General features: G+C 37.0%; 2 protein-coding genes and 1 long non-coding RNA gene across 4 annotated transcripts; all 3 read left to right on the top strand.

The window, feature by feature from the left end:
- Positions 1–3,538: 3,538 nt before the first annotated feature.
- LOC121302227 lies at positions 3,539–9,523 on the top strand. The gene is made up of 2 exons (XR_005947689.1): positions 3,539–5,842; positions 7,250–9,523. It is a non-coding gene; the product is annotated as an uncharacterized LOC121302227 (long non-coding RNA).
- Positions 9,524–33,647: 24,124 nt separating this feature from the next.
- On the top strand, positions 33,648–48,143 carry LOC121302219 (serine palmitoyltransferase 1-like). Its single transcript, XM_041232054.1, has 15 exons — positions 33,648–33,709; positions 34,863–34,970; positions 36,490–36,584; positions 36,923–37,016; positions 38,398–38,470; positions 38,763–38,895; positions 39,305–39,434; positions 39,746–39,835; positions 40,007–40,114; positions 41,340–41,435; positions 42,269–42,365; positions 43,543–43,597; positions 46,444–46,561; positions 46,921–46,994; positions 47,588–48,143. Exons 1-15 carry the CDS (start codon positions 33,656–33,658, stop codon positions 47,691–47,693), a joined length of 1,431 nt encoding a protein of 476 aa, XP_041087988.1. The 5' UTR covers positions 33,648–33,655; the 3' UTR covers positions 47,694–48,143.
- A 5,197-nt stretch (positions 48,144–53,340) lies between these two features.
- On the top strand, positions 53,341–139,845 carry LOC121302206 (tyrosine-protein kinase transmembrane receptor ROR2-like). Of its 2 annotated transcripts, none has more exons than XM_041232033.1 (9): positions 53,341–53,732; positions 113,032–113,109; positions 121,969–122,256; positions 124,080–124,116; positions 132,240–132,367; positions 133,012–133,326; positions 133,825–134,082; positions 134,633–134,838; positions 136,749–139,845. In XM_041232033.1, exons 1-9 carry the CDS (start codon positions 53,639–53,641, stop codon positions 138,189–138,191), a joined length of 2,847 nt encoding a protein of 948 aa, XP_041087967.1. In that variant the 5' UTR covers positions 53,341–53,638; the 3' UTR covers positions 138,192–139,845. The 2 variants fall into 2 exon arrangements, with proteins under 2 accessions (XP_041087967.1, XP_041087975.1); XM_041232041.1 differs by having other exon boundaries at positions 133,837–134,082; positions 136,749–139,844.
- Positions 139,846–144,179: the final 4,334 nt, after the last annotated feature.

Below are 144,179 nucleotides of genomic sequence, written 5' to 3'. Positions count from 1 at the left end.
TGTGGGTGGGATGAATTCAGTGAGTATGTGAGCATGTAGAGGTCTTTGTGTGGGTGGGATGAATTCAGTGAGTATGTGAGCATGTAGAGGTTTTTGTGTGGGTGGGATGAATTCAGTGAGATGTCAGTGAGTATGTGTGATGCATGTAGAGGTCTTTGTGTGGGTGGGATGAATTCAGTGAGTATGTGAGCATGTAGAGGTCTTTGTGTGGGTGGGATGAATTCAGTGAGTATGTGAGCATGTAGAGGTGTGAGCATGTTTGTGTGGGTGGGATGAATTCAGTGAGTATGTGAGCATGTACTTTGTGTGTGGGATGAATTCAGTGAGTATGTGAGCATGTAGAGGTCTTTGTGTGGGTGGGATGAATTCAGTGAGTATGTGAGCATGTAGAGGTCTTTGTGTGGGTGGGATGAATTCAGTGAGTATGTGAGCATGTAGAGGTCTTTGTGTGGGTGGGATGAATTCAGTGAGTATGTGAGCATGTAGAGGTCTTTGTGTGGGTGGGATGAATTCAGTGAGTATGTGAGCATGTAGAGGTCTGTGTGGGTGGGATGAATTCAGTGAGTATGTGAGCATGTAGAGGTCTGTGTGTGGGATGAATTCAGGGATGTGAGCATGTTCTGTGTGGGTGGGATGAATTCAGTGAGTATGTGAGCATGTAGAGGTCTTTGTGTGGGTGGGATGAATTCAGTGAGTATGTGAGCATGTAGAGGTCTTTGTGTGGGTGGGATGAATTCAGTGTATGTGAGCATGTAGAGGTTTGTGTGGGTGGGATGAAGTATGTGAGCATGTAGAGGTCTTTGTGTGGGTGGGATGAATTCAGTGAGTATGTGAGCATGTAGAGGTCTTTGTGTGGGTGGGATGAATTCAGTGAGTATGTGAGCATGTAGAGGTCTTTGTGTGGGTGGGATGAATTCAGTGAGTATGTGAGCATGTAGAGGTTTTTGTGTGGGTGGGATGAATTCAGTGAGTATGTGATGTAGAGGTCTTTGTGTGGGTGGGATGAATTCAGTGAGTATGTGAGCATGTAGAGGTCTGTGTGGGTGGGATGAATTCAGTGAGTATGTGAGCATGTAGAGGTCTGTGTGGGTGGGATGAATTCAGTGAGTGAGCATGTAGAGGTTGTGTGGGTGGGTGAATTGTGAGCATGTAGAGGTCTTTGTGTGGGTGGGATGAATTCAGTGAGTATGTGAGCATGTAGAGGTCTTTGTGTGGGTGGGATGAATTCAGTGAGTATGTGAGCATGTAGAGGTCTTTGTGTGGGTGGGATGAATTCAGTGAGTATGTGAGCATGTAGAGGTCTGTGTGGGTGGGATGAATTCAGTGAGTATGTGAGCATGTAGAGGTCTGTGTGGGTGGGATGAATTCAGTGAGTATGTGAGCATGTAGAGGTCTTTGTGTGGGTGGGATGAATTCAGTGAGTATGTGAGCATGTAGAGGTCTTTGTGTGTAGAGGTCTTTGTGTGGGTGGGATGAATTCAGTGAGTATGTGAGCATGTAGAGGTCTTTGTGTGGGTGGGATGAATTCAGTGAGTATGTGAGCATGTAGCTTTGTGTGGGTGGGATGAATTCAGTGAGTATGTGAGCATGTAGAGGTCTTTGTGTGGGTGGGATGAATTCAGTTTGTAGAGGTCTTTGTGTGGGTGGGATGAATTCAGTGAGTATGTGAGCATGTAGAGGTTTGTGTGGGTGGGATGAATTCAGTGAGTATGTGAGCATGTAGAGGTCTTTGTGTGGGTGGGATGAATTCAGTGAGTATGTGAGCATGTAGTCTGTGTGTGTGGGATGAATTCAGTGAGGTCTTTGTGTGGGTGGGATGAATTCAGTGAGTATGTGAGCATGTAGAGGTCTTTGTGTGGGTGGGATGAATTCAGTGAGTATGTGAGCATGTAGAGGTCTTTGTGTGGGTGGGATGAATTCAGTGAGTATGTGAGCATGTAGAGGTCTTTGTGTGGGTGGGATGAATTCAGTGAGTATGTGAGCATGTAGAGGTCTTTGTGTGGGTGGGATGAATTCAGTGAGTATGTGAGCATGTAGAGGTCTTTGTGTGGGTGGGATGAATTCAGTGAGTATGTGAGCATGTAGAGGTCTTTGTGTGGGTGGGATGAATTCAGTGAGTATGTGAGCATGTAGAGGTCTTTGTGTGGGTGGGATGAATTCAGAGGTCTTTGTGTGGGTGGGATGAATTCAGTGAGTATGTGAGCATGTAGAGGTCTGTGTGGGTGGGATGAATTCAGTGAGTATGTGAGCATGTAGAGGTCTTTGTGTGGGTGGGATGAATTCAGTGAGTATGTGAGCATGTAGAGGTCTTTGTGTGGGTGGGATGAATTCAGTGAGTATGTGAGCATGTAGAGGTGAGCTGTGTGGGTGGGATGAATTCAGTGAGGTGGGTAGATGGGATGATTCAGTGAGTATGTGAGCATGTAGAGGTCTTTGTGTGGGTGGGATGAATTCAGTGAGTATGTGAGCATGTAGAGGTCTTTGTGTGGGTGGGATGAATTCAGTGAGTCTTTGTGTGGGTATGAATTCAGTGAGTATGTGAGCATGTAGAGGTCTTTGTGTGGGTGGGATGAATTCAGTGAGTATGTGAGCATGTAGAGGTCTTTGTGTGGGTGGGATGAATTCAGTGAGTATGTGAGCATGTAGAGGTCTTTGTGTGGGTGGGATGAATTCAGTGAGTATGTGAGCATGTAGAGGTCTTTGTGTGGGTGGGATGAATTCAGTGAGTATGTGAGCATGTAGAGGTCTTTGTGTGGGTGGGATGAATTCAGTGAGTATGTGAGCATGTAGAGGTCTTTGTGTGGGTGGGATGAATTCAGTGAGTATGTGAGCATGTAGAGGTCTTTGTGTGGGTGGGATGAATTCAGTGAGTATGTGAGCATGTAGAGGTCTGTGTGGGTGGGATGAATTCAGTGAGTATGTGAGCATGTAGAGGTCTGTGTGGGTGGGATGAATTCAGTGAGTATGTGAGCATGTAGAGGTCTTTGTGTGGGTGGGATGAATTCTGTGAGCATGTAGAGGTCTTTGTGTGGGTGGGATGAATTCGGTGAGCATGTAGAGGTCAGGTCTTTGTGTGGGTTTGTGTGGGTGGGATGAATTCAGTGAGTATGTGAGCATGTAGAGGTCTTTGTGTGGGTGGGATGAATTCGGTGAGCATGTAGAGGTCTTTGTATGGGTGGGATGTGAGCATGTAGAGGTCTTTGTGTGGGTGGGATGAATTCGGTGAGCATGTAGAGGCCTTTGTGTGGGTGGGATGACAATCTGAGTGGTGAAAACTGAATGAGTGGTAATAAATTACAGTCCAGGTGAAGCCACATTGTTCTGTGTGTATAATTTCACCGTATACAGTAAACGTGCTTTATCATAACATTAAGCAGCTTGAACAGTGCAGTTGCAAAGACAATAAACTGTTCAGTATTAAAGCAAAATATATTTTTAACCCATTTGAATGCCTTTCACAAAAAAAAAATCTTCAAGCTGCAGATTGTGCTGCATTTTCTAGCTGTCTATTGCATTTTCTAGCTGTCTATTTTTTTTTTTTTTTTTTTTAAGTACCGGTAGAAACCGAGAAGCCTTTATAAATATGAAACAATTTTTAGTTTACATTATTAAAGTGCCAGACTTTTTATTTCTACATTCCAAGTTTGATGGTCTGTCTTACAATGCATTAACAGATTAAAGCTAGTTTCACTGACAGTGGAAATTGAAGTACAGGAGACTCCAATAGGCACTTAGCAAGCAAACAAATATTTACCCAAAATGTTTTTTTTGTTTGTTTGTTTCCAGATAAACCAGGTACAGTACTACTAGTTGATTTTCTCCAGAATGGCATACCGGTGTCTTTTAAAATGATCTACAATGGCAGATCTAAGTACTACTGTACCCACCGTCACACAATTGGAAACACGGGAGAAAGAAGTCTGAATTCCAGCAGGTTTTCAATTTGAAGGTTGACTCTGTTTAGGCCACGATTTAGACACAGAAGGTGCAGAATCAAAAACAGTAGAGTAATTCAACTGTAAATCTTTCGCTTCCCATTATACAGTGGGTGGGCGGATTTAGATGGCCTATTACATGCTGTGAATTATTTGAAGGGAGTGTTGAAGAGGATATTTATGTAATGTAACAATGCTGAAGGTTTTAATGTGATTGGATAGAGGATTATTTCTTTGATCTGTTGACACTAATATGGATGATGTAGTTCAGGTACTGCTCATAAATGACCCTGGGGGAGGGGGGTGTCTTTCTGGCTTTCTCATAAATTGTAGGTCTCAGCTGTCTCTTCTAGAGCACTGTTTTTTTTTTTTGTTTTTTTTGGAAGTATTGCAGGAGGCATACTTTGTTTTTTGGTTGACACACAATACATCATTCAAACAACAGCCAAATCTTAGAAGTTATCTTATCTAACCACTCTCTCATAAAAAACAGCTCAGCATCATCTCTCAAATCCTCATAATACCCTGTTTTTGTTATTTTTGGCTATTAGTATATTAAATGTGTTTGGGTTTCTGCAGAGAGGTATTCTAGTGGGAGTTTCCATGGTTAAAATAATACCCTGGGCTTGTCCTTTTGCACTGACTATTAATAAGAAGTCATGTTTGGAGTGTTTACATAAGAAATCTAGTTTAATTTCGCTAGGCAAGTTTGTATTTGTAAATGATGAAGTCATTCTAACAGAGCAACTGCCTGTACATCACATAATACTGTAGATCTGTTAGATGTAAAGCTGCATTAACAGTTTATAAAATGGCCAATTGATTATCCCACTATACGCATACATTGCATTTAAAGTGAGCCGTGTTAGTGCTGACACCTGAGGATGAATGGCAGCTGAAGAGCAGGTGTTTGAATTTGTGGTGATTTGTATAGAGAGGAGCTAAGCAAAGCTGTTACATTTTCGTGAGTTTGTGTTTTTTCAAAATTACTGTTAAGTTTAATAAAAAAAAAAAAGATGGATTTCAGTGTTCTGTATTCCTCTGTAATTTTCAGTTGATCTAATATTTATTAGTTGGAGGATTTTTTTTAATGAGATATTTTGCAGTAAGTCATAAATGTGTGTGGATTGTTGCCTGGCAACATCAAAAGTATTGGAAAAAGGTGAACGTTGTGTTACACAAAAACAAGATCGACCTCCAGCATGCTCCTGCCAGGTGATAACTATGCACAAGGTACTGAAATTAACAATATGCTAATTTTGTAAACTGATTGCTGTGCCTGGAGTTGAGATTGAAATCTTGCCACTCTTAATGAAAAATACATTGGTCTTAGTGGGCACCCATCCTGGTAAAAACATGTAAAAGAACCGAGCCACCTTGATGGTGTTGCTTGCTGCTTTTCATTATTGTCTTTCCCAGTCCAGTCTTTCATTACATAAATGTTAATTTGATGCCCCACCTCCACATTCCCTTTTCTTGAAGCACCTCTTTTTATACCATAAGTAGCCTTTTGCTGTGGTTTACTAAGAAACCCTGCTTCTAGGTTTGAGATGAATGGGAATGAAATGGTGTGGACAACAAAGGGGTCAGCCTTTATCTGCATTGCTTGCACCTCTCCTGCTGAGATGCTTCCTAAGAAGTGAGGATGTGAACATTCCCTCAGTGTTTGGAGGGTTAGGTCTTTTCACACGCACACACTCAGACCCTCACTCACTCACTCACACAAGCACAATGTGGTGGCCTGTCAAAGCACTCATTTGCATTTGACCCATTATCTTCTTCTTCCTCTAGGTGAACTCTATTCAGAACCAAATGCAATCTAAGGGAGGTTACGGAGGTGATGCCATACCAGTAAATGTTCAGCTTATAGATACAAAAGCGGGATAGCGTACGAGTTTGTTTGTTTGGTAAGTGTCGACGGTGCTCTACTTTTGATACTTGACTGACATAGTTTACCTATGTACTGTAGCTTACAGGTCATCATTAACCCAACATGAGTAAGTGCAGTGCTATCATGTTCTTTGCTTTTATGATGAGCACGTATCAAGCAAGAGGTTACTGTTGTCTTTCAGCGTTGCTAGTTCAGCAAAAGCTTACAAAATCTAACCTGTTGTGTCAGTAGCTACAACTGTAATGTGAAAACAAGCTTTGTGCGTTCACAGAGTTTTATACAAAGTGCATATTTGACAATGGTATCCAGACAACCTAACATTAAGTGCACTACCAGGAGCGCAAACATCATTCACTATCATAATTCAATAATTAAACAAGAAAACGCTGTGACAGCCCAAATTAACAGTCACATGGCGAGAGTGGTATCGGTGTTACATTTGAGGGAAACCACACAGCATGATGAAGAATAAAACACTTTAAATTGCATGCTGATTATTCGCATATAATTGGGCAGATGGTTACATGCGCTTATGTCACATTAACATCTTTTCCTCAGTTTCAGGCATTGGAGCGCCTATATAGTCAATCATAATACTTCTACTCGGACACTGCCACAGCAGCCAATACACAAAACCAGAGTAGTAACTGAATTTTCATAGAAACACATTCATCAGAAGTAAGCCTGTGCTTCTGTTGCACAACTATGTAGTATCCCACCAAAGCCATATCTGCAGCAGATGGAGTCTGTAGCCTGAGGTGGATTCCTGATCTTGCTCTAGATCGAGTGAATCTGCAGTGTGGTAGGTTTAAATGTGCTTCAGCAGAGTCTAATTCTGGATAACTAAACTAAAGGATAAAAAGGGACTTGAGAAACAACTTTGGTTATAACCCCCCTTGTATGCACTTGTTTTTTATGGGCTACCTTTACTTTCAGGAAGGGTTTTAGTTTAGTTTTCTTTTTGCTGACATTTTTTCAAGCAAATCTACACTTTTTGAAAAAGTCGTTTAATTAATTTACTCCATTATTTTTTATTAAATTGCTTCTAATTACTGTTTCAGTAGGGTTGTTATGGCAGCGGTTTGGCCAGTAAAAATCTTCACAACTGCATGACTCATTTAACAAAGGCTACAACCTGAATAGTTAACAGCTATTCAGTGAACCTGATCTATCCAGACTTGTAACTACTGCTGAGAGATCCAACATAATCACATAACACATGTCTATTAAATATTCAGTCTGAGGTAAAACTATTAAAGACCAAATTGTCCAGTAGTTCAACATTCGAGTTTAGGCTGTAAGCAGTGATTTACAGCTTGGTCAAATTTACTTTCTGTGAATTCGTTCTTTGAAGTTACTGGTAAAGAATAAGCTATTACTAATGAGCTGTTTTTTTGGTTTTGTTTTTCCATTGGTTTCTTAGGTTCCTTCTGTGTGTGTCCTTCATTGTCTCTCTTTTGCCTTTGGTGACTGCTTTTCATGTTCCTCCTAATGAGAAAGAAGTGATGGTCTGTCATTCATCCTTCATCCCTGTGACTGGTTCTTCAATGCAAAAAATACATGACAGTTTGCTGTTCTGCTCTGAAGATGTTGTTCTGTTGGAACAGTTCTGCCCTGCCTTTAAGCAGCTCTCACAGGCTTGCCCGAATAGATATGGACAGTATACTTCTCCCCCTAAATCTAAACTACTACAGATGTTAGCATGACCTTCTTTTCCTGCAAGTGCCAGTGCTAAGTGTTGCTGTGCTTTTCCTTTTTTGTACTTTGCTATGAGCATTTCTGTTCTCTGTGTTTTAAAGTTGTTAATGTTTGAAGGTCTGGAACCAGCAAACACAATGATTTTTTTTTTTTTTTATTATTATTTTTTATTTTTTAAGTATTGTTTCTCTCTTTTTTTTTTGCGCTCCCTGTTTGGCTGTCAGCATAGTAGTTGACCGCGTATTTGTGAGGTAGCTTTGTATGGTGGCCTGTTGGTGCGGAATGAAGATACTGTTGCTGACAAGAAATTAGCTCTAATATTGGCACGATTTGATGCCATTCTATAGGAAATAGAATTATAACTTAGCTGCTTAACATTTGTTCTCTGCTCAGTTTGTTTTATTTTAATGAACTGGTCTCAAAATAAAATAACTGGCATTGAAATTGTATTCTGCTGTAAATGTTCAGTATACTTGATTTTAAAGAATCTGACTTTTGAGTATGCAACAAGTATATAGTTATGTGTATAATATAGTGATGTTATAGTGCTCAGTACTGATGTGAAAACAATATATGACATTAAGTCTTGCAGTCTTCTGCAGAAAGAGTCTGCCTGCATTATTAACTTTACACTTCTTTTTTGAATAAACCTTTCAAAGTAAATGTCAGCTTTTGTGTACTAAATATTTGGGGTCCGTGCAGGTTGCCATGGGCAACATTTTGAGCTATCTGAACAAATGCCAGTACAAATACCATCAACAAACAGGGTGACTTATTACTATGTTACTTAAGGATGTTTTGCTCAGGTTAAAAGGCATATTCTGACTTCTATAAGAGTTGTGTACATTGTATAATAATATTGCACTGTTTTCTAATGTTAGTGTAAAGTGTATATCTAGAAGAATATAAAAACACAAATGAAATCTGTACAATAAGGTTGCTCACTGGTTAGCTACAAGCCTTTTTCCAAACACTTAACATGTTGCAAAAACAATGCAAATCATGAATAATTAAGCTGTATAATTGTTTGAGGTACTGTGTATAAGCTCACTTAAAAAAAACAAAAAAAAACACAAAACTCAAGAACTGGCTTTCATTGTATGGTAATCTGAAGAAATTGGTATACTAGTGATTGCATTTAATTAAAAAAAAAATCTTCATCTGCCAAATTGTCTTGATTTTGTCTTGACAGGCTTTCCAACTTGCATTTCCTGTTTACTCCAATCCATAGATACTTATTTAGTGGGGTTTGTGCTGTGTTACATGGGGCTTGCTTTTTTCCTGAATGAAGTCTGGATAATGCCACCACTCCTGATTAATCACATTTAAGAAAAAAGTCAATGACCAAAAAATATGTGTTATGAAAAAAATGAAAATAAAACAACAACAACACTTTTGTATCCAATCTTCTAACCCCTGATGCCATGTGGCTCTAAGGTGCTACTGTATATGTGTAAATAGTGTATTCTGTGCATGTTGCTCCCTGTGGTCATTTTATTTATTTGTTTGTTACTGCCTGTTTTCAAATGTTGCATGGCAAGCCGCAGATCTGGTCTGTCAGTGTTTCAGCACTGATTGGTTATGTGTCTCGCTCTTGGGCCACATGGCAGGGACAAACATTCATTTCCTCTGTGTTTGCACGTGTGGTATTATTTCTGAAGCCCCACTATGAAAGCACCTGGTGCATTTTGTCATTGTGATTAAATTATCCAAATGTGGACAAGATATTTTAAATAATAAAATATGTAACAAAGCCCTTTAGGAAAAAGCTCTTTAATAAATTGATGGTTATTTTAAGCACGATAATTATGAGTTTTATGTGGACTGGTGTTTGCAATAAAGTGTAAACATTGAGAGATATATGGTGACACCATTGTCAACCTTATGGTGAAATCATTATTCTTTCTACCATATTGATATGGTAGTGACTATTTCTGTCTTGTGACTCAATAGCAAGGAAAAGGAGAATACACTTGCATATTTTTTTATGATGCATATACATTTTGTACACCATTCATCCCTAAGTACATCCAATACCATTTTAGGCTTGTAGATTATAAATTGTCTTTAGATGAAATAAAGAAATGTTTTCAGTGTTATTTTCTTGTTTGTTTTTTTTTTATTATTGAAGGGTTCTATTATTAAAATTAATCCTTGCAAGTGGCAGCTTTTTCATTTTCACTTGCCATAATGAAAGTTCAGTTCACATCTGTTGGACAGCAAATACTAATCAAAGGTACAATTGGTCCAAATGTATTTTATTGTTCACCAAAACCAGCCAAACAATACTCTGCACCAACAAAAGCAACCAATCCCATACTGCCACTGCTGAGTCAGCCAATCACAGCCTGTCAGCTCGACAGAAGCTCAGATAGAATCTTTCAACCACAACAAACCGAGACCCGGATAGTTCGGTAATATTGCTCCGTTCAGATATCTGGAACTGTCCAGATAAACTGTAGGGAACTTTGACTGGTAAAAAGCTATTTATTTAATAGTTTGTTTTTTGTTTCTCAAATTTATGTATATGGTGCTTTTATGAAAGTTTTTGGGACTATTTTCCTAAAACAACTCCACGGAAGTGCACCTAATAAATCATAAAAATGTTTTTTTTAACTGTTTTTTAAAGAAAATAATGTGAAACATTAGGTATAGTTATAGTTCTATAGTACCCTATCAATGAAGGCTCTACCAAGTGGTAGTTGATCTTGACTTTCATTCACGCCGTTGCTTTCGGCTCAGGACTCCAGCCTTAGTCAACTACCACATGGTAGATCCTTCGACAGGCACTATCACTTAAGTATTATACTTGGACTGCCTTTCACGGCCCTGTGCAGACCTGTACAGTATTTAATAATTTCGGTGTAGACAAGATGCAGGAATCAGAGTTAGAATCCACCTTGTGCTCCACCTCTTCTTCAGTGAGAGTTCAGGCTGCTCGGCATCTTAACTTCTCTAGCAGTAAAGTACAAGAATGACTTCATAGCCACTGCCAATCAAAGCACTGAACTTGCCAGCCACTATCACTGTGGTAAAGGCTGGGAACCCACTTCGCTATCCTCCTATTTTTGCTGACTGGAAATAAAATGAAGGAGAACAAAAATGTCAGATGTATTTAGAGTCAAGTACCTTTCATGCTCAGAAATCAAACATTAAGTCAAAGTTACCTCAGCTTGAGCAAGTCACTTCAGGCTTTGCTTGAAGGTTGCCATCCTTTCTCATAAGCTGCACTACAGTGCTGTTATTATTCAAGAACTGTTTGCCAAACTGTCTATTTTCCAGTTTCTTTAAATAGAGTTCAATTTTCGGTAATGTAATACAGAGCTAGAAAGCACTTGGATTTTCTTAATTTAAGTCATCCACAGTAACAAAGCTAATACTATGTTCTCAAATTATTAATAATTCAAATCTCAATAAATATACACGGGAATAGACGTTTCTTAATTATCAAAAGAAAAATAAACATTACATAATTTGCATTTTTTTTAAAAGCCACTGTTCTATAAGTAATGTACAATTCAGTAATATAGGTAGCTTATTAATTTTATGTTGTAAAATGATAATACTCTTAATTATGACTCTCTTTTAACATCACCAGTTACTGATAACTCTTTTGGTCTCATGTGCCTTTTATTCCTTTACTCCACACATTTTTTAAATAATTGAAATAAAAGAAACAGACGATTCCTGAAGCAGGGACATCCAAATGGATACACTATTATTGCATATGTAAAACTATGTGGTAAGTGGACCAGTATTTCACTGAATGAAATGGAAAGTTTCCTAACTACCCTCTAATTGTTGTGTAAGGAGCATAGAAACCAAGAAGAGTTCATGGTTTCTCCATCATGTGTGTGTTGATAGCATATATTAAACTGGGGGCACTTTAACCAAAAGCAGGCCTGCAGTCAAATATAAAGAAAATGCCTGAGATTTGATCTTTAGCTTTCAGCTCTTGTCACCAACCAGGAAGTGGGCAGATCGACGGGGTGGTCAGCGTGCTGGAGTGAATGGGAGAACCCAACCTGTACTTTTCCACCGAGCGAGGTTACCTGCAGTCAGGCTGGAGCCCTGACCCCTCCCTTTTAGAAGGTTTTATGATCCCTGGGCTGGGGAATTTCCCCATAGCTGCCAGCCTGGGACTTTCCGGCCAGGTGAGGTATCTAGCTCTGGATTGGCTGGAGCGGGCACTGCTTCCCTCCAGCTCCCCTATAAAAGGGAGTAGGAGCTGAATATCAGGGTCGAATTGAAAAGAATAAGCAGCTATGGACATGACTGGAATGTGACTTGTTAGAGAAATAAAAATTAATTTAGACCTTGAGAACTCGCCTTGCGTGTTCCTTCTTGACATCGCTACAGCAAGTTCTGAATTGTCATTATAAAGGATAATTTCTCAGTTATTGTATTCTAATGGATCAAAAAAGCTATTTCTTAAGCCTTGATTTCAAACAATATGCTGAGCAGTTTATTAAAAAAATATGCATACTCTTTCTAAACAAGGTTCTTTACGTTGTCTTATTTTGAGAAACTCGGTAGTCATGCACTTACCCAAGTTTCAAACAAAGATCTGTAAATGTGTCTATCTTTATAGTGCAGGTTGTAATGTTTTCACTGTTACACATGATGCTGAAACTTTGGTGAATTACAGCTCAATGGTTTTATTCTTCTGACATATTTAAATAAATAGATAAATAAATAGCATGTGTTGCTTTGGATGCGGGCCGTCCATGGCATTTTACAGGTAGTGTCATACTTGTCTGACTAATAACTGACCCGTTTTCTTCATTAAACATCATTCTGGTTTGGCACTTTTGGCTTGCTTTGCCCTAACTGGGATCCCTAACTGTATAATCAGCATGTTTGTACCGCTTTCCTCTCTCAGGATTTGTGCCCACAGGCCAGTTGTTTGTAAAGTACTGTAGACCAAGTGTGGGGCTTGCTTGGTATTCTATTAGTGTAAGAAAGTAAGGAAGCTGTTACATTCACAGCACTACAAGCATTCAGCCAAAAACTGTTTGATGAAAAATGGATAGACAAAGTAGCAAACAGGAAAATACGCCCCAGCTCTTCTTTAATGTCCACAGAGTAGACATTGCCTTGGTCTCATCCGGAGGACAGCACCTTCAATAATAAATAAGTTTGTGGATATACAGAGAGCATCCATTATCAGAGTTATTATTTACCAGTTGTAGTTCACAGCCTTATATTAAAATTCATGAATGTGTAGTGATGGTTAACCATAGATATTTGCCATAAATAACTCATTTTAAATCACAGCCATATGGTTTATATTAGATAATATTTCTAATGGTGTAGTGCAGAGGAAAAATATGTCTTATACAGAAAAGAGTATACAACCCATAATCATGTTTTTTCTACACAGTATAAACGTTACCACAAAAACATACTTGTTCATACTTAACATCTGACGCAAGAATTAAGTTTACTTTTTTTTATTTTGGAAAATGATTTGGTCGACAAACAGTTGGCATTCAGACTCTAAAAATATTTTTTCACTTAAAACCATCAGCTTATTTTAAAAACAGTTGTATAATAATGTGTATTCTGATCTGGCGTTATCATTATCATTCAACTGCTGTAACCCCCTCAGACTATACTTTCCTCTGTGCCTCAAACTATTAATCCCCCCTTCCCTGAAATATTAAACAAATAAGGGCCTGTTTTACTGGAGACGTTACATAAGTGTTGCCCATATCTTTATTGCAATGACCGCTGTCTGTCTAATGGGCTGAGGGGTGTATGTATTGGCATGTGATGGTCTACTGTATTAAAACAAGTACTAGCTGGATTGAACCCTTATTTGGTGATACAATATGGTGCCTGCTAAGACATGGTCAATAGTCTGAGTGTTTTTCCCATTTAGTTACATAAATACCTTCTTAAAACTGCAAGTAAAGTGAGACATCTAGCTTATGATAACAGCCCTACTGCTGTTATAAACTCAATGCATTAAATTATAACTGGCCGGGCTTCACTGCGGTAAACTGTCTTTAGAAACACGAGTAATTGGGTTGTTAGGTGCTTATATTATAGTAACAAATTTAATTTTATGATCTTCAGGCACTGTACATCACAACAAAAGCAAAGCAAGAACAAAAAAGACACAGAATTGACTAAATATGTTGGTGGTATCAACGGAAAAAGCGCGGACAAGTAAGAGGCAAAAGGATGGGAGCTATCCAAAGTAATATGTGTAAAATCTGCCAGATGGTTTATCCCCCTCAGTTTACACTGTTATTTTATTTGCAGCACCACCTACTGGTTCTATAAGCAAACTGTCAGATTTGTGTTTAGATTTTTTTTTATAAATCCAGGACCTAAGCATATAACAGACCCACAAAAATGGAGGATCTGGCACTGTATGTTTTAAAACACATCACACAGTAAACAGAATGCTTGGGTATATATCTGAAAGTGTACAGCATGAATCCAAGGAGGTTATGACGAGGTTGTATAATGCACTGGTGAGATCACACTAGGAATGTTGTGTCCAATTCTAGTCAACACTCCACCAAAGTGACGTTGTGGCCCTGCAGCAGCCAGACTATCCCCAAGACTTCAAGGACTGCGCTATGAAGAAAGACTGAAAAAACAGAATCTATTTAGCCCGGAACAAAGAAGGATCAGGGCGGACATGAATGAAGTACTTAAAATGTTAAAATGAGCAGACATAGTTTACCCAAACCAATACTTTAAATGAAGTAAAGAAACCAGGACCAGAGAATAGATGGAAAGCAAGTGAAAATAGACTCAGGACAGAGGGAAAGAGACACTACTTCAAGCAAAGAGTGGTGAGTGTATGGAATGGGCTACCAAACCATGCTGTTGTGGCAGAAGCACTTCCTTTAAGACTCAACTTGACAAGGTTCTGAGATCAATCAGCTACTTGGAACCAGACAAGCTTAGATGGGCCGACTGACCTTCTCTCGTTCGTAATTTTTCTTATGTTCTTAAAACAGAGCACCTTCTAATAATTAACTTACAGTATATATGTATTGTTTTAGGTCCAAAGTGTTTAATCATATTTATATCTAGCTGGTTATAAGAACTCTTTCACAGTGTATGTTTTTTATAAAGCATTTTATTTTTTTTTAATTTTTAAAAAGCAGCATGCATATTCCTTCATTTATCATTTACAATGATACATATGCAAATTACACATAAAAGGATAGCATTCAAATCTTTACATATATACAGTCAGTCCTGAAAGCACTGCTTTTGAGAAGGAAAGTATGCTCCACACTCTTTGTAGGAAATGCAAGGTCTGTTCCTAACCTTTTCAAACTGGTAATGGGATACACTGTCCTAATTCTTTTAACCTCCGTTTTTGGTTTAAAGGTAAATTGCCTCGATTTTTAAAGGTCATCCTCCTCAAAACACACACGTGATCTTGTACACATGTCACCCTCTTTTCATAGCATCAGAGCATGGGGCTGCCCTGACAGGCGTGAAACCTTTCAGGGCATTCGTGATCTACTTCCTGTAACACATGCGTCAAAATTGAAAACCTTTTTTTATTAAAGTACGGGGTGTCCCTTTGGGGATTTGTGAAGGATCACGTTACGAAACAGTGGTATGAGACTATGGAGGAGCTGAAACAAGCTGTCAGAGATGCATTTCACTTCGTCACTCCTTCCATGCTACAGAAGACTTTGCACAGAGCATGGTGACGGATCATTATGTGAGCCATTTCTGCACTATATAAAAGGACGACATGTCATTGACCAGTGGTATAAGAGGATTAACAAGTGTTTCCGTGCAGTTTAAATATTGACATGGATGTTCTATATTGTGTGCCTTCAGACTCACTGTGTAGATAATGTGTTTTTATCAGAAATGAAATGACTGGTTGTAAGACAATTTTAACAAACTGATGTACAGTATTTAAAATACTCAGGGAGTATCCTACACACAAGAAAGATCTTGGGATTTAAACCTACTTGTATTCAGTATTAGAAAAGTATATTTAACTACTGGCATGTTAATTTGTTATTATGCCAATTTTATTTGAGTCATTTGTGTCTTTTGTCTACTACTACATTTTAAAATATAGCTTTACAGCAATTACAGCATAAAAGCAAGTTACTGAAACAATGTATAATGTAAGCTGTCTGGTTATCTGATTTTCTTGATAATCGGACCAAACCCTGAAAGTAACAATAACTCACTGTGAGAGCTAAAGGCTTTGTCTGATTTTAAAGCATATCAATGACAGTTTAACCACTGTAGCATAAAAAATAAAAAATAAATCCAAATTAACATCCATTTATAAAATTGGGTGATCGATAATCTGGTTAATAGACCTCTAGATCCATGGTTCAGTAATGTACTTCAAGCTGAAAAATAAATGTATTCCTCTTGTGTTGGACTCTTGCCATTTTTTATTGTTCCAAACAGTGACTATGAAATTGTTCTGGGTGCATAACACAAACTGTGTCGAGTTCTTTCTTTGGAGACAGTTCAATGAAAACAAAACACATACCACCTGCGTGCACCAGCGACCGAAAGGTTAGCAAGCCTTTGAAAGTTTCCAGTCTGAAAATCTAATCTACGGAGGTATTTCCTGCTTGAAGATATTACAGTAGATCATCAGTCTGAAATTCATGAATCGCCATGTAAAATCAATCAATGTTATGCCGTGTGCGGAAAGTTCAATTTGTTTTAATTTTATTTGCAGAAAACCCATTAGGGGCTCAATAAACTCTGAACGTTTAAACTTTTCTCTGAGTAAGCACTATATGTCCAAAGATTGCAACAGTGAAAAATGAGGACCCTTACAAGTATACCACTGTCTGCTTCTATTTTTATGTGATTTAGGCGGTGGTGGCTGAAGATTTATATGTACCAGAGGTCAGCGTTGCTCTTGTGAAAGGCAGGTCTGAATGAGGGAGTGCAAACTATTTTGCTGTTCTTTAAGGTCACATCAATAAGCACCAAAACCTTTGAATTAATGTTTATTTGAATACATGTATAAAACATTTTTTTTTAATAAAAGCAAGAGAAAAATGTACTGCTGAGGATATAAAAACATGTTACAAGTGTATCATGAAAACATATGTGACCATAACCTATACACACTGCATCTGATAAAATGGCATTCATAACTTCATTAAAATCGGGGGAGCAGTTCCCAAAAAATAGTCAAAATTCATGCTTCAGTAGGTTATTTAAATAGGATAATAGCCCCCTAGTCACAAAGCTTTATCTCAGTAGAAATTTAAAGAATGTATTTAAAAGAAATTAGCAACAGTTCCAGAACACCTTCATGAATCTCAAACTACACAAAAACAGAACACAAAACAGAATCATTATTCTTGAAATTACTATTCTTTAAATTAAGCTTTGTGAATAAAGCCTGGGAAGTCCTTTCAGCTTTGTGAATAGAGGCCCACATGTGAGATAATTCTGGTCCAAAGGTGCCTGGGGCAACAGCAGTAACAGCAACAGAGCAGTAATAGAACACCAGTATAACTATTTAAAAAAAAAAAAAAACCCATAATCAAATAATCTAATAACCATTTGCAGACATTATTAAACATATTTTTTCTCCTAAAACATGATGTTTTAAAAGCGGTTGGCAAACAATTACGGACTACAGGGGCTTGGACCAACAGCTTTGTGTGAATTTAACAAAATCGTGAATGGAATGTGGTCTTGAAACATTGTTTCAGAAAGACCACCACAGTCTGTTTTAACCTGCCTTTAAATGACATGCAAGCCTTTTGCATGATTTATTTCAATGAAATTCTATGCATTAAAAATGGAAGTGCACAATCTGCCACCAATTTTTAGTGGAGGCAGAGGGTCAGTTTAATTATATGTTTATACAGTGACATCCTCGTATTCTTGTGAGTGTTGTACAAGCCTTGGGGTGCTTTTTCAGTAGACTTGACAAATAATGATCTGAGCAGAAATGGAGAATCATACAAAACACACACATAATACGAAACTAAAGATATAAAAGGAAAATAGATTTGTAAGTTAGTAAGGGAACCAGGAAAGGGTTGACAGGTATTAATAGTGAAGTGGTGCTTGGTTGGCTGTTGCTTCTGGATGACTAACGTCCCATGGAACCGCCTCAAATGTGATGGAGGGCAGCTGACTTAACTGACCACAACCTTGTCCTCAAGGAAGAAACTCATGTTCTCCATAACTTTGCTGACACAATGCTTGAATTATTTTGTGTATGGATTATAGGGCCCTGTACACAAAGCTTAAACTTGTGATTATTTGAATATTTTTTTTGATAAATGGTGAACAAAAAAAATAGCAAAAAACTATGTATGAACAATTCAGTGTTATGGACCACTTTTGAATTCTTCAGAGAGAAATCTTTGGCCTTGTCAGAAGTGACATTAAATGCAGAAAAAACAATAGGAGAACAAAAAGCAAATCATTATGTTGTGGAAAATGTATCCTTCTTGCAATAAATTTGGGATCCAGATGTAGAAAGATAAAAAAAAATGGCCCATGCTTAAAAAGCAGTTTGGTATGGGTATGAAATGTCAGAGATCTCTTAACTAGTGTATTTGTCTTACCGTTTTGATTCACTCTGTAAGATATACTGTTTCAGTCATACCATCTGTCAAGTATTTACCAACAGTGTGTGAGCTGTATAAGAAAGGAGATAAATAGGAAATCTGCACGTAACAATAGCTGTCCAGACAGTAGTTTCTCCACATTTCTATATTCTGGAGTATTCTGGCACTAAAAGAACATGGTGCCCTATTTATAACCTAGCGTGGGTAAACATCCCCACAACCAATCAGAAGCATGCATCACATTCACAGCATACTGCTCAGTTGAATTACATGCATTCATGCCATTTGCAAACATTTGCACTACAGAAACACCAGGTTTCTATTTACTAAGAATGTATCAAACATAATACTGTCCTGCTGACTTTTTAAAACTCATCAGTTTAAAGCCTCAAAATTGCTGTTTACCACCAAGTATATCTAATAAGCCAGAATGTAACCATAAACCTGTTTCCCTGAAACATGTAAGTACATTGGATAGTTTACATTTGGTGCTTAACTTTACAAGTATAATTCATGACCAAGGAAAAGTAGAGGGGATCATTTTCTGCCTGAGTTATTGCTTGGTAATGGCTCCATTGTGAGTCTGATTAAAGGAACCTATGAGTAACGAGTTAACATCTTACAAGCAAAGTGCAGCAAATCTTTACTTTAAACGCCAAGAACAACATAGCCCAGAGAAAGCCAGTGAATGTGATCCATAATACTGTATATTCAGGAACGTCAAATTTGAAGTAATTGAACCCAGCAAGGCCTAACGCTAATTACAACTGACTGAAAACTGTTGCATATAGCACATATACACATTTCTTATCCTTACATCTTTTATTTTAACATGCTTCTGGGCCCCCAAGCTTTGGGGTATCTTCAAGCCTTTCATCTTAATACTGCTGAATCCTTGACAAAAACGGATATCTTTCCATCATTAGCACATCATTTCTTGATCATCAGTACAATGAAGACGTTGTTTATTTGAAAATCAGCTAGGCTGGGAACAGGATACTCCTGGATTATTAATCATGTGTAAACTCTGCGCTTAGATGATATCAAAGCAATCAATAACATATTGTATTTATGATTCCTGCAACTAAGAATAACTTGTTTTATTGAAAGGTTTGGGGTGAAAAAGCAAAAATGTATTTTGTTATTTTGCCTGTTTAAAAGTTGCCTTCCGAAGACAAGGTTGGAATTTCTGGCTAATAATGTCTTTTGCAGGAGGGGAGTTAGTTCAGATGTGGCCTGTTCTTAACTCGAATCCTGTTGCCTCATCAGTCAACAAGTGTAGGTCACAGGGCTTCCTGTCATTGAAAGACTGCCTGTGAAATTATGAGGCAACTACAAAGCAAGTCTGGCCTCATGGGCCTTTCTTCAGAAGAGGACACTTGGAACCAAATTCTTTGCCTTCTACATATGTACAAAACATGTCTGTGAACATGTTATTAGAGCATTGTCACTATTTAAGACTAAATAATGATCATTGTGGAGTAAATTTATAACATATTGTGGAAGGGTGGTGGGTAATTTACTGACACAGGGGAGACAGAAAGGTGTATTTGAAAACACCGCACAGGTGCTCAGTTTTATTAAGGAGGGTGCGTCTACTTTTTAGCCCACAGAGGGCGCTGTTGACTGTGGCCAGCCTACCAACGATGAGAGACTGGACCACAGGAATACCAGAAGCAGTACCAAGTTGAAGTGCGGGCGCACTCACATGTACTCAAAAGAATAATCCAAAAACAAAAGGCGAAAGGAAAAAGGAAAATAAAACACAGTAAAACAACTACAAATAAAAGGTGCTGCACTCGGCAGCGTTACCCTGGCCGTCGCTACCCGCACGGCCCAGGTCTCCGTCTTTCACTCGTCACTCCCTCAGCCTGCTGTAAGAATACTTGGGGGGGGGGGGGTCCTCCCAAGGTTTCCCTGCTATCGCTAAGTTTCTTTTGTTCTCTTTTTCTTTTAGTTTTTTTTTTCTTTCTCCTGACCGTTCTCGGTCCTGGACCAGAGCTTCGGCAGGCTCAGCATGTCCTAGAAGGGCAGACCTGAGGAAACAGCAGAATGTTATTTTAACAATAAGCAAAGTTTTTATGCTGTATAACCTTTTAATCCATATTAATCTCTAAACCTTCTTTTAGTTTAATACAGCTATGTAAAGAATGTCCCGGTATTCATCTCGAATATAGGGAGATAATGCCTTGGGATCTTGTTTTGTCGTCCTCACATCATTTTGTTGGCTTGTTCCCTGATTCAGTATCAGGTCTATCAAACTTGCTATTTACTTTATACAAAGTAAGCAGAAAAAATGTAGGAAAGATCAATATGATCAGTTCCTTCTGGGTGTCAAGGTTAATATATTGCATCCAATTCAGCAACAATGCCAGAAAAAAAATAAAAATAAATGATGTCATTAGATTTGTTCCCTTTGCCTGGGCCCATTGAAATGCCCTTTAATCATCATTTGAATTATTTTAAGAATTCACAATTCTCCAAAGAGAGTGAAGCTTGTTTTTATATGTGTGAGCATGTTTTCTTTGTACACAGCTGACCTGAGAGAAGGCCTAGACCTTGTGACAACTCTTTTTAAAAGTAAAAAAAAATAGATCAACATACCTAAAGGCCATTAAAGACCTTCCACTAATTTTTACTCAAAGTTCTAGAAATCTTATGTAATAGGCCTAGTATTTTTTCAAGTTATCTGTCTTGGAAAATTATTGGAAGGAATTACCCAATTTGTTAAGTAATTGTAATAGGAATTTGTGTAAGACTCTTTTTCTACTTCACGTGAGCTAATCTTCTGTACATAAGTACTATATTGTACTATAAGGTATAAGGAGCACTGCCAGCTAAAAGAACCAGTCTGTTGAGAGTGGATTGAGTGCTGCAGTCCAGGTGCAGAAGCCTATAATTATTTATTTTACGTAACTATTGTACTAATTCTTTTCTGACCAATAGAAATCATCTGCAAACCTTATAAACTATACCACTTTAATGTACCATTGGACCACAAATATGCTTGACATCTATCTGGTACACTATCAATCTCAGGAACATGTTAGGGCAATTGCAGGCAATTGGTCAGCAAGATCATCTGAGATATTTCTGGGATTTCATGATGGAAATACCAGCACTCAAGCACATCAATTAGTATCTGTTGTGATATGTCATGATGCTGCACCTCCTTATTGGGAACATGACTAAGGAATCAATTGTCCTGTATGGGTCAAATTTGAGGTTGGGCCAAACTTGCCTCTTATGGACAAATCTTTTAGGGTCCTACCACTGCCAAAATAATTATTTGTACACCGTTAAGATATGAGCATGTATAATTTGACACGCTATAATATAAGCTCGTAATTGGAATCATGTTAAAATCACAAACAGAATCCAAGTGGAGTTCAAGTAACCACCTCTTGCTGGCCTTGATTAATCTATGCAGATATACACTGCCAGCTGTTTAACACAGGCTCGCCAGCCACAACAGTGACAGTTCAACAGTTCACATGTCTTACTTGATATCACGCATCTTGTTTTTTTTGTTTGTTTTTTTTTCAGTCACTGTGGTTAAATTACTGGCTGAAAACCCAAGCAGTGACGTAAAAGAACCTGGTCTCCTGACAAGACTCCATTTAGAGCAATCCTAATACAGAGTCCCAATTGAAAACAGTCTTAAAAGAGTGCTACCACCGACATGCAGCACTGGCTCCTATAACCAAACCACAAGAAGGCAATGTTACAGAAGAACACAATCAGTGGGTGGTGTGTATGGAAATATACAATTAAAAACATAAGACAATTGTTTTACACATGTGTTAATTCAGGGTTTTAGCTTTAGATAATCATACTATATATAACTAAAATAATCATTAACAAGCTTGCCAGGTCTTTTGATTCTGCTATAATAAGGTAGCTGGTAGTGGCTGTGATATGGTCACTACACCCCCCCAACCCCCCCACTCACCTCCCCATAAGGTGAAATGAATAAATACTTTTTAACCATTTATAGACGCTTAATAAATTATGTAAAATGTATTCAAATGCATTATTGTATACATTATTAAATATTACTGTTAGACTACTAACGATCACATGTGACCCACATGATCCTGATAGATAATTCACAATACCACTCCATGAAGTGTAAACATTTCTGTGTGACTCAAAAGCAATAAAGGGATTTGGCTAATATAAAAAAAAGAAAACAAAAAACATAATCTTCTGAGAAACCTTCACCGTTTCTGCTGCAGCATTACAATTTTAAAATAAAAACTTTTTCCTTAAACCACATATTGTATTATATTATATATACAGGTGTATTATATTGTATGTTATAATCAAAACAGCTTCCACCCCGTTCGCTATTTGTAGATGAACATATTGTTACACAGCTTTATTTCTACAGTAACAGTACTGTGCAATTTAAGAAAATGCATTTATTTTGTTAGACACCTACAGTAAGGTGACAGCTTTGGCCAGACAAACCAGAAGGACAAAGATCTAGTCCTAAAAGAAAAGGAGTAAGCAGTAGGTAATCTGATCGCTTTGAGAAATCTTAGTCTTATGCCATTTGTTTTCCACTTAAGAGACCCCACAGAGACTAATAGAAACATACTTTGTTTCTTACAGGAAAACACTTTAATGGCAGCAGAGACTCCTCCACGTCCTGACAGTCACTACCCAATTTGTAAGGAGCCATGAAATGAACATAATGAAAGAAGACATTTTACTCATGCTTCCCCCACAGGGTCAAAACTGCCATACCTAAAATATTTGACCTAGCCCTATCTGCACTGTGTAGAAAGAAGATCAGAGAAGAGTTGAAGTAAGATATGTTTCTGTTTATTCTTCTGATTCATCCGTGCCAACGATTTTGCAAATCCACTAAATACTGATTGACAGTCTGAGAGAGATTGTGTGAAAACGATACTATAAATATATTGGGTACATATCATTTTAGGTATTGTATCAATAACCATGTCTAGGGGAAAATGTATTAACAAACTACATATTCTAACCATTCTGGTTTAAAACAAAAAAACACTTAAACAAATAGTCCTTGAGTCCCTGGATATACAATATAAAAACATACTGGTTTTGGTTACATAAACAAAGACGCAGTACTTTATATATATATATATCTTGGCACAATTTTCTGTGAGAAATAAACACCATTTACAGTATAATGACCTTAAATTACATGTCTGAATTGGTAACTTTAAGAAAAATTTATGACTAATGTCAATTTGGAGCATAGCATATACAGGTCTTGGGAGTACAGCTAATTGCCTGCTGGAAAATCCACAAGACCATGAGTGCTTGAACCAGTTTCCTATTGGCTGCAATGTGTACTGGTTTATAAAAAGAAAATTAAAAAAAATAAACCGCAGTAGTGTGTACATTAAAAGAAAACCTAAAACAAATACAAGTCTATTGAAAAGGATCATACTTAATCTATAAAGCAGTTTAAAACATAGGGAAAGTCTCCTCCTTCACTGCTACAACAGCACAATAAGACAACCCTCACAGTTTTACAGGCCGTGTTTTATACAATGTATATCAATTAAGCTATTATAGGCACCAACCAACCAATAAAATAAACAATCCTACTAGTTAGTGAAACAGAATAGAACTAATTTAATAGAATCGTAGAATATTAAATAATAATAACACATATGGGGCCAGTGCTTCGAAAGTTTTGCTTACCGCGCAGAACGGTACGCGCCTCGCAAATGGCCGTTGTGCCGAAATTGTGCCAAGTTGCGTCCTTTTGCACGTCACAACCCATTCTGCGCTGTGCAGAAATAAAATGTATGCATCGCGCAATATGGGGGGAGTGGCCGACAATATGCGTGATCCTGGCGTATTCGAAGGTATGCGCCAAGCACAAAACCAGGTTTGTGACGCGCAGAATAAGGATTGTAAAAGGACTGCGTTAACTCCACGCACACTACCATTCCAGCACTGACTACAAACAGGCAACAATGGGAAACGTGGGTAGAATGCAGCGTGTTCGTCGACGTGTGGATGTGAATGATGCACAGAACACCCAGCATTAGCAACCACGACATAGGCGAAGATATGCTGAAAGAGTTCATAACCTCGTTGATGCGACCTGCTGAGGAACATATTAAATTCCCCAGTACCAGAGCAAACAGTGAGGAAATAATGTAGGGTTTTTATGAGGTTGTGCACTTGCCGCGCTGGTTGCGGCCTATGCAATATCTTCCTATTTTTTTTTTTTTTTAGTATTTTAGTAGATCATCAGTTCTATAGTATATATATATATATAATATATATATATATATATATATATATATATATATATATATATATATATATATATATATATATATATATATAATCCTTGTAGTCAAATTGAGATTAAAACCTCTTTTAGGAGTGAGACATAGCCAAGCAGGTAGCTGCAAGTCAATTGGACAACAAGAACAAGCACACAATAAAATGCAATTAAGACACAGGCAAATCACATTTAAAACAATAATCAAAATACACAAAAGTACGTAACTCAACTGCTTAAAACAATTACAAGTCTCAGTCACGAAATCATGCAGTTTACTATTAAATTGCAATAAAGATATCTGGGGCTGCAGCTTTAGTTTGGACTGGAACTCATTCCAGGACCATGGGGCATAATAAGCAAAGGATCCTTTACCAGCCTCAGTACGCACATTTGGGATTCCAAAATTCAAAAAGAATGAGATCTGAGGCCGCGGTTACTATGGGAAGCTATAAGGTATTCATTTAAATAAGTATATTCATGTAATTTACATTGAGTAGCCTTATATACCAGAATGTACCAATGCTTCAACCTGCTTAAAGCCAAAGAAGTCCAGCCTACCAAATTGCATAATATACAATGATGAGTATTCCTTTTGTTCCTTTAAAACTATTATCATATGGTAATGCATCAGTAATTAAAAACATGAGATGCAAATATATTCTAGGTGAACATTCAATATGCACATAGCACAATCAAATTTGAATTGGGCAAAAGCCCTAATTCGTCTGAATATACCAATATATGCGCGATAATTGCGACGCGGTAGAAACAATAACAGCGCACACTGGCTCAAACAGTGTCGGAGTAACAGTCCACTCTGGAGTTAGGTACAATAGTACAAGTGTACAATAGTGCAGACACCCCCACCCCCCACCCCACCCATTCGCCCACACACACCGGATGGGCGGATCATTTCTGTGTTTTATCACTGAGTATTGTATTGATATGATGGACAGCGGTAGTGTGCTTACATATACAGTTATATGTGTTCTTCACTGCTCCACAGGCATATCCTCATCCAATGTGTGCCATCAAAATATAGAAATGAAGATTGAGAGAAGGATGAAGGGGGTGGGGTCCTGCCTGTCTTTGCTGTGTGTTGTCACACATTTGTAAATTAATTTTATAAACACGTCAAACACCCATCTTGTGTCCTGTTGCTTTATTAATCTATTCCATAGATTGCTGTGTATTACAGGTGTAGGGGTGGGCAGCTGCACTTCGGAGAGCCAATCACTGTCAGGGCACTCATGCTGTGAAAGGCATGCTTACGTTTTCCTAAAGCCAGACCGGTAATACGATCAACCAATCAAAGACCTGTATTTTCTCTGAAGCAGTCCATTCATAAGTTAGCTGAGGTGGGACAAACAGTTCTGTTAACTGTAATTTCTGGCTGTTTATGCAGCTGTCCAGTCTGCTGAATGTCGATGTTGCTAATTGTACAGAGACTGTTCATTTATTGAGAAATCATAGTAGGCTACAATTAACATTTTAGGGGCTTATTTAGAATTAATTATTATTCTTACAGAAAAAAAATCCATTCCAGCGATACTCAAAACCTTACAAACTGGGCTTAATCATGATGTTCAAATAGGTGAGTAGAATGAATAACATAATGCATTTCTATGTATTGTGTATGTAAAAATTATTGATTGATGTTTACTTTGCAGTTGAATGAACTTGTTACATCTACAAATCAAAGAGTGCTCTACCACAGTAGACTTTGTCACGGCACGACTTTATTGTCACAAATTTATTCTGGGTGGTTCTGAGTTGCTCGAGTATTTAATTTCGCCAATTTCTCTCTGTATTGGAACTTGCTTAAACAAAAACTGGATTGTCTGCGTTCACCTTGTTAACATTATTCAGAAATACCATTCACAAAATACCAGATCCATTGTTAAACTAATCTGTGGTAGGAGGGTCCATAACACCTTCAGACTCTGGGTCCACAAATTTAGATATAAGTCATATGTTAAATATGGGGACTGTAGGGGATATAGAGACAACAAAGATCTGTACCAAAAAAGACGACCACACTTCAATGAGGATCTCTGTCTGTGTGTGGACCAGGCAAAGTAATGATGTAGTTTCAAAGACTACACCTGCTTACAGCAGTCAGGTTTATTTAAATACTTTATTTTACATTTTACAATGTAAAATAAAGTATTTAACTGATTCAGGACTTGGATGACACACAGGTATAATGTCAGAGCACCAACTTGCTGTGCTGTCTAATAAAACAGTCACATTTCAGATCTATTTATGCAGTGCCATAGTGTACTGCAAGAAATAAATACAGAAAACAGCTAACTAGCTGGTACTTCTTCATTATGTTTTATGAGTCACCAATTGTATTTAGTCAAAACTGAGCAGGGGTTGTCATGACAACCAGGTACTACCTGTTGTACAATTGACCGCTGCATTTGTATAGCTTCCTTGGTGGGATAATTTCTGCTCTACTTTGAACCCCTGGCTACTATGATCTGTGAGGTTTAACGTTTCATACCTAGAAGGCCTTACCTGGTCTTGCTCCTGCCTTTATTGAACAGTTGCTCGTTCCTTGTGTTGTGCCCTGCAGATCTTGGTTTATTGTTGGAGCAGTTAGGCTCTCTACTCAGGGACTAGATGCTTTTTATAACTAGGCATCTCACTCTAGAATTTCAATCTTTCAGAACTAATTTGAAGACTTTTTTTATAGATAAGCCTTTGGAACTGGTAGGCCATGTATTATAATGTTAGTGTGTAGGTCTGTCTTTATTTGTATTGTAATTGGCATCTGTTTTGCCTGTTTTGTACATCACCCCTTTGGGTATATATTTCATGGTATATTTCACCCTTGCTGTGCTTACATGTCAGTGTAAACATGCCACTTCAGATAGAACCCATTGCCAGCCTGGAAGATTTCTTCAACACAGGAATGTAAAATAATGCAATGCCCTGCTTACTTCTGAGTGTGATCAATTACAGAGGGCTAGTTCAGCCCCAGGCTAAAAATCACAAAGGCACCTGCCACACCCCCTCCACGAAGTCAGACACATTTTCTACATTTTTGCTACTTCCAGCTGAGAGATGCAGATATTTCTGTATATTTCTTTATTGTACCAAATCACTCCATGTGTAGCTCAAGTTTACTCCAAAGGACTTGCTGTGACCAAACAGCAACGATGCAGAATCATGATATCTATAGTGTAGCATTTAAAATATTTTCATATCCTGACCCAACATAAATCTATCAATGTAAGTGGATTTGGGTGCACAGAAGACTGCTACAGTAATGTATTCAACAGTGCCCCCCTGTGGCACATTTAAAATCTATATACAGCTGTTTGCTTGGCAGATTCTTTTTCATCTGTCTCTGGTGTAAAATGACAGGCTTTATCCTGCTTGCTAAAGCTTTGAATATCTAGTACAGTATGTTTTTCTGCATTGTGCCCCCTCGTTACACATCACAAAAAAGTGTGAAGGATTCTTCCACAGTAATGTAAGTGGTGCAATTTGCTGTCAACAAGGCCTAGTTATTTATAAACCTAATTTGATCAAATAGTGAAGAAATGAAGGAGCACGCTATATCATTGCAGCCAATTGATTAGCAAAAGGTTAAATAGAATAGCATGATGTTTTAATAAAATATGTGCATTTTTAATTGACAAAACATTTTAACTTTCAATCATGGATATGCACTGGTAATACTGCAACAAAATCTTTGTGTTATAATTAAAACTTGATGCAATAACACTCGTTGAAACATCTTAGGTTACCAAAGATGGCATCAAGAAAGTAGTGTCAAAGATTTTGTGGCTGTTTGTAGTTTTTGTATATCCTACTGCATACTGGATGTATGTAATGTAGGTTGTCCCATATCCCTATGCACATAAGTACCTGTGTTTTGGTCATGCAAATGATGTAGATTAATGATGTGACCCTTTTATAGTTACGCTTTTGGCACCACTTAGTGGCTGAAAACTGCAGCTGTCTTAATTATTATCTCACCTAATATTTACAACATAAAAGTTCAAATTTTAATATTTTTACTTTTCCTAATTCGAGGGGGTGGGGGGTTAATACTTTGATTTATTTTTCCTACTTCCCAAAATATGTTTAATATAGGTTTCAATATTCAAACATTATACTTAACAGTTTGAGGAATCCACTTTTGTTTTTCTAAATTAAATGCACCGTTGATGTTGCAGTTCTCCATTACTTATTTCAATATTTATCACATTATTCATTTTTAGTTTATTGTGAAGCAGAGATTTATACATTGTTATGTATTGTGACAAGGATGGCTTGAGCGGTGACGTCAGACCAGGAAACGAATCCACTACACTACACAGTAGTGTTACGGGGCGACACGCAAATATGCTCGATTTTCTTTTATTGAATAAACAAATAAAAGATTTCAAACAAAACAGAACACTCAAAGCAAAAGGCAAGTGGGCCAAAACAAACAATAATGACAACAAGGTTGTTCCAGCATGAGTAGCAATTGTTATTTTTATATTATTGCTTTACCTCCTCTCTCTGACTGTCGTTCGCCTCTCTCTGATTCTCTGACTCTCGTTCACCTCTCTCTGATTCTCTAATTCTCTGACTCTGATTCTGACTATGACTCTGACCCTGACTCTGACTCTGACTCTCGTTCTCATCTCTCTGATTCTCTGACTCTGACTCTTGTTCTCCTCTCTCTGATTCTCTTGTTCTCTGACTCTGACTCTGACTCTGACTCTCATTCTCTTCTCTCTAATTCTCTGACTCTGATTCTGACTATGGCAGCCGATGACCTAACAGAGTTCCACTTCTTTTCTTCCACTTCTTTTCAGCCATACACAAGAAACTGCGGTTGCTAAGGAATGAAAACACTGGACACTGGAGGATTGGAAAAACATTGCCTGGTCTGATGAATCCCAGTTCCTGCTGTTTCACGCTGAGGGGAGGACTGGGTATGGAGAAAACCACATGAGTACATGCATCCATCCTGCCGCATGTCAACATTGCAGGCTGGTGGTGGTGGTGTGATGGTGTGGGGTGTGTTTTCATGGCACACATTGGGTCCCTTGATAAAAGTGGAGCAACGTTTGAATGCCACAGGATATCTGAACATCATTGCCAATCAGGTGCATCCCTTCATGGCAGCAGTGTATCCATCTGCTAATGGATTTTTTCAGCAGGATAATGCCCCATGCCACAAGGCTAGGATTGTCCAGGAATGGTTCCACGAACATGACAGTGAATTTAGCTTACTGCGGTGGCCTGCCCAGTCACCAGATCTCAATCCAATTGAGCATCTGTGGGATGAGATGGAACGAGCAATTCGGATTAGATATCCACTACCAGCCAACTTGACACAACTGTAGGAAGCATAGGAGTCAACTTGGGCCAGCATCCCTGTGGAACACTTTCGACACCTTGATGAGTTCATGCCCTGACGAATTGAGTCTGTTCTGAGGGCAAAAGGGATATTCAATATTAGCAAGGTGTTCCTAATGTTTTGTACACTCAGTGTGTGTGTGTGTGTGTGTGTGTGTGTGTGTGTGTATATATATATATATATATATATATATATATATATATATATATATATATATATATATATATTCACTATATTTGATTGGTTGTAAAATGAACTAAACATTAACTGTTATCCAAAAAATGTGTTTACAATGTGTTTGCCAATGAAGCTAAGAAACGTTCTTATTAAAACTGCCATATGGAACTGCATACTGTCTAGCTGCAATATGTAATACTTATACTGGTAGCTTGTCAGTTTAATTGTGATTTAAGGCATAAACTGCAATATGCCTTAACTGCAATAATTAATGGCTCCACATTTCAGCACACATGTTAGAACGACTGGCTTTAATCTAGGTCATAATAGAAAGAATGTCAAGGGAAGTCAAGCTCACATACAACAGAGGCACCTGCTCTTAATTAAAGCAAAGTACTACACCGTGAAGCAGCTCATTAAAAGTTCAACTTTATTTAAAGTACTGCTGTAGCTGTATTGGAAAGACAGCTGAGGGTTAAAAAGTGAAAGTAGAAAATATCTTTGTTTCAATTCTGAGTGGTAATGATTTCATTTACTCAAATATTGTGCTAAGGTGTTTTGACTGTGAGTTCAAGGGCTGATATTCAGTTCAACTTTCTAATCGTATGTAATGTAGACTAGATCAATGGAATTTATATCAGTAAACACCAGTACCATCTAGTGCCTGATTACTAGTTGATTATTAGATGGTGCTGCTCTCACAAATAAAGACACTTTGGCTGATCCAGCCTGTGTGCTCTGGACCCCCTCCCCACTCACCTCTTCCAGACTGCTGCCCGTGCTCCCTTTCATCTCCTTTCTTCTCAACACCTCTCTGGCTGTTTCCCCTCTGCCTTGTAGTCTTAGGCCTGCATCACCCCATCTTAAAAAAAACCCTCCCTGTATCCCTCATCCCTCCAGAACAACCATCCAGTCTCCCTTCTCCCGTTCCTCTCTAAAACCCTTGAGCGAGCAGTACACTGCCAGCTCTCTGCTTTCCTGTCAACACATTGTCTGCTTGATCCCCTCCAATCTGGTTTTCACCTGACACACTCTACTGAAACTGCTCTTCTCTCTGCCTCCTCCCTTTCCTCTGTCCTAAGTCTCCTTGACCTCTCGGCAGCCTTTCACATGGTCGACCACTCTATTCTCCTATCCTCCCTCACTGACCTGGGACTCTCCAACACTGCTCTTGCCTGGTTCTCCTCCTACCTCTCCGATCGCACATACCAGGTTTCCTGCCATGGCTCACCATTTGCCTTTTGCTGTCTTTCGACAGGTGTCCCCCAAGGTTCCGTTCTGGGACCCCTCCTGTTTTCTCTCTACACTCGCTCCCTAGGTCCCCTTATCTCCATCCATGGTTTCTTTTATCATCTCTATGCTCATGATGCCCAGATCGTCCTCTTCTTTCCAGCTGATCTCTCTATCTCTATTTCTCTTGAATCCACAACCCTCTCTCCCTCCTCATCCACTAAGAACCTCGGTGTCACCCTCGACAACTCATTCTCTTACTCTTAGTACAGCTTTACTCTGGCACACTCCTGTCGCTTCTTCCTCAGCAACATACATAGAATTCACCCCTTCCTCCCCGACTACTCCAAACAGCTCCTAGTTCAGGTCCTTGTACTATCCCACCTTGACTGCTGCAACTCCTGAGTCTGTCCACTCCAGCTCATCTGAAACACTGCTGATAGCCTTGTCTTTTCCCTTCCTCATTTCTCCCATGCTATATGCTGCTCCACTCTCTCCACTGGCTCCCTATTGCTGCTAGCATCCAATTCAAAACTCTTGTACTCGCCTATTGCTGTCTTGACCTTTCTGCTCCCTCCTATCTCCAGACTATCATTTCTCCCTACATCCTATCTCACCCCCTCCGGTCCTCCACCACCAGCGGATTAGCTGAACCCCCATCCGCTCCCCCGCTTCCAAAGCCTGCTCTTTCTCCACCCTTGCCCCCCAGTGGTGTAAAGACCTGCCCACGGATATCAGGACTGCTCAGTCTTTGACCACCTTCCGGCACCTCCTCAAGACACATCTATTCAGACATCATCTGTAAACATCACAACTCTTGATCATACTGGACTATATGGCACCCAAATGTACCAGTACTTGCATCAGCTTGCACTTGCACTGCACTGCTCTATACCTTGCCGTATTCTACTACTGCTCTTAATTATAACTACTTCCTGTATCTTGTATTTGACTTTACTCTTCTAGGTATCCGTATTCACGTTGTTTGTAATTCCTCTTATTGAAATCATTATCTTCCATTCATTGTACCTACTATTGCTCATACTGGACTTTACTCGTATAAGCAAATATTTTTGTTAACTGCTTTTAGTTGAACTCGCTCTTACATGTAATTATTTACTGTAATCTCTATTTTTTGCTCTTATTTGAATTTGATGTTTTGCTACTGATTTTATTGCATTTTATAACTGCTCTTATCTGTAATGTGATATTGTGAAATGTGATACTTTGTACTGTGATATTTTGTAATAGTTGTAAATCACCCTGAATAAGGGTGTCTGCGACGAAAATAATAATAATAATAATAATAATAATAATAATAATAATAATAATAATAATAAATGAAATACAGTTGTGTGTACCAATTATGAAGCCAGTATCTAATTTGGTCTTATAATCGGTCACCGATCTTAGGATCCCAGTTCAATGTGAAGGGTTCTGTTATATTTTCCCCAGTTTCCATAACAAAACAAGATGACATCTCAAATTGTTTATGAAAGCTGAAGTAGCAGGGGGGCTGGTGGTGGCATGACAGTTACATCTGCTCCCCTCATGGGAACTATTCATTGATCAGAATGATCAGCCAGTACTGTTGTATACAAATTCAAAGCCCAATTTTCTCTATAAAATGCAAAATTGTAGTCTTATACCTAGATAATGTCAGAATAAGTGGTCTCACAAATAAAGCATTGATTTTATGATAACCTTCTGTACTCCCCATCAAACATTTTCTAGATGCCCCCATTTTTTCAGGACATTGTTGTTTTGGTACATTGTTTGTAAACTTTACTGTATTTAAATATTAATTTTGCATTGTAACCCTGTAACACCTGTAAATCGCCATTGTATAAAGGTGTCTGCAAAATAAATCAGTAATATAAATAATAGTTTTTTTTGTTTTTTTTTAAATCTTGGCCACCCTTCTCGGTGGTCGGTCCAATCGGTTCAGTTAGGTACAGCACAAAACATATATATATATATATATATATATATATATATATATATATATATATATATATATATATATATACATACATACATACATACATACATACACACACACCATTTTTTTGTGATTGTGTTATTATACTTATTTTAATTGCTTCAGAGTTACAAAAGAGTTTTTACACTCTGCAAATCTGTTAAACCTAATTATACACCATCCAAGTAATTTTCAAGTCAGTCCGACAATGCATTTTTCACTTTCTAGGATCCATTGAAATACTTCAGTGACGTTAAGAAGTTGTGTATATTGTCAGATACCAAAAAAAGAAAACTAGTTACATTCTCATATTACATTGGGTCGCACTATCTCGTTCAACTTGTGCCTGTTACATCTTTGGAGAAATGCCACAATCGTATGAATCACGTTTGGTATTATTCTACCATAAACTTGTCTTCAGCCCATTGCTTGCTCACACACTTTGCTAACAACGCTTGCGCTATTCCAGCACAGCAGCAACGATGACGTTAGTGTGACGTTTGCGTACACGAACCAAGATGGCGTCTGGTCAGCAGTGGGTGTTGGTGGAGATGGTGCAAGCTTTTTACGAGGTAATAAGCTAAAATCTCAAAACTCTATCTTCCTAAACTACTTATTTTAGATGTTTCAGATTGAGTTTTAGATGGACTTTTGTATTGAAAAGGTTCGTAGATTGTTGATAACTCTAAATAAAACTGTTGAACTGGATTGCCACTTCAGGAAGTGTTGTCGAGACTACCGGTTGCAACTGACAGCAAGAACAGCCGATTAATGTTTTGAACTAAGAGGTAGGAGCCAATCAGCACAGCGTAGGGGCTGGCAAGAGGTGCTGCGACCTGCCCAATGTTACTTGTGAAGGTGTGTGTTTACTGAGGAGAGATTACCTGGATTCTTATTGATTTCTACACATTTTGTGTACATTATTTAAAATAATTCGATATATACTTGTCGAATATCTATCTTCTGTAACATTGGTCATTTCCTTTTACTAAATAATATATGTTAATTTCAGGATTAGAAATCCAAATCCAGTATCTCCATATTAATAACGTTTTGATTAATCGGATACATTTAAAATAAAATGAATTATAATACAGCCTACAGCCTGCCATTTCCGCTACACCCTTTGAGTAATTACACGTTTAGTTGCCTTAGTTACTTAGTATAATGTAATCCCGTTCTTGTTTATTATAATTGTTTTGTATTGTTTTTGACTCTTGTTATTAGTGCAAAACATATTACCAGTATAATTACAAACATTATTTATTTATTTATTTATTTATTTAATAAATGATCCCTAAATCAATTTACTAGTATAGTTTTAGGCCAAACGTTAGCGTTTTCTCATTAGGTATTGATTGATCAAGGAAGTTTATTGACCTAGAAAGGGCTTGAATTAGTTATCAAGAAAGGATGAGAAGCTGAGCAACAGGCCCTCTGAAATGTTGAAAAAAAACATTGAAAAATTTGTAATCAAATTTTCATTTTATACTAAACAACTGTTGTCATAATTTGTATTAATTTTGCTACAATATTAATTTTATGTGTGTACAATAGTGGAATCAACACAATATATTTAGCTGGTAACCTTTGGTTGGCTTGTCATTATCACAATGGCTTGGATCCTTGTATGTTTAAGGAAAACTTCTATTGTAAACATGATTAAATGTTGTATGTATGTAATTTGAATTTATATCATAAAAAATCATATATTTCTTTACCCAGGCACCTGCTTACCATTTGATTTTGGAAGGATTCCTTATCTTGTGGATTGTCAGACTTTTGTTTTCAAAAACGTACAAACTTCAAGAACGCTCTGATCTCACAGAGAAGGTAATAAACCCATCAGTAAATATTTACTTTTATGTATTTTGAAAACATTCCTTTTTGGATGACTTACTATATTAATAATGCAACTCCACTATTTTTGTTATTTCAAAACTTAAAAAGCAGTTTGTTTGTAGTATATATTAGGGGAGTGCTGATACTTGTACTTGTATACCTTTAACACTAGAACCGCCGTGGTTATATTCATACTTAAACCACCGCTGGCAGTTATTATGACGGATACATTTTAAACAGCATCAACATTAAAACGAAAGACAAACTATCAGATACAACTCAAGCACATCATATAAAACATCTACAAAACTGTACAAACTAAAGTAGTTTTTAATTTAAAATGAAAGTAACATATGTTTTCTCGTGTGTGTGTGTGTGTGTGTGTGTCACTTGGTGCAGCGCATAATCCAGGTTGAACTGCTGCATTGCGTTGCAGTTTTCTGATCGAAATGTTTCTGCCGAAACGCTGTGGCTGGCTTCTGATGAAATCTTGCCTACTGATTTTCCCTGGTGCATTCCTTGTACAAAACAAATAAATTGATGGCTGCCAGGTCGAGTAGAGATAATAGGCTTGTGTGTGTGTTTTTTATATATATATATATATTGTAGGTTATTTTCAAAATAATAACATGTATTTTAAAAGGAAGTCAAAACGACGGCTTTTGCAGTTCTAGGTTGGTGGGATTATAACTTTGTTATTTTCGTGCCTTTGCAATGCTGTCAGGGTATTTAATATGTGTATTTAGGAAAAGTCATAAACAGACAACCGCATAACTATCAGACATGCAGAATAATTTAAATTTGAAAACCTCAAAACACGCCTATTTATTAATGTGTGGATTTAAAAGCACGAAAGAAGGTGCTCTTCCCTCACCTTTACAATTGTGTACCAATCAATGGCAGTTAAGTTATGCATTGAGTATTTTAAAAGCCGATTGGAAGCAAATTTTCCTCTCACCCAGGAGCTGACATTTTTTACTTCAGTACCGAGGCTGTGAACTGACAATGAAAATATGTTGCAAAACTAGCAAATCAACTGATTCGTCACATAAACGTGACCTTTCCTTAAACCTCATTTGAGCTACAGCTGTGGACAGTGTGATATGTATTTCTTTTCAAATGGATAAAAGAAAGGTAAGAGGATTAATTGCTTATTCTGTATTAAGTAGCACTGGCAGATTGTTATTGATTGATACTCAATAATTGTGTAAATAGCAAAGTCTTAAGCAATGTTTTCTTCTTTTTAGATTTTTTTTACACCACTTCTGTTGGTCATCATATCTTTGAAAGTCAGAAGTTAAAGAATAATTTAAGTTGTAATTATTATTCTTACAACTGGGGCAGAATATTGCAGCGGGCAAGTTATTGGATGCGCTGTGGTGTACCTGAGTTCAGACAAGACTCTGGGAGCTCTGTTGAGGGCACAGATCTTCTTTGAACTTCTCAGTTTTTTTTTTTTTTTTTTAATTCACAAGGATGCTGTTTTAAATCTTACATTTTGGACTTTCAGGAAAAAGAGGAGTTGATTGAAGATTGGCAGCCAGAACCGTTGGTCCCTCTTGTATCAAAGGACCATTCTGCACCCAAATATGACATTGTTTCAGGGTACATTTATCTTCTTGATTGTTCGTTGTTACCCAGGTTTCAGTTTCATGAGTTGTTTCTCAGGCCTCTACAGTCAGTCATTTAGGAAGACAACTTAAGAGACAAATAAAACCAAATAAGCAGTTCTGTGGTTGGTCTCAGTTGTTTCTTTCTAAATTTGCCTTTTCTTTGCTTACATAAGCTACTAAACCGACTTCCGTCACAGAAGTGGAAATGCAAATGACAATAACTTTGTACCTTAAGTATTTGTAGTGCATGTTTGAGTTTATAATTGAAATCCTGGAAAAGTATATAGCGCACTTTGCATGTTTAGCTTATTTTTTGTTTTCTTATTGTAGACCTACAAGCCATAAGATTATTTTGAATGGGAAGGAGTGCATTAACTTTGCCTCATTTAATTTTCTGGGACTGCTTGATAATGAGCGAGTTAAGGTGGGTATTGTTTATAACATTATAGCAGAGCACTTAGCCTCATTTGTTTCCACATCGCTATATTACTCATTCAGTGCACCATAGGGAAAAAAGTTCATTTTCCTTGCTTTTTTGAAGTTTTAAAGAAAGAAGAATTCTTTCTTTCACTGGACAGTACGTCTCCTCTCAGACCTCTCTCTCTCTCTCTCTCTCTCTCTCTCTCTCTCTCTCTCTCTCTCTCTATATATATATATATATATATATATATATATATATATATATATATATATATATATATATATATATATATTATTGTATGTGTATAAATAGAAGGCATAAAGTGCATCACAATGCTTGTTAATAGAGGTGCAAACCAACATAAAGCAATTCTATAAATTTAACAAAAAGTCTTAATAAAGGTCCAAATACTTTTATCTCTGTTGGCAAAGGCTTGTAGCTTGATGGTAGAGCTTTTACAGACATCTTGGCTGCACAGTCATCATATAACTTCTATTTATAAGAACTGCAAGTTACTTATTAAAACTTATTGCATTTTACTTTTAAAAACAAAAGCAGCACACAAACAGATAGCTGTACACCACAATGCGTTTCGGCAGGGTATCCGTAAATGTTTTTAACAGTAAAATGCAGTAAGTTTTAATAAGTAATTTGCAGTGGTCATGGTCTTATAAGTAGAAGTTATATGATGACTGTGCAGCCAGGATGTCTCTGAAAGGTCTACCATCAAGCTACAAGCCTTTGCCAACAGCGATAAAACTATTTTAATCTTTGAGACTTTTTTTTTTTTTTTTATATATATATATATAATATATAGATCTATATTAAGGGCTCCCGCATGGTTATCTGAAAACCTGTGTTTTAAATTACCCGATGCTACCCACATCTCTTTACTATCCAGGTTTCAATTTATTAATTAGAAAATTAAGAAAATATAGAAAATATGACAATACAGTTGTAAGCACAGGTCTCTAGCCGGCATAATAAAGACAACGTTAAAACAAGCTTTTGTATTAAGCCCTTTCTTAACTGACACGATATCAATGTTTTACAGAAAACAATAACACACAGTGAGTGGTAAGTACGCCACAATAATAATAACTGCGACGACTATTCTCAGGAACTAAATCGGAAACAAAACAACATAACAACAGGGCTCCACAATGTGACTAATTTGGTCACAACTCTTTAGTTGATTAATCGGACCGATTAATTTGTTAATCGGAGCAGCCATTTTATAACCTTTCATACATAATAGGAATTGAGTACTTTAAGCCTCCAATGAAAAAGTTTAACAGTAATGAAACAGACTAAAAGTGAACCACTTATTTCAATAACTGAGTAGTAGTAGTAGTATTAATACTAACCCTATATCCCTGTTCAGAACAAAGCTTTAACATCTCTAAGGAAGTATGGCGTTGGTACTTGTGGTCCAAGAGGTTTTTATGGAACATTTGGTAAGTTCACATATTTTAAATTCTCGACAAAATAGGGACAGGGCTATTATATTGTCACATTTTAGGATAAGTGCATATTAAATAAAAAAATAAATACAGTACATTATTAAGAATGAAGGTAACACTAAGTTTACTCTACTTTAACCTTAGAACATTGCATTGTAACACATACATCATGCTCCTGAAGAGTTCATAATAAATGCTTTGTTATAATGTAACTAAATTATTGGATGTTGGTTGAAATTCCAAGGTCTCTTTTTTGACGAGTATTGATGTTGTTCTTTCTTTTCAGATGTTCACTTGGAGTTAGAAGAACGTCTAGCTAAGTTCATGAGAACGGAAGAGGCCATTATTTATTCATATGGCTTTGCAACCATTGCCAGCGCTATACCTGCATACTCAAAGAGGGGGGATATTGTGTTTGTGTAAGTATTTAGAAACAAACTGGCTTATTGGGTTACCATCAATTGCAATCAGAGGATTAAGGACTTTTTTTTCTTCTTGGCTTTTGTATTGAAATACAAAGGTTAAAAAAAATCTTCCAAAAATGTAGTTATTGTTATTATAATGTAACATGTTTAGAATTTGCATGCTAGAAGCGTCTCTTTTTTCTTTACACCTTTGTTATAAAACTAGTAAGAAACAACTTGTGCTGAGGTACAAGCAATTCCATTCTTGTTGCTTCTTACAAGTTTTAAAACCTTTGCATTGTTTTTGTCCTTGTCAGAAAAGTGAAGGATCAACTGGTGCACACAGAACAAAAACTGGGTGCATAGACAATAATTGCATCAAATGTTGATTAAAAAGTAATTATAATTAAAAATGTACTCTTAGGGATGAAGCTGCATGTTTTTCGATTCAGAAGGGGTTACAAGCCTCCCGCAGTAATATCAAATATTTCAAACACAATGATATGGATGACTTGGAGCGTCTTTTGAAGGAACTAGAAACTGAAGATCAGGAGGTTAGTTCTAATTGTGTTGAGAGAAGAACACATGTTGTTTGTTGTTGTTTATTTGAAACACTTGATTAAGAGGTCCCAAATGTACCAGGTTTGGAACACCAAGCATGTTTGGTTAAATAAACGACAAATCTCACCAACATGGAAAGAGGGCTGTGTATCACAAGCACACACCTCTACTAACTTTTCCAGTTGGATTTCAAACATAACCTGTCACTTTAATCCATATTTGTATAACGGTCTTTAGAAGTATTGATTCTAACAGTACCAGGGATGAATGTTCATAATAACATTTCTTCCATTTAATTCTCTAGAATCCTCGCAAAGCACGTGTGACTCGCAGATTTATAGTCGTTGAAGGGCTCTACATAAACAGCGGAGACATTTGTCCACTCCCAGAACTTGTAAGATTGTTTATTTGTATATATTTTAAGGTGACTGTACAAGCTGCGGGCCGTTTTATAATTTGAGCTTGTATTTGTTGATTTCTTCAAGTTTTGATTGCTTTATAATTATGGACAAGTAAAATCTTTGACAATGTAAAGTCTTAAACCTTTTTTTAAATATTAATTTAGGTGCAGCTAAAATACAAGTACAAGGTGCGGATTCTTCTTGAAGAAAGCCTGTCCTTCGGAGTTCTAGGGGAACATGGACGAGGTGTCACTGAGCATTTTGGCGTGAACGTAAGTCTTTGGAAAATACATCAAAATATGACGGTATTTCTTCATTTTTATACATGAGCATACTCTAAAATAGAACTGGAGTTTAATATCTTTCGGAAATTAGATTACCAACATATTGTCTAAATAAACAGAACCACAAGCCTCTACCTGTGTAGGGTCATTCCATGGTATTTGTATTTAAAACATAATAACACTTTGATTTGATTATTTCTACGAAGCTTCAAACTAAAAGTGGCTGTGTGGCTTTGAAGATAAGGGGAGTGCGGGTACGGATTGACAGAAAACTGTTGAATAGTCAACAAAACCACAGTCGGAACAATTCGACAGAAAAGCCAATACCATTTTATTAGGCGACAACCATTTCAATAATTAGTTAAGTGCAGTATTTCAAACATAACAGAAAAGGGCTTGTAGTTTCAATTTAGCACTTCATATTGTTTGCTAAAAGTAATACAATTATACATTTAACAAAGTTTTCAGAATTACAAATTAATTTCCACGTAAACACCTTAGTAAATCTCCATCAATTACACAGACATCAGATTTAAACTCAGCTTTTGCATTTGTTTAGTTTTATCCACTGTTCAAACAAGCTTGCAGCCCACTTACAGTACTTCTTGATAACCGATCACTGGCAATGATATTTAGGTCTTCATCTGTTTTAGGTTTGGCAAAACGATCAATAACTTTACTTTCCATTCCTGGTTCACATTCCTTAGTTTTTTGCATTTCATTTTCTAATGGCACTTGTATGTTCTACATCTAAAACCTAGTCCTTGCTACTGTCTTCACATACAACAGACTGTAAGATCAATTCTTAACTCAAATTCTGAGTAACTCATGACAACATTCCCACAATATGAGAGACAAACATTTTAACAGTTTGAACTAAGCGTAACAACAGAGCAAAAACCAAATCTAATTAACAATCAATTGAATCACGTTATCAAATAAGTATCAATTAGGAAGTAATGTTAAAGTGGCATAAACAACTCAAAGTGTTGAATCAGTAAGAAAGCACAGTCTCTCATCCCTTGAAGTACACGAACCAGTGAATTATTTTTAACGATTCAACACTTAATGTTGTCTGTCCCTTACATACATCACAGTGCACCGCTCAAGCATCTAAAAAGCTTACTAAAAGCTTTGAGTCTTGTAGTCTTAAAATACTAAGAACATTACTGGTGTCATGAACTTTAATTGCTTTTATCTGTAACTGTTTTAGATTGATGACATTGATCTGATCAGTGCAAACATGGAGAATTCCCTGGCATCAATTGGTGGATTTTGCTGTGGAAGGTCATTTGTTATTGACCATCAGGTAATTCAGGATGTATTTGTATATTAAAAACTTGTGAGTATGTCAAGGTGGTATGCCTAATCTATATCTGAGGCTGCTGAGCACCAAGCTATATAGGAACTTCATCTGGAATTTTCTTTTGGGTAAAACTCTTCCATATATCCTTATGAAGGTATAGCATTTCTCAGGCTGGCAGTAGGATCCAAAATGACACGCATAAAAACTCTGCCTGTCACATGCTCTTAAGCAGTGGTTTAGTCAAGTGTATACGCAGGTAAATGGCGTTTACCCACTTTTAATTTGGGCAGTATAGCGTTTACTCACTTCCATACAAAGGATACAGAGTTTACTCATTTCTACTCTCCTCTGACACGATATTTTAACAGTGAGCATCTGTGTTGTGTTGCTGCATGTAAGAGTGACAGCTGAGAGCTGAGAGGTGTGTGTGTATGTGTGTTCTGTGATCTGTTAGGCACACTGGACCTGCAGGGTGGTGCTAGTAGCCTTCATCCTAGTCTGCGAAAGGACACTCGCAGAACTGTTCATGTGAAATGCACCATCGGGTCTGTGACTGTTCATGTGAACTGTACATGAGAAGGGAAATAACTGTGTGGATGGGCTCTGGTTGGCTAAGGGCAAGTAAAAATGTATCTGTTCAAGTTTCTTTTCAATCTCTGTTCAACTCTGCTAAATGGGCGTTTTATCCACTTTTTTATTTACCACTACACCACTGCTCTCAGGTATGTTTACAAGAGGGATACCCAATAAAAAACCCACTCATCTCTGCCACTCCCCCTCTGATTTTACAATTGTTTGATTTCCAATTAATTACACTTGACTTCTTTCTTTTTCAGCGACTTTCAGGACAGGGTTACTGCTTTTCTGCCTCTCTGCCACCCATGCTTGCAGCAGCAGCAATAGAGGCTCTTAACATTATGGAGGAAGATATAGGTATTTCATAGAAGTATATATTGTATGTAGTTACTTAGAATCTACAGCTATGGCCAAAAGTTTACATCCCTTAGAATTTTAGTATTGAGACATTAAATATAAACAAACATATTTTAGATGTGTTAACATTATGTAATCAAAGAAACTACTAAATAATATCACAAAAGTCTACCGGAAACCATACTAATAGTGTAGTATTTCATGTTCGATTTCGAAGTGTCACAGTTTTCAATTTGTCAGTTTTTCTTTCAGTATATGCAAAGTGGCATGTAATTCAATATGTTTACGTAACGTTATTCAGCAGGTTTCATTTTACTTTATGAAGCAAAATTTATTAATTCTACAGGATGATGCAAACTTTTGGCCACAGCTGTACACATTTTGGACATAATACATGTGATATTTGAATAGGGACCTTTGACTACACACAAGTTGTAGTTTCTTGGAGATAACACAGTGAGTTTGGCTTTCAGGTTGACAATAATTGACTTTACTACCTTACAGTATTTATATAGAAAATGGAACATTGAATTTCTGAAGATATTCATCGCCCTTCTTAATTTATTTATCCTGGTTTCAGGCATATAGGTTTTAATTTAAATCATATGCAATTATTGAAACGTTTACATTGAATTTGTCTTAGAGTAAGTAGCGGGGTTCCCAAAAATAAAGCGTTGCACGTCCCAACCTATAAATAACATACCTGTAATTTTTTTTTCATTAACATCCTGACGACTTGTTATACTTATTATTTTAAAGTCTTTCAAAGCTGTCTTCAAGAAAAAAGTCTGCTCTAGTGCACTAATAGTGTAAGGATTGTTGCCCACATCATCAAACAGGAAACACAGAAATTATGATCCATGATGTACAGTCTTCCTGCAGTGATTTTGAAAAGAGCTTTGAAACCAGACTTTAAAGTTGTAAGTGTAAAAAGTTGTCAGGATGTTATCAATGAAAAGAAAAATTACAGGTGTTTTATTTAAACAGTTGTAGCAATGTTTGGGGGTATAGTGCTATATTTTTCGTAACCCCACTGCGCACTCTTTAAATGTAGTTGATCTGCACTGTGTGCAGGATTTATGTAGAAATCCATTTTTATTAGAAGACTGATTTTTGTTTTGACCAAGAGACTTTTTTGTGTTAAATTGAACAAACTGATTTTTCCTGAATTTTCTAGACATTTTTAGACTGTTGCAGGATAAATGCAAACACATCCACAATGCACTACAAGGGTAAGTTCATATTTTAAGTCTGTGTAGTTATTTTATTGCCTTCAAGTTCATTATCTAACAAGGCAGAGGTTTGATACTTGAACTGATGCGTGTTGTTATGCATCTAGTTCTCTTGCCGATAAGCACTGTATATTGGTATTTTATATACAGCACAGCATTCCTATTCTAAGTACATTGTAAAAACAAAAGTACTTCACATTTAAATAATGTATTATATATGTTTAAAAACAGCAATATGACTGTGGAGTACAGTAAAAAAAAAAAAAAAACGTACCGAAATACATAGTATTAGTGTTTATAGTAGCCAGCTCAAAAAACATCATTTTCTACTAGATGCTAAATCCAAAACTGTTCAGTGTCTTGAGGTAGATCATCATCATCATCATCATCATCATCATCATCATCATCATCATCATCATCATCATCATCATCATCATCATCCTTATTCTCTGTAGTGGGTGCATTTAACATGTTCTTCCACACATTTGCCTGTGGCTTTCACTTCATTCCGTGCTGAAGCACAAGTGTAGATGGCATGCTGTAAGGTAACACTTTTAAGTACACTTTGCAGTGATATTCTTTCTGTCGTTCACAGTGATTTTCATTTCATTGCATTCACCGTAATGACATTTTGCATGAACGCTTGAAGCTTTTCACAACTTTTTTAATGTCAGAAACTGCTTTTTCCAATTCCGAAATCGTCGACGCTCTTGCTTTGACTGTCACAATGATCAATAAGGTGAAGAATTGTGTTTGCTGAATTCTTTCATTTTGCTGCAGCCATTGAAATGTAAACCTTGTTTTTACAATATGCTGTATATCAAAATAATGTATGTTTACTGGCATTGAACTACAGTAGCTTTACCTCTTGCAGTTAATACTGACTTTGCACATGTACACTACATTTCCCGGGTAATCTCTGCTATAACTAGTCTCTGATTGGCTGAAGCTACATATACAATAGCTACAAAGCCTCTGGGGACATCAGCGTTGTTCAGATTTTTGATCAGTCCAGATTATTGACGTTCAGAAATGCAGTGTTTTGCTGTAATGTCAGGGCACCTCCAAAATAGTGAAAAATTAAAAAAAGGCTTTAAAATATATTTTTGTAAGCAGTTGACTCACAGTTCAGAGTTTGGATTGTGTCTTTCTACAAGTGGTGGCCTAACTTCCTGACCCTAGGAGCCACATACCAAAAGTATTTTAAATACTAGCATTGTTTGTTTTAATTTTTTTTAAATTCTCGCCATAATTGTTATGTCTTGATGGCATCAAAATACACAAGAACAAGGGATAGAACTGTGCAGAGCCTGCCCACCTTCTGTGTAGTGTTTATTGTACTGTAGATCTACAGTTTGTTAAATGTAACACTGGCACTTTTCCATTATTTCTGTTTGTACTATATTCATTACGTTATATTGAAGCTAAATACGATATCTGCCTTGGCTTTCACCAAAAACAGCACATAAATAAGGATTCTTTTTGACTAGTAAAGATCTGAATGCTCAGTAAAAAAAAAAAAAAAAAAAGTTTTTTGCATCGTTTATTAAGTATTTTTGAGAGCTTTATGGATGGCAAATGCACTTTATTTATTTCAAAGGAAATTGCAGTACCTGCTCATGGTGAGATGCAAGATTTGTAAATATAATAATTTTAGACTTGCAATATAACATTTAATTATGCATTCCCTCGTCTAGCGCCAGCACTCCAATTTTATAAAAAGATTAGTGCATCTGAATAAGGATGTTTGTCATACAAAACTCGCTTGAGTCGTTACACCAGCTCACCTTGTTTTGTGTAAGCAATATGTTGCAGATGAGACACAGAGGTTTACCACTGTTTTCAGTGAAAGCAAACTCTTTCTCCCTTTCTGATTTAAAGCCTCGGTTTTCATCCTCACACTTTTGTTTATTACTCGTAGAGGGTTTACTCAATGCCATTGTCGCCACTAAACGAGCGAGCACTTTACTCAAAATTATGAAAATTGACTTTCAGATGCACAGCAGGTGTTCTGTGTTACCTAGAAATCTGAGGTATTTGCACAAACATGATTCATTTTTTTGTTTGGTTATTGTGAGACGGCTACAAAAAATGTTGGCGTAAGTATCATTTTGGATAAATTCATTAACGTATACTTTATTATGTACAGTTGGTTTTATCTGTCTTATATTGACCAAAACATTTTGAGGTGAAGCACTATTTTAGTCTATTAATCTGTGCTACCGCGAAGCCAGTTTTCAGAACACCGGCATTCACTCCAGGTGATCACAGTAGCCCTGAGCCGTGGTTTGGCCACCTCTGTTTTACGCTTTTTAAAATTGATTTATTGGAAAACACGAAGTACTGTATATGCAACTTTCCTTGAGTGTTTACATATCAGATAACAAAACTAGTCTATGAACTGTGTGGTTAACATTTCAGAAATAATAAAATAGAAACAACCCAGGAAGCGGCTATAATTTAGAAAAAATTCTAAAAATTCTAAATTCTGATAGACCACAAACAATACTTTAATGTTGAACCAGCACTAAAATAAATCAATAATGGTTTTATGAAAGCCGGCCTACATAATTATAGTTGATATTCTTGGATCTAATATTTAGCTACATGTTTGTATTTGGAGCCTTCCCCTTTTATTATTACCATAAAGAGCTCTCATGTACCAAAGTGAACCACTTTTTTTTTTTTTATTGGCATTTACTGTACATGGGAGGCGAACAGTTAAGTGGACTGCCCTGTAATAAGGGCCCACTGTATAGCCAAGTGAGGTCAATATTTTAGGTATGTTAGTAAGTGCTTTCAGATGGTATCTGAAAAACATTAATAATTTGTTTGGGTTTCTGCAGCATTTGTGGCCTCAAGGTGGTTGGTGAATCTATCTCGCCAGCTTTTCATCTGCAGCTGGAGAAGAGTACTGGGTCCAGGGAGTTGGATATCAGGTTGCTCCGGGGTATCATAGATTATGTAAGTAGGAAGAACATTTTAAATTCAAATGTCAGACTAAACTTTTTCCTCTAAAGTATAGAAAAAACAGTTTATCCCTGAAGGTTTTGGGTATACTATTTAAAAATCCTGTTATTAATGTACAATTTGTGTCAATTTAAATAATTTGATCAATATAATTGCTGCTGATGCTACTTTTACAATCTGAAAAAAAGCATACAGCCCTTGGTATTTTTGATCATAGATGACCAGCACAGCTACAGACTTGTTAAATGTATACTAACCACTGTAATTGCTTAATCCACATAGATTATTGTGAACTCTACATGCTTGCTGAAAAGCAATATAACAACGTATGTACAATGTATATTTGTATTTAGTGTGTGAACAGACAAATTGCACTTACCCAAGCCCATTACCTGGACAAAGAGGAGAGATTTCTGCCACCACCTAGGTAAGGGCACTTTTTAGTGTTGGTTGGAAACTCAGAATGTGGGGAAGATCTCTATCAGCGTTTTCACTTCAGATTCTGAAGCTTAGCAGTTGGGTTTGCCAACTTCACATGCATTATATTATTTATATTGATTGTCAGATATCTTGTATCCGTTAGTGCTCCACAGAAAATAACCTTTTCACTCAGTGATTAAATCTCTCATATTTCCATTTTACTAAATGTTAACAAACCATTTGACCTGATGTGCCATACCCCTTAGATTAGTGTATAGTTGGTGCTTTGTTTAAAGATATGGCGGAAGTTATATTTATAATTCATATTAACCACACAAGACAAATGCTTGTTTTATACACACACACACACACACACACACACAGATTTGTCTTTTTCATAGTTGAACTTCAGTTTGAGACTTTTACTATTGTACAATATTTTTCTTTTTAACCATAAAGGTATTAATTCAGATTTTGGTTCTGTTCTAGTGTATCATATTTCTTAGTATCTCAGTTTTAAACACAAGTGGAACCAGCTGTAACAGATAACCGAAACTAGTGCAGCGTGTCATTCACCCATATGTTTACGTGTTTCCACAGTATTCGAGTAGTGGTTACAATTGAACAGACGGAAGAGGAGCTGGAAAAAGCAGCATCTCTGATTAAGGAAGCAGCGCAACACATTTTTCAGCAAAGTATCCTCTGACATTGATGCCAAAGACCTGGTTTACAGTGCATAGGATTGCGGTGTGCATTGAGACCTCTACTTTAGAAGCAGTTCGATTCTTATCGCAGCACATTGCCGGTCTGTTCAATGAAATGTCAAGAGCATGCCAATGAGAATCTGTTAAAATGACCAGTGGCAAAATGAAAACTGTTGTGAACCTGTTCCAATCCCAATATGGAGCAGTGCACAAACTATTTTTTTTTAATAAGACAATTATAGGAGTAATATGGTTGTACCAATGATTCCATTTTGTTACTTTGGGTTGCAACAGTAATATGTGAAACCCACTTGTTTCACTTAAAATGTGTAAAGGACCAATACATTACAATATGTTATTTAGGGTTGTACTGAGTTCTCAGTTTTATGAAGTAGTGGTGAGAAGCCAGATGAAGTCTGTCTTGGATAGATGGCAAGTCATCGGTCCTTTTTTCTTGTTCTTTTAGAAGGCCAAAAGTTTGATTGTTGTCATTTTTTAATACTATATGTACGATACATATATATATATATATATATATATATATATATATATATATAATATATATATTAATATATATATATATAAATAGCATTAAGTTTTCTCTAGTATTGTCTTTTGTATGAACTTCTTGCTTTAATCCTTCTTAAACTACTGAATGCCCCATATATATATATATATATATATATATATATATATATATATATATATATATATATATATATATATATATATATATATATATATATATATATATCAGTCCTGCTGTTCTGCTTAAGGATTTTTGAACCAAAGTTCTAGTTTGTCTGTGTCATCGATTCTTGGTTATGAATAAAAAATAAAAATCTATATTTAAACATCACTTTTTTTACTATCATAACTCAATAGGATAAAAAAAAAAAAACTATCAGAATGACCTTTAGTGTTGCCCCAATCCCTGCTCCATACTGCTTTTCTTCCTGTGTCACTTCAGATTATATTGTTACATACGCACAAACCACAGGTGACATTTTATATGGCTGTTCAAGTACCTTTCTATGCAAAGATGTCATTAGAAGCTAAGTGATGATGAAGCCACCGATCAACAAGCCTGTGGTGTGGTTATAAAACTGATGATAACAATATTGGTCAAGCATTCTTTGCATGTAAATGCTACTGTACTTTTAACAAGGTATGGAGAATGCTTGTAAATACCAGAATACTGTTCTTCATCTTTAAGATACAAAGTAAATGAAATCTTCTTCCCAGATATGTTCAAGAAATGCATTAACACTAACTGTTATTTGTGCTGCAGTTCTTTTACTTTTACTGAAACTACTAGAAGAAATTGTTATTTTTATTATACTTACGATTGCATAGTGTGACCAATTCAAATGTACAGTTTTATTTTGTAAATGGACTTGGATGAGGCAGTGCTTTTGTACTAATCTTAGTAAGCTTTAGATAACACTATACAGATTGTAAAGACCACAAAGTTTTATTTTTAGATGGTGAAAAAGAAAAATCAGCATTCACTTGTTACTTTTTACGCACATTTAGAATTAAGAAACAAACATCATAAATTGCTTTTTTGATTATTAATTATCATTGAATAGTCTGATACATAAATGGAATGTACATTGTATGAGAGCAGTACAATTCATTTAGTAAGCAAACCGCTGCATTTATACTACAATGAAAGAGTAAAACAGTTGGCTTCTGTATGTGGAAAATTACATCTATTAGTACAAAAACTTTTTTTTTTTTTAAATGATTTTTAGAGTCTGAAAGTTAATTTGTATTCTGGCTGATAAAAAAAAAAAAAAGTGGTTTAATGAATGTGCCTTTTTCTGTTGCTGCTAACAGTACTATGTGTTTGACTGTTTGTTTATTTAAATACAAATTGTATTGTATTAAAAACAATGGTTTGATTTGTGTATTAGATATCCTGGTACACTGTCCTCCAGCACGTATTGGGACACAAATAAATGCAGAATGACCAGGAGTGGGACCGTCATCTTTGTTAAAACTGATTTCAGAGGAGGATAAAGAATAATGTTCAACAGATTCATTCTGCATTAGTATTAAATAAACAAAAAGAAAAGGGTTTGCAGAATGTGATTTCTACCTAAGGTGATGTCCTCAGAATGTAGCATTTGCCATGGAAGTAGTTTCATCTCCTAACTAGGGTATATTTGCAGAAATAAACTTCTCAATTGCCACTTTTTTTTCCCCCACATGTATTGACTCCCGTGTAACCCCATATTGTGCAATTTTGCTGATATTAAGGTCATTTTTCTTTGTACACATTTTATTTTAAATGTGAACCCATCTAAACCACTTTAGTGTTCAGTTCAGTGTTTTGAGATGTGATACATGTTAAAAGATGATAATGCGTATAATGGTGCACCTTGTCAGCCCTGTGATTTTGATGAAACAGACAAGGGTTCAGACACAGTTTTAAATGTTTTGAATTTGTACAGAAGCAGCTAGCTTCAGATTACATAAGCCATTGGGTTGCTTTACAGTTCTATTTAATCTAGACTCTGAACACATGTTCCTTTAGGTTTTTACATTCTCAATGTTCCTCTGTTAGATAAACTCGAACAGTAAGATGAAAAAGCAGCAACATTTTATTTCACTTTGCACTGTATTTAGTAGCTTGTTTCTCGGCATCACCATCACCCCAGGAAACAAAAACTTAAATGGATAAAGTGTAAGTATTTGGATGTTTGTAATATGATCTACACTATTAAAAAGTGGCACTCTTTTTTGCTTTGACATCTGTTCCTTATTATTTTAAGCTGTCTGAGAGACTCTACCTATGAAGGCATACAGTTTACAACCAGATTTCCAAAGGAAACCAAGGCAGAGTGCAGTGTGATTAAAATGTAACAATTGGTAGTGTCAAAAGTAATGATGGCAAGATCATATTTTTTGCTTCTTGTGAAATGAACAACTTCACAAGAAATAAGGGCCAAGACCTCAAATGCTCCCTGGAAAAAACACCTTGTTCTGTATCCACTAGAGGGAATGATGTTGTTTAATGATGCCATCTAGTGTGATCTAAGAGAAGTGAATTATGCATAGTGGACTCAAAGTGTTTTTCTCCAAATCATCATAAAGGAAAAACATTCAATAGAGCTACACAACCAAAAATCAAAAACAATTCTGTTTAATTGTGGGTCTTACTAGAGTCCAAAGTTATTTTTCTTTTTAATTGGAATAAGTGTTTTGTTTTTATTTTTACATTGTATGATGGAAAAGCTTTCAGCAGTTTGCCCACAGTGTTTTATTTTGTGCTTTAGGCACTTGTCCTTTTCTTGAGGATGTTGAATATCCTTTTGATTCCTTCTGCATATGGTATAAATATGTGCAGCTGCAATTATCTGGAAGTTTTCAGCTGGTTGGCATTTGAATATGCTTTCATCATCCCTTTCTTTGCTAACTAGTTTGGAAATGCATTCAGTTTCATTGAATTCTTGATGTGGTTAGCTTCCTGTTCCCATCATTTTCAGATGAACACATTTTCCTGCTCAGTTTTAGAGGCTTGTTTTATGCAGCTGACATTTGATTATTTTTTCTGCTTTGGAAATGTAAGCAGAGGGTTTTGTGAACCTTGAACTTGTTTTGTATCCTATGGGGATATTATCTACTTTTTAAAATCTGTATCCTAGATTGCTGTTGTTGGTTATACATTTCTGCTTTTTTTTGCTATGTGTGATTTTTTTTTTACACTGGATTTTAATAAAGTATACCCTGTAATATAAACAAACTATACATATTGATAAGCTCTATGTTGAATGAGCCGATCTTGTGCACTGGCTAAATATCTCCTGTTGGAACTGTCAGCAAAGCAAACCACAATACCTTACTTAAATTACAGATAAAACAAGGTCCATTTAAAGTTGGTTGAAAGTGCAATAAATACTGTTTGGAACTAACTTGTGTACATTTGGAAGCATGTTTTTAGATAGCTAATGATGGGGTCAGTTTAATTAAACTGTATCCTCCTGGGAAGCCCCTTTTTCAGGAGAAATCCTGGGATTACCAAGGATCAGTGGTTGGTACGATCCAGAATGATTCCCCAGTGCTTTCAAATGCTCCAATGAAATGCAGCTATGGTTTTTCCTGGACTGGTACAGGTTTCTGAAACAGCACAGTGATGAGACTAAAAGAGTGGGGTAGAACGTTCAAATCAAACCCCAGCTTGTGTAATAATGCATGCAAATCTAATTAAATGTACAGCCTTCCAAAGTTTACCTCTTATTAGCACTAGCGACATCGTCACTCCCCCTGCTTTCTCATGTGCAACATATTTTGGTTCCTTGCTTGTTTCTTATGTTTCTGTTTTGAATATTCAGGTGATTTATAAATAACACCATGATCAAGAAGTAGCTGCTGCTTCTAGGCACATGATCACTCCAGTGACATGGCAGACAGAGGGTTGCATTTTACTCTTTCTCTGTGTATCTTCAATCAGGGGTTTCTATAAATGTTGAATGCCCCCTAAAATAATTTAAAAATGTGACCACACTGTGGATGGTAAGAAAATAAAGTTTAGAAAGAAAGAGTTTGGAACAAGACCAAATAGACATGAATACCATAGCATAGCAGTGGTATTTTTATTTATTTATTTTACTGTATTTGTCTTGCAGAATTATAACATGATTGATTTTGAAGAATTCTCAACGTTGCACAATGCCTCTACAAAGTCCTGCAGCATGTCAGTTTGTAACAGAGTGTTACAGAATGTTACAGAATTATGTAAATTTGCAACAGAATTTCACAGTGTTTTCATAGAATTGCTGACTGGCTCCTGTAACACTGTGATACAAACTTTCTGAAAGTTCTACAGCATTTTATTGTAGACCAGTGTTACATTCCTTTGAAAGAGGAGTTTATAGCTTTCGTGTTTCAATTTAATTTGATAATTTGTTAATTTATATTGACAGGTATTTTTAATTGTTGATCCAGCCCTATCATAATAGTTATGCATGTCAGGAAAAAAAAAAAAAAGAAAAAGAAATCAAGCACATATACAATAAAAAATATTGTAGTACACCAAATAAAGTTATGTTCATAACTACCCTTTTTATTTTGATAAAACTTGAAATGTGACTATGGAACATCTGTTTAATATTTATTTTCACATATATATATATATATATATATATATATATATATATATATATATATATATATATATACACATACACATACACATACACACACACACACACACACACACACTTTGTATATATAATTTGTTGACAAAAAAAGTATATATTTGAAAAAGAAATGAGCCAAAAATGTATTGTGATAAAATGTAAAACTGATAATTGAAAAATACAGACTAGCTCGGGAATTAAAATATCAATCTTATTTGATGTCATTTAATAGGCTACTGCAAAGGCTTAGTAAAGTTTTAAAATCAGCAACCTACTTAATCGACGTCATCAGAAACGCGATTTGAGTAAGTAGCTTGTGGTTGAGGCATTTTTTGTAAAATATAGGAAGAAAGCACGTGATATAATCTCAGAGTTGTGTTAAACCCGTGCCTCTATGTCCAGCAGGGGGTGCAGTGGACGAAACTATCCCTGCTCACGGCCCTCCCCTGTGAGTTCCAAGGTGACGTCACGGTGGTTTGAGAGTTTCTTGCTCACTCTTTTTGGGACACTTCGCCAAACAGAGGAGAGGGATAGAGAATAATATGCGTGGTGCTTGCTTTTTTCTTAACTGTATGATCCACAGCATTTTTTCAAAAGCAAAACATTTTAGCTAGCGCAACTCACCACTGACCAAAACTTTGAAACAGAACTGATTACAACGCTGTATCTCTAATTTTAGTCATTAAATTTATAACAAGGGAGTTTAAAGACAGTTGACCTCTTCCAGCAACTTGCCCAGTTTGGATGCAATTACAGTAGCTCTTTTTCGCCTGTACTGGAGTTTGCGATTTTGCAGAGTGATGTCCAAAAGAAGGATAAAGCCGGGGACTTTTGTCAGTTTCTTCAAAGTCCTGGTAGTGGTGGCTTTGTCGCTGCTAGAGGTGAACTGTGCAGGTAAGAACGTATTTTCTATTAACCTCTTCGCTTTTAACGTCTATATAGAGAAACCTCTATAGTGAGCATTTTTAGCGATAGGTAACCAAAGACCTTGTTGGTGTGACTTTTTATCCGTTGGTCCTTTGGTTGTGAATTATTATTTTATTTTATTTTTTACACAGTGCAAAATGTATACTACATTTTAAATGTAATGTAATTGTTTGGTAACCATTTAAACATTTATTTCGTCTCTGAAGTACATAAGTAAAAAGTACAAAACAAAATACAAAAAATAAAAAAGCCCCCGCGGATGGGTCTAATTGAAAAACAGTCGTAGTATTGAGTCCTTAACCTATTATTTTTAAAATGTGTTTTTAACATCACCCTTTGTAGTAGAGCTAAGGTTTAGATGAGTTGAGGTAAGCATGGGCTGTTTTTATAGGGTCATATTTGTTGTGTGCCTGGCTGACAGAATCAGCCCCCCCCCCTCGTATCCAGGAAACATTAAGCTTCGCTTCAACAAGCACTGCGATTGTTTTCAGAGCTGGGTAAATTCAGGTTGTTAACATATGTGACCCAGGGCCATTTCAGTGCCTCACCGCTAGCATCTCTTTGAAAGGGGTCCAAGGAACTTGGAGGCAAGATAGGATTGCAGGCTTGTGGATGAACATTAATTTTGTATTGTGTTCTGGGCAGCTAAATAGCAGTTATATTAGTAGAAGTCCTCATTTTTATTAGCGCCTCAGTCGTGTCTTGCCATCGGTGAGGGAAAATGAGAATGGGATGAACTGTATTTCACTTTTGAAATTTCCACTCACTGGGTACCTAATTTTTTAAATTATTTCAACAGCTCCCTAAAGCAGTTCCTAGTTCCTTAGCCATGTTGTAGTTGTTTTTTTTTTTTTTTTTTTTTTTTTTTTTTTTTTTCAGAACTCCCATTTAAATACCTGTTGGGCTTTTTGCACAGTTGCCCTCTAGTATACAAAATGCAAGATCTTTAGACCCCCAGTGAGTTCTGTGGGGAATGACTATGATGGTGCAGATTAGAGAGAATGTGTTAATCAACTGAATATTTGAAAGTGCTGTCTGTCCTTTGTTGTTTGCTAATCCATTTACCTCTCTCCAGGAGGTGACAGATGCCTAAATTTCCTGAATCCTGCTGCCATTTGGTAGCATTGCTTGGGGGGAGGGGTATGGGACATGGAGTTTTCTCAGTTTCATTCAGGTTTATTTTACACTGGCATTTATAACCCAACTATATAGCCTTTTATAGCCTTTGAAATCACCCTGTGGTATGTTTTTCCTCCTGGTCTAAACAAATAGTCATTTTGGAGGAACGTTTTTGAAGTTACTGGTAGCTGAGTCCTACAGGAGCTAACAAAATATTTTTTTGTAAACATTGGCCTACGTGTTTAAACACTAGTCTGCCTTATGTATGTGAAATAACACACAGTGTAGTGTAAGCCTTCATAATTGAATATATCTCCATCTGTATGTTTATGTAGTGGTTAGGTGATGCTTTCAGTGGAGAAATTAATTTGATATTGTATGATGTGTAACTTGCAGGTTTCATTTAGTTAGCATATTTAAACTTTTGGTTTTACACGGTGGGGGGTGGGAGGGGGGCTTTTTGCACATGGCAGGCACCCCAGGCAAAACGTGTTGGTGATATGCAATGCACGCATTTACATGGTAATTTATTCACTTGCTAATGACACGTCTTAAAGCTATAGTGTATTGTGTAAAACTGAAGCCAAGAAAAAGTAGGCCTTAATCCACAGAGAGGCATGTAATCAACACTATAGAGCTGCTTTTAGTAAATATGTATTGCAGTGTTTCACATCCATTCAGTGAGTTTTGACAGGTCTATAATGATCAAATGAAACAGTGGAATTCAATGCTCTGTTCATTACATCATGTATAGCCAGTATAAGATGGTTTTTCATAACCAGCCATCATTTTTTTTAAGAACACCTTGATTTCACATTGAAACCATGATATAGAACGATGTTGTTTTGTAAATAACAATGGCTTTTTACTTAAACCAGACATGGTTCAGAGAAAGATTGAGATCTGTACGATTGGAATCTATATCTACATATGTTGTCCAATGGCCAAGGAGTTTTAAAGAAACAGTCAAGGAGAAGCTGTAGTTAGAAATGTTGATAATATGTTTTTGTTCAGTGGAAATGGAATGGAACTCAAAGCTAATTTTTTTTTTTTAAGGTTTCAGTAAACTAAACAATAATTATTCATTTCCAATACATTTTAATTTACTGAAGATGGAACAAGTGAAAAGCCTCACCCTGAAGAAGTGGCGGTTGCCTGCCCCAGCGCATTGGGCCACATGTTACTTCCAAGTGGATATTCAAGCTTTCTAAGTGCTGAAATATATTATCTTACTTATAAAACACAGATGGGGCCTAATTACTCTAGTGGCTGTAGATTTTCTAAGGGTCTGTGGCTGGGAATTACAAAATAGGGATGTATTAATCCATAGAATACATTAGTTGGGTAGACGAGTAAGTAAATTCACATTCCAAATGATGTAAAGTATATGATGTAAAGTACAAACACACACAGATGACAACGGAAAGGTAAAACTATAAGTGTGGCAGTTTCAGATTTAATAGGATGACGTCTGTCAGGTCTGTTCTACAAGTGATGTTTATTGGACGAGAAGTTATCAGAAGTGGCTAAGGAGTTGGCCAAAGTTCAAATTGAATCCTTTATTAACAGTTAGATAAAAGAACATCTTCAAAGACATTGGTGTCCTTGGAAGGACAGGGGCTGTTTGCTAATTCAGTTTTACATTGTAAGAGAGGGTGGTGGCAGCTTACCCCCACTGAAATTACCATTGTTTTCAAATGGATCATTAAACCAACAATTGTTTAATTTAAGGAGCCTCTTGAACTCGCCTTTGTAGGGGATGCGTTCTATAGCTACCAACGCTCGTAATTGATAGTTGATAAGGGTCTTTATTAATAATTAATTTCATACACGTCTTCCTCCCCTTTTGTTTGTTCGCTGTCATGAAGGTAATTACTAGTTGTTTACAGCTACACAGAGAAACAGATAATATGACACATTGGCCACCTGCCTTTAATCTGTTTGATGTGATATAAACATATGAGGTGAGAATGAAATCAACAGACTCTAAATCAACAGGGGCTCGCATCCTAGTGCAGTTTTAATACAGTTTCCCCGAACTCTGTGCTGAGAATTTAATAAGGAGCTCTCCTGGAGTCCTCACAGATTTTGTTCTTTATACCCAGTGGTTAATTACAAAGTGTTATGTAAACTGATCAGGCTTTAATGTGACTGTTCAACAATATAGCTCACTCTGTACCTTGTGTTGGGGGACCAGTCCAGGGGGTCATCATCAGTGAAATGCTTTAAAGAAAATAATAAATAAATAAGTGATCTGAAAAGAAAGCAGGTGATCTGACTGTACGCTTGCCCTGGGGCATTTCTGGATGATGGCATAAATCACGTTTTTATATATTTGGGGGCACAAATGGCATGAAAGAAAACAGAAACCTTTGACAGCATTTTTAGAGAGAGAGAGTTTTCTTCCAAAATTTGAAAACAACAGCAGTGCTTGTAGTAAACACTTTGACAATGCTCTTGGCTGCAAATAATGCTGCTGATCTAAAAAGGGTACATAAAATAGGGTTCTTTGTGTATCAAAATATGGAAATCAAACCTCAGACATGGTGTATTTTTGATTGTAAAATAGGTTTTTATGAACTGCTTGAAGGGTCTTATGTTAGGAATGTAAACAGTGAAGCTATTCATTTAATAGATCCCCTGTGTGGTATTCTCTTTTCTACTATTCTGTTATTGAAGTTACTTGCTGGGCAAATAACTCAAAACAGTCTTGGGGTCAGAGATCTGCCGACAAGCACACAGCACATCATTCTTAGTTAGGCTGCCCCTTCTTGTTAAGCTAAGTACAACCTCAGACATGTCAGACACATTTGATTTGTAGAATATACACAGGAAAAGCACAGTTTGCTATCAATGTAACGGCACATTTAATCTCTTTTTAGCTCCGAACTGATCTCTCAGCCTGTTGCAATATCAGCATTTTTTAGATTCAAGGAATTGACCAACACTGAGATTTATCAACAAACTGTTGAGGCCTCTATACAAGCGTTAAGAAGACAAGCACAGTGATGTCCTTGTGGGGCATGTATTTGTAGAGGCGATAACCCGGCTGATTTATAGAAATATGTGAACAAGACTCCCCTGTGTCAGGAAGCCATCAGGGACAGCTAAGGTGATGACTCCAATAACACCAAGCTTTAGAAACAAAGCTGTGACTGTTTTTTTTTTTTTTTTTTTTTTTTTTTTTTGAGCATAGTGTGAACTATAGGGTGAGAGAGACTTGTTTTTAACTAATATGAAATCTTTTTTTTCTATGAAATTCAGCTCTTTGTTGGGAGAAAATTGCATGGGGAATGAAACATTTGGAGTACAGTAGCAAAGTCTGCTTTTATTCATACATGAGGGCTAATGAATGAAGACTGAATCTTGCTAATCCTGCCCTTTTTATTTCTCTGTGATATAGCTCATTCACTTGCTTAGATCTCCATTGATGACATCCAGATGCTAGGAATGCACATCTAGTTGATTGCTGCTAAAGTATTCAGATTCCAGCGCTTTTGGATATAAAAAATGTACAGTGATCTTGTTCCTTTGTTTCCACTCCATGCATGTGTGCATCTCTGATTTATGTGGCCTTTTGGCATATTTGTCAAGTTTCTTCACTTCAGGTTGCTTATACACATCCTCATCTGAAGTAAAAACACGTAGGGACATCTACTAACTTTTATAAACCCACGAATCACGGGATGTGTTGCTGCCACATTGCATTCTCCTAAACACTGCTGCTGAGCCTGTGCTTCAAATTCTGCTGGAATTAGAGGGGAGGCACCAGCGCTAGATATGTTATATATTAGATATAAATATTTTTTAGGGTCTGATGGATGAGGTGGAATTTGCTGATTTTAAAACGTTATGGTTTCCTGTGGAACTTAGAAGTATTAACCCATTCGTATAATGTATAAATCCAACAGTGACATATATAAATTTATTATTTTTGTAACCAAAGATACATTTTACTTTTAAGTGCTCTGTTTTGTGGGTGTGAGCCAACCAGCAACAAAAATCAATTTTAAAAAATGATGGCTGTAGCCTGCCGTACCTTGTTTCAGGCAGGCTGGTTTCAATTCATTTAGAGGGGAGGGAAGGTGTGAAAGTGATATTTCCCAATGTTTATTGAAGTCTTTACAACAAAATCATTAGGGCCACATTATTTGAATGCTTTTAAGAAACACTGCAATTTTTTCTACTGTCCCCTGGCCTTTTTATAACAATTCTGTGTGGTTTGCATTGCAATTGCTGCAATATTTATTTATTGCTTTACTTTGTTCTTGAAGCAAATATATTTTCATCTGGTTGCTCTTTAAACTTTATTGTGAGTGGCACATGGGCACAAAAGTGTCAAAACAAATTCCAGTGAAGCGAGCCAACACTGTAAAATCAAACGGCAGTTAGTGTTGTATCATCTTCGCAGTAAATATTTAATAACCTTGTGTGGGAAGTAGCGTTCAGGGTTCTTGCCTTCACACATACAGCGTGTACTGTACAACATTCCATACAATATCGAGAGCTGTCCTGATCTATTTAAAATAGATTGAGCAACATAGATAAACCAAGCTGCACTTACAATGGGAACATTATTAAAACCTAGAAAATTTTTAAAAAAAGCTTTGACTTAGCAAGTTAATGGGGCACAGTTTGTTAGATATCAAACAGTCCTGGGGAGAACTGCATTGAGCTGTTTTGTTAGCATTTTAAAATGCCATTGCCCACTGTTTAAGGTCAAAGGAAACTGTCGGGAAGACAACCATTATGTCTTGTATATCCAGTTTGTTAAAAAGCATTTGTGTCAAAGAAAGGTCCCTTTAGCATGAGCTGCCAAAAAACATGGTCATTGATTTTAATGATTGCATACTTAAATGTAATTAGTTGTAGTCTACAGGGTAACATTTCTTGGCAGGGCCGTTGTTGACACCTTGAAACAATATGCATTTGACTTGCTTTCTTTCTTTCCTTTTTTTCATGATGACAAAATGCCTAACGTTTTACCACTTAAGTAGAAAAAACTAAATCACCTTGAAAAGTGCTTTTCTTTTTTGTAAAGGAGTTTAATATGATGCGAGACACACCATTCGGTTTCTTCTGAAGGGTCTATATTCCTACCAGAAAGGCAGGGAGATACCAAAAAATGCGTTTCTATATTTCTACCATGATGGAAATGATGACCAACAGGCAATTAATTCTCTGGTGTGGCATGCTGCCTAGCTATTCATTTTCTAACCAAAAGCATCATGAGTTTCCTTTAAAAATGAAGGCCCAAAATGAATGTAGCATTCTCGAGTGCTATTTTTAAAAAATCCACTTAGTGGGATTGTGTCATCATGCCATAACCACTCTTGTGTCTTGAAGATACTGTCTGTAATTGTGGAATTGTTGTACTATATATACAGACACACACACACACATACATGCAGTCCTCGCACTTGCGACACAATTGGTTCCTGAAAGTCACGACGTAAGTAACAGTGTTATAAATTGGGGTTACGTTCCTTACTCTTCAGCCAGATAATATAGTTTTACAAAAATGGCCTGTTATATTGTACTCATGCAAATATTTATAACTCTTTACACTCAGCCCGGTGATTAAGCGCATATTACTCAGACACCTGCCTGGCTTGTTTAAAAGTACAGACTCGGGGCTTTTCAAAGACGTATTCAATGTGTGTATGTAGTACTCCTAGCAGGAAATATGATCGCTTGAATTTAAGTCCCTCATCATGTGACAGTTCAGCTTAGGTTTCATTTTGAGTCAATTGCTCTTATCAGACATTGTTAACGGCAAATAAATTAAAAACAAAACAAAACAAAATAAAACCCCCCACTAAACTGAGTCAGGGCGACCACAACAGTGCTGCAGTTCGGACACCGAGCATGCGCACATGACGCACGGCTCGGGTCTCGCCGTGTCGTAAATGCCGTATCGATGTCGTAAAGTCGAAGCAGGGTAATAATGCAAAAGAGTCATAAGTGCCGCCCGTCGTAAGTCAAGGATCACCTGTGTGTGTGTGTGTGTGTGTGTGTGTATGTGTATGTATGTATGTATGTATGTATATATACTGTATATGTGTGTGTGTGTGTGTGTGTGTGTATGTATGTATGTATGTATGTATGTATGTATGTATGTATATATACTGTATATGTGTGTGTGTGTGTGTGTGTGTGTGTGTGTGTGTGTATGTATGTATGTGTGTACTGTGTGTGTGTGTGTGTGTGTGTGTGTGTGTGTGTGTGTGTATATATATATATATATATATATATATATATATATATATATATATATATATATATATATATATATATATATATATATGCATGCGCCCCAGCTGCGCTTCAGCTCACAGACGGATGGCCTGACATTTCTACAGGATGGCCTGTAGAGTTCCATGATACAGTGCAGACTTCATGGTTCATTCAGTGATGGCAAGTCGTCCAGGTCCTGATGCAGCAAAGCATCCCCATATCATGACGCTTCCACCACCATGCTTGTCCGTTGGTATGAGGTTCTTACTGTGGAATGCAGTGTTTGGTTTTCGCCAGACATAACAGGGCCCATGTTGGCCAAAAAGTTTCATTTTTGACTCATCTGTCCATAGAACATTGTTCCAGAACTCTTGAGGATCATTCACGTGCTTTTTGGCAAACTTGAGATGAGCATTCATGTTCTTACAAAGCAGTGGTTTTTGTCTCGCTACTCTACCATGAATTCCATTTTTGCTCAGTGTCTTTTTGATGGTAGAGTCATGAACACTGACCTTAGCTGAGGCAAGACAGGCCTGCAGATCCCTGGATGTAGTTCTAGGGTTCTTTGTAACTTCCTGGATGATTTTACTCCTTGCTATGGGGAGATTTCGGCAGGACGACCACTCCTGGGAAGATTCACTACTGTCCCAAACTTTCTCCATTTGGATAATATGGCTCTGACTCTGGTTTGGTGAAGCCCCAGAGCCTTAGAAATGGCTTTGTAACCCTTTCCAGACTGATAGGCATCAACAACGTTTTTCTTGATGTCTTCAGGAATTTCTTTTGATTGTGGCATGATGTGCCTCTACAACCTGTGTGCTGACAACTTCAGATGGTAAGGGCCAAAGTTAGTCAGATTTATATTGGGCAGGGCTGGCCCAAATCAGGCCTGATTGTTAACCAAAGTATTCAAACAGCTGACCCTAATTATCCCTTCAATTGGGTTGAGTTAATGGGGGGTGGGGTGGCTATAACTTTTTCTCACCTGAAGATTGCATGTTTGATTACAAACTTTGGTGTCATTTTTCTCTCTGACTCCCTCTATATACAGCTACAACCCACAAATAGATCTGACCAAATTCAATGTGAAAAATGTGCAAAAATGCAGAAAATCAGACAGGGGGCAAATACTTTTTCACAGTACTGAATGTGCATAATCACTTATTTACAGACTTGTACTGTACTTTTTTATTGGTATACTCTGCACTGTACTTGAGACCATATCAATAAGTCTGCTACTGTAATTTACAGGCGTTAACCATATAGGCTAAAATGATGTTTTCATGCAGGTGGCCTCTATTTATCTCTCAGATTAATAAACACAGCGCAGGTACCTCTAGGCAGGGTGGAACATGGTGCAATCTATATATGGTGAAGATTGTCATTCAGTGAGGCGATAGCATCTAAATTACAGCACCAGAGGGGGCCTTGATCAGTGGAGGTGACTGCTTTCAGACTGTTTATCTGCAGAAAGATCAAATATTGTGTATGTTAGGGCCCCAACCTGAGATACTTCCCCATCTAGATCGGATTGACCACATCGGGTTGGGGTTAATTAATTAATTTTTAGAACCCCCTTTTTGTGACCTTATGTGACCTTTTGTGAATCTTTGTGTGACCTTATGGCCCCATCGCGATGTTGAAAATAACCTTAACCGGAACCCTAACTGAAGAAAACATTAAAAAACACAAACAGTGAGCAGCAACGTCACAGTGTGCGTCGGTCTTCCAATTAAATCTACAGTACCACAGTACCTGCGCAGTACACAACACAACAGAATAAAATAACACATCAAATAGCAACCTAAATATTCTACATTTGTTAAGACCGACATGCGCTGTAATGTTGCTGCTCACTGTTTGATTTAGGGTGTGTCTTTGGATAATCTTCAGATCCGGTTAGGGTTTAGTCAATTTTCTGAGAAGACAACCCCGCTCCGAACACAAAGATTTCGTGGTTGTAAAAATTAATTAACCCCAACCTGATGGGGTTGACCTGATCTAGATGTGGCGGGGTTTGTGTTAGGGTCAGGGTCTTAACATATACCCCAGGAGGGAGCAGTTAATCTTTAAATACTCATTTGGAAACGGACAAAGCAAAGGGCTTAATTTTTCTACCAGCTTTTTCATGCCTTGGTCCAGTAATTGCCCTTTATATAATTTTGTTATCATCTTTGTATTTTTCAGTGTTTATGTAATTTGGAGGAACCCTCAAACAACAAGGCCCCTGTTGATATGATTTACTGCGTTTTGTTTACTCAGTTACTTGGATTAAGTTACGTGACACTGGTAACCTCAAGGCGAAGGGCAACTTGGATGGCTTTCTAAATATGGAACCTGACAAACCAGAACATTTGTTTTACCTTAAAAATAAGAGATAGCCTTTTTCATTCTCTAAGTTGAACAACTAATATAGGGTTTCAGCATACATTTGCAAAAAAAAAAAAAAAAAAAAATCCTGTTGTGTATCAGATGCTGTGGAACAAGGCTTAAAAGATTACCCAGTGTCCCTTGAGGTATCCATACAATTCTTTGCAAAGTGATCAGTTATTAATGTTTTCAGGTCACACAGGGCTTTCTGGTTTATTGTAGTTGCATAGTATCCACATAAATATTAAAACAATCAGTAAAGTATCCATTGTCATATACAAAGTAAAATAAAATCCCCTTTCATTAAAACGGATCATCTTGTCGTTCAGACATCTGTAAATAATTGTAGATAATAATGCTGATTACCAGCTCATAACTATCTATTTCCTGGTGTCATGATGGAGTTTTCATTTTCTTGATGATTACAGTCAGTGTTTGGATGTTGACTAGGCATGGTCAATTGTTTCCATTGATAGCTGCCAAATCCTCACAGTAAAATTACAGTCACTGACCATATTTTGTTCTTGTTATTGTGCTATATTACAGTACATAATGTTTACTTTTAGCATACTTTGGGGCCGGGAAAGGTGTTCTGAATGGTCCAGTGAAATACAGAGGGCTGTGCTAGCGTTTGCTTCAGCAGAGAGTTTGGCTGTGCTCTGATTACAGTACATCAAGACCACATGAAGAATAAGATCGCAATTACTCAGCATTCCAGCGCATGCCTATTATTGCAGTGCAGCTGATAAGCAGTGAGGATAGAGATCCCATAGATTCCCTAAAGATTAGGCCTGTCTCCATGGCAATGTTACTAATGTTCTTTACTGTATTATGAATAAAACCACGCAGGGCCAGCATGCCATGCATCGTTTATTTTGCTCACCTTTCAGTGGTTATTGCTACATTCCCCTTTGTTTAAACTTGAATACAGTCTAAACTGGTGCAGTATGAAAGGCATACTGAAGCAGATCAAGCTTTTCACATTTTGATAAAAAGTATTTTTTATCCCTGTTCCCTGTTTACCCTGCCATCAAGTGATGTGGGAAGTGTTATTTCATTCTAGCTGTCAAGGGAATATATTTTAGATGACTGAAAATAATTTATGCACTGTATTACTAAATTGGCCAGTTAGTTTATAATCTGCAGTGTTGGTACCAAAGTCCAGAGTTTGGGCTGCAGCAGGAAAATGTCTATATAGGCTAAACTCATACTAGAGCTGCTACAATTAAATCGAAAATTGATTTTTTCAATCGATTCCATTCTCATTATATACATTGATTATAAATACTGGATAATCAATTCAATATTTACATTTTTGTAATGCGCATTGTTAATCACATTATTTAAGTATATCAACGAAAATGCACTGAACATGATGCTGCAGCTGTTGCTATATAAAAAAAAACAAAAAAACAAGACGGCTTCCATAAACTCGTGTCTAGGTATAGATAACATGTACTGTAATTTGTTTGGAATAAATGTTTTAGTAATATGCTGCATGTTAAACTTGCTTTAGGCTTGATTAGTAATATGCTGCATGTTAAACTTGGTTTAGGCTTGATTAGTAATATGCTGCATGTTAAACTTGCTTTAGGCTTGATTAGTAATATGCTGCATGTTAAACTTGGTTTAGGCTTGATTAGTAATATGCTGCATGTTAAACTTGCTTTAGGCTTGATTAGTAATATGCTGCATGTTAAACTTGGTTTAGGCTTGATTAGTAATATGCTGCATGTTAAACTTGGTTTAGGCTTGATTAGTAATATGCAGCATGTTAAACTTGCTTTAGGCTTGTTGCGATTGTTGTTGTTGTGTTTATTCGAACGATTCGATTTTGTGTGCCCAGTTAATCGATTGCTATTTGGAGGCTTAACTGACAGCCCTGGCTCATACCTGTGTAATCCTCTTTTGAGTGTAAAGTACGCTTTCAGATTAGAAGGTTTGTCTGTATAGTTATATTACAGGCTTCTACTAACTAGGTTCAAATCTAGTTGTGTCCCTTTCTTTTTGTAAGTCTCCTTCAAAAAAAATAAATAAATAAATAAAATTAGGGGGTGGGGGGTTGATTTTTACCACATTCAGCCAGAGCTACGGATCATGTTTAGTTTTTAAACGTCATCTGCAATATTTCATTATTATATATTTTTAACGATTTGTTGTTTTAATGTTATACAACAAAAAACAATAGTTTTACTGTCAATTGCTTTCTGATTGTACATGAACAATTTTAAAAAGGCAAACTATGAAGGAATGAAATAGAAGTAGGTTGGAGTAAAATAGAGAAAACATCCACGGAAAAAAGATATTTAAAAAAAAAAAAAAAAAAGAATGGTAGTAGAGGCATAAAACAATTACATCCCAAAAGTAGACAAATCAAAATCTAAAACAAAATGTCGAAAATGGTTTAATAGATCACTTTAAAAAAATAAATTCAGAGAAAAAAGGCACTTTACAGAGCATTTAAAAGGGACCAAGAACAAAGTACATAGAAAGAGTACTTGAAACTGCAAACCTAAGTCAAAAAGGAAGTTAGGGAGGCCAGGAGACAGGTAGAAATGAGCATTGCCAAGGGGGCTAAAACCAATTCCAACACATTTTTCCAATATTATAATGGCAAAAGAACATTCAAGGAGGAAGTAAAATGTCTAAGAGATACAAATGGCAAAATCATAGATTAAGAGAAAAAAATAGCAAATATATTAAATGATTACTTTTCACAAGTTTACAGACTTATTTAGTGACACGGACAACATGCCCCACATGTCGATCTGTTCCTATCCAGTTTTTAATAACTATCAGAACAGTGGCTAAATGTTAAAGGGACTAGCAGCTCTTAAAATAAACAAATCCCCTGGGCCGGATGAGACCCTCCTAATAGCACTCAAAGAACTGAAAGACGTTATTTACAAACTGCTAACCAAGATCATGCAACACTCTCTTAACACAGAGGTTATACCAACAGACTGGAAAATTGCAAACATAATACCGATCCACAAAAAGAAGGGACAAAACCAAACCAGGTAACTACAGACCAATAAGCCTGACTTCTATTACGTGGAAACTTGTGGAGACTGTAATAAGATCAAAAATGGAAAATTATCTATGTGGTAACAGTATCCTGGGAGATTTTTTTGAGGATGCAACATTGACAATGGATAATTGCGATGCATATGACATTGTTTATTTAAATTTCCAGAAAGCTTTTGACAGAGTCCTGCATAAAAGATTAATTCTCAAACTGAACACAGCAAGAATTCAAGGAAATGCATGCACATGGATTAGGGTATGGTTAACATGTAGAAAACAGAAAGTACTGATTAGAGGAGAAACCTCAAAATGAAGTGAGGTCATTATCCTCCTCGCTGTCATCGGTAGGGATATGTGCATGCAAATAAATTAGCTTACTGATGTTGATTCCTCCATTAATCTAGACCATTTAGATTTCTTCAGATGTTCCTGTAATTTTGGATTTAATTTCTAGAGAAACCTGTCAATGTTTTAAATTCTTCATCTTTCATAATTTGCTGAGCATTCTGGTGGGCTAGACTTGATTTATGGTCAAAAAACTTTTTTCTTGGTGCCTGCTTTTTATGTTTTGATGTGCTTCCCAATGGGATTATACTACATGCTACCCACTGAGAGGTGAGTGTAACACCTTGATTAGATCATACATTTAATTTCTTTGCATCACAACAATCTTTGCAGCCTAGGCAACCTTTTGAAAAAATCAACCATTCATATTTCTTTAAATATTCCAGATATTGTTGTTTATTCCAGCAATCAGGGTAATCAACAGAATTAATACTTGTGGTGGAGTTTCTTTGCTGTTGTCCAGACATTGAAGATCCTGGCTGTTGAGTTTGCTGATTTGGTTCGGAGTTAGCGCTGACTTTTAATGTTTTTGTTTTGTCCAAACTGGTGGATTTGTCTCTCGTTATTCCTTTTGGTCAGTCTTCAGTGTATTTGGCGTGCCGGACAGTAAATATTAGTTTGTGATGCTCTTTTCATTTTGAAGACATAAAACTAATACACAAAAACAAACGAAATTCCACACGAAACGAGTAGGGCTTGACTGGTAGGATTTCCCAAAACAGGAAGACTGTTGTAATATGCACCAGTAATGTGTAAAAGAAGAGGAAGTGCTTCTGGAGAATATAGGCAGTGAAATATATTTGTGCTATATAATTGTATATGCATTAAGCCAAATGCATTTTTGTGTAAAACTAGAGACGTGGGTAGGGTGTTTTGCAGAATTTACATTTACATTTTTTATTTCTGTTGCCTTTGTCATACCGTTTTGTTTTTCTTTTCTTACCGGTAAGCATACTGGCATATATCTCCCCACCGTAACCACTGCTATGAAGGTACTCTTAGCAAGGCAGAGTTGAGGGCAGTGAAGACAAAACTTTCATTACAGTGGTCTGTGTTGAATCATTTCAGCTAATCAACTTTTGAAATTAATTTAAATAATAAATCATATATATATATATATATATATATATATATATATATATATATATATATATATATATATATATATATATATATATATATATATATATACACATACACACACACACACACACAGTGCCTATAGAAAGTCTACACCCCCTTGAACTTTTTTTCACATTTTGTTGTGTCAGTGCCTCAGAGTTTCATGCATTTAAATGAGTATTTTTTTCCACTTATCTACACGGCATACTCCACACTGTTAAGGGGAAAAAAGTTTTTATTGAGAAAAAAAAGTATGTATTAAAAATACAAAACTGAAAGATCATAATTGGATAAGTCTCCACCCCCCTGAGTTAATACTTGGTGGAGGCACCTTTGGCAGCAATTAGTTGTGCGTCTTTTGGGATAGGTCTCTACCAACTTTGCACACTTAGATTTGGCAATATTCAATCCTTCTTTTTTTCAAAACTGTTCAAGTTCTGTCAAGTTCCTTGGGGAGCGTTGATGGACAGCAATCTTCAGGTCATGCCACAAATATTCAGTTGGATTTAGGTCGGGGCTCTGACTGGGCCACTCAAGGACATTTACCTTTTTGTTCCTTAGCCACTCCAGTGTAGCTTTGGCTGTGTGCTTTAGGTCATTGTCATGCTGAAAGGTGAACTTCCGACCCAGTTTCATATTTCTTGCAGAGGGCAGCAGGTTTTCCTCAGACTTCTCTGTACTTTGCTCCATTCATTTTCCCTTGTGTGCTGACAAGTGCACCAGTCCCTGCTGATGAGAAACATCCCCACAACATGATGCTGCCACCACTATGCTTCACAGGAGGGATGATGTTCTTTGGGTGATGCACTATGTTGGGTTTGCGCCAAACATAACGCTTTGCATTTAGGCCAAAAAGTTCCATTTTAGTTTGGTCAGCCCACAAAACTTTTTGTCACATGGCTATATAATCTCCTGAGTTTTTTTTTTTTTTTTTTTCATACTTCCAACGGGACTCAAGGTGGGCTTTCTTGAGTAATGGCTTCTTTCTTGCCACCCTACCAGACAAGCCAGATTTGTGGAGTGTTTGGGATGTTGTTGTCACATGCTCACTTTGACCAGTCTTGGCCATAAAAACCTGTAGCTTTTGCAAAGTTGCCGTTGGCCTCTTGTAGCCTCTCTGATCAGTCTCCTTCTTGCTTGGTCATCCAGTTTGGAGGGACGGCCTGATCTAGGCAGGGTCTTGGTGGTGTCATACACCTTCCACTTCTTAATAATCACCTTGACCGTGCTCCAAGGGATATTCAAGGCCTTTGGTATTTTTTTATACCCATCCCTGATCTGAGTCTTTCAACAACTTTGTCCCGGAGTTCTTTTGAAAGCGCCTTGGTGTGGTTGAGTCTTTGCTTTGAAATGCACTACCCAGCAGAGTGAACCTACAATAACTGCTGAATTTATCCTGAAATCATGTGAATCACCTCAATGTAACACAAGTGGAGGTCACTTAATTTGATGTGTGATTTTGAAGGCGATTGGTTACACCTGAGCTAATTTAGAATTGCTATTACAAAGGGGGTGGACATTTATCCAACCAAGTTATTCCAGTTTTTATTTTTAATACATTTTCTACAAATTTCTAGAATTTTTTTCACTTGGGAGTCATGGGGTAGGATGTGTAGATAAATGAAGAAAATACATTTTAATGCATTTTAATTCCAGGCTATAAGGCAACAGAAGATGAACATTCTGAAAGGGGGTGTAGACGTTCTATAGGCATTGTGTGTGTGTGTGTGTGTGTGTGTGTGTGTGTGTGTGTCTATATATATATATATATATATATATATATATATATATATATATATATATACTCTAGACTATACAATTTCTTCAAATGCTATGCAGTCATTAATCCTCTCCATCTCCGGGCTCTCTTGGCTTTATTTGGCACATGCATGCTAAATCAGAAATAAGTCACAAAAGCTTCCATTCTTTATCTACCTGCTAAAATCATTGATTTTCCAAATACCTTTTGAAGGCAGGATAAGTTATTTTTGTTAGTAAAAGCATAATAAAGTAATCTCCTTAGGGTTAATACAATTTGACATAATTTGAAAGATACTGGTAAAGTAGACATTCTATTTAAAATGTATTTTATTTATTATTGTATATTATACTATGTCTTATAAGGTTTTGGTTTTTTATGGGCTTCAGTCTTTTTTTTTTTTTTTTGGTCAGGCCCTAAATGTAGTGAGTCTGCCTTTCTTGGGCATGTACATGTAGAGGGTTACATTAGATATTGAGGCAAATATCATACTTGAGCTCTTACCTTCCACCACAGAATGTCTCGCATCACTGTTTAACAGATGAGAAGGAAGTTCTAGCTGTTGCACAGTCTCCTGTTTTGTGACAGCATTGAACAAATAAGCTGTTTGAGCAGCTTATGCATTTTGCAGTGACCAAGAAGGAAATGAGACTGAGTCCACAGAAGGCATGTGTGCTACATTAGAAGAAAATATACCTAGCCTCATACCTAGTGGCATAATCTTAACAATGAATATTAATCCTGCTGTATGTGTTATATGCATGTGGGAAAGGATGAAGTAAATACCCTGTTTGCTAGCTGTTTGTTTTTCTTCTCAATCCTCTCTCAAGTTCTTACTAATTATCCTGTCTTTCTGCTCTGGAAGTGGTGTTGTTTTACCCTCCTGACTGTGTGGTGTGAATGACAGCAATAGGATCCTAGAAGGGACTTTGGTCTGGATTTCTTATTACAAAAAAGGAGGGTGGGGGGTGGGGATTGTTGTATCTAAAAATCTTAAATCATCCAATGAAAATGTTAATAAACAAAAGAGATGTGCCAAGGGAGGATCACTTTATGATGATATTACAGTACTCAGAACATTCCTGATACTTCTGCTGCATTCGGGTGATTCATGTTGTATATCCGCGCGTATATTAAGTGCTTTGTGATGGTGAAAGGCACTATATAAAATGAATAAATAATCAGATTTAATCCGAGAATCCCAATGATTTAAAGGACTTCATCCACAAGTTATAAACTACACATAGTTAAAGGACACAAGCTATTCTGATTTGTGCAAAATACAATTTAAGTAGCATATGTCATATGTGTAAGATGGCAAGTTTATTTGTTATTTTTTAAATTAAAAATCAAGGAATCGTCATGCAAACATTTCAACAAGTTTAAACATCTGTATGGGAGGGGCGACTCACTAGCTGAAACATTTATCTTCGAAATGTCTTCAAAATTTTAATAAATAGCAGGTTAAGCTGGCAAGTGTATTTTTTTTTTTTTTTATTAAATACAAAGAATCATCATTTCAAATGAGTTTAAACATCTGTTTCTAAATTTATGGAGGAGGGAGGGAACTGTCTAGCTGAAACATTTGTCTTTGAAATATTGTTAGTTTTCTTTATTAAGATATGGGATATGTTGGCTATACAGTATTTTACACCAAGTTTTTGTCTATTAGACTGTCACAAACTCAGCCAGTTTGTAATGTCTCCCTTCATCCAGTACCATTAGAGCAAGTGCAAGCATTGCATCCTTTAAGCACTTAACCTGAGCTGTGTCAGAATACACTGCAATTGTCCGGGAATCAATGAATCTTGGGCCTCTCAAATGGGCCTCATTGTTGAGCAATCTGTGGAACAGAGCTTTTGGCTGAGGTTCTGTGTTATCAGTACTTCCATGTTAATTTCACCATTAGGGTTTCCCTTTAGTGCCATTGCAACCCTAGACTACTCCATTGTATCTACAAATGCATGTCTTGTGTGAACTTGAATCCGCTTGTAGTTTAGCATTGATACATGACTGCCCTGATTTACATTTTGTTCATGTCATCCACTCAGAAAAAGCTGCCTTATGTTAACTCCATATCAGCCTGCTCGTACATTGAGGTCGGTTGACCAGTGACTTTGTGTTCCGAGGGTAAAGCGCAATAACAAAGGAGAGGCTGCTTTTTGTTATAATGCTTCCAGACTGTGGAATTCACTGCCATTCTCTGCCAGAGATGCACACTCAGTGGCATTTTGTAAAATGATACTCGACACATTTTTTATACTATAGCCTTTTTAAATTGAATGTACTTTTTAAATGTTTTTTTTCTGTTCCTTCAAATTGTTAAAATTAATGTTTTCTTTTAGTTTTGTATGATATTGTTTATCACTTTTTGTACTAAAAATGTTCTTTTAGTATACATGTTTATTTTCTCGGTATTGTCTTTGTAAAGTGCTTTGAACTGCTTTTGGCATGAATGGCGCGCTATTATTATTATTATTATTATTATTATTATTATTATTATTATTATTATTATTATTATTATTATTATTTTATTATTATTATTATTATTATTACTGTGTAACAATTTATTTATTTATTTATTTTTGTTCCTGGGTAGTAAATGTTATTTCCTAATTGCTTATGCCTCAAAAGTATAGAAAATGGCTATTATTCCCCACAAACTTTGCTTTTGTGACCAGGATAGTGATATTTCAAAATATCACTATTTCCAATGGGAAAACGGGCAAATGTGTGTCTTTTCATTCACATAAAGTCAGAAAAAAACAACATATGAATCCAAATTAACATGTATTTATACTAAAGTAATACAAAAATGACTACGAAAGATTTAGAAGTGAGTAGTTTTTTGAGATTTACGATTATACTGTAAATAATATAATCGTAAATCTCGAAAAACTACTCACTAAAAAAAAAAAAAATACCTGTTGACACACAAATAAATTATCAATGCAGATGGCATTGAAGGAAATCTGATGAAATCTAATTCCTAAAACTGTCCATTTAGCTATTGTAGTATGAAGGCAGCACTGCAGGCTGTTCATGCATGCATCCCAAGACTGTGACATGCATGGACTTGATCTTGCAAGGTATTGGTCTACTTTTTGAAAACACATTTTAAATGAATTCAGTTTCTTTCCTGGATATAGGGCACCACCTAAAAATAAATGTGGGTGGGGGAGGGCAAAGTAAATTGACATAGTCTGGCAAATAGATACGAGGCAGTTGGATATAGTTGGTAGAAGCATCATAGTGTGTCTCGCACTCAGATAAAGGGAAACAAAAAACAAACAGCAGTATATGAATTGGTAAAGCGAGGAGGGCATGCAGCCCAAAAATAAGTACCTGAAAATGTCTGTGGAGTGAGCAAAAGCTATCTTGGGATTAGTGGTGCAATCGGCAACCTCATTTTTAAATCCAGTCTCACATGAGCATTTATTGACCAGTAATAGATGCATCAACAACATTTTATTTTTCAAAACAAGCACTAGTGATTTTATTAGACAATCCAATAACTAAAAACACTGCTGCATGATAGTTAAACAGCAAGGCAGAACTTCCATTCAGATGAGAACACTTTTTATTAAGACAAATTTCGCCAAACTTCGCTTTTCTGTCCTCCCTTTCCTTTACCCCCAAATTCACCAGTCTTTGTGTCAGATTAATTAATTAATTTTTTAATAAAATCATATTTAAATCAGGAAAATGTAAATAGTAATGGATGCTTCGATAAATTGTTGAATTTCTATTTGTGATGTATTAATTTTTATCATTGGTTTGATAAATAATCATGTACATTTTAATGAAGTGTAGTTTTTTATTTATTTTTAACAAAGCTTTAAAGTTTAAATTTAACTTGGCAAATTATTTCATGATCCAAGATCAGCACTGACAACTCTGGTTCTTCAGGTTTATGAGGCCTAAGAAATTGCCTTAATTGATCCAGTTTAATAATAATGATGAAATGCAACTGTTCTCACAAGTACTGTAGTTATTTGTATAAAAATGTGCAATTTTCTTGAAAAGCATTTTTCCCCCTTGTGCCTGTCCTATAATTTATGAGCTTTCCAGATTCCTGCAAAGCAGGCTTTCGGTTGCGAGGCCCGCCGGGAACGCAACAAGAGTGCACAGAGAAGCTACTCTACGAAGAGCATCAGATTCAGTTTGTTTTAAAAAGCTGTCTGTATACTGCCTATGCCGCATGAGGCCTTCACTGATTTTTATAGGATGACTTCACCAGCACTAGCGCCAGTGTGCCTCTCTTTTTATACTGTTTAGAGTTTTTCAGATTCCTTTGTTCCCTCTGCATTTCTTCCTGCAGTTTTAACACAAGCTGTAAAATTCCTCTGGGCATAACTTCAGTAGGGAGGACTCGTTAAGCCTCCTTTCTTGGTGCTTTACAGCTACTATCTTCCTTGCCTACTCTCATTTTTAAATTGCCTGCTGCTAACAGAGGATCTAAAGTGACTTTGTTGAAGGGGGGGTGGGGGGTAAGTGAAGTGCTATCAATGACCATTGCCAGAAGACATAATCGGAGATGGTACTCAAACAAGTGATATATGTGTGAATGGTTGAAATAATCTCTCTTAAATGTGAAAACTGTTACTTCTGTCCAATGCAATGTTTTAAACAAAACACACACACTTGCTGTATTTTATTTATAAATAAATAAATAATATAGACTGGGCATAGAAGGGGCATAGGGGCAAGATAACTATAGAAGGGGCATTTATATATTCCACTATGGCTGAGTCTGCAGTACATATTTAATATATGAATCAGTCAAGAAAATAAGTGAGGCATGGTTGGATAGTAAATATAACTATTTTGTTTAAATATAAAGGAAACAGCATAAGTAAATAAATAAATAACAGCAAATATTTTGAAGCTTCTACCATGTTGTTATCAAAGTTTGCTGACTGCTACATAATCCAGTTTATATCCTGCCCGTCATAGTTGTTTACATCGTCGAGTTGAATTTGTTTGAAGTTCAGAAAGTCAGAAAACAGTGACAATGTTTTAATCACCATTTTAGTGTTTGGAGCATCTTTCTTTTGTAGTTCTGTTTGTAATTTTATTTCCTGTTAACTCACAGAATTGATGCTCTTGTGAAGAGTGCAGGGGAGAAAGGATTTCTTTGAAAAGGGGCGGAACTGACAGTGATGTGAACCAATCACATGACAGACCGAGAATATTGACCGATGTTGTAAGGATGTTAGGATAGTAGTTCAGTCTTCCTCCTGTGATGAGGTTTTAATGAATCACAGACCTGGATATATATCATCAGCCTTTTTTTAATCCACTGTTGGATGAAGACCTCCCAAAGATTCTTCCACAAAAGCCTGTCTGCTGCATCCCTCATCCACGTTGCTCCAGCGTGTTTTCTAATTTCATTTTGCCATCTTCCTGGAGGTGGTCTTCTTAGTCGCTTTATATCTCTTTGAGTCCCGTCTAGCATCTTCTTGGTCCAGTTATGGTCGTTTATTCTTGCTACATGTCCAGCCCACTGCCGTTTCAGTTCTTTCGCTCTTATAACATCGTATACCATGCTTAATCTTCCAAAGGCACTCCAGTCCATTTTTGCTCTTCTGTTGATTTCGCACATTTGGTTCTCCATTGCCAGAACTAACTGTCCTAAGTATACATAATTATTCACTCCTTCAAGCTTGATCCCATTGATTTCAATTGCCTGTGGAGTGGTATATTTGTTGAACATGACTTGAGTCATCTTCAGGTTCATTTTCAAACCCGCTTTGATAGCCTCGTGTAGTTCTTGTATTCTTGTTTGTAATTCTTCTGTGCACATTGTAAATCTGAGGTTGTCATCAGCAAATTGTAGGTGATTCAAGTAGGCTCCCTTGATCTTCAGCCCCTTATTTTCCCAATTCAGTGTTTTGAAAAAGTCTTCTAGGGTGGCCGTGAAGAGCTTTGGGGAAATTTTGTATCTCCTTGACGAACTCCTTTTTTAATCTTGATTTTGTCGCTGTTCTTACAGAATCTTACTGTAGATGTTGCATTCTTGTATATGGTGCTGATCAAGTCCATGTGTTTTCTCAATTTCTTGTTTTTTCAGAGAGCTTAATACAGATCTTGTGTAAACAGAGTCAAAGGCTTTTTGATAGTCTATGATTCCCAAACAAAGTGGTAGTTTGTACTTGTTGCTGGTTTGAATCACTTGCCGTACAATTTGAAGGTGATCTATTGTGCTAAATCAACTCCTGAATCCTGCTTGCTCAATTGATTGTGCCGAGTCAAATTTATCTTGAAATCTGTTGCTGAGTGTCTTGGTACAATTTTTGTAGATTACAGGAAGTAAGCTAGTAGGTGTGTAGTTTTTGAGGTCTTCTTTACCTCCTTTCTTCTGTAAATGTATCACCAATGATTGTTCCAGTCATTTGGCACTTTTTTTTGCTTAATACAATCTGTAAAAATACACGACCCAGTATTTTTTAACTTCTTCAGTATTTTTATAATTTCTTCACCTTCTTCTTTCACAATGTCAGTCGTTATGCCATCTTCTCGGGGTGCCTTTCCTGTCTTCATATGTTTGATAGCATGTTTCACTTCTACAGGTAAAACACCTGGAACAACTTCCTTTTGGTTGTGTTTTTTCAGTCTCATCTTTGTCATCTGCTAAGTTGCTCTCTTCATGTTGATATCATTTTCTGTAAGTCTTCGACTCTCTTCAAATCAATTTGTGGTTCTTGATGACCGTCCTGTCCTCTTGTTTGATTGCTAAAATCATTTTTTCCCAACAATCAGTCTTTGTTTTGCTTCCTTCATGCTTCGTTGTTTTCAATAGCTTTCTCTACCAACCTATAGTTGAACGACCGTGTATCCTCAGTAATGCGCTTGCACTGTCTTGCAGAGCTCAATGTATTTAACCTTTGACTTCAGAGCTGCTGTTTGTTTCCCTTCTTTTCTTCATCAGATCTTTTCTCTCTTGTGTGATCTTCTGGTTGCATTTTGTACTCTGTGTTCCAGCGATGTTTTTTGCTGTTTCTGCAATTACTTGCGTCACTTCCTCATATTTTGTTTACCTTGATTGCTTAGTCTTTTTGCAGATCTAGAAGTGCACTGAATCAGTTCTTCAGTTCCAGATGAAACACCAGGCTTTGTTTCTGGATCATTTCTACGTTGATTGTGTTTGATTTCACCATCATGAGTTTCGATCTCTCCAGTGCTGTGTTTAGGTGCATTTTGCATCTTACAAGTCTGTGGTCACTTCCTGTGTTAAAATTGTTTAGCACTGAGTCACAGTGTACTTGTTGGTGAATATGTAGTCAATTTCAGTCTTTATTTCATTGGGTCCTCTCCATGTCCATTCCAGATGGGTTTCTTCTGGAAGACTGTGTTCATGGTGAATAAGTTATTGTTCTCTGCAAATTCGACAGTCTTTTTCTAGTCTCGTTCCTGTCGCCATGTCCAAATTGGCGACTGAATTCATGTCCTCTTGCTGGGCTCCTATTTTGGCATTGAAGTCACCAATGATGAACTTGTAGTGGCTGTTCCCAGTTTCATGTAGTTCCTGTTCTACATAAAAATCTTTGTCTTCTTCATCTGAATAGCTTGTTCTTGGTGCATATACTTTGATGACCTGAAGTTCATACTTCCTTGAAACTTTCACTATCAGTCTTGTGGACCTCTCTGACATGCTGTCAATCTCTACTACGTTATTCTTGATTCTCTTGTGGTCAATGAATCCAACACCTCCTGTTCGTCCATTTGAAGTGCCTGTAGAGTCAAGGGACCCTGCTGTACTTCATCTTGAGAACCCATTGTTAGAGCTAGGAGTTTGTCACTGAAAATTTGGACTTAAATCACGGAGCAGTCACGGTCAGTGCGTTCAAAATCGCAGAGAAAATGACAGATGGAGAATAAAGTCACAGGGATAAAAAAATAAATAAAATAACTGTCTTTAATAAAAGCATATTGCGGCGCCTGGTGAGTACAGGTTCAGCAAAGAAGGAAGAGACAAGCAAATGAAATTTCAATGTGTTGCTTTTTTTATTTGCTCAACGGTGACTATGTAGCAGTAGCATTTATAAGCACCGAAATAAGCAGAGAATAAAGACTCAAACGGGGGAAAGGGTAAGCAGACGAGAAGCGTAACACACTTTGGGGGTGAGAAATACGCACAAGAGGATAACACAGAGGGTATGGGCCAGACAAGAGACATGTAATTTAATTAAATGCAACTGTACAACACACACACGCGCTGAATTTATGAACTGTTAACATAACTTTCAAGAGGTATTTAATTGAAGAGCTTACTTTGACTCAATTTTTTTTCTTCTCCTAAAAAAAAAAAAAAAAAGGATATCAAAGTACGAATTTGGAGTAAGTTCAAATATGTAATTATTTATTCAAATTAATAAACGATAAATTCATTTTCTTAAACGCAAAATTTAATGTTTATGAGAAACACGTTCCAATAAAGATTGAACAAAATTTACTTAAATCCGTACAAGTCACACACATCAGCAAAAATCGCGGACACTAGCAAAAGTCACGGAATCTGTGACACCCGCAACCACCGTGACTAAATCCCAGCCATAGCCGTTGTTACCCTCCTGCTGCTTTGAGGCAGTGGAAGTTGGACAGCAGGTTGCATGCAGTGGAAATCATAAAGCATAAATGGCTTAATATGTAACTGGTTAAAGTGCCAATAAAATAAATGGGTTATTGATACCACCTGGTCTAATTGCCTCCAAGGTAACCCCGAGGGTGACTGGGTTTGGTGGCATGGCCTCTAATTGTAAATGGGACATTCACAAATACCCAGGTGTTTGTAAAACACTGCAGCACACTTACTGTAAATAATCCAGGAAGCCTTTCAAACAGGCATCTGCAGGTAGTGAGGTTTCTTCCTTGCGACGTCAGAACTTGGTGGTAAGGAGGGGCTTAAATTTCTTTACTTCTTAACTCCATTAAATTACTTAACCTTTTTTACACATAACTTGTAATCAGAAGTCCTTGGAAACAATGAGGATTTTAAACAGGAATAACAAGCTGTTGTTTAATTCAAACGCGTGTCATTTTATAATGGAGACTCCATTTAACAACTTGTACCAAAAGCTTGTTTCGGCGTATTCTAATCATATCCATGATGAAGACATTAGCCCTAACATTTGTATTTCATTTTACACCAACAGTCAGTTGTCCAAATTATTTAAAATTAAACAACTTGTAGTCTTTCTATTTATGTTACTGCCACATGTAGAGGAACCAGGAAACTTGATCCTTGCCATAACTTTTATAAAATATGTTTATAACCTTTGACATTCCCATATACTACTAAACTATAAAAATAAAAAAGCTGTCAAGTCAGCTTTTGACTTGACAGCTTCTAAAGCATATTCCAGTTTATTTAATTTCTTATGGGGTTGTAAAAACTAAGACATATATAATTAAATCCTTATAGGTAAACGTTAAGTTTTTATGTTTTACTGGTGGATGCAGACATGTTTTTCACATTAAGAAGCTGAACAATACCAAGAGCTGCCATTGCAGCTGAACCTCTGTTTTTGTTTCTTCGTTTCATATCCTTTGAATGTTCATGTTGGAAACATGCTGGATGTGCACCATAACATCTCATAAATCAAAATAAATTATTAAAACACTTTAAGAAATTAGGTCATTTAAATCCCATTTTCTGTACTATACAGCCTTGGAATTTAAAAACGGAAACATAACAAAAAAAAAAAAAAAAAAAAACAATGGCTAATTTTAATGCTTAGTTATGGTTACATTCTGACAAAATATCAAATCTGGTCTGTATTGTCTCTTGACATGGTGTCACAAAGATGGCTTCAGTGGGTTACATCAGACCAGAACCGGGAACCAAGAAATAAACAATAGAGAGGTGGAGTTTGGTGAAGCTGAGCGATTGGTGTCGCTCAGCATTTAATAATGAACAGACAGAAAATAAAACTTGGTAAAGACAAACAAAACACTGGACACTCGACAAAATAAAGAGACAAACAAAACGGACTACAGAGACAAACATAGTGAGCTGAGATTTTAACTCTTACTTTTGATTATTACCTGTGTCTCCAATCCTTTTCTCCACTCACTGAACACACAACCCCGAGTGAGTGCAGCTGTACTGAGACTCGATTGCTAATCAATCATTCAATTGGAGTCGCAGTACAACGGCACGTGAATTAATAAAGTGCAATTCCCCGTGCTCGCATATTAGTACATTTTACCTGCACGTGAAATGCTGTGCAATCCTCGTGCCTAAATACAAATATACATTTTAAACAACTCATGTTCCACACACCCATTTATATCCCATGTACCAATGACTATACACTAACATTAACACACAACATGCAACATATAACACTGAAATACACACAGGGGCAGGCAACATTGCCACACAAGGCCATATAGCAATCTCGATCAGTTGTTTTCTGGATTAGTGTTACCTTTTGGAATGTGTTTCAGTACACAAAGGAGCTTCTTGCTCCTACAGAAACGGATAGAGAAACATGATGAAAAATGCCACAGAACACCTAACAGAGGGATGGAGAATACGCTGTGGTGAGTCATGAGTCCTCATGATGGTAATAGCTTATTTAGAAGATGTAGCCTTACTAAATGTCTTGCATCCGATCCAACATCTTTTCATGAGCAGGCCTCAGGATTGCTTTTTTATATTGTGATGGCACGCTCAGCGACTCAATCCATAAAGTAACTCATAACAGCTGTAGGGGCTGCTGTAGAAAAACAGCAGGTATGTCAGTAATGCAAACATGAACTTTGGGTTCTGCTCTTTAAGAAACTAAATCAATGTAAGGTTTCAAAAATACAGGCTGATCCTTTGCTTTAAACTAACACCACAGTAGGAAGAAAAGAAAAGCCATGTGTAACTTTTGAATTTCAAGAAATTAGCTCCCTTTTATCATTTCCATTTGGCAGCAGGATTTGTGCTTGAATAAGTTGCCACCTTTTATCAAAATGAAAGAGAAGAGGGTTTGGGTGTGACGGAGCGCACTGCCCAGTGAAAACCAGACTTGACGATTTTAGGCTGGTGCGTCCGCTGCCCAGTTATTTCATTATTCATGAATCCACTGAAGTTGAGACTTATTGATGGAGAAGATTTCAGCTGTCCTCGCTGGCAGAGACCGATGCAAGATACAGAGCAGCATTCAGATGCATGTGGAACAGCTTCTTATTTTACCTAGATAAAAAAAATTTAAAAAAATACCCCAACTCTCCCAAGATTTTTGTATTGTTGGCCAGGAAGCATGAGGATTGATTCTTTCAATGGTAGGCATACTGTTACAGGGAAAGGGAATAGAGAACCAGACAGAACTGTTAATCTACGAAGGCTTTTATGGTATCCATTCGGGCACTTACAGTACATTATGGGGTTATGGTCTATTTATCTAATATATTTTTACAAAGAATAGTTCTCTTGTTTACTGGGACCATGAAGGGAAACATACACACTCACAGGTTAAGGTCCTAAGCCGCACACAACTGTGCAATTGATGACTCTCAGAGGTTTGTACAAATTATACTGTATCTTAAGCAAACAAGACCCAAGCAGCGGGCTAAACCTAATACCAAGAAACAGACCTTAAGTGAAAACTCTGCTGTGAAATCAGATCCAGAAGGGGTAAAACAAAGTTACTTTCCATTACTTATGAAGGATAGCAACCTGGGCTTGCCAGGACTACATTTAGAAAGTCTGTGTGGAGGCTATGTGCTCTGAGTTGTCCTTTTGACTCCATAAAAATTCTAGCTACACAATAAACAATGGTAGAATTTGAAAATGTAACCAGAATTATTGGTACATAATAAGAGAGCTGAGAGAACATTACAACATACATTGTTACAAGGTGACTTTTTTAAAGTTACTAGTGGAGTGTAGCTTGTCTTGTTTTGAACAGTAGAGGCTTTGTAACTTTATAAAGAAATGTAAACATTGAAACCAAAAGTTTTTAATTACTTGGACCACCCCACCCCTAGCCCACAATGGTTCTGTTTCACTTATTTTATTCATGAACACAGTAATTCTATTAACACCATTCCACTAAAATGCAGTATTCAGTGATAAGTATTTTATGTCTCTCACACATCTGTTGTCAATTTAAAATGCTGTCTTTTTGGAGCTCCTTGCGTCACCAAGGATGAGACATGATTATATTATGTGTGCGTTTGGGGTATAATCTCAAAAACATCAAATAATTAAGATGAACTTTGCTAGTTTTAGTCTCTGGAAAGTGACATTTGATATTTTCATGACTTTTTACTTTCATTCTCAGTTTCAAAGCAGTGGATTTGTAATCCTAGTATAGTAAAGGAGCCCAGTCCTTTGTTATGCACATGTGGTCACAGAGACATGATTGACCTTACACCAATAAATGGCATCTCATGTTATCTCTCTGTGTAAGTGCAAAAACAAAATTGTTATTTTGGCCTCTGATAAATAAACATGCTTCCTTGTAGTTAACTAACAAAGAAGCTGCTGCAGGTGTTAATCCCAGATCCATTGGTGGGAGCAGAGTGACAATCCCTGTTTGCCACTTCAACTCCAGCAGTGTTTAGATAAAGTGAAATGGAAAAGAACTGTGATTTGTCAAACTTTGAAGGAGCTAGAAACTTGGCACGGTATATTGTAAATTTATACAATCAAAATCTCTTCAGCTTGGCATGGTATGTGTTATAAAGACATGGCGGAAAGTTAGTTTAATGACAATAAGCAGACTTTATTATTTTACTGACTGTATAAGGGAACCAAATTAATCGTGATTCTTCACATAATGTCTGTAGTGTTTAGTAATGTTTATAGTAAGCTTGGGTATTCTGTAGTTTACATGACTGGGAGGCATACCCATCTGTTAATTTAGAACAATGCTGTGTGGTCTCTTTGTTTCTTGATATTTCTGCTTGTTTAGCGATGCATTAGCTATTCAGTTCTTTCTAGGATTGTAATGTGCTCTATGTCATGTTGCCTTAATTTGGCTGTTCTATCCTTGTAAGAAAAGTAAAAGCTAATTATTATTTTATCCTTTTGTTTAAGTTATTTATTTTGGCTATCAGCCTTGTGAAATGAAGATTTCAACCTGGCTAATTTTCATCCTGCAGAAAAAAATCATGGATAAACAGAACGTCATAAAGGGGATGATATATCTTACAGGCTGTTCTGTTTCTGTGGGGATGCAATACAGATGTTTTGCTTTCTCCTTTCAACAGTAGTATGGGCTACAGTTTTTATGTTTGTGTTCTCTAAAGTACATTTTACTTTAATGAAAGATGCATATGTACCAGTATTAGTTTGTTTTAGAGTAGTTGCCCAAAAAACGTGAAAACAGGACTGATTTAGTTTTTTTTGTCCCTGTGTACGACTTTCTCTGGTACTGTATTATGGTAAGCTCATAGTCTATAATGAACTCTGTCTTGTCAGCTGGTGGTGTAAATGCTCAGTTGAAGATTTTTGGGGTTAAAGTTTTAATATTGCCATTGCTAATTGTGAGTTCTCAAAGTAGGTGACAGTGTTGTACCATGCCCCTTCTGTTTTGAATCCAGAATGTAGCAGCCATTTCTGAAGAGCCTGTGACCATGTTCCCTGCATCCTGCTGACTCAGACACATCTGCAATGGAGGTCAATATACTTTTATTACAGGTTTAAGCAGATAAAAGTGAAATGTGGGAAGGTACCAAGTGGTTTAAAGTGTTTCACTTAATGTGCAGATTTCAAGGTAAGACTTGTGAAGGAAAATGGCTGGGGAATGGTAGTAAATGCTTTCTAATGGCATCCCTGTTATTTTATGATGTATAGAGAAGCTTCAGACCTACAAACACAATCAGATGTGTTTTTTCTTTCTTTCTTTTGCTCCCTGACCCAGTTCCCTGTAGATCAAGGATTAAAGTAGAACACCTGTAATTTTATTTCAGTGGTCTCTTTTTAAAACCTTCTATACAGTTGTATGTAATGGAGTTGTAATGTTGTGCAATTTTCATTTTGGTATAATAATCAGGCAACACATACAAATATTGGGTTGAAATTAGTCAGCAGAACCTTTTAAAGAATAACCAGTTTGTTTTGGCAATTTATTTAACCTACTGTTAATTCAATTTTGTAAACTCCGCAAACATTTCCGTTGCTGTCTGGTTGAGCATTAACAAGTCCCTTTTAAACCTTTTTCCTTGGAATTTTCTAGCTTATGAATTCAGTAATTAAAGTAATTACTGGCTGTTTAGGACAATTTTAGCTTGATAAAATCAGGGGAAATATAAGGCTTCTCTGATCCATGGTCCTAGAATGTGCTTTGAGGTAGTATGTGATCGCTAGCCTTGTAACTGACAGGGACTGTAAACATTTGCCCATTTTTGACTGAACAAAGAGATGTTCACCAGACTGCTAGATAGCCTCAGTACTTTTTATATTCAGGATTTTATACCACTAAGGTAGCTATAGGGATTTTATCATAAAGCGGAATGGTTCCTCTTGCTATGAATTCACCATTTAAGTCTCTTTTAGAATGGCTCATAATACTTTTTCTTTATATGCTTGTGGATTAGGACTAGAGGTCAAAGATCATTAACTCATTACCCATGGTGGCAAGGGTAATGTTAGTGTCCCTTTTTAAATGCAGGTTGAAACAAATATTGTGCAAGCACAGCAACACTGTGAAATTGTAGTTTATGTGAACATTGGTTCAAAGATGACAAGATATTTATTTTAAATGTTCCTCAAAAGCCTAAAGTCATAATTCCATGATGAGGGAGAACATTAGTTAAGGTAGATTTGAATTTGATGCTTTTGAATATTGGGGGGGGGGGGCAGTTTTATTAATTAATTACAATTATTAAGGTTTAGTCTAAATGCCTACATCACTTTTTGGGAGTAAAGATGGACCAGACATTAGAATAATTAACATGGTGACTTCTAACATTGCTCTCAGTGCGACTCTTAATAAAATTGGTTTGAATTAAGATGTTTTTGTTATCCTAGCTTAATTTACCTGGTCATAAAGTCTAAAAAATGATATCTACATACCTACCCACCCACTGTATTTTTCAGACTTGTATTGTGCCCAGTTTAATAAAGGTTTTTAAATACATCTAATTAAATAACATTTATTAGGACTGTGTTTGATGTTTCCAAGGCTCAGAGTCAAGAGTTAGAGTACAAAAGAAATACATTTTCTTTGTTTTTCACATCTGCTGAACAGATGCTCTTGTTGAGGAGATGTCTTGAAAATCACATACAAAAGTGAAATGAAGAAATAGTATCTTCTGTTTCTCATCAAATAAAAAAAGGCTAGAATTGATTGCACAGTTATAGTATTGAAAGACCAGTCATCATTCAAAATAGTATATGATGGTCAGTCAAATGGATTTAACAGACTGCTGTGTATAGTTATTCAATTAATATGTGCCATCTCAATTACAAGTGATAAATATATTAATAATAATGATGATAAACTTGTGAAGTATTGTACAGTATTTCACGTTTGTGTATTTGCTGCGCATACAACGACATTTGCTGCCTTTTGTGTTTATAGCCTACGTGCTTACCCTTAAGATAAAAATTTAAAAAGACATTCATTCGGACTTGTACAAGTATTCTAAAAGCATAAAGTTAGTTTAATTACAGTGCTTTGTGTAATTAGACTGACAGTATTTGTGGAAGGTAGTAGTTGGCGTGACAACCTCTGTTGCACTTTCTGTAAAGTTTTTATTTTTAAAATGTACTGTAGCGTGTTGCGTAAGAGGCATAAAACAGAGAGAGATGCTTGGTTCCTTTAAATCCTTTATTTGGAATCTCTCTCAGCACCCACCAGAGTCCACAGCTCTTTCAGCAACATAGAATACTGGAACCTTGACACCATGACAACACAGTCAATAGAATGGCGGGCACAACCCCTTCTTCTATATGTAGCCCCGCCCAAGTATACAAATTAGGGGCAGCGCTTACATACATCCCATTGGTCCTCGGCCGCACACTTCGGACCAATGGGAACACACACAGACAGAACCAATTACAAGCAGGCTAGAATTACATGCACACAGAGGTAAACGCAGTAGCGGCAGGAATACAGGGAGGAAAACACAAATGCACAGATCGTTACGTTAAGAGTATATATTTTATAATAATGCAATGCAAATAGTTCTGTTTTCACCTCCAGATAAACTTTTGTTTCCCCAACACATTAGATCATTTGACGCGCAGGTTAATGTTAAATTGTAATCCATAATGTGTACTATTTAAGTTTAAAAGCTATATCTTTTCAGTCTGCTTAGATTATTCCAACATTAGTATCTGCCTCACAACCTACCACTTTAAAATGGTTGGATATTTTCCTATAGTGTTGTGTCTACTTTTGTAGAATAGTTGTTAAGCACGAAAAGGTTAATTTGCAACATCAAAGGAATGTTAATGCTTTTGCCAAAACATTAATTTTCAACCAGTACTTTTTGTTTAGTATTACAGTTTAAAATGATGACGTTATTGAAGTAATTTCAAAATTCCATATACTGTGGAAAACCCAATTTAAAATCTGTACATGGTCCGTACAAACAAAACAGAAACCAGGTTATATACAAGCACACAGAGTGGTTGCACAATGCAGGATGAATCAAAGACCTGTTGATTTTAAAAATCAATAAAATAATCATTACCTGATTGATATAAGGATACCATGCTAGGTTTTGTCTAGCGGCAAGTTGCCTGGCACCAGCCCTGATTGTATTATAGTATACCAAAAGGTCACGATAAAGGACTCGACTTCCCCACTTCGATTACTGTACATACAAGATGCTGGAAATGTAGAATGATGTAAAGTGTCACATTTTCCAGTAGTAAACCAGGGTTCAAAATCTCCTTGTTTGGCACCATAAAAGGCCAGAACCCTACGGTTCTTGTGTCATACATGATATTGCAGAAACCTTATCTACTGTTGAATGAACATCTTAAAGAATGCCTTTGGTTTACATTATATTACCCCCCCTCCCCCTTCCACAAAGTAAACTTGTATAAAATGAAGCAGATGGCACATAAAGAAGTGCTTGCACAGACTTTGCCCCCCATCACCCCCCTAGTAAATTGTGGGATCGCTTCTGAAGTTTGATTTTCTTTAAAAGTTTCCGCAGATTACACAAACTAAATTTAAAGTGCATAACTACTTAATTACTCCATTCTCTCTGAATGATCTTGGATTGCCCAGTAGATAGTGTTAAAATAAACTGGCCTTGAAAGAGATAAGAACAGATGTTTTTTTCTTAGAGATGCAGTCTCTGAATGATTTTGTGGAACAGAAGCCTTTCTGACCACAACAGTGGCCATTCTTCATAAACTCAGCTACTTCCAAGCCCAACAGGGATGTCAACAACACTAAGGACTATAATTGAATCCTTAACCCAGTGCCTTTATCCTGAGCCTTAAAATGTAGCCCTTTGAGTCCTCCCTTTACATCTCACCCATTATCAAACCCATTTGCTAACAGACATAAGGCAGAACTGCATTCTTGGGCAGAGCTGGGAAAGCAGGCATTTCCGATAGAAAACAGAGTGAGTTCAGTCTAGGAGCTGCTGGTGCTGCTGCTTCTGAATAGAGCCACAGCCTTTATTGAGGGAATTGTTTGTGTTGATTTTAACTCAAAGCACCCGTGTAAATCATAATGTTTGCTAAAGCTTTGACTCGCACAGCAGTTAGGCCTCCCTCCTACAAGATGTTAAAGAAAAAAAAAAAAAAAAAAAAAAAACATGGTTAGACATATAACCTCATCTGTAACTTTACTCATTGAAATGGATTTTGGAGTTCTGATTTTAGTTCAGGGCTAGTGGTTGTTTCGGTGTACTGATGGCATCACATATTCTTGTTTTCTCTCCACACAAACTAGCTGTGCATGATTTTTTTCCCCATTTAAATTAATACAAGGAGGAGGATGCATTACATTTAAATTGGTGAATGCTTAAGAAGCCAGCCTCAAGAGTCCATCCTCAGTCCTCACAGTCCAGCTGTGCATTTGCTGTCAATCCCATATAAGGTGTTAGGCACAGGCCTACTTGCTTTATTTTACACACTTTGAAAAGATAGTGTTGGATTAAATTCTGATTGAACTGATTGTCCCAGATTATCCTTCTTCAAAAACAGCATATTTAAGTCTTACTCATTCTTCTCATTCCTCCTGGAGGTATTTCAAAACTGCCTCAAAGCAAACTATTATATTAATGATAGGGAAGTGAAATCCAATCTGTACTACACAATTAAATAAAGATTATTACCAGTAAGTTAGGCAAGGAAGGTAGTACTCTTCAATTCAAAGTCAAGGTCATTATATCTCTAGGAGGAGTCTGAATCTCAAACTAATGAGCGGAGCTGGAACTTGCAACCTTCTGATTCTGTGGGTGAACAACCGAGTGAGCCACGTTGCTGGCTGCTGATCCTTTGATTCTCTCAACCTTTTGGAAACTGCTTTTAACTGATTTTAGTTTAACAAACAGCAGGGGCAGGTTAGTTATGGCACAAGGGAGCTGTTTAACATCTCTGGTTTATCATCTGTTCTCTCTAGCTGTGATGGTGAACGGTTGTCTGTTTAAAAGCTTAGGCGGCTTATAAAAATATGTTGGGAGGCATTCTGTTTGTCTAGTTCTTTTACAGGTGGGTTGTAATTTAGCACTTTTTACATACATTTTACAGTGTATTGTAGACTGAACTACGCAGCAGGGTTCGTGAGTGTTTCTAAAATAACCTCTATGAAAGGGATGGACCTTTTCCTCAATCTGTACCATTATATTCAAATTATATAACTTCACTTTTGCAACAGTTGGTTCTCCTGCATACTATACCGTTATCATGACTCCCATTTGCCCTATTGTGCTATTCCACAATCTCTTGCCATAGCACAGGCTCTTCAGGTAGAACACAAATGGCAAGTATTACTCCTTAGTAAGGTGGAGCAATGTATTTATCAACCCTATAATAAAAAACAGAACAATCCCTTTACAAATGGACCTAGGTGATTAAGTTTAGGAAGAGCCATATAAGTTAATGCAAACAGACCAACTGTAGGGCAATATTTAATCAAAATAATATGTAATTGATTATGTATTTATTGAATCCCCCAGAATATGGCAATATGTTTATTACATCACCCCGACTTCACTCAACATTTATCGCCTGCTGAAAGTTAATACTGTTGGGGTCAAGGCAGGAGACCATTGTGACAGCATCTGACAAGCTACTTAGTAGCCTTGAATTGTGATCTGGCTCTTCAAAAGAGTCTCTGCAGGCTTCAAACAGCTGCTACTTTACTGTGATTTACAGTAGTTTATATTTATGGATGGTTGTTTATATTTTACAGATATGATAGAGCTTGGAATATAAAAGTGCCTAATCTGGCTTTACCTTTTGTGTGTGACATGTTAACCTGCATTGAAAACCAAGCCATGCCATTTAATGCGTCATAAAGGATAATGAAACTCCTTGACCCAACACAGATAAAAGTAATGGGCTCACCATTTGTCCAGCTGCTGCTCCATCAGAGAAGGAAGAAAATGTAGCCCATTTTTTTCCTATGAGCTGTGTTAAATTTGCCAGCAAAGCTAATCTGTTAGGGTGTAGCTGCAAAAGCAAGATACTGTATTGACCTCCATTCTAGTGCTTCTGTTTTATGAACCACTTGTGTTAATCCTTTTTTTCTGTGTCAGAAACCGGCTACCTCCCCTTGTGCTTGTGTGTGTGTTTTGTAAGTTGTCATGAGGGATATCAAAAAGGTAGACAACAGGGTTGGGGTCAATTCCTGTTTTTCAATTCCAATTCCTTTTTAAAATCAGTTTACAATTTCAATTCCCAACACTTGGAAGGAATTGGAATTGATATTTTAGAGCCATTAATTGTGATTGTTCAACTGTTTTCTTTTGACGCCAGTTTTAATTGACTAGCAGTGATTTCAATGTAAGCAATTTGTTGCCACTATGAGAAGCTCATTTTAACACAATACTGCTCATTGCAGTTTTGATCAATGATATGTTGGAATTGATTACATTGGAATTGGGAATTGATTTTTAAAAAGGAATTGGAATTGAAAGAGGAATCAACTGAACCCTGATAGTCAATGTACCTAGGAATATTTGTCAGGATTAGGAGGAGGAGATCTAAATTAGTAATGCCTATACTTTAAAAGACATTATTTTTTGTTGTAATGCTTTGTACTGTCTGTATCCCTTTTACTGATGACAAGCCAGAAAGTCAGTATTGAAAAAACGTTTGATATACAAGCTGCAGCTGGCACAGTGGACCTGTGTCCTGCCTCTCAGATTCCATGGAAGCTTTTTCAGGTTCAATTACAGTACTTGAGACCATTGTTGTAGGATTTTTTTGAGTTCCCACTTCCAGAAGAAAACATGTTGATTTTCCAGTAGAATAAGCTCTATACGAGAATTGGCTTACTGTTATACAGTTTGTCATCTGTGTCATAATGTAATGTTTGGTCAGGATTAGCCTGTTGTCATAGGTCAAAATGTTGTTATTGCATTTATTTAAAAAGCTTGCTCCTCATTGTGCTCATTGTAGATACAGCTCGGGTTCAGGCATCACCTGTCAGACACAGGGAACTGATAATTACAGTTTACATGTACAGTAGGCTAAATTCTTTATCACTAGAGCTAGAAAAGAAACAGGTTTTCAAACATTTCTTCAAATTCAGTGTTTCTTTCTCTCCTCTGTCTTTAAAGTTGTAGTTGTGTGTAATTGGTCCATGTGGCTTAACTGTGCAGCAGCTGAAAGGGATTATTGCTGTCTTTCTTTATGTCTAAGCTTTTGCTGAGAAACATGACATCAAAGATCTGCGTGAAAAGAAGAATTTGTTTAAACAAAGATTATGCCCTTTAAAGCCACAATTGAAAGGCAATCCATCATAAAACCAGTTTTAGATTTGCCCGCATTGGGAGATGCCTGTTTAATTGACTGAAAAATGCTTTGTTCAAAAAAAAAAAAAAATCCTCCTATGGAGCTGGCTTCATAAAATTGGCAGTGCTCATCATTCCAGGACCTCACAGCATCCAACTGTGTCTGTTGTAAATTGTGCAAGCGCTCTGGTTCAGGTCATGTTTAGTTAAGACTGCTGACAGCAAGTACAGGAGAGGGCTACAAATGACTGTATGAGGTTAGTGCTATTGACCACAATCGTGTAGGTAAAGTACCGTTATAGTCGGTCACTTCTGCAGTCATTTGTGTGAGCATCCATGTCAGTGCAGGAGAAGGACAAAGATTGAGTCTCAACCCATAATTTAAAGAGTTAAGCAATATTCCTTGATGTGTTGTCCAATCGGCAAAGTGACTTTGCCAACTTATTTTCTCTGAATTCTCAGTGTACTTTTTAAACTACAGATTGCAACCATGAAACGCAATAAAAACAATGTTGTGGAGGGCCATTTATTATTAAAGAAATTGATTTATGTAATTAATGTAGGCTATAATAGGTGTCTCCGCCTGTTATGCAACTGTAAATGGTTGTTGATGTGCATGGTGGGGAGGAGGGGTTGGGTTACGTGGGAAGGAAAGGCTTAAATATCAACATCAATCAATCAGGAACTTTGCAATAGTAGGCATTAAATCAAGTTAATCCCATGGTAGCACTTCGTAAAAAGCAAGTTTAAATACAGAAAACCTATGGTTTTACTTGTTTTGGAAACTAAATAAGACACCAAACCCTAAGGAGATTCAACTGGTAATGTTGTATTGTGGCATTTTGAACCCTGCCATGCATCTCCAGATTCAAGTTACATGCATTTTGTCATTTGATCTCAGCCCTGTACACAAACATCAACAGAAAAGTGCTCTTACAATTAGTAAGGGCACTTCTATTGCAAGGCTGCTATACCTTGAATCTAACTTCGATGCCTTGCGGCTCTCCAATAATAAATCACCCTTGCGAATAAACACTATATTATCTTTGACAGCTGCTGAATTATACAGAGATTGGAAACTACCCTTTTTATTCCTGTAAGGCATCTGAATCATTGTAGTTCACTCCATCCAATAGATGCAGTTGCTTTTTCACTACATCAAGTCTTCATGTTAATGCTAATACAATACGATGTCTCTTTCGTTTGGAGTGGTTCTGCCTATTGCTTTGAAAAAGCAGCTAAACTGATCCATTGCTACTAGCAGGTACATGAGTTGTTGTGTTTTTTATTTATTTAATTTTTAAAAACATTTTTTTTGAAGTTTCTGGCGATTTGAAAAATGCTTATTGAGTCTCACTGGTGCAGTCAAGGCAAGCTCCTTCTACAGCTGTACAGTGGGGCGTTTGTCATTCCAAGGCACTTAAATGCTAATGTACCTTAGGGCTTTGTCAACATTGTCTGTAACAAATTAGTCGTTTGCTTCCTGGGTAGGACATGAAACCCATATTGTATCTCTTGGTAATAATGTTTTGTTTTTTTTCTTTTACATACCACAAAAAAACATGTTTTAATGTCATGTGCTGCTTTTCTTAAAGCCTTAGGCTAATTGTAGGGTGCTTTTTTAAATTAATTAATTTATTTATTTTTATTTGGAATTGGCAATTGTTTAATTACCTGCTAACATAATTTACTTCCATTCTCTGCACAACTGTCAATAATGCATGCTTTGTTGTTTTTTTTTCTTCATGTTCACATTCAACAACTTCGCACACCAGCTGACAGAAAACTGGTACTGAACTGTGAACTGTGATATGTAAACAAATCTCCTCAAGATATTATAAACAGCAATGGCAACTGAAACGCCTCCCAGCTTTCTTTTCATTGGCACACTTGGAACAAAATAACTTTGTTGGTAACCAAGAAAATGTCATTGCTGCAGAATGAATGATGACTGACCTCATCAGAAGATGCCACTGAATCAGCTGCATCATTCTGTAGACCTGCGATACTCAGCTCTGCCCTAGAGATTCATTCCAGTCCTGGCCTTTATTCCAAGCAGGTCCTAAATTAGTTAATTGACTCTTAACGGCTTCGATTAACTACATTAGAACCTGCTTGGAGTAAAAACCAGGACTGGATTAGATCGCAAGGGCCAGAGTTGAGTACCACTGCTGTAGACCATCAAAGGAACACATACTATACATACCCAAGGCTTGAATACACAAGATGTCATTCATTCTTTTGCTGACATTAGTAAACACTTGTTTGTGTTAGAATGACCTGCTCTTGTACCAGAATTCTCCTGAACAGAAAGAAATGAAAAGTGTATTTTAATAACCAATTGTGCATGTTGAATTATATTTTCTCAACTGTAATTAAACCACTTTTTGTGTCAACATATAACATTGTAAATCCTGACACAACTGAAAGCTAAGGCTGGCAGGTGATTTATAATGAGCAAGAAATTGGCCAAGCATTACAGTGAACAAATTGTACAGTTATGCTGATATCATTTAAATGATGTGCTCGCTCAAATACTGAATACAATTTCAGTCATAAAAATGACAAAAATCCATATCTTTTTAGCACATCTTTTTTTCATTCCTATACTCAAGAATAAATGGTTAAAGTTATTTCTTCTTCACAGCCATTTCTTTCTCATAATCTCCTGACAGGTTGAGGTTCCTCTATAGGTCACAGGCAAGTTTTCTCTCTAAACTTAACTCTCCTAATCATGAAGTTTTAAGTAAACCGCGATTAGGCTATCCAAAATACGTTTGCAGCTATTAGAAATGCATTCCACCCCATTACATGTCACTTAACAGTGCTCTTAGCGGTACTTTACAACTGTTGTTTATTTGAGCTACATGATTTAACATCTAACAGCTGGATTTATCAGGCATTATTATTGGTGTTCGAGTTTCACTGTATTCTAATCTTTTGGGATGCAATGAATTTAGTCCAGTATTGATTCATGTTATTTTCTTTTTGTCAATCAACTACATTTATTTTTTTCTGGCCATAAAGGAAAGCAGAAACCCTGCAGGTGCTCTCTGGAATCTGCTAAGTAGTGTTTGTAGAGTATGGAGGAATTGGACCAAAAGCAGAAGTTTTCTTTTCAATTCAAGTCCTTTTTTTTCACCATGACAGGATTTTGAAAAGGTTTTAATTTACAGCCTAACAGATTACCAGTAAACGGATGGAATTGGAATCCCTTGAGGGGATTGCACAGTCTATAAAGGAAACATGAATCATGTTCATGGGATCATGCTCTTGCTTCCTCCCATGTTGTTCTGTGTTTGTTTCTCCACACAATATTCTTCTCTGTTGTATTCCTGGCCTAGTTGCTTACTGTAGTCAGTCTGTGTGCAGCTTTACGTCTCTGTTCAAAACTGGTTATACAAACAAAATTCACTCTCCTCAATCTGTAAGATAGATGCTACAAATTGGGGTAAACTATAGGAAACTGATTGGTAAAAATACCAAAGACTCATACCTTATTTAAAAATGTATGTGTTTGGGCAGGTATCAATGTGCGGACAAAATTTGAGAAAATGTCCCCACAAATATAGTAACTCCTGAAAAAATGACATTGTGGGGACGTCCCCACTTTGTAAAACATGTTTTTATGAAGTAAATATGCCTGAAAAAAATAAATAAATAAAACTTTCACCCTATTTGGAGTTTAGTCAATGAGAAGTCCCCAGAAATATAAAAATGCAAACATATGTGTGTGTTTATAAGATAGTTGGTCCCTGAAGAGTTATAATTCTGTATGTATCTGTTTTTAAAGAAAGGTAATAAGTGTATTTGAAAAGAATTCTAGTTCAGCAGTTTGTTTTTCACAGTTGTAAACTATTAGGGAGGCTTAAGTAGGTTTTCATGCACTCCAAAATTCAGCTAAGCGAAAGATTGAAAGTTGCTATAATAATATTAATATCATTGTGAAATGTAGACTGCACAAAACCAGATCTTAAGTATAAATGTAATCTGGCAATTTTCTGTTTATTGAAGCATCATTTATAAGCTAACAACTCATCACTTACCTGACAGAGTCCAGAAATATTTGGCAGCTCATTACAAGTAAGATTATGAGTGCTGGAATGTTTACACATCCCCAGTGTATGGTGTAGAGGTACTGTATGGCTTTTTTTTTTTTTTTTTAAGCAGTTGGCCTCAGAAATTATGGATTGTCATGGATTTAAAGACAGTAAGAAAGTGATCCCGCCTGAAGCTGGCCCCAAACTTTTGTCGGAGCATGCCAGTTTTTCTCCTGATCAGCCAGCTGTGTCTTTGAAGTAGACTCATTGGTATGAATTTGGCTGTATTTTGTTCTGGTCTGAGCGCTGAGTGGTAATAGTTTGCCATCATCACCTTATCACTGTTGGAAATCAAGACATTACATTCGTGAAAAGATTAAAGAGGCCAACCTGAGCAGGAAGGCTAGCAATTGTTTTCATCATGAGTCAGCTATTCATTTTGGTTTGTGATACTAGATATTAGTCCTGGGCAACTGCACAACTGCTTAAAATTAGAAAATAAATAAACACACAAAGAAAGCAACCATTCATGTAGTTTAAAATTTAAAATGTTAACTTTTTACTTTTTGTTTTTTGTTTTGTTACATTGCCAAGTGCAAACACTAACCAGTTGCTCAGACCTGCTGCATTTCTGATTTGGTATGCCAGACCTAAATTAAAACATATGAATCTGGAAAGCACTGTATGGCTTAAAGGACTTTTCTAAGTATTACATTACTCAACCACAATGAACATAAATACATTGAGAGAAATTACCATTCTCCTGAGTGGAAAGTTTAGGTTATGCAAAAGTGTCAACAGCTGTAATTTATAGCTCCTTCTAGGCTGAAGTGTACAAGTGATATTAACGACAGAAAGCTGACATTTGGTAAATGTATGTTTTGAAATCAAGCCAGAACTAGCATTTCAACTAAATGGCCCCCTGTGATCAAGCAGGCGATGCCCAGTAAGACCAACATTTAATATTGAGCTAGTTTAAAGGGGAGAGGGACGTGGCTTGCGGTTAGCTGCTTTGTGTACAGCATGGTTACAAAACATTCCAGTTCCTCCAGCATTGTGTCTGAATTTCAGATGATGTGGGATTGGTGGTTTTATATATGTGCATGCACAGATAATTCAACGAAGACTACTTGTCTTCTATAAAGTGAAGTAAATTAGCAGGAAATCTGCCAGGGAACGGGGGTTCTGACTGTGCAGAGAGAGAAAGGAGGAGGAGAAAGACGTTTTTACCTTACTTTGGCGACTTATTTCTCTTACCGGTATTTACCTTTTTTTCTACGTTTCATTTAAGAGTGTTGGGAACTACAAATTAAAAGTGAAATGGTACTTTTGGCTGATTTTTACTTTTGCTGCACCAATACCCTGAAAACACGTAAACTATCCATGCTGTAAAGAGAGTCTCGTGGTTTGCCAATAACTTGGCGTGAGGAACTACCATTCCTCTCAGTAAAGATAAACTCTTTTCATTTGCATCAGTTCTTTTACTTGACAGGCAGATTTTTGCACATTATCGTGAAAATACAAAGGACAAAGAGATGGTGTAATTAAAATGTATAGGAATGTTGACCTGTGCTTTTACTTTGCCAAACCTTGAAGCCATCACCGTAAACCAAAATATTTCAGCATTGTTTGAAATATTGTGAAGAGAAGACATTCAATTTGGTTACATGGTATTTCTATTACCACTGTAAATAGTGTGCAATATATTAGGGCTTTGGGTTCATTTTGACCTACCAACCAGCTGGAAAACAGGTAGAAACAGGAGCTTGAATAATTAAAAAAAAAAAAAAAAAAAAAAAAAAAAAAGGTAAGGCATCTTATTTGAGACACCTTGTAGATAAATAGTTTCCAACATTACATATATTTTCTTGTTAGACATTTGACTTTTGACTCATTTCCCCAAGTCTGTTTGTTTATATGATGATGTTTAATCAGGAAAGGCTCACGTATGAAACAGCTCTTGTTTCCAGTGAGAGTCTCAGGATATTGAATGTGTGCTTGAATTTCGTTTCTTTATTTTCAGTACATTTTTCAGAATAGTTTTACTGTTTAAGGTGAAGCCCTTCTTCCTGGATTTGGACCTGTCTGTGTTCCAGTACTTGTCTGTCACTAGCAATGAATGAATGATGTTGACGTTTGCTTGCATAATAAAAAGCACACTACATTTAAAGCAGCTACTTTGTTGTGTTGGCAACCTTTGCTACAAAACAGACAGATGTAACACCTGCATACCAAAGCACCCACACTTATGCTGTCTGTTATTGGCCAACACCTTGAGGGGGAGGGGAATAGGCTTTGATTCTCCAGGCTGGTGTGCAGACTTTTTTAACTTAAGGTTAAGATGCCTCATTTCATCAAAAGCATTCAATTAGACAAGAACAGCAATATATTTCTTTCTCTGAGCTACAATAGAGGAGACTAAACTGCATTTATTTATTTATTTTTTTACTTTTCCACTGGTCTTGACTAAGATAAAAGCTTTGGCCTTTGTTCTACATATGTGCCCCAATCCATTGCAGAGGTTAGAGGGTAATGAAGTCTATGCGCTTATTCAATTCAGGGCTTCCTTTGGAAGAAGAAGAAAAGAAAAACAATGCAACCAATGATGACAAATTGGTACCAATTTAGGCAGCGTTTGCAGTGTTTATTCATATACACGAGGGGGCATAAACTAATTTCATGTAACACCGGCATGGCCAGCCGAGCTGAATGGTCATCTGTCAGTTTGACGCAATCAGAGTTTTAGCATAGTTTGAAATTGTATTTAGCACTTATTTTTTTTAGAAGCTTAGCCTATCTTGTTTTAGTACTGATAGTCCTATCTTTTAATGCTGTTCTCTTCATTCACTGTGTACCTTTAGCAGTTTGTTCTTGCGAAATACAGGTATAACCCCCCCCCCCCCCTTTACAAAAACACACACACATAGTACTTTTTTCGCAAGATAAAAGTGCTAATTTCCCCTGATAATTAGATATAGGCCTAATGGCAGTTAACATTCCTGTTCCTAAAATACCTTGCAAAGATTGGTTTATACATTCTGCAAATTGTTACCAACTTTTTAAATACTCAGGAATGCAAAGATAGCATTTGCCTAGGCACACTCAGATGCTAGCTGGCTGACAAGCAAGCAAGCAAGCAAATCAATTGAAATTATTACTCCACTTAAGCTACTAGGCTGTTTTGTATAGTGCCTATAGAAAGTCTACACCCCCTTGAACTTTTTTCCCATTTTGTTGTGTCAGTGCCTCAGAGTTTCATGCATTTAAATGAGGATTTTTTTTCCATTTCTCTACACACCATACTCTACACTGTTAAGGGGAAAAAAGTTTTTATTGAGAAAAAAATTATATATTAAAAATACAAAACTTAAAGATCATAATTGAATAAGTCTCCACCCCCCTGAGTTAATACTTGGTGGAAGCACCTTTGACAGCAATTACAGCTGTGAGTCTGTTGGGATAGGTCTCTACCAACTTTGCACACCTAGATTTGGCAATATTCAACCATTTACAAAACTGTTCAAGCTCTGTCAAGTTCCTTGGAGCGTTGATGGACAGCAATCTTCAAGTCATGCCACAAGTATTAGATTGGATTTAGGTCTGGGCTCTGACTGGGCCACTAAAGGACATTTACCTTTTTGTTCCTTAGCCACTCCATTGTAGCTTTGGCTGTGTGCTTTGGGTCATTGTCATGCTGAAAGGTGAACTTCCATCCCAGTTTTAGCTTTCTTGCAGAGGGCAGCAGGTTTTCCTCAAGGACTTCTCTCTACTTTCCTCCATTTTCCTTCTATCCTGACAAGTGCCCCAGTCCCTGATGATGAGAAACATCCCCACACCATGATGCTGCCACCACCATGCTTCACAGTAGGGATAGTGTTGTTTAGGTGATGTGCTGTGTTGGGTTTGCGCCAATCATAACACTTTGCATTTAGGCCAAAAAGTTCCATTTTTGTTTCGTCAGACCACAAAACTTTTTGCCACATGGCTACAGAATCTCCTGAGTGTTTTTTTGCATACTTCAAGCAGTATTCAAGGTGGCCTTTCTTGAGTAATTGCTTTCTTCTTTCCACCTTACCATACAGGCCAGATTTGTGGAGTGTTTGGGATATTGTTGTAAAAGCCTGTAGCTCTTGCAAAGTTGCCATTGGCCTCTTGGTAGCCTCTTTGATTCATCTCCTTCTTGTTCGATCATCCAGTTTGGAGGGATGACCTGATCTAGACAGGGTCTTGGTGGTGCCATACACCTTTCACTTCTTCTCCAAGGGATATTCGGGGCCTTTTGATATTTTTTTATATCCATCCCCTGATCTGTGCCTTCCAACAACTTTGTCCAGGAGTTCTTTTGAAAGCTCCTTGGTGCTCGTGGTTGAGTCTTTGCTTTGAAATGCACTACCCAGCACAGGGAACCTACAGGAACTGCTGAATTTATCCTGAAATCATGTGAATCACTACAATTTAACACAGGTGGAGGCCACTTAACTTGGTGTGTGATTGTGAAGGCGATTGGTTACACCTGAGCTAATTTAGGATTGTTATTACAAGGGGGGTGAACACTTAACTATTTCAGTTTTTATTTTTAATTAATTTTATAAAAATTTCTGGAATATTTTTTTCACTTGGAAGTTCTGGGGTAGGATGTGTAGATAAATGAACAAAAAAAAAAAAAAAAACTATTTTAATGCATTTTAATTCCAGGCTATAAGGCAAGAAATGGTGAAAATTTTGAAAGGGGGTATAGTCTTTCTGTAGGCAATGTATGTACATTATTGTTTCTAGTTTAATTTTTTTGAGCTTTGTTCAATTTCTTGTTCAGCCGCCTTTCCTAATTTAATTTACTTATACATCACTGTGTGTCTTGCTTTTGACGTATTGACAATCTTTATCTTCGGGACAGCTAAATATCTGTAACCTTGTTTGCAATTGTTTTTTTTAATGCAATTTGGTCACCAAACAATATCAAAAGCATGTTAACTGCTACAGGTTAACCTGTAATCCATTTTAATGTTGATTACAGTGTAGCCTATTTTCTTTCCAGTGTTCGTTACATCATTATATAATCTGGCATGTGTTAAAGCTTTACATCTGGGATTTTAGCAATGCAACAACTGCCTTTGACATAAATCGTAAAGAAACATGAATGAACGTGATCACCTCAGGGCTTGGAAGTGTTCCTTTGGCAGAACTCCACTCCTGGTTACAAGTCATCAGAAACAGGAGGGGCAGGCATATTTCTCTGGCTTGGTCTGGCAGTAGTTTTCCCCCAGTAAATCAATGACTCAAATAATTCATTTAAAAAATGGCCGTAATGCTAACACAAACAGAAAGGACTTGCAATAACTGCAGCTTGAAGTGGTCTGTACAGCTGATGAAAGCTGTCATTGTTAGTTGCTAGTGCCTTTTATTAGTTGAGATTATGAGTTGAGAGATGGTACTTGGCCATTGACTGAACTAGGGACCTGTTGGTTACCTTCGTGACTCAAGAGCTGATGAAGTTATACCCTCATATTCCTGGATTTGCCTCATACAGTAACAGGGTTGTGTTTTTGATTAACTGTTAAACTGGCAGTATCATTAAGAACTGATTTGCCACTTTGATCTCTAAGCAAACTCAGATGACTTGCGTGCCCTTCATGTTTTAGCTAGCAAGACAGCAGTTTACTATATGTTCTTGTAACTAAGGGGCATATTCTTAAAGGACTTGCTTGCCTCTTAAGGGTATTTACGTGCGTGAAGAAGGGTTTACCCAGGGTCGGAGCTGCTATTCGCATTCTGGAGCGAGCTTGAGAAAAGCGCACGCACATCTGGAGCACAGATACGAGCTTTAGGGTGCGCAGGATTACAAGTAGGTGTGGTTTAGCTAAAAACAGGAGTTCTCGCAGATATGCGGAAGATATTCACATTCTGAAACTGCAAAAGACGAGACACCACGCATAAACTGCTCAGCCTGAGAACAGGAGTAAGGGGCGCGTAGGAGCTTCAGCCTGGCGGCCATGAGTAGTAAACACAGTTATAGACAACGACAATTATGATTAAAACCAAGGGTTCTGCCAGTACTCAGTGGTACTCCATACCGGGACTTATTTGATGCCAGTACTGGTACTTATTTAATCTGCTTTTCATCCAACGCAGATGTATTCCATCCACTCATACAGTTCACTAGTGCAACGTTTTTCAAATGCGCGTCTCAAATTATTTCTCAAATTATGTTACCTCAAACTGCTGCTGTTTCTGTTAGCTGCTATTGGCCACTATTAACGTCAGTATAATCACTGCATGTTGATTGGCCGAGCTTTCATTCTGATCAGATTTCATTTTGGCAGGAGTCACAAATCTCCACCCATCAATGAGAGAAGTCCATAGCAGTGCAACATGAAAACCGCATTATGCAGTAATTATTATTAAGTAATAATTGTTTTCTTTAGCGTGGCAGAGAAACAAACATTGCTGCACATGAATTTGAAGGCAAAAATCCACGTCAGTGTTCGTCATAAATAACATAGGATAAATATTAGAAATAATTATCATAATGCATTTCGCCTTGCACTGATTTACCACATTACCAGAATTTGCAAGAAATTTTCTAAAATGGCAAGTGATGTGTGGGACAGTTGGGATTACCCCCTATTGTGCATTGTTTGACTTCAACCTTTTTGTATAATTTTTTTTATAGTACAGTTGTTTTTTTATAACATTTTTTTTTATAACATCATCCCTTTTTTAGGACATCTTGAAACAAAACCCTCTCTACCGCAGTTACTGCATAGCATAATACTTCTTAATGCTTGTTATTTAAGGTTTAAGAGCGATAGTTGCAGAAGGATACAAAGCTTTCAGCATTTTCAGCTTCTTTGTTTATGGTGAATTGGTTATAATTGATCAGGTTTTTGAAGGCTTATTTTGTATTCATAAATGTATCGTGTACCAATATGCATGCATTTTAAAAGTGTTTATTTATTCATTGGCACTCAAATTGTCTAATTTTTTTAAATGTTTACACCCTGCCTGCTGTGCATACGAGTACCTGCATTTTTTTGTTGAATTTCACCCCAGACTAAAACACAAACTCTATGTGAAAGTTGTTAGTAGTAATACATTATTAACTTCTGTGTTGTCTGATTTATTTTATAGCAATGGACATGTTTACTTCTGTTTTAATTGGCATTTGTTTTTCGGAACTAGCAAAAAAAAAAAAAAAAAAAAACAACAGCCTACTGAATGTGATCAAGCCCTATACTTCACAGGGATCCTTTTGTTTTTCTCCAGGTAAAGTCAGCCATCATTTTATTACAATCCAATATGCTATATCTGTCAATGAGCCAAGGGCTAATTACAAAACTAAGGTAGGGGTGTTATTATGATCGTGAAACTAAAGCTAATAAGTGTGTGCTGTATCAAGTTTATCCATTTTTTACAAGCGCTAATATGCCTGCTTGACTGTGAAACATATTGTTTTTTTTTCACTGGAGGTTTGCATTTATCGTCACATAATGGTACAAAAGTACTAGGATACAAAACCTGTAAGATGTTTTAGCTGGAATGAGCCAATTGTTCTGTATTCAGACGTCGCCATTGTGTGAAATCAACAGAACATTTTGCGAGTGTTATGTTAACTCTTCTTTGAGTGATGCCGTTTGATTTGCGTACCTGCAATTACTATTGTTGGTGTGTTCTTCTGTGTAACTATAAAATTAAATATATCGCATTCAATTTAAGATGTTACATAATAGTGCTGGGTTTGTTTTTTATGGGGGGTTTGTAGGATTGTTGATACAATACTGTAAAATCCTCCAATATATTTTGATCTGTGTATTTAACCTACTTTCACTTATTCAGCATACTTTCAGCAAAGTATTTTTTTTTTTTTTTGATCTTTAAAACAAATGTTACAGCTCAAATTATAGCTGACACTTTAAATACTGCTAGCTGTGTGAGAAAAGCTAGTCAAACACAAACTCCGGGCCCCTTTACTTGGCCATTCAGAGGCGTGTCATTGTTCAAGCCATTTTTGCATTCCAGAGTCCGCTACGCGGCAAGCCCCACCCACAGCCAACTACGCGGCAGAGGTTTTTGTATGATAATGCACATATTGTGGGTGTGCGTATCTCGCGTGTAGATCCAGGCTACACAGGGTTTATGTGCTTTTTTGAGAATAGACCCCTAAGAGAGTAAATAATGTTGACTTATGAATTTATGTTTGTGAAAACGTCAAACCATAAACTTGGCTGTAATTTGCTGTAATGTGATTTTAAACTGTTTACCCCTAGACAGTTGAACATGGATCCATATTTGTGTGAACTGAAGAACAGTATCATACATGATGTGCTAATTAAATACAAATATTGGTCTAATTTTACACACATCTGTTTGAGCTAAAAGGTTAAATTGAGCCCTTTTAATAATACCAGTTGTAGACTGAGCCATGCACGGTTGTAAAACTGCTGTTCACCAAATTATAACCACATACAATATCCAGGAGTATGTACATCAACATTCCTTTTATAGTTAAAGCCTCCTTAAATAAATGTCTGAAGTTGTGCTTACAATTACAATTACACCTACATATATACAACAACCAAACATTTTTTAAATGACAGCTTTTTCCACTATGCCATGTTCGTGGTTTTAGTTTTGTTGTCCCAGATACAGTTAGATAATTATCTGATTCAGGTACCTAGCTTTCTGATCTTCTTTTTTCATTCAGTTTTTTAATTTTTTTTTAATGAATTATATCATGTCGGGTAGTTTTTAAAGAAACATATATGAAGCCATAGTAATCTTTTCTGAACCTTGAACAGGAATTATTTTGGCAGACTTCAACTCACATTGTGGTTTGAGAGCTCCCAAACCCAAAGGTCCTAGTGAAAAAGAGCTGATTGAAAGCGAGACAATCCTGTGAGAATGTACAAGAGACGCGATTAAAATCAGCTGGATCTGGAAATTGGCTGCTTCTGAGAAAAGGAAATGGCTGAAATCAGTTCCAGCCTGTAAGAGAGACGACCGTTTCAAACCACCTCCACTGGCAATGTCAGTGATGAACACGCAGAAAAAAAATTAGTTTGGTTTAGCAGTGGAATCCAACAAATACAGTTGCCTCCAAAGCTTTTGCAAAACTGTAAAGCCTTCATTTTTTAAATTAATCTGTTTGAGGCGGTGCACAGAGTGAATGGTTCGCCGCATTGTTCAATCACCAGGCACTCTAATCACTCGCAGCCTTAAGCGAGCTAACACCCCTGCCCCTGTATGTGTTTCGTTCTGTAACTTTTTCTTTCTTTAAACAAGGAATGCTTCACTCCATACACTATGAGGTATGGCAGAAATAATCTGTTTAATTTTAATCTGTTAAATTCAATTTACACTGATAGCAAAGCAAGTTATGTCACAATAAGTGTGTTGTCTCCCAGACTGCCTTCACTTCAAAAGCACAGTGAAACATTTACCAAACTGTCACCTCTTAAAATTAGAAACAGTAAAAATCTGTTTTAAAAGCCATTCATCTTATCATAATTTTGTGCATCTATGGAAAGGACATATTTCTTCTTCTTTTTTTTTTTTTTTTTTTTTAAATGATTATCTTGTGGTTAATGTAGCTAGATGGTGTCTGGAATGAACTAATGGTCAGATTGTCTACTGTCGTTGAAGATCTAATTGAAGAGAAAAAACAGTAGGTCTTCTCCATCAGTTTCTTAATTAGAAAACTTTGTCACAAAGAGTTTGGTATTATAACATGCAGTGTGATAATATCAGTTGGGTTTCTAAAAATAGATTCCCAAGATCAAATGATGAGCTGGTTCTCTTATGGGTTTACCTCCTGAAGAACTATGAATTTGGGGAAGAAAGGGGAGGGTTACACTTTCCATGTACTCTATTTGTTTAATAACCCGTTAGAAATGTAGCAATCTTGTTATGACTACCAGAATTCCTCATTATAAACAGAACTTGTAATATTCTTTGGAACAGAGTTTATATGTGGATAGAACTGTCAGTATGCCATAATGTGTGTACAAGATCTAAAGAATTGAACATTCCTGCTGATATGTAATTAGCTCTGGCCCGCCCACAACATACAACAGAAACTGTCAGACATCTATACTTTGCAATGGTATTTTTAGTTTTGCAGCTTTAGGCTCTTTGAACTAATATATATATATATATATATATATATATATATATATATATATATATATATATATATATATATATATATATATGTAGAATCATCTATGATCATTGAGTTGTAACCAAAAGCATGCAAGCCTTTTAAAAGTTTCTTGCAATGGTGAGTTATTTTGCATAAAGGATGTGCTATTTTGGACTACATTAAACCATTTACATGCTGAACTTTTTGAGGTTGATAGATAATAGACTGACCTACCAATGCTAAACAGGATGGAAAAATGTAAGTGTGTAATGCTGTTGGAGAATGCACCCGTATTGAAATTTGAAAAAAGGAACAGGGATACCGTTCTGCCAGAACAGCACTGTTTATATAAAACAACATTACAAGTTATGCAGGTCATTTTTCTAATCTAACGTTTCATGTGGGTGTGCCCCGTTTGGAAAAGCCATTTTTGTTTTCATTGAGATGTAACAGGAATGATAACCTGCACTTCGTCCTGAGTTCGCTGTTGAAGTTGGTAAGTGCTGAATGCATGAGGATGAGAAATGGTGTTAAACTACCAAACATGTCATAACAATATCAATGTGCAACTTCAGGCCATGTGCTGTGCTGGCATCATGTTTTTTAGACCTCTTGTTTTACTTCAACATGTCTCTTGTTTCATGAAAGAATGAGAATTTTCTTCAGAAATCTAAAACTTCTGTGTGGTTTTAATTAATGAGATTGCATGCTTTTACAAATCTTAAAACTAGTGGCATGCTTTTTGTTCACTGTTCTATGCAAGCCTGGGGGAATAGTTTGGAAAGTTTTCCAGATACTTCTTTTTTCTCAGATTAAATCTGCATTTAAGATTTTTAATGCATGCATGCACTATTAGAACTAGTTCATGTGGCAAATAGAAATGTGTTTCTTTACACAGTTGTTTTTACAGATTTAAGCTTTTTTTTTTTTGCATTGTGCAAAACATTTTTCAATGTTTTCTCCTTAAATATTGGCATAGGTCATCCATCACATGGAGAGACAAAACAACAGGTCAGGGGTTGTTAAAATGGACAACTTCAGACACATTCTCACCAAGTATAAGTTACACAGCTCTTCTTTTGTATTGTAACAGTAGATTTGCAATGCGACATGACCTTGTTCAAAAAGAGATTTATTGTGGTTTAATACCGAGAAGAGAATGAAGCATTTTGTCAGTTTAATTTACAACAATTGTGTTTTGCAAATGATCTTTCTATTTAGCAGGTAATGCTTTAATTTACTGGCTGCTATAATTCACTGTATTCACTTTATTTGGAAAGAGGTCTGATGTGGTGCAATTTTAGATGATGTCTGGACAGACTGCAACTGTTATGTATTGGATTGCACACATGGACATAAGCAAAAGTGCCAGCCTTAAATATGAAGAGCTGGAATGGTATTGGGCATGTAAATGTGTGAAATATGATTACAGACAAAATGTGTTGAGGCAGCATGGGATCATGAATCTGCTTGAAACTGAAAACTGATCCACTTTATGGTGTTTGCTGTAATTCATGGTTCCTGGTCATCCTATTTTCTGTACTTCTCTTTTTAAAAACAAACAATCTAAATAATTTATAGATTTCATTTTTTCTTTCTTTAGGGCAAAGGCCTTTTGTTAAAGTGCTTTTTATTTAATGTAAAAAGGTGCTTCATTCTTGATGGGATTGAGGAAGATGCAGCATAGCGGCTGCCACCTGGCAGTCCTTGCTGTGCCTTAAGGGGGGTGAGATTATGTGAGGAGGAAAGTGAAAGGGCCTGCTGTGCCAGAGATGAAAGCTTTCATAACTAGAGATACCAGAAAGAGAGAGACGTGCTCCAAGCTGGATCAGGCTGTCTAATGAGATTGGGCAGCAGTCTGCTGTTCCACTCACATGATATCTGATAAGCCCTGGCAGCCCAGATATGAGTGGATTACAGGGTGAGAATAAGAACTGTTAACAAAGTTTATAAGCTAGTGAGAGATAGGACTTTTCATGTGCATGAACATACTCTCTAATAAAACAGACACGTTATGGGAACGTTGAACCGAAATGAGAAATGTTTTACTGAACATATATATGTATATATTATATATGGGCAGAGACATTGGAGAGTGGCACATGTATTTTAACCACAATGTCATATATGTTAATATGGAGGAGTTCAAAATGTAATTGAAAGGCCTGTACTTTTGGATACTCTTCGACTGAACATCATGCTGTAGTCAGTGTAGTTTGTTTGTTTGTTTGTTTGTTTATTTATTTATTTATTTATTTATTGGAAAAGGTAACCAGTACACTGAGGGTTTAATATCCCCCTCTAGTGACAATTGTGTTGCTCTCTCTTGTTTTCCACCCTCCTACGAGGCTGAGGAGCAGCGGGTTACATTGGTTGCCAGGAGCGGCAGATGTTGAAAAAGAGGAATTTCCAATGAAAGGCAGTGATTCAGTGGCCTAAGTATCCTACATCTCACACAGCCAAAGTAATCAGATTAGCAGCTGAATCAAAGCTTTACAGTGACTTCTTTGTTGTGCACTATCGACCTGGTTACCGACTCTTGCAAGGGTCAACGATGTTCAATTTGAGGAGAATGGGAGAAAATATTTAATAGGGTGGTAACTGGAAAGGGTTGTTCATTTAGGGGCTTTGAAGTGAAGTGTTGTTGGCAAAGAGGTCAAAGGGTAACCAAGGATTTAGGCGTATTTTACTTGCATATTGCTAAAAGGGAAAATTAACAACATGTACAGTAATTTGTTTTCTATATTCTTGATTCCAGTTTGTTTAAAATGTCTTCCAGGATATTTGGGGTTAAAAGTGAACCCTACTTCACCTGGTTGGCTGGGAGTCTTTGTCTCCTCAATTCTGGAGTTTCCCTCTTATTTGCTTTTATGCACTCATTCATAGACAACAAAAGAGCATAGAGCAACCAATTAAGAATTTAGTTTGCTTCGTATGACCCCTGTTTAAGTTTAATGTACTGTATTTCTTTCCATAATTTAAAATTAGATTTTATGCATTGGACTATATGTGAAAGGAGTGATGGACCCTCTTCACCAAGATTTAAAAAAAAAAAAAAGCAAACAAAACCCACAACCGTCTAGTTTTATTAATTTTATGTTATGCATTCTTTTAAATTCATAGCTTTGTGAATAAGACCCAATATTTATGCCTATTTAGAAGCTAGTCTGTCAAATTGATACCAGTTGTATTGTCCTGTGTACCTTTGTCTGTAAATATTGACTGTAAATTACCTTGTATGTGGAAGTAAAATATTACAGTAGAGTTGCCACCTTTTGCACTTTTCCCTGGATTGTCAGTGTGAGAGAGGCATTCTGGGTTTTAATCATATGCAGTGTGTGGCACAGGACTTCACAAGAGCATTATCATCAACTCCAACCACATCTATGTAGACAACTTCCCAGTAAGTGTTGTTACCTTGTTTTCAGCTACCACACGGTAGAGCTTTCATTGAGAGGGCACAGTAGAAAATGATTTTCTCATTATTATTTTTTTTTTAATTTAAAAAAATTTGATTTACTTTGAACTTTAAATGATTCGTTGTCTACCCTTCCGCTGAGAAGTTTTAGGAAGTGTCCCAAAAATGTTCTGAAAAAGGAGAGAAAAAAAAACAGAATTTTTATTTGTCACAGTTACTTATAGTTTATCAGGACAGTACCAAATTTCTAAACAGAGCAATATTAATGAACTGGCCGTGTCTTGGTTTGCTGTCGTTGAAAGATGCTGAGCTCCAGTCGAGCTGTGATTGGTTGACTCAGCAGTTGTGGGTACAGGACTGGTTGCTTTCATCAGTGCAAAGTGTAGATTGGTTGATTTTTGGTTTTTAATATTTGCTATCCAATAGATTAGCTTTCATTACGGCAAGGAAAAATGAGAAAGCCGATACTTGCATGGACTGATTTAAGTTTGATTCACAGTTGATGCTGTGACGTGGCAGCAGTCATGTACTGTTGATGCAGAAGTCCACTAGAGCTGGAAGCTGATTGGCTGAATATACTGAATCATTGTTTAATACAATATTATACACTTTTATACCTTTTTATCAGATTTATAAAGAGAGTTTCAAACTGTAACTACTTGCCTTTAGTTTTGGTAATTCCTTTATTTTTTTGACAAGTATAGTTTTTAAGTAGACCTAGGTAAAGTACATGTGATGTTTCTGGCTTTGTTCGTTAACACTGTGCCCATTATTCTTTTTTGGGGTGGATTTACCTTGGCTTAATGTTAATTCCTTTAATTGACCAGAATTTGAAGGAGTAGTTGATTTATGCTTGTTGCAGTCCCTTAGAAATTTAAAGAAATCCTTCACGGTCAAGTTTCAAGCTGTCACATGTTTGCTTTAGGCATGTTAGGAAAGTCAGAGTTTAAAACATGTGTATTGCAGTCTTGCACAGGGTAATGAACTGTTTAAGCATGGTAGAAAATTAGAAACTGTATTCTGTTTTGTAAATGTTTCTCTTGAAATTCAAAGGTTGATTAATAGCCCAATTTTGAACGGGACAGAAAATCACCAGTAAACAGGTGGTTTGGGAATTTTTTACCGACATCTGTGAAATTTAGTCCTGTGCAAACCATCCATTTCTTTTTATCCCAAATAATTCTCAGAGGTGCTCTCCTTTTTTTTTTTTTTTTTTTTTTTAAAACAGGCGTTCTGTGTCGTTTTACTTCCGTGTGACCCTACAACCATGTCACTGTTAGGCTAGAATTGATACATAATTTCCAGGCTATTTGCCTCAAAGCAACACCAGACTTTACAATAAACCATAATATTAAAATGAATAGATCTGTCCTGAGATTCTACAGTCAAAGCACAACAATTGGACATATTTACCAAATTGGAGATAGAAAAAAATGGTTTGCTTTGAAAGGTGCGTTTGAAGGCACGTATGGAAATTTGACCAACTCTGAGAACACCTGATTTTTAGTCCCATGCTTATGTCTGCATTTTGTTTACCCAGAATGCTTTGAAGTTAGAGTCCCAATGGAATTACTACAACAATGGAATGATAATTTGACATGGAAACTCTTTTTACAATGTTTATTTGGACTGTGGCCATGTCCATATTGCATATTTGTTGACTGTGTAGCATGTGTGGTTTACTACTGTTCAAGGTGTGCACATGGTGAATGCAAGATTCACACTGTTCAAATTGGCATGACTGCATACAAGTAACAACTAAAGCTAAGGTTTACAAATTTAAAAAGGCCTACTACAAGGGAATGAAGCAGAGACTTACAGAAGTAGATTGGAGTGAAATAGAGAAAATATCAACAGAAAAAGGATTGCTATTTTTGAAAACTAAAACAAAATGGCCAGAATGGTTTGGTTTAATAGATCAATTTAAAAAAATGTTCAGAGAAAAAAGGCAGTTTATAGAGTGTTTAAAAGGGACCAAGAACAAAGTACACAGAAAGAGTACTTGAAACTGCAAACGCAAGTCAAAAAGGAAGTTAGAAAGGCCAAGAGAGAGATAGAAATGAGCATTGCCAACGGGGCCAAAACCAATTCCAAAATGTTTTTTCCAATATTCTGACAGCAAAAGAACATTCAAGGAGGAAGTAAAATCTCTAAAAGAAACATATGACAACATTAGACAAAGAGAAAACAAAATAGTATAACCAAATAGTCTAACCAAGATCATGCAACAGTCTCCTGAGACAGGGGTTATACTGACAGACTGGAATTGCAAACGTAATACCGATCCACAAAAAGGGAGACAAAACCAAACCTGGTAACTGTACACCAATAAGCCTGACTTCTATTCTATGGAAACTTATGGAAACTATAATAAGATCCAAAATGGAGAATGACCTATATGGTAACAGTATCCTGGAAGACAGTCCGCATGGTTTTAAGAAATGGGGATCATGTCTAACTAACCTGCTTGATTTTTTTTTTTTTTTTTTTTTTTTGAGGATTTAACTTCGACAATGGATAATTGCAAAGCATATGACATGGTTTATTTAGATTTCCAGAAAGATTTTGACAAAGTCCTGCCTAAAAGATTAATTCTCAAACTGAGTGCAGTAGAGATTCAAGGAAATGCATGCACATGGATTAGGGCATGGTTAACATGTAGAAAACAGAAAGTACTGATTTAGAGGTGAAACCTCAGAGTGGAGCGAGGTAACCAGTGGAGTACCACAGGGATCAGTATTAGTTACTGCTCTCTTCCTAATCTACATTAATGACTTAGATTCCGGTATAGTAAGCAAACTTGGCAAACACCATTGCAGCAGCAAAGGTTATTCAAAATTATCTAGACAGCATTCAGAACTGGGCAGACACATGGCAAATTACATTTAATAGAGAAAAGTATAAGGTACTGCACGCAGGCAATACAAATGTGCATTATAAATACCATATGGGAAATACTGAAATTGAAGAAGAATCTATGAAAAAGATTTAGGAGTTTATGTTGCCTCAAATGTCTTCATCTAGACAAAATGCTTGGATATATAGTGACATGATTTGAAGTCAAGCAAAGTAATGTTAGTAAGACTTTCTCTAGAATATTGTGTTCAGTTCTGGTCACCTCACTACAAAAAGGATGTTGCTGCTCTAGAAAGAGTGCAAAGAAGAGTGACAAGAATTATCCCAGGTTTAAAAGGCATGTCATATGCAGATAGGCTAAAAGAACTGAATCTATTCAGACTTGAAAAAGAAGACTGTGGCGGTCTGATTCAAGCATTCAGAATTCTAAAAGGTATTGACAATGTCTACCCAAGGAACTTTTCAGCCTGAACAAATAAACAAGGACCAGGGCATTCAGAACAGAAAATAAGAGGCACTTTTTTACACAGAGAATTATGAGAGTCTGGAACCAACTCTCTAGTAATGTTGCTGAAGCAGACACCCTGGGATCCTTGAAGAAGTTGCTTGATGAGATCGATAAGCTACTAACAATCAAACAATCAAGATGGGCCGAATGGCCTCCTCTCATTTGTAAACTTTCTTATGTCTGTTTCCTGATTTGTGGGCATGTACAATGGTAGGTAACATGGAAAGGAAAAACGCAACCACAACATCCATACCTACACAAGTTGGTCATGCCTTGGGTGAATATAACTTGGCTTTTATGTAACAAATTGCTTACTGCAGCAAACTGCATTTTAAAATTGTTGCAATATATAAGAACTATTTTTTATTATTATTATTATTATTATTATTATTATTATTATTATTATTATTATTATTATTATTATTATTATTATTCAGTTTATCATTCTGTTTATTATAGTCTTTCAAGATGATGTACATGTTATTTTGTACTGATTGTAAGATTGTTATCAGACATCAAGTGGCTGTATTTGTCAGGACCCGAGGGGGAAATAAACCCTGGCATTAATAAGCTTTTTGTAAACTATTATCATCTAGTGCATTCCAGAGAATCACAAGTCTCACACACTTTGGAAGTGCAGTGGTATATAATTACTTACTGTCCTTATAAGCTACAGCTGTGGATGAGTGTGTTTTATGTAGACATACAAAGGAAAGGGAGATTGGGAACAAACCAAAAACTGTTTAGTGAAGCGACTTGTGTTTGTAGCAATGCTGCCATGTCCTCCACATACATTCATTCATGTATCAGGCAGAAACTAAAGCACATCAAATCCAAATATTTTTCAAAGCAGTAATACTGGGATGCAGAAGAAGCATATATCTTAATTATTGTGCGCTTGTACAAATCTACCAAATAACTTGTTATGCAAGTCATTTCCAAAATATATCCAGACAGGCCTCAATTTTACCCTTCCATCTATTTATTATTTTAAGGAAGTAATAGGTGTTTAAGTTCCCCTAAGTATGTCATTAGATGTCAATTACATGTGGTACAGTGGTTAATAAGTAGAATAGAATATATATTTAATTGCTCCATTGCCCCTGTTCAAACTGTTCCATTGTACCTAATAACAAAAAATCAGTCTGCTAGAATGTGGGGGTTTGTTCGGTCAACTATAAATCTTGTGTGCAGTTTTATGATACATTTTATGTGGGTTTTGGATGAATCTCCAATTTGTTGTTCCTTTATTTACCAGGCTTGTGCTCTTTTTTCAACCACAGGGTCTGAGGTAGTAAATGGAAATCTGTCTAAAATCACAGTTAGAAAAAAGGCTCCACTTTAATTACTATGTAAAGTGGCTGTAAGTGCCACGTACAAATGGTTATGTTTGTCTTATCAGTAAACCAGACTGCACATTTATCTTTTTGTGTTTCTTTTTCCTCTCTATCAACAGAAGATGCAAACTTACCTCAACCAGGACAATCATTGGGGCTGGCTGAAGGCCAAGACAGAGGTGTGTCCGTGCCCAAAGGTAATGCAAATGTGTTTAATTTAAATCACAGAAAAGGGAAATCTATTGCCTGAAAAAAATTTAACTGATTGCAAATAATGTGTTAAAGGGTACTGGCGTAATGTACTTATTTTGAAATATACATTTGCTGTAGTCTTATGTTTGTCTAACCCAATTCCTAGTCTGAAGCCAATTGGTTGTTCCATTCAATAACTCTTTTTACAAGTGTATAAAACCCACAAGTCTTTAATTAGTACATCTACTCTTCTAAATGGAGAGGGAACATGTAGCTGGTAGAGAGTTTGCTGAACAGGCGGTCGGGTATCGAAAAAGACAAAATAAAAATAAAACTGCCTCTGTACCTTTTTTAAATAATGGGAAGAAAGATGCGTGGAAAGATCATAAACTTTTAGGCATGGGGTTGCAAAGAAGCTGAACCACATGATCAACTGTGTAGTAAATGGATAGACGTGAAGTTTTATTGGACTCTGTATCCCAAACTCCAAATGGGAAATTGAGGACCACTGTATTACATGTGAAAGGAACGAGAAACAGCCCAGAAGACCAACATATGCTCAGTCTACATACAGCAGAAGCAACTACTGAAGTAACTACAACAGAAAGCAACTACATAAATGAGCACAATAACTAAAACACAGTGAAAGTAGTGAGCGTGTTACAAATGTATAGACCAGAAAAAGGCACCAGCAGATGAAGTGGTCTCTCCCTAATAAAGTGGCAGCATCAGGTACACAGGGTTGGGGAAGCTACTTTGAAAAAGTAGCTAGCTAAAGCTAAAAGCTACTTCTAAAAAAAAATAGTTATCTACACTACAAGCTATTCTGACAAAAAAAAGTAGCTATCTACACTACAAGCTATTCTGACAAAAAAAAGTAGCTATCTACACTACAAGGTATTCTGACAAAAAAAAAGTAGCTAGCTACACTTAAAGCTACTTGGAAAAAGTAGCTTGCTACTTTCAAAGCTGCTTTTCCACTAATGAAAAGAACTATGGTTTTAACATATTTATAAACTGTACTTTTAGAACTGTGGCGTTTTTTGCTGATACTATGGTTATCATTATGGCATTAACTTACAGGTTCTCATGCTGCAATCCACTGAAGAACAGCTCTGTGTCCTTAACCCAGATCCTTTTATACACATAGCCATTATGGCATGTATATATAAAACAGTGATTATTATTTCTAGAAAATAAAGATCGTCTCATGTAATCCTCAATTTCAAGTTTAACTCGATACTGTTTTCGTTGCGTTTGGCACATAATCAGATAAAGCAATAACAAAAATTGTATTTCAAGTCTTCTAGAAAATGTGCACTTTTTCACCAGGGGAGACAGCAGAGACACTGAGCAGTGTTATTAATTCAGATAAATAATTACATATTTAAACTAGCTCCATCTTCGTACTGTGATGTCCTGGTTTTTGGGTTTTGTTTTTTTTTTTTTTTTTTTTGGAAAAAAAAATTGAGTCAAACTAAGCTGTTCAATTAAATACTTCTTGAAAGTTATGTTAACAGTTCATAAATTCTGTGTGTGTGTGTGTGTGTGTGTGTGTGTGTGTGTGTGTGTGTGTGTGTGTGTGTGTGTGCGTGCGTTACTAACTGCCAGCATTCACTGCGGGACATACAATTCGCTGCGGGACTTTTTAGTTGAAATGATTGTTCCACTTGTTTAATTGTTGTACGGTTGCTCTTAATTTAATGTACATGTCTCTTGTCAGCCCCACACCCTCTTTTTGTGATCCTCGTGTGTATTTCTCACCCCCAGTGTGTAACGCTTGCCGTTTCTTGCCCTTTCCCACCCCGGTGAAGTTAGGTTGATATTGGATATTCGATATTCACACAAAACACTAATATTTTGCCCAATGAAAGGTCTTATGCTAAGGAGTAATTTAAGCCGTGTCTCGTTGACACGGCTGAATTGCGAGTTAGCAATTTCTAGATGAACATGAAAACATACGCATTCATATTCACTTTACATTGTACAGTAGGTTACGCCATATAATGGTTCATAGCTCCTACATAAAAACTCACAATACAATGCCATTTCACCTCATGAAAGATGTCATGGTAAGGAGTAATTTTTAAGCCATGTCTCGTTCATTTGAGAGTTAGCAATCTCTAGTTATGAACAAGGAAAATAAGCGTACATGTTCACTATACATTGTACAGTAGGTTACGTCATATAATAGTTTATAGCTCCTATATAAAAACTCGCAAAAGAATGCTATTTCACGCAGACATAGTGCATTGTTAGTAGGCTTGTTTTATGAACACGAAATATACAAGCTAAAAGTCATAGCCTGCGTCACTTATTTTTTAATGTGCAAACTTGCAAGCGAATATAATGTAGTACCTTTGCAACAAATGGACAAATTGCATACATTCTTAATTCTTGATGTGTGTGTGTGTGTGTGTGTGTGTGTGTGTGTGTAATGAAAGACTGTGCTATATATATACACACAATCTTGCAAAAGTATTCGGACCCCTGACCAATTCTCTCATATTACCAAATTACAAATGGTACATTGAAATTTCGTTCTGTTTGATATTTTATTTTAAAACACTGAAACTCAGAATCAATTATTGTAAGGTGACATTGGTTTTATGTTGGGAAATATTTTTAAGAAAAATAAAAAACTGAAATATCTTGCTTGCATAAGTATTCAACCCGCACACATTTAATATTTGGTAGAGCCAACTTTTGCTGCAATAACAGTTTTAAGTCTTTTGGGGTAAGTATGTACCAGCTTTGCACACAGTGTCAGAGTGATTGTGGCCCATTCTTCTTGGCAGATTTAATTTCCTAACAAAAACTACATCATGAAGATGAGGGAACATTCAAAGCAAATCCGGAATAAGGTTCTTCAAAAGCACCAATCAGGGGTAGGATATAAGAACATTTCCAAGGCATTGAATAGCCCCTGGAGCACAGTAAAGTCCATTGTTAAGAAATGGGAGAGAATATGGCTAGAACAGGCTGTCTAGAACAGGCTTTCTAGAACAGGCTGTCCTCAAAAACTGAGTATCCGACCGAGAAGGTCACTAGTCAGGGAGGCCACCAAGAGGCTTATGGCAACTCTAAAGGAGTTAAAGTCTTCCACGGCTGAGCTGGGAGACACTGTGCATACGGCAATAATAGCCCGGGTACTTCACAGAACTGGCCTTTATGGGAGAGTGGCAAAAAGAAAGCCATTGTTGAAAAAACTTGCATCTCGGCTAGAGTTTGCCAGAAGGCATTTGGGAGACTGAGATCAAGTTGAAGATGATTCTATGGTCTGATGAGACCAAAATAGAACTTTTTGGCCTCAACACTAAGCGCTATGTTTGGCGCAAGCCTAACACTGCATATCATCCTGAGCACACCATCCCTTCCGTGGAGCATGGTGGTGGTAGCATCATGCTATGTGGATGCTTCTCTGCGTCAGGGTCTGGAAAGCTTGTGAAGATAGAGGGCAAAATGGATGCAGCAAAGCACAGAGAAATCCTGGAGGAAAACCTGCTGAAGTCTGGAAGAGACCTGGGACTTGGGAGAAGATTCATCTTCCAGCAGGACAGTGACCCCAAACTATAGCCAAAGCCACACTGGAGTGGCTTAAAAACAAAAAGGTCAATGTCCTGGAGTGGTCCAGTCAAAGCTCGGACGTCAATCCAATTGAGAATATGTGGAAAGAGTTGAAATTTGCTGTTCACCAAAGTTCCCCATCCAACTTGACGGAGCTTGAGCAATTTTGCAAAGAATGGGCACAACTTTCAGTGTCCAGATGTGCAAAGCTGGTAGAGTCTTTTCCAAATAGACTCATGGCTGTAATTGCTGCCAAAGGTGCCTCTACCAAATATTGACTCAAGGGGGTGAATACTTGTACAATCAATAATTTTCTGTTTTGGAGTTGTAATTAATTTAGAACAATTTGTAGCTTTTATTTTTCACTTTGACATTATGGACTTTTTTGTGTTGATCAGTTGCAAAAACTCCTAATTAAATCCATTTTGAGTCAATGTTGAAACACAATAAAATGTGGAAAAGTCCAAGGGGGGTGAATACTTTTGAGAGCCTCGGACGCACACATACATTGTGTACAATACCCATATAGATACATATATATAGTAATATATATCTATATATAGATATATTATATATATTATATATATATATATATATATATATATATATATATATATATATCGGTTATTTATAGCCAGGGCGTCCCTCCTATGGTTTTTGTTAGTGTGAGAAAACTTGCAAGTATCAGGTTAGAAAAATAGGACAGCAAACGAATATGTAGCATCAAATAACAAAACACGATTAGGGTAGTATAAGTTTTTAATTTTTATACAAAACAAGAATGGGGATAATCATCATCAACAACAACAATACTACTAGGACTAAGAAAAAGAAGAGGAGGAGCCAGGTTTTGCTTTGAAATGTGATGATTTTCTTAGAAATAAATAAAGAAAGCTTAATAAAATGTAGAGAATTTTTATAGAAATGGCATGTTTGTTGATGCCATCTTTCATGAGGTGAAATGGCATTGTGTTGCGAGTTTTTTTGTAGGAGCTATGAACCATTATATGACGTAACAGACTGTACAATGTATAGTTGAATATGTACGCTTATTTTCATCTTTCATGAGTAAATAACAAATAGGTGCTGTTTTATGGAAGCTGTAATAAGTTTGTTCTTTTTTTTCTGTTACTTGACTACGGCACCTCCTGCTCGTGATTTGCAGTCAGACTAGCAGGCAGATGGCATGCTGGGAGGAATTTCCTTGGGTGGGGCACTTCTGCTGACTGATGTATACAAGCACAGCAAATGGAGAGTAGAGCAGGGAGGGAGGACCCTTGTAAAACACCTTTTTTAAATTATTTTTTTTTATTCAATACCAAACACCTAAAAGGCAAGATTGTTTTGTTTTTGATCTAACAGCCCTGATCAAACAGGTATCCTGCTGTGGCTTGAGCTAGACTGGATAAGTACAGGACATGAACTGTATTATTTGATGAGTTTTGTATCCTGCTGCTTTTCCCACTGGCTCGCTTAAAGTAGTCAGGATGGCTGGGAAGCCGGGCTGCTCAGTGAGAGGGTTTCAGTATAATTCCAGTCTGTTGGTCTCCTCTCTTGTAATGGAACATGCAGACTGTCTTCCTCCTGTCAGTCTATGACATCATCCAGACCCTGAAAATTACAAACTCATCCATGATTTCCCCATATTGCAGCGTGTATATGTGAGTAACGTACAGTATACATGCATCTCCTTTTAGCATCAGTTCTGTTGCACTGATGCAGTTGCTGGTCCTTATCGAGTTTGATCACAATTGGATATGTGCATCTCTAGAATGTGTACAAATGTCAGTGTGCCATGTGTCATGGGTACCAACAGAATGACGGGCACTTTCGTTCCTTTTATGAAGCAGAACACAAACAGCACGGTCTCATAACTATGGCTCCTGACTATAGTGTTATAAAGGGGAGCACTCTATGTCTATCTGTCTAGCTATCTATACATCTGTCTGTCTGTCTATCTATCCTTTTTTTAAACCTCACTGTTTTGAGCTTTTTTTTTTTAAGCAAGAGGTTTCTAACACCTTGTTTTTAAACATATAGAAAATCATCATTTTTCAGTGAAAGCTTGCAGTGTACAGTTTTAAAAAGTAACTGATAATGATGTACATCTCTGTAGAACAGGGTTGTGTATCTCTGACACCACAGCAATCAATTCTGACTCCCCTGCAGAGATGAATGTGAGGAGTCAACTGTCTTTGAGGCATTGCACTCATTTAAAGCAAGCTGAACATAAACCACAAAACTGCAGTAAATACAGGAACATGGTTTATGAATTCTAGTTATTAAACAAGGCAAGGGGACACTTGGCTGGTTTTAAAATTAGTTTTTTTATATCTTTTTCAATGCACCCTTGTCTTCTTAAATCCCTCTAGAAGAGCCCTCTCCTCTTCATGTTGAGTCCCCAACCCACTTTCTTTTCGACAGAGTTCTTTTCAGAGGGAATATTTACTCCCTTAGTCTGTTAAGCAAATTCCCTTCTTCTCTCCACTGTGAGCCCCTGCTGGGAGAGCAGAGCCTGAGCAGTCATGGGCTTCCCAGTGACCATTTGATCAAGACTGAAACTAATTCAGTTTTGATCAGTCATGGGGTTAGTGATGACTGATCTGTGATTCATTTTGCAGACAGTAGACACATTGCAAGAGGTTTTGTATTAGAAAGGGAGAATAGCTCAGGAGGCACACATAAATCGGTGTACATCCTGTATTGGAAATGGAACAGGAGAGAGGAACACATTGATGATGTGTTTATTTAAGCCAATATTCCATGTCTTCTTAGTTAATTATGTGAACGTATTCCCACCAGCTAAAAAGTTAATTGAATTAAGCTATTCTAAGCTATTCTTTTATAATCATTCCTTTTAGGCTGTATAGTTCTCTTCATACACTGATCTCTTTACAAAAGCAGCATCCCTCGTTGAGAGATTTCCACAGTGAAATGCATTCTAAAGATTACTTTTGAATTGACTCACCACATCCCAGAAGGGCTCCCCACTAAGGCTACATTTGAGGGCTCCCTGCTATTATGTAAATTTAAACAGATTCAATCAGTTCAATCAGCACAGCCACTGTTTTGTAGCTGCAGTGTTCTAATGGGAGGGTCTTAATAAATGGGGTGTGGAATTTTATAGTCAGGCAGCCCAATGTTTCGGGTAGTGCATCATGGTTTACCTTACGCCAACCTTACTTTTAATTTCTTAAAAGGTTTATATCTATCTATCTATCTATCTATCTATCTATCTATCTATCTATCTATCTATCTATCTATCTATCTATCTATCTATCTATCTGTGTATATAATTTTAGACCTTTTGTAAATCCAAATGTAAAAATCCCTTTTATGTTCCTTTCTTGGCTGGTATAGGTACCCAATGCAAAGTCATTCTGAGCCTTTATAAACACAGCTTTCCAGCTTATTAACTGAGCATGCCCTGATTCCTTGATATGGAGCTGGGTTCTATTGTGAGCTCTGATCTGATCTTGCACTGCAAGTCATGCTCCACTGCAGCCAGATGAAAGACAGAGGCGTTCATGTGAGAACTTGCTTTATACCAACACAAATCTCTTTTATGAGAAAAAGAGGTACTTCCTCTTTTTTTTTATTTTAGAATGTCCTCTGCTTCCAAGAGCGAAGTATGTACTTTTTGGAATTCCACCCTAATGCTTCAGTGCTTGTGTGAAATACTGCATATTAGGAATCCCTAAAAGTTGTGCTTTAATATCAATTTACTTAATTCATGTAAATACATGTATATAGCATGCCAAAGTCATACATTTCAGGATGAAAAGTTATGCTATGTGCATGCAGAACACAACTTTTTCACACAATTTTTTTAAATATAAATACAAGGTTGAAAACTCAATTTAAAATGCATTTAACTCTTACAACAGCTTTAAGTGCCTCTTAAAATGGCCTCCTGTTTACAGTATGATTTGGCTTTGTAGTCTGTCATTGTAAAAAACAGATCTATTTCCCGGTTTACTTCACTGACTATCTGAACGTTTGCCCCATTACAGAGAAGCCACATTAAGTTCTAAGTAAACAAAAACACTGCCTACATGCCAGGCGCGAAGAGTCCAGTCTGAAGCACAGTGGGGGTTAGACTTAACACCTTCTTGTGCCAGATCCCTTCATGTCCTCTGTTATTCATTAGACTGCACAGTCAAGGTGACGGGGGCCTTGCTGTTCTGTTTACCAGTTCTGAAACCCACGGCTTTTAAATCGTGAAGCAGATATTTACAGTTGTGTTTAATCTTTGTTTTTTAAACAGGATGCCCTAGTAGGTCTTTAGGAAAAGGTACTCCTAAGGAACTGAATAATCTGGTGCATGATAACATCCCACTTGTCCAAATAGTAAACTTTGTGGTAAAACTATTAGTACATAAGAAAATGTATGAATGCGAGGGCATTCTGCCCTTATGAGCTTGCCCGGTTCATAGTAGCTGATTAATCTCAAGACTTTGTCAAGGTCGGGTCTTAAATCCATCCAAGTGATTCTGCCTCAGCAAGTAGACAAGGTAACCCATTCCATACCCACAACTTCCTCTGTCCTAAGTCTGTTTTCACTGAGTTTCCAACTGTATCCTCTGGTCCCGGTTTCTGTACTGGTAGGGCTAACTGTGTCATCTTTTTTTAAGATATTAAAGTCTTCAATCATGCCCCCCACCCCCCCACCCCCACAGCCACCCCCAAAATTATTATTTGTTAGAAACTAAGTGGACACATGTTTCAAGTTTGATTAAATTGGGAAGTTTATCTACTTGAGTTTTTTTGTTGTGACCGTGAAATCACTGGATTTCAATTAAACCTTTCTGCTTGCTGCATCGTCAACTGTGTAAATCTAAAGATAAAGCAGCAGCCTCCTTGTGTTTATAAAACTGGTTCTGTTCCAACATAAATAGCGTTCTATTAAGTATTTCATGTTTGCTTTTACCAGGTCAAAAGGTGTCTCTTGTGGGAAGGCGCTTGTTTCACAGAAAAGTTGTAGATACTTAATCCAGATGTTGTTCCCTTAACTGTACAGCACTAATGCGATTATGGTATCAAGTATGAGATCACTGAGTTGGCACAATAGGTATCACCCAGTCAGATCTAGTGTATTGTGTCCAGAAAATAACACCCAAAGAAGCATTAAAAATCGCTATAAATAGGAAAACAACTGTATCTAATTTTGGTTTTAAAAAGGCAGCTGCCAGAGAGCCAAAAGCAATCTAGAATTTGGCGTAGGTCATTGGAACAAGACCTGTTACATTTATGAATTCATGTTCAGTTTTAACCTTTGCTCACTTTTGACCTTACAGGTGACTCCATGACCTTCTTGGAACCAGTGAACAATATCACTATAGTTCAGGGACAGACGGCTACGCTGCACTGCAAAGTGGCAGGAAACCCACCACCCAACATAAAATGGCTGAAGAACGACGCGCCAGTGGTTCAGGAACAGGGGCGATTATCGATAAGGAAAACAGAGTCTGGTTCTAGATTACGCATCCAGGACTTGGACACCACAGATACAGGATACTACCAGTGTGTGGCATCCAACAGCCGGGAAACTATAACATCCACTGGAGTGCTGTTTGTCAAGCTCGGTAACATTTTAATGTTTTTACTGCTTAGCTGGTTCCAGCCAAATGTCTGTTGCTGGAAATGCAGACAACTTAGCCTAAGGGCGGGCCGCAAACTAAAGGCTGTTCACAGATTTGGAAGTCCTGGCTTTTGTCAGCAGCACTGCATGCCTTTATGAACAGCTGTACTGTTCACATGACTGCACAGTACTCTATACAGTAAAACAAAATAAAAAAACATAGTCTTAACTGATATTATTAACAAATATAACTTGTAACAGGCTTTGAGCTCACTGCAAAGCAACACCACACACACAAGGTACTTTCATTCCAAAAGAAGTGCCAGCACATGAGCAATGATGTATAGCTATAGATACATCCCTCAGCACAAAATAATTACACATACAAATAAATAGGGTATTTAGTATAGAAAGGATTCAATTCAAATGCTTTTATAACACATTAACTCTTTAATGGTAGAGGAATGCTAAAGTAAACTTGATATGTAAATATATACACTTCTATTTGTTTACAGCATCTGTCAATTAAGAGTTCTACAAAGATTAGATATCTGGAATATTTTGCGACAGTAGTTTGTTAAAAGCTCCTCTTTGTAGGCCGCGTTGTGAACATTTTAAATTAGGTAACACTGAGCTGAAATTTTTCAGTTTAGCCCCAATAACAAACTGTTAAATTAAATCTTCAGTTTAAATCTTATATATATATATATATATATTATATATATATATATATATATATATATATATATATATATATATATATATATAATATATATATATATATATATATATATATATATATATATATGAGATCTATTCCATCCTGATATTTTTAGGTTTCCCTGCTTTCCTCCTGATTTAGGTTTTCCCTCAAAGACTTGCATACTTTTTTTTTTAGTAAAGGTGCCTCCTGGTTAATTCACGCATGGTATTGCTGCTACTTTGTTTTTCTAGAGGCAGTCTTTTTTTTTTTTCGTTAAATCACCTATGAAGTATTTTTTTTCTCTGCAGGCTCACTACTGTGGGAAAAGGTGAGGGCTGCAGTAGTGTATGTCCTTTTAACAATTTAAATGAGTCCCTTTCAGTGGAAAATGTGTACCTCCAGGTGTAGCTATAATTTCGGGTGCACACTGGGGGCATTGTGGACAGTAATAGCAGTGTACGCTTCAGCTTTTTATGTTCTGGCTGCCATTAGGTCAGCAGTAACTATTTCAGCTATTTCTAGTCATACCAAATGTTGCCAACTAATTGTGATTCATAAGTAGCACTGCAGTGTTTTTTTAAATTACAGTACTTGATCATTGCTATTAGGTGTTACTTAATAATTATAACTAGAACTGTTACTAAGTATGCTGACGAGACAGACCAGAGTAGCTGGCCAATGAGTTTTCTCTTTATTAGTCCCTGGATAGTGACTTCAAATGTTTTCCATGTGTAATTTAACAAGCACTATGATAGTTGGCTCTACAGAGCCCAGGTGATGGGAGGCGTGCCCATTACTGTGCACCACTAAGTCAAGAAGCCCATTCCAAGAACAAAGCAGGTGGAACAGCAGTGAAATCTCGATCCCATTCTAGGTGGAAGTCGTCTTTTCACTGTCTCCAGATCCATATTAGGAATTAGAGGAACATATTACTTTTTAGAAAAACTAGAACAGAAGATCCTTATGGTACAAATGACCTATCTCAGTGTGCAGGCTGCCGTTTTAAAAAGTTATGACGTTTCCTTAAGGTATGTTCTCCTAAATGAGATGAGAAACTGTGGAATTATCTGAGGGTTTGGTAGGTTGCTTCCCTTGGTAACCTGCATTTTTCTTTGTTTTTGCAGGGCAGTCCCCCACTGCTGGTTCCAACTACAATGACCAGTAAGTATTTTGTCTGATCAATGTAATATTCTTACATGCTATTGCTATTTGGTTTTGTTTTGTCACACAGCAAAGAATCATTATCCGGACCAATAGATCATGATTTTTTCAGTATTGAAATTCATTCCTGTACTACTTAGTGATCAAATTTGACGTTACCGGGTAAATGTCCACAATGAAGTATTTCCAGTACTTGTTGGAGAACGAAGTATACATGCATAGTCTTGTTTGCACTTATGAGCTACAGTTATTTCTCAGATAAAGGCTACTTTTTCATGTATCCACAAGCCATGAGAAAATATGGGGTGTGGGGCATTTTTTATTATTTAAAGTATGTAAAACAGTGCCTTTTTATTCTAAGTTGTGGAAAGGAAGGCACTTAAATTCTCCTATAGCCACTGCAAGGTGAGTTTGACACTGATAAATCTGTACCATAGACACTCAGTTTTTCAGAAAATCAGTGGCCTTCAGTGTTGTGTATTTATTATTTTCTTTGCACTCCTAAGTCTTGGTGTAATTCTTGCTTCACACAAACCTTTTCAGTGCTCTTGAGGCCACCCTACTGCTAAAGCATACTTGGTGGTTTTGGCTACAGCTCCATTCAAAAAAGCTGGCAGGGATAAGGGATAAGGACATGAACAGAATTCTGGACTTTCTAATCTCGGGGGTCATTTGTGTATCTGCATAGAAGAACAAGAACAACAAAAAACATTTTCTCAACTAATTCCTGTGCAGTATCTAAGAATGCAATAGGTCCCTGTTTGAAAACATAGCACTAAACCTTCATAAGCAATAACAAATAGTGCACTGCAGGATTCCGCAAAGAAGGAACATTTAAAATGTCTTACAGGTTTTAATTGTCATTAATTAACCACAACTTCAAAAAGACTCAATCTTGATTTTAAGGTAAAACTTAAGTAGTTTTACACTGATGAAGGCACTTGGTCACTTTCAAGTTTGACCTTTTTCTCCAATTAACCCTTCCTTCCTTCCCTCCTTCCATGACTCTAGAGTGGGATTGTAGGTGGATTTATATGGTAGGGTGCTCATAACTGTCATTAAAGCCGGGTGTTGGCATGAGGCCGTGGAGACTGGACTTTTCCAAGCCGGGCGTACACATCTTGCCTTTCAGCATTCTGGTTGTTAAACCCTGTCTTAATGCTACTTTTAATGACAACCTTGAATGAGTTTATCACTGTGTAGGCAAGATGATGACAAGAAGAATTGCATTGCTGTTTCAAAGAGTAATTTGCACATAGCAATAGTAACCCAGAGGATAAAATATGACATTGCCACTGCTAATGAATGTATCCAGTTTTTAAATTGAACGAGACGGGCAGGTTAGGCTGAGTGCCTATCCAGGGTTATACAACATGTCAGTAGTAATGCTGAGATTATATAATTACTTCAGTCTCCAATTATTAGACACCGTTACTTAGAGTAAGTAACGGGGTTCCGAAAAATCTAGCATTATACGTCCCCACGTGTTGCTACAACTGTTTAAATACGTGGCTGTATTTTTTTCTTTTCATTGTTAACATCCTGACAACCTTTTACACTTATAACTTTAAAGTCTGTTTCAAAGCTCTTTTCAAAATGGCCGCTCCAGTGCACTGATAGTGTAAGGATTAATGCCCACATTGTCAGACAGGTAACAGCAGTGATGATCCATGATGTAATTCAGAACAGAATGCCAGAGCACTTCTTCTTTTTTTTTTTTTTTGAGTGGCCATTTTGAATAGAGCTTTGAAACGGACTTTAAATTGATAAATGTAAAAGATGTTAACAATTAAAGAAAAATTACAGGTATGTTATTTAAACAGTTGTAGCAACACATGGGGATGTATAACGCTATATTTTTCTGAACCCTGCTACTTACTCTTTTTAGATCGCCTGAAAATTTTTTTATTTGTTCTCACTTTGTAAATTTACTGTCTTTATTATTTTACATATTGGCATGAGGAAGTACTGTAGTTCATACAGCTGCAGGTCACAGACTGCCTCCTTGGATTGCTGCAAACTATTGGACATCATAAATTCCAGTCTGAGTTTCTTTGTTACCACAAACCTTTGTGAATCAGAGCCTTTGCATGCCAGAGCAGAGGCTGTTTACCCCCCACCCCCTTTAAATGTTCCTTTTTGTATGAAGAAAGTACCACATAAAATGCAAGTTTAGATGTCAAAACAGGGTGTCCCAGATAACAATACATTATTGTTTATCTAAACACCAAATGGTTGAGGAGAATAAGGGAAGTGGTCTTCTTTGGACCTAAATTGTTCCATAATAGAGGGTCTACAGTTGTTGTTGTTGTTGTAGTGGAAATTTCTGATACAGGATACTTAGGATAAGAGCCCAGAAGGTGTTGGAACAGTTATTGGACGCAGTGCAGGTATAGTTGTTCTTTTACTTTTAGTAAAGTTATTTGCTCTTGGAAGAAGCCCAAGTTATTATAACAGAAAGAAAGCTGTCTGGCAAAATCCATAGAGGCAGGCTAATAGACGGTTGTAACATGTGAATTATTTTCTTAGGTTCCAGCTATGACAATTCATTATTTTTCCTCTTTTAGAAAAAAACAAAATGAATTGAGGAATGGTGGAATTGTAATTGTATAGGTTGTGGTATAGTTGTGTGAAATTCAAAAGTTACTTTTGACATTCCTCTGCTTTCACACTGTAACATTGCGATTAAAAATTCAGCTACTGCATGTTAAGTTTATTTTCCCAGAAGGCAGGTTAACTTTGTATTTTAAAAAGTATGAAAAATATACCAAAACAGTATCACAATTACACTTAAGAAAATAAAAATAAAGTTTAGTCTGTAAAAATTTACTAGACGCTGGGTTTTACCAGGAAAATAAACCCAAAATAGATTCTTCTGTTTCTCCACATCTTATAAATGGCCTTACTTACGTGCAGAATAAGTCTTACAAATGTTCCTCTGTTCAAGCTGTTCACCAGAGCAACATACTTGGCTCCATTCAATGAAATGTTAGCGCCTTGTTCTTTATGCTTTCCTTTCTGTGCCACCTATATGAGGTGCAGCTAATGAACTTAAATCAGAAATCTGGTTTCTATTAAAACACATTACAGCTGCTAGGTTTAGGTAGATCACTCTTTATCAAGTATCTTACAGAAACGTCAGTCACTGTTACTGCTACTCCTTTCTGTGGTCTTAGATGACTTGATTAAAATAGCTCAACTAAAAATGAATGTAGGTGAATTCTAACAAATTCAGAACTACTAGTCTGTGAAATAATGAAAGGTTTATGAAATACAGTTTTTAAATAAATGCTAATTTTAAGATATATTATATCCAAGTATGTAAAACTGCAGTTAATTTTTGCATTGGTGCTGGGCCTGTAAACATGAGGTGGTGAACTGGTTTACTATGTGCTATTTTCTGCTTTCTAAAGTGTTTTAATTTTGTCTCTTCAGATTTGAAAAATCTGAATAAAAAACAAACAAGTCATTCCCAGTTGCAGTGCAATTGTTACCACATGTCATATTTACTTCAAAATACTTGAGGGCCTGGCAGTGACACCTTCTCTTGGCAGCTATGGTTATTTAGATTAAATAATGGAAGTGTTGAAAAACAAAATAAATAAATAATGATAATTTGTTACTAAAGAAAAAATCTGGTTATGTTTTTAAATATGGAGTTCTGTGATACAGATCTGGAGAACAGCTTAAACTACAATATCATTTGAACTTATTTATTATTTGATGTGGGATATGAATTAGAATTGGGAGTATTTGTTTTCTTGTTTTAATCTTTCTTGACTTCACACCTATTTGAATGTAATTTATCTTCTACTAGTTATGCTATTTATGTTTCTATCAATATATTATGCAAGGGAATTAAACCATATTTTTCTTTTTATTGTCATAAAACAATTTATCATAGAATTGTGATTATTACAGTGTGTTTGATTTTACAGAACACAGAATAAAACATCAGTCGTGCCGGCCAATTTATGGTGTAAAATATTTTTGCAGCTTGAACTTAAGTGCAATGTCACATATCTGATTTATTTCTGTTCTCCCTGCTCTGTATGTCCTTGGCTTTTGCAGTTTGTCTCGTTGCAGCGTGGCAGAGCCCTCAGTTGATCTTGTAAAATGCTTGGAGGTTAGCACATTGCAGCATGATGTGTATCTCCACAAGCTGCTGGCCAATATAAACATGGCCCTGCTTCCGATGACTGAGAAATCAGGCTCAGTAGAGTGCTAGCCAGAAAGAAATTTGACATTCACCTTGTTTTACATCGACAGCGTAATAATTCAAGGAATAAGAGTATTAAGGACAGCAGCAGAAGAGGAGAGAAACCAGGTTTACATACCATAACTGAAAAACGATGTATGGACGTACATACGCAATCTTTCATACATACTCTGATGTTGATCAAAACTACACCAGTTCATGTCAATCCCTCTAATATACAGAGTAAGTAAGTTTACCACATCAACGCACCATACCTCACAAACGGTAGGGCATAGGAAGGTGAAATTTCACATTTATATCTATAACTAATCATGACTCAAACTTTGTGCATAAAGTGAACGTACAGTAGATGTTATGATTCATATCTTTGCAAATGCTGGTTTGCTCATTATGACCACAGTACTCTACAGTGATTTATTTGATGTTCAAAACATTTTAATAAACTTGTTTGTATTTTAGTTGCTTTTGTTCTGACGGTGAACCAAACATTGCAATTTGTTGATACGTTTACCAACATACCAGTGTCACATTTTAACAGCTATGCTCACAAATAATCTGGTGTTTGTCAGAATGCTTTGAAATTTAATCTCCTCTAACTGTTGTACATCAGCAATATTTAAAACACTGTATTTTTCTCAATAAGGTGTATTCCCAGTGCTGTACTGTTACAAAATGCTATCTGATATCATAAATCATGATACTATACAGCTGGACTCAATACTATACTTTCTTTTACAGGTGTGGAAAATAGATTACAGCTACTTTTGTTGAGTTTCCATTTGGAAAAATCATGTCTTATTTAAAGGAACATCTCCAATCTTCCACAACGGGGGATTCCAATAAGCTGTCTAATGAATAATGCAGTCCTCTGTTTCAGTTAGTGGAATTTAGATTTTTTTTTTTTTTCACAGCTTGTAAAGTCTTTGGGCTGTCATATGAATATCTGAATTGTACTTGCATGGAAACTTTCCATTTTACTTCCATTTGCTGGTAAAGCTCCATTTTGTTTGTTCGAATAGTCACAAATTTCAAAAAAGCTAAAGTTTTTGAAGTTTTGGGTGTTTGGGTAGGCTTACCATCTGCAGAGAGGATTTATAATCATAATTAAAATACGGTACATAAAGCTGAGTCTTTAAAACAATAATAATAATAATAATAATAATAATAATAATAATAATAATAATAATAATAATAATACTAATAAGAATATAGACCTAGTGCTTGTTCCCTTGTTCTATTAAGGTATTTCTTAACAGAACAAGGTAACAAGCACTAGGTCTTTCTCCTCAATTAAGTCTGAGTTAAGCAGCCACAACAGTGACTTATTGTGTGCTTTGAAAGGACTGGCTGGCTGTTGGGTCGAGAGCTGGAATCTCAGATTGAAGAAGACAAGAAAATGAAAGCATTGTGGCCCCGGAGGAAGTTTGTATGTAAAACAGACTGCTTTAATTAAAGAAAAGAAAAAGCATATTGGGGAACAAACATCCATCAATCAGAAAGCATAATAAACATATTCACATACCTCACGATAGTGTGAGCTCAGTTTTCCTGTTCTGTTTTCAGAGGACTTTTAAAGCATCTCAAGCATTCAAAGAGTCATACAGTTCAAAGTAGAACGATGTCAGAATGAGATTAGGAGGGAGAACTTTATTAACACTGTCAATGGCCGCCTTTTCTGTCAGAATTAAAGTACATTTTTGTATCATAACAATTTTATTTATTTTGTACATGATATGCAAATATTTTAAATGCAACTCTATGTAGTAACTGCTGCATCCTGATACAGTACTGCAGCTCACACGTTCTGGTTGCAGCTAGACAATGGAGTGAGTTTGAACTACAACACATGATTAGGTGGCAGGAAACAACCATTTCAAATATCTGTATAATATCCCAAATTAAAGTGTGAAAAACAAGCCGTTAATGCTGTGTGGCAGATCATCCAAGTTTAAAAGTATATCTCATTAAATAATACAATAAGAGTTGTGCCCAAAACAGAAGCAGCACCCCCCCCCCCCCCACAATTACATCTATTTCATTTTGTGTTGTGTTTTTCATCCTATGCTACACCATCTATTAATATTCATTCAGTGGTTGGGAAACAATCTACGTGTGTTGAATGCACAGAAAATACCCCCCACCTGACCTTTGCAAAGCACGGACTGTCCCACAAGGTTTCTCCCTTGCCATGTTCTTTAAAACCTGGAGATACTCCACCTACCAAAGGGAAACCAACCACAATCCTCCGTGTTGGCAGGCAAAGATCAGTCCACACCAGTCAGTGGAAGTTCAGATGTTTAAGCTGTAATTACTTTCCAGACACACATTCCTGGTACACTGCATCTCTATTTATCCTTAACAAGTCTGTGTACAATTACATGCACCATAATATGTGTTCATTAAATTTGAGTTGTACTACATAAAAATGTTTAATTAGCGTGGCCCACACAAGGTCATAAGAATTATCACTGCTTTTTTGGCATTTTTTTTTTTAAATTATTATTTCTAGTGCCTTTTTTGTAGTGTTTTGTTGTTTCTGGTAAACAACGTTTTGGGGGTATTAGAGGTACAGTTTTGTTTCTCATATACCTGTCGATTTATCATGATAAATTAAATGAATCAAGTAATCTAAAGTGCATTTCTAGAAGCATCATGCAAAATCCCTTTCTCTGCTACCTTGAGGTTTGGCGAAAGAGTAACCAAGTTATTTTATTACATTGGACACATTTAATGATCACCTGGTCACTACTGAAATTACAAAAGGCATTTCTGGTTTTGTGTAGTGTATGTATTTGGGATAAACCACTGGATTTTTAGTCCTCAAATCGTTTGTATAATAGTATTTTGTTGTTGCTTTTAAATAGAGTCCTGACCTTGCAGGTGGCTCTGTGCAGAGACCTTGATTGGTTTATATTATCTCTCCCCTATACTGATATGAGTGTATCTGCTGGTGCACTGGAGCCCTTTTTAATGAGACATTGCGTTCTGTTTAATTAAAATACCAAGCAGGAGCCAATTTGATGGCAGTTGTGTGCAGAGGGATTGACTTACAAATATAAGTTCTCCAAGTAAAAATGCAAAGCTGAAATAATTTTTGGCTGTGAAAAACTGGAAGTCTTCAATTACAAACTGTGTGATAAATCAGTCATCTTAACATGACAGTTGGGTATAACCACATTTTATTTGTGAAAACAAGGCCAGGCTGGTTGAAAACATTGATTCGGCATACTGGGCACTCTCAGAGATGGTTACTATGTGACGAGAGAACAAAAGATTTTTGTATGTGACAGTTGCGTGTTCACCCCATACTGAAACATTTACTTTGCATAAGTATAACACATTTGCAAAATTCCTTTGGAAACGTTTGTAAATTGATTTAAACTGCACCTATTAAGCAATTATAGTTTAGGGTTTCTTTAACTTTTTTTTTTTTTTTTTTTTATGTACATGCTAACTTTTTTAAAGCCACTGGATTCCTCCCAGTGGGACTGTAACATAGTCTAACATAAAATTATCAGATTTGTTCTGCAGTGTGCCAACATATGGGTTAATATACAATTATATTATAAATAGAACATGATAAAGCCTTAGAGTTGATTTAAAACCCCTTTTCAATTTCGGCTATTGGGCTGTGTTGATGTCTATACATATTAAACACAGACATATTAAAGTGTGAAAAACAAATGTGACTTAAATATATGGACCTGCTTTTATGAAACAGACTGGGATTGCTGATATATATGGATGAATGAATGCTTTGGCAATATACCCATTGGTCTCTTCCTTTGGGTGTAAAAGACCATGCAGCATAAAGGGCAGTTTTATACAAAGGAGGGAACCATGATAATCTGGGACTTTGACATCTGCAGATATATTTGATAGAATTCATTTGTGTTTTTCAAAGCGATGAGTTCCGTGAAGAAGGCTTCTGTCAGCCATACCGGGGGATCGCATGTGCTCGATTCATTGGAAACACAACCATTTACGTGGACTCCCTTCAGATGCAAGGGGAAATTGAAAACCGAATCACAGGTAGGAATTACATGCTTCTGGCCAAACACTTACCATATTTACCTGGTCCCATGCAAATGCAGGCATTATCTACTTCATTTCTAATGAAGAGTATCATATTTTGCATTATTGATATTACACACACACACACACACACCACACCACACACACACACACACACACACACACACACATATATATATATATATATATGTGTGTGTGTGTGTGTGTGTGTGTGTGTGTGTAGTACACTAAAATGTGCAGTTAAAGTTAAGTTTCAAGTGTTGTCACTTGTTAACGCCAACAATGTAAGACAATAGCAGACATGTTTTTGTATAATGAATAGGAAAGCACAAGTGTACATCTGAATCAACCATCAAATGCTTCCTTATATTAAAGTACTTTGATTTGTATTAACTGTATTGGTTGTTATATTAGGTTTACATGGAGAAGAGAGACACCTTGAGGCGAACTAAGGAATTACAATACTATATAGTTGTAAGCCACACTGAACCTGCATAAAGCCTTGGATTGTTTAGAATAAATATTCAACAAAATTAATGAATTGGTGGCTCTGGTAGATTTTATAGATGTAGGTTTTAGAACATGAAACAAACAAGGCATTTATTATTCTTGTTTTTTGCCTCTGGTCTTTTTTTGTGCAGCTGCATTCACTATGATCGGCACCTCGACCCATCTGTCTGACCAGTGTTCCCAGTTTGCGATCCCCTCGTTCTGCCACTACGTGTTCCCGCTGTGTGACGAGCGCTCACGCACCCCCAGGCAGCGGGAGCTGTGCCGTGATGAGTGCGAGGCGCTGGAGAACGACCTGTGCCGGACAGAGTACATGATCGCTCGCTCAAACCCCCTCATCCTCATGCAGCTCCAGCTGCCAAAGTGTGAGGAGCTGCCACTACCCGACACCCTGGAGGCAGCCAACTGCATGAGGATCGGCATCCCCGCGGAGAAACTGGGAAGATGTAAGTGCCACCAACTTCTGAGTCTTGTACATTCGCAAATATATCTATATATTTTTTATTCAAAACTGTGATAGCAACAATGTTATTAACATCATGAACTAGGTGCAAGGTAGGGAGCCTTGTTTTTGTGCAGGCTGTAAAAGGTTATATGTTTAGGTTTATTCCACAGTAGATGAAGAACTAGATTAGCGATCAACTTTCAACTGTATAGGTTTCCACAGCTGAATACATTTCCTAAAGTTGGTGGGAAAATGCCCTACCTGTTTCTTACCAGGTATACTGTATTTACTCAACATATATCTTATCTGGTTGTATATGTTTAATGTATTAAATTGTATTAAATTGTGTGTTTGTGTTTGGTGGGGGGGAGGGGGGGAGGGGTGTTATTACCTGTCATTTTTTTAATTCAAGATGCTTATTTTTAACTAATCAAAGAAGGTGTTTTTGTGAATATATATTTTGTAATTCAACACTTCTCACTAAAAATCCTTGTGAAAGATCCTCCCACAGATCACAAGTGTTACAATGGCAGTGGAGCTGATTACAGAGGTACAGTCAGCGTCACCAAGTCTGGGTACAAGTGCCAGCGCTGGCACACCCAGTTCCCTCACAGTCACCAGCACACTGGTGTGGAGTTCCCTGAGCTGGGGGGAGGGCACAACTACTGCCGCAACCCTGGAGGTCAGATGCAGGGCCCCTGGTGCTTCACACAGAATGAGAATGTGCGAGTGGAACTATGCGACATTCCTGCATGCAGTAAGTAGACAGGGATAAAAGAGGAGCGCATGATCAGACACGGAGCTGGCAGCTTTTCTTCATTGAGCTTATTTGGTATGCCTGCTATGCCCGTCATACTCTAACCTAATTAGGACTGACCTTCTGATTTAACAGTTGATATCAGTTAAGCCACTTTTCTAGCTCACAAAATGTACTGTTGTACACAAAAGCAGCCCTTAGGGGTAATTGGCACTGATTTTGAACTTGCTTTCCTGTCAGAAGCAAGGATTATTGGCTGTTTAAAAGGAGCTCTATTTCTGTCTATTTGAAGATGACTGGGCTGCTTGCCCAGTCCATACTGGAGTATGGGTTAACTGCTATTACAATGGCAAGTAAACCATATATGGCCATTCTTCCACACTGCCACTAGGTGGGGACTTTGTAAATGCCAAGTAGACACAGCTTCCTCTCCATGTACATACACAAACGATAAGAGGAAAATTTAAACTGGCGATCACTGTTTTCATACATGTAAAAGTGTAATTAATTGTTTTAATCTAATGTTCCAGTTCTCTACCCTGTATTTCAGATCCCAGAGAAAACAGTAAAATGGAGATCCTTTACATTCTGATCCCTAGCATTGCCATCCCCTTGGTTATCGCTTGCCTGTTCTTCCTGGTCTGCATGTGCCGGAACAAACAGAAGGCAACCACAGACACTCCTCCACGCCGCCAGCTAATTGCGTCACCCAGCCAGGATATGGAGATGCCTCTCATTAACCAACATAAACACCAGGTAACATTAGAGAATTCTAACACGAGTCTACAATCACTAGCCTCTGTGAAGACTGCTCGGTTTCATCCAACCCCAGAAAATCAGCTTGTGGGAAAAAAAAAAAAGATAGCATTTGTTTTATTCTGGTAACTACTAAAATAATCATGTCTAAGGTACAGAAAGTACCAAATCTGCATTGGTATTATATCAATCTGTAGTGTTGGTAATCCAATGTTCTAAAATAATCTGTGCCTTATTTAAAACAATTAACATGTTTTGTACCATAAGTACCATTTTAATCTGGTGTACATCCAAGTTTGTTTCCTACGTTTTTAATTATTGTTCCACTGTGGGGCAGAAATGTTAAATGTGAGCCTCCAACGCTTTTTAATGTGATTTAACAGTTGTGCACAGAAAAAGCTTTTAGTGATAATTAGAGCTGTAGAGCAGTGGTACTCAACCCTGGCCCTGGAGATCGGTTCCAGTCCTGGTCTTTATTTCAAGCAGGTCCTAAATTAGATAACAGCTTCAATTAACTACATTAGACGCTTGGAGTAAAATCCTAGACTGGACTGGAACTTGAGGGCCCGCCGAGTACCACTGCTGTAGAGCGTTAATCCATTTGAAGTTATATTGTTTAATGATTTGAACTGGCTTTTCTGTCAAGAGGAAGGGCCGCGTGCCCGTTCCATACTGGAATATGGGTTAACTGCTATTACAATGGCAAGTAAACCATATATGGCCATTCTTCCACACTGCCACTAGGTGGGGACTTTGTACATGCCAAGTAGACACAGCTTCCTCTCCATGTACATACACAAATGATAAGAGGAAAATTTAAACTGGCGATCACTGTTTTCATACATGTAAAAGTGTAACTAATTGTTTTAATCTAATGTTCCAGTTCTCTACCCTGTATTTCAGATCCCAGAGAAAACAGTAAAATGGAGATCCTTTACAGTCTGATCCCTAGCATTGGATCTCCTTGGTTATCGCTTGCCTTTAGTACAGATGTTCCGTACTAAGTTGCGGACTAGTTAATATGGTACTGTCTCAGGGTCATCTCCAGCTGCGTGCTAACTTAGTGCCAATTGCAACGAAATAAAATGCGGAATAAAGTTGGCGACCTAGCTGATGCACAGCTTTAGTTCTGAACTCAGGATTAAGCTCTTTATTGTATTGTGCTACCAAACAGGAACGGGGGGACGACGACAGATAATTGACTCCAGTGAATCAGAAAACTGACATAAGTAGGCTAACCCCCAATTCAGTTTCGAAGCGGAAACAATCACAATATTGAAGGAGTATGTTTTAAATTGCATGGCTATAGCTTAACAATAAGAGGCTTCCACACTTAATATATTTTTTGCTTATGAATAGTTCAGTTTCATAAAAGTTGGCATTTTGGGATTTTTTATATTTGTTCCAGTTAATACGAGAAGTCTTTTTAGTCTACAGAAATTGCTGGACTGACTTAGTAACATGTTTTAGTATCCTAGAGGGCAACAGCAGTTACTTTGGGTTTGTTTCAATTGATAAAAATTAACATGCAGCGGACTGCCTTGAGCTGCTTAGTTCATTGCAATTGGTATTAACTTGCTTACTAGTATAGTACTGTCCTCTGTACTAACCATGGGATCTTCCCCAGTTATTACACTACTTTTAGGTTGTTGCAATTGACCCAGTGTGTGTAACTTGTTTGGGCAAAAGTTTAAGAAAACAATAAAGTACCCTATAATCAATATGCTGATTGAATCTGGTGTACATTGAAGTTTTTTCCACTATGGGTCAGAAATGTAAAACATGAGCCTTGATTGCTTTTTTGTGTGATTTAATGTACATTTTCTGTTTGTTGTTAAAGGTGTGTTTAACATTTTGTCAAAGTCCAATTGGTTCATATATTCTCTCTGTTTGCCCCCCCCCCCCCCCAGGGAAAACTGAAAGAAATCAATCTGTCCGCTGTGCGGTTCATGGAAGAGCTGGGAGAAGACCGATTTGGGAAGGTCTACAAGGGACACCTGTACAGCACAGCCCCTGGGGAGCAGACCCAAGTCATTGCCATCAAAACTGTAAAAGACAAAGCTGAGATGAGCCTGCGGGAGGAATTCAAGCATGAGGCCCTCATGAGGTCACGGCTCCAGCACCCCAACATAGTCTGTCTGCTTGGGCTGGTGACCAAGGAACAGCCCATGAGTATGATATTCAGCTACTCCGGCCATGGGGACCTCCACGAGTTCCTGGTGATGAGGTCACCACATTCTGACGTAGGCAGCACTGACGATGACAAGACAGTGAAATCAACTCTGGAGCCAGCAGATTTCTTACACATTGTGACTCAGGTTGCTGCAGGGATGGAGTACCTCTCCAGCCACCACATGGTCCACAAAGATCTTGCAACCAGAAACATTTTAGTATGTGATAAACTCAATGTGAAGATCTTAGACTTAGGGCTGTTTCGTGAAGTCTACTCAGCTGACTATAACAAACTGATAGGGAATAACCCTTTCCCTATTCGCTGGATGTCTCCAGAGGCTATTATGTATGGTCAGTTCTCAGTTGATTCAGATATTTGGTCCTACGGAGTGGTCTTATGGGAAATCTTCAGCTACGGGCTGCAGCCGTACTGTGGCTACTCCAACCAAGATGTTATAGAAATGGTCCGGAACCGCCAGGTGCTGCCCTGCCCAGATGACTGCCCTGCCTGGATATACACCCTGATGCTGGAGTGTTGGAACGAATTCCCTGCCAGAAGGCCAAGATTCAAAGATATCCACACCAGACTAAGGACATGGGAGAGCCTGTCCAATTACAACAGCTCCGCTCAGACCTCTGGTGCCAGTAACACCACCCAAACAAGCTCCATCAGCACCAGTCCTATCAGCAATGTCAGTGCTGCACGGTATGTTGGTCCAAAGCAGAAAACCCAACCTTTTCCACAGCCCCAATTCATCCCAATGAAGGGCCAGATTCGACCCATGCATCCACCTCCCCAGCTATACATCCCAATGAATGGTTATCAGCCTATGCCAGCCTATGGAGCCTACCTACAAAACTTCTACCCCATGCAGATCCCTATGCAGATGCCACCACAACAGATGCACCCACAAATGATACCCAAACCTGGGTCTCATCACAGTGGCAGCGGTTCCACCAGCACAGGCTATGTGACAACTGCCCCTTCAAACACTTCCATGACTGAGCGGGCCACTTTGCTTCCTGATGATTTAAATGCTGCAGAAGAAGGGAACTGTGTGGCAGATGAATTGTCCCAGACTGGCCCTCAAGATGAAGAAGTTTCAGTGCCGGAAACAGAGTTGCTGGGAGACATTGACGTTCTGCAGACAGACGATCCAGACATACAATCAGAAGCATAGAAAGTGCTACTACCCATGGCTAACTAATCCTTTTTGTGATGACAAAATACCTTATGTGAAGGGACTGAATGATGTTAGATATGTGCAGTCACCTGTCTTGACTTTTTTTTTTATTTCAATTCATGGCCGTGGGTGACATAAGAGATATCCCAAGTTGTTACAAGCAGTAGAAATATCTGCAGGTGCAAATGGTGGGCAGTACTTCTATCATACGTGTTGCATACCATTAGGGTAAGGTGTCTTTTTGTTTGTTTTTGTTTTTGTTTTGTTTTTTAAACTGTTGCTGTGCAACATAAAGCAATGCAATGATTTTTTTTTTTAAACTGCTTTTTTCAAGTTGTGTTGCAAGATAAAATACCTGAAAATCCACTGCGTATTGGAACTAATAGTGTCTTTACATTTGCATTTGCAATCTCTCAATTGGGGGAAAAAAAAAGACAAATGGATAAAGTCTCAATGGAGAAGGTTAAAAAAGAACTACGTCAAGATACTGCAAACAAATGAAATACTTTTTTTCTCCGGATTTATGGGAACAAAATGCAGATTGAAGGAATGAAGAATGCTAGTTTTATCCTGGATTTTATGTCATAAAATAATATAAACTCTGCAATGTTATGAAGCAAATGGCATCAAAGAACAATGAAATGTTTTGGAATAAGGACAGATCGCTGCTCAGGATGTCAGAGAAGCATAGTCCTTGGAAGTAAAATCTCAATACCATCTGCATGACGAATGTAATGAGTTTCCAAGCAGTTGAACAGAGTGCAAAGGCTTTAACATCCAATGATTGTACTGATAATGATGCAATTTGTATATTGATGTGTTGCTTCTTATTATTAGAAACCCTGTACAGACTTGTAATTTATGTTTTTATTATCTGAATAACTTTCTCTTTGAAGTATTCTGATTTATTTTTTTTTGTTTGGGGGGGGGAGAATATTGTAATTTAAATGTTTGCTCTGTCTTCTTTGGTTGGAGTTTATTAAATGTTATTACCTTTATTTTACTGTTGGCAAAAAGGTCCTTACATTTTCAATATGATTTTTGTAAACCTCACAGAAGTGATAATATCTTTGTATCCAGCTCACAATTTAGCCGTATATTTTGTACATCCAGCCACATGGAGTATCCAATAAAGTCATACAATATATACGTTTCTACTGAGTGTGTATCTGTGATATTGATATATCTAAGAATTGTTGCTAATTTCAGTCCTCATTGTAACTGAGTTCCCCAGTTTAATGTAATGTAAATGCTGTGAGCTTTACAAAAAGAGGCAATTGATTGCCAAAAAGGTGGCAGAAGAAAAGATAAAATCCAAACAAAAGCTGGCTTTTTAAACAAAGGCTTAAAAACTGGAAGCCTAACAATCCCCAGACTGAGGCTGCAGGCAGCGTGTGGTTTCTGGTGAAGCAGAGTGCACAGAAGGCTGAACTGTGGAAGAATGTTCACCCAGTCATATTTTAGTGTAAATTTAACATGATTTGGGGACTTTACAACTTGAGAAATGTATAGCGTGGCAAATGTATTATTTAACAGTCATTGGTCCAACTAACAGATCATTTTAGATGATAAAAGAAAATGACAAAAACAACAACAAAGACAATTGGGGGGGAAAAAACATTTAAACCCCGTTCACACTTGCGATTTCAGGCGGCCAAGGGACACCTCAGGGATGCCTTTTCTCATATGTGAACGCTCCAAAAAAGAAAAGGCAGCCTAGGGCTGGCCCAGATTTAGGCAGCTGTTTCGATGTGGCCCAGGGCCTGCAATCAAAGACCAGGACTGGCCTTTACATATGTATGAACACAAAGCAGGCTAGGGCCGGCCTTTTCGTATCACATGACCAATGTGGTTACGTGCCTCAGTAGACATTCCCACGTGCGTGAAAGGTAAATAGAAAACTGAATCTGTGCTAGGCAAGACGGCAGTGGATCAATATTGAATGGTAATTATTTCTACATCATACAACTTTAATTATAAAAAATATCGACTCTAGCGGGTTAACATTCAGGTTGATTCTTTCACATAATACCCAAGTTGCAGCGCATTCATAATTATGCTTAATTTGTCACAATTACATTTTCTTCCTGTTATTTAGTAACTGAGCGATAAATATAAAAACTGCAGGATTGTGAATCTCAATAATGGTGCTGGAGACTTGGCATATTCAGCCACCATTGTTTATTTTGCACGCAATGATATACATAGCTACAGAAGTATGCGTCTTTACATTAAAATGCCGACCATTTCATTAGCTGTTTGCTTTTGCACACACATAAAATACTGTTCTCATCCACAAATATTAAGACCGTTGATGCACCATGTGAGGGTGAGACCCTCACTGTAATATTACAATGTCTGTTACTGTGATTATTATTGTTAATGTTATTCTACTGGCGCTAGAGCAGTGGTTTATGAATGTATCGTGCATGCTTTTGAGCAAAGTGTATTTGATATGTGACATTGTATTGCTGTATTTAAATTTCAGCGCTTCCCTGAATGAAGTTATCGTTTACATGTGGGACAAGGGTTTTGTTATAGCCATATGTTCTGTAATATTCCAAGAGAGGGGATATTGCTAATGTTCAATCTTTACTGGTAATGGTTAGGGACTAGACAATAATAATAACAATGATAATAATAAGGAGTATTATGATTAGACTAGTTTAACGATTGTGTTTGTAAACAAAGACGGTATTCTTGCAGGTTAAATAAATATGTATAAATGAGAAGGTGATGCAGGTGATTGTTGTAAATATAAAGAATACAGAGAAGAGTCACATGAGGTCATTCATTGTTTGATATAATTAACCTTAAGCTCTTTAAGTCAGTGCTCAGCCTTGTGTTACGTGCATTTCTCTAAACAATCTCATCAGCTTAGCAGTTTACCAAAAGTTAGTGCTAAGGCCATTGTCAAAGCTAGACTTGGAACAGATCTTTGTAAACTGACCTAATACATTGTTCATCACAGGCGAAAGAGTTTATTAATTGATCTAATTCAATTAATCATTCAATTCCAGTCAATTGCATTGTTCCAACTGTGTCCTTAATTATTGTATTACGAAGTGTTTTCTTTCTGATTAGCTACAATCTGTGGGCCAAGAAAAAGCATGCCATGCAGGAGTGCGAATTTCTATCTGTATAAATCTGTACAAAATTGCCAGTATATGTTACTGAAGTGCAGATATTGATCTGAAAATTAATTTTATTTCTACGCTTGTGTACTCCCATTTATATTACATGCATATGTAAAACATTTTCTAATTACTTGCATTTGTAATACAGTGCTCCCTCGTTATAGTGCGGGTCGGGGGGGGGGGGGGGGGGATACAAAATTTGAGCATTGTAACTGAAGAGCATTATAAACTGGGGTGGGGGTCTCCGTGCGACACATAAAAACACACATCTGACTAAAATACAAAATAACTCCATGTCTATAATGCAAATATAGTGAAGCAAAAATGTAACTTTACGTGAATTAACCATGCATAAAGCACCATGTAATCAAGGCTATATTTTTTTATCAAAAAAAAAAAAAAGGTAATATTCCCACTCGTGGATCATTTTAATTAGCAGTTTTTAAACTTTAAATAGCCTGGCTAAATGTCGGTCGCGAGTTCAGTTCGAAACGACAGACAAGCAAACCAAGTGCAAGAAGGAGAGTGGGTTGGGGGAGGGGAACAGGGATTGGGCTCACCCCACATTCGTCTGTCCGAGCGGGGCTGAAGTGAAGCTGAAGCGTCTCGTCTCCTGGAGAAAGCTGCAGCTCCTCTTGCAGCAAAAAAGTAAATACATTAGGAAAGATAACCACGTAATAGGCCTACTATGTATTTAGTTATAAAACGAATCTTGAATAAGATGTCTGTGTTATAAAGTGCCAGCGCAGCTTTTCTTCAGTTCAGATACTATATCAAAAGGGAGAGACAGAAATAAAAGTTAGACTGAAGTTGTTTACAATTTGAACAACACCATTACTGTATTTACTGTAGAAATATTGCACGAATCACTAGTATAGGGAACTGGGGGACATGCTGTAGGAGCGGTATATCCGAGGCGCATTATAATCAAGAGCCTTATAGGGAGGGAGCACTGTATTCTCCTTGAACCTAAAATACACAACATACTCCTCATATGGTTATTTATTGCAGTTGTTGCCCAAAGATCTTTATCAGTGGTCAGACCCCTTTTCAAAGACATCCAATGCATCGTCCTATGAAGGTTAACTACACACTACACTTTTGTAATTTCTTAATATTATTTGGAGATTCAGTTCGCAGCCCATGCATCCATTTCTCTTCTTTGTGTAACAGTATTTCATCACGATCACCACCCCTCCATAGAGTCTTTACCAATTCAATACCCAGGAATCTAAAGGAGCAGATGTCATGCCCAAGGGGTAAAATGTCTCACTAATGATGATTTACCCCGTTCACACTTACATTTTAAGATGGCTGTGAGCTGCCTTTTCTCATATGTGAACGCTCCAAAAAAGAAAAGGCAGCCCAGGGCCGGCCCAGATTTAGGCTGCCATTTTTATCTGACCCAAGGCCTAATCTGAGACCAGGGCCGGCCTTTACATTTGTATGAACGTAAAGCAGGCTTGGGCCGGCCTTTTCGTATCACATGACCAATGTGATTGCATAGCTCAGTAGACACTCCCATACTCTCTCAAGGGCCATTCACACCGGATGCGGCGGGCATCTCGACTCCTTGCACGTCGCTCTGCGGTTGCCGCAGACCACTGTTCAAACCGAACGCGGTAGGGGAAAGTCAGTGGGCGGTCTGTTACGTCACGGCGGTAGGGGAAAGTCAGTGGGCGGTCTGTTACGTCACGGCTGCATGTACAAGCAACAAACAGTAAGTGCCAGAGAGAAGGGAAAACTGTTTTTATACAGAAGACACAAAGCTTAGTAAAAATATATATATATTTCAAATTTTTATATATATATATATATATATATATATATATATATATATATATATATATATATATATATATCCTATATAAACCCTCATTTTAACACCCCCACACACCATTATTATCCCCCCACAATTACCCTAAATATCAAACAATTGTGTTTAAAATAAAAACATGTTGCTTTTAAAAATTGAGATATTTTCTATCTTTCTTTGCGAGTTTTGTCTGGTTTGCTGGGTATAGGCAAAGAGGGTGAGTTAAAGTCATTAATCATTATGCAGTGATATTATTGAGCATTATACACATAATTAAAAAACGCAACTACTGCCACCCCATCATACCGTTTTTTGGGGGGTGTGGGGGGCTGTAAACGCAGCAACAACAATCAGTGGTAGTGTGCATCTAACAACACGATAGTCAATACCTGGAACAGTGAACAAAACAAACAAAAAAAAAAAAAAAAAAGATAATTGCGATCGCCCTGCTCTACAAGAGAATGAAAAAAAGAGTAACATCGCTGTAGGTCCATGACATCGCCAAGAAAAGAAAAAGGTACGGCGAGTGTCATCGGCTGATACAGTAGCTCCGGTTTGGTGAAGGCACATTTCAAACCTACTTAATGTTATATTATACAACTCCGGAAAATCAGAAACCAGAACCACGACCTTTTACTGCATTGTACTTTTTTTTCCCTCGCAAAGGAGCCTCCTACTTTCCCCTGATTTGTTGCTGGTAGTTTACGCGGTGAAAGTTGAAAAAAATACTTTATCTCCTGCAGCTTGAGTGCTGCTTTGCCGTTGCGCGTGACCGCCTTCATTGAATACGTTTGCTTTTGCCGCGCGGCAACGCCGATATTTTTAACTCATGACATAGAGGACGCTAAACTCGCTCACGACGAAACGGCTTTTCGCAACGCGCACTGGCGGTAACCTTATGCAAACGAAAACTGGCGTCGCTGTTTGCGTCAGCGGCTCGGACAACGCCCGAGCCTCGTCCGCTGTGAACACTCTGGTACACACGCGCGAAAAGTAAACAGAAAGCTGAATGCTCTGCTAACCAAGACGGCA

The sequence above is a fragment of the Polyodon spathula genome, chromosome 2, assembly GCF_017654505.1.
Source record: "Polyodon spathula isolate WHYD16114869_AA chromosome 2, ASM1765450v1, whole genome shotgun sequence".
In the NCBI taxonomy this organism is placed as follows: domain Eukaryota; kingdom Metazoa; phylum Chordata; class Actinopteri; order Acipenseriformes; family Polyodontidae; genus Polyodon; species Polyodon spathula.
Note: the sequence above shows the minus strand (reverse complement) of the source record. Positions and strands in the feature narration are given on the sequence as shown.

Bases quoted from the DNA above. Each gene is read 5' to 3' on its own strand.
- LOC121302219 (XM_041232054.1), top strand. From the start codon at position 33,656: ATGGCGTCTGGTCAGCAGTGGGTGTTGGTGGAGATGGTGCAAGCTTTT. The intron at 34,971-36,489 runs GTAATAAACCCA...TTGGACTTTCAG, and splicing joins GCTCTGATCTCACAGAGAAG to GAAAAAGAGGAGTTGATTGA. The intron at 39,435-39,745 runs GTTAGTTCTAAT...TTAATTCTCTAG, and splicing joins TAGAAACTGAAGATCAGGAG to AATCCTCGCAAAGCACGTGT.
- LOC121302206 (XM_041232033.1), top strand. From the start codon at position 53,639: ATGTCCAAAAGAAGGATAAAGCCGGGGACTTTTGTCAGTTTCTTCAAA. The intron at 53,733-113,031 runs GTAAGAACGTAT...CTCTATCAACAG, and splicing joins GCTAGAGGTGAACTGTGCAG to AAGATGCAAACTTACCTCAA. The intron at 134,839-136,748 runs GTAACATTAGAG...CCCCCCCCCCAG, and splicing joins TTAACCAACATAAACACCAG to GGAAAACTGAAAGAAATCAA.